Raw genomic sequence first — 144,179 nt, forward strand, 5'->3', positions numbered from 1 at the left:
TGCTGTGGCTTAGTCCCTCAAATAAAATGTAAAAACTTCTAGTATAGATCTTGCCCTTAAGCCTGTTATCCATCAATAAACAAACTATTAGTTAACTTAAACAGAAATTAGTTGACAGGCAACAGAAAGAGAAGTGAGGTTCCAGTAGGTATCTATAGACAAGTAGTAAGGAAACTTACCACTTTTCTTTTTTGGCCCCAGAACCAATAGAGGGAAATCAAAAATGTTTCAATTCACGTTTTTATTTTCCTCATGCAAAATGCTAATAGTCTTACTGGGTGCCCTGGTGGTGATGAAAGAAGTACACATTATTTGGGTATTTTATTTATATTGGAATGCAAATGAAAAAAATTGGCCTGGAAAATATTATGGTCTGAGATACATGATCTGAAATATATTTGAGAAGCAGCATGAAGAGAAGACTAAGTGCTCTGGAAACTGGGGGGGTGGAGAGGCAGCGGGTAGAATGGAAGGCACTATCTCAGCTTTCTCACATGTCGGTTGGGGATGATAAGAGCACCTAGTTTATAGAGTTCTTTTGGAGATTAAACATAACGACATATGTTGGTTAAAAGTAAAAGGACAGAGAACAATATTCCATGCAAATACTAACAAAACAATCAAAACAAAGCAAAAAACCTGGGACGGTTATATTAACAGGTAAGGTAGACATTATGAGAAAGAATATTACTAGGGATAAAGAAGGGCAATACATAATGATAAGGGGGTTAATTCATTAAGAAGACCTAACAATCCTAAATGTAGATGCACCTGAAAACAGGGTTTTTAGATACCTGAAGCAAAACACTGATAGAACTGAAAGGAGAACTATATAAATCCATTCTAGCTGGAGATTTCAGCTCTCCTCTCTTAGCAATTAATAGAACGAATAGATAGAAAATCAGTAAAGATACAGAAGACTTGAACGACGCAATCAATCAACTTGACCTATTTAATGTTTATGGAAAACTCCATGGAAAAGCAGCAGAATACATATTCTTTTTAAGTGTGCGTGTGGCTTTCACCAAGACAGACAGATTCTAGGCCACAACACAAATCTCAATAAATTTAACTGGATTGCAGCCAGCCCGGTGGCGCAGTGGTTAAGTTTGCACACTCCGCTTCAGTGGCCCGGGGTACCCTGGTTTGGATCCTGGGTGCAGAACTATGCGCTGCTTGTCAAGCCATGCTGTGGTAGGTGTCCGACATATAAAGTAGAGGAAGGTGGGCACGGATGTTGGCTCAGGGCCAATCTTCCTCAAAATAAATAAGTAATAAATAAAATAAATTTAATTGGATTGAAATAAAATAATACAAAGTCTGTTCTCTGGCTACAATGAAATTAAAATAAAATCAATAACAGAAAGATATAGAAAATCCCCAAATATGTGAAAATTAAACACTATACTCTAAATAAAACATGGATCAAACAAGATATCACAATTGAGATTACGAAGTATTTTGGACTAAATTAAACGAAAATATAACACATCAAGGTCTGCGGATGTAGCCAAAAAAGCACTTTGTGGGAAAATTCTAATATCAAATGCTTATATTAGAAAAGAAGAAAGATCTCAAATCAATGATCCAAGCTTAAATCTTAAGAAACTAGAAAAAAGGAGAAAATTAAGTCCAAAGTAAGCATACGGAAGCAAATAATAAAAATAATAGAAGGAATTAGTGAAATAGAAAGCAGAACAATGGGGCTGGCCCCGTGGCCGAGTGGTTAAGTTCACGCGCTCCGCTGCAGGCGGCCCAGTGTTTCGACGGTTCGAATCCTGGGCGTGGACATGGCACTGCTCGTCAGACCACGCTGAGGCAGCGTCCCACATGCCACAACTAGAGGAACCCACAACGAAGAATACACAACTATGTACTGGGGGGCTTTGGGGAGAAAAAGGAAAAAATAAAATCTTTAAAAAAAAAAAAAGAAAGCAGAACAATATATAGAAAAATCAATAGAGTGCAACACTTATTCTTTGCAAAGCTCAATAAAACTGATAAATCTGTAGCCAGACTAACAAGAAAAAAGAAAGAGAGAGAGAGAACATTACTTACCAATATTAGGAATGAGATAAGAGATATCATTACAGTTCCTCAGATAGTTTAAAAAAGATAATAAGGAAATATTATGATTAATTTTGTACCAATAAATTTGGAAAGTTAGATGAACTAGGCAAATTCTCTTGAAGTTAAAAACTACCAAATTTCATGCAAAAAGAAACAGAAAATTGCAATAGTTGCAATATTTATTAAAAGCCGTAGAAGTTACAGTGAAAAACTGTTCTATTAGGGAAACTCCAGGCCCAGGTGGCTTTGTTGGTGACTTCTACCAACTATTTGATTTAAGGCTGAAAGAATACTAATTCTACACAAGCTCTTCCAGAACATCAAGGAGGAGCGAATTCGTCCCAACTCATTTTATGAGGTCAGCATTACTCTGATAAAGACATTAAAAGAAAAGAAAAGAAAAGAAAAGAAAACAAAACTCCAATATTCCTCATAAATATAGATGCAATGCAAAAATCCTTAACAAAGTATTAGAAAATTGAATTCAGTGATACGTAAAGCAGAATGTGTCATGATCAAATGAGTTTATCACAGGAATTCAAGCTTAGTTTACAATTTGAAAATCAATCAACATAATACCAACCAATATAATCTCAACAGACTAAAAATCACACATCATTTCAATAGAGGCAAAAACCATATGCATATATATTTCTCCGTATGTCACTTTTTTCACTTAGCTTTGTTTTTTTAAAATTTTAAACTTATATTAATTGATGATTATTTTTCAAATGATATTACCAGACTTATATAAAAAGACAGTCTCCTTCTGTTTTGATTTTTTTTTTCACTTTTGATTTTTGCTTTCCTGAAACAATCATGCAAATCTTTTAGCTGTTTCTTGTGGTATTTACCTTCACGTCTGTAGATAACATGCTTCTGTTTTTGTTGTTGAGGAAGATTTGTCATGAGCTAACATCCTCTGCCAATCTTCCTCTGTTTTGTATGTGAGCCACCACCACAGTGAGGCCATTGACAGACGAGTGGTGTAGGTCCACCCCTGGGAACCAAACCCCAGCTGCCAAGGCAGAGAACACTGAACTTAACCTCTAGGCCAGGGGGGCTGGCCCTGATAACGTGCTTCTTAAGGCTTTTATTTTTTAGTTTTAGATATTATCTATTGCTTTTCTACTAAAGAGGAGGATGATTTTGTTCTCTCTCTCTCACACACACACACTCATACATTCAGACACATACTTCTCCCTGTCTCACATCCCCTAGAAAGCGTAATATTACTTTTTTTAGCTCAATCAGTAACCTGTATTTAAATTACTATGTGACTGTTATTTACAGCTAAGCTACATGCTGCGCTAGGCTTACACCTCTTGTTCAATGTCTGTATTTCCAGGAGTTGGTATTGTTCAAAATTAGTGTTTTGTTTCTGTTTTTTTTTCTGTGATTCAACCACGAATTTATCCCCAAATTCTACCTATAGACTGAAAAAAATCTCTTCTGAATAGCTCACACATCAGATGTTCTTTTTCTTTCTGGGTAATACCCTTTCTTCTGTCTTCTTGATCCAGTTTGGACTGGTTGCTTTCTAGGAATTTTAAACACCTGTCATCTTGGGATTTCTATTCACTGTCATCCTAGATATTACTTTCCCATCTCTCTCTTTTTCTTTTCTTTCCTTTTACGTCCCCTATCCCCTTCCCTTACTGTCTTATGCTGGAGCTCCTGTTCTCTGCTGTCCCTGTGGGTTTATTCATTTAACATTTTGTAGCTTCATTTTATAGGTATTTGGGGTAAGAGTGAAGATAAAAATGTGCATTCAATATTTCTGGACCAAATTTATTAACTTTTCATAGCTTTGGTTTGAAATACCCTAGAAAGCTCTTCCTTTGATTCATGCTTGAAGATACTTAATCCCCACAGAACATTCAGTAAATGGGGATGACGTCATGGGAGATACAGGTATACACTAATTTTTAGTTTTTCAAACAAATCTGAGTTGCCGATTCTCTGATGTAGGAATTTAAGATGTCCAGATCTCCTCCTTGCAGTTGGTGAGTATGTTCCAAGTTTAATTTTTTTCCTAGTACAACAAAAAAGTATTTAGCACATTGTGAAATAGCATGGAGAGATAGTAATGTTCTATATTTGCACAGTACCTTTTATCCTGAAGGTTTGCCAAGTACTTTATAACTTGAAGAAGAGATTGTTTTGTTCTCAAATTAAAAGCATCTCATTCTAAGATGAAATATTATTATCTTAGGAGGCACAGCTCTACAAAATAATGTTTTAATGAAAGAAGCATACTTTTGGGGAACTCTGAGAGTCAGATGGCTGTTGCTGACAAGCATTTTCGATGATCACGGCTCACTAGGACCTTGCATTTCTTTGTCGGATGACATCTAGATTCTACTGGGCAGCTTAGCTGAATTTCTTACCTTGAGCTGGAGATAAGTGCCATCATTTAATTATCAAAAATATGCCCTCTAGCACTCTCACACCTGAAATCAGCGTCGAAAACTAACTCAAATGTGGACTTGCATGATGACTGCCCAAGGTTGGAGGCATAAATAAATAAAAAGGTTGAACATAAAAATTATTAAAGTGTTTATAATATTTATAGTTTCCAAAGTAATAAAAACCTAAGATTGTACCAAGAATTTCATATACATGTCTCAAATTTTTTAAATCCCAAATGAATCCTAAGAAGATAGAACCAAGTAAGGTAGCAAAACCAGATATTCTGTTTTTTAGACTACCATTTAAATTCTAAAAATAGTGACAGTACTTATTTAGTAGGCAGACTTCTGGCAATCCCAACCCAAACCGGCAGCTGAGAACCTGAACACAAACAAAAAAAGCCTCTGAGTGGTCACAACAGATGTCAAAAAGCTGGCACTTTCTTTGTGGTAGAGCCATGCCAGCTCTCACATTTAGTAGATATTCAATTCTACTCTGTTTATTAAAAAAGACAGGCCGTTATCAGTAAGACACACTGACAGCAGAGTCTGACTATTTTAGAAAGATTTCCCCAAATGAACAAACAAATCTGTTTTGCTAACTATTATTAAATGGAAAAGTGATTCTTGGGGCCAGCCTGGTGGCGTAGTGGTTAAGTTCGTGTGTTGTGCTTTGGCAGCCCAGGGTTCACATGTTTGGATCCTGGGCATGGACCTACACACCACTCATCAAACCATGCTGTGGCGGTGTCCCACATACAAAACAGAGGAAGATTGGCCCAGATGCTGGCTCAGGGACAATCTTCCTCACCCCCCAAAAAAAAGTGATTCTCGTCAAACTTCACTTTCTCAAACTATATTGAGTTTTTCTTGGGTCAAATAAAATCCTCACCCCACATTGATTTAAAATCCAGTATTAACTGAAAGCTCAAGGTTATGTTAGAAATGTATCAAAACTCTAGGTATAGGAAATAGATGGATGACACCCTACATAATTCACGGCAATTTCATTCATTGATTCAACAAACGTTTCATTGGGTCATTACTCTAAGTGCTAGGTACTATTTCAGTGAAGAAGACACAGTTTTGAACAAGAAGACAAAATCCCTGACTTTGTGGAACTTATATTCTATTAGAGGCAGATAATAAACATAATAAGTTAACGAATGATAAAGTGTGTCAGAAGCCAGTAGGTATTATCGGAAAAAAGATACAGCAGGGCAAGGGAAGCTGGAGGCATGGGGGTGATTGCAGTTTTCAGAAGGGTGGCCAGGCTGGGCCTTGCTGAGATGGTGCGATTTACACGAAGACTGGAAGAGGTGGGGCTCTCTGGGGATAGTATGCCAGCTGAAGAAATGGCCAGTGCAGACTCTGGGCTAGGAGTGTGCTTGGTGTGATGGAGAAACAGTGACAAGGCCGTTTGCTGGGCAGAGGGAAGGGGCGGAGATGCAGTCTCAGGGAGAGGGGAAGGGGCGTCTGACCGTGTGCATCTTTAGGCCACTGTCAGCGCTCTTGATTTGTCCGTGTTACTTGTTAAGCGTAATCACCACGTGTTCTTAATTCTTACAGGAAGCGGGAGTGTCTGCCACATACACAGCACTTTTGCAGGGAAGCTGCCCATGCTTGGGCTTTGCCTTAGCTCAAGTGTTGTGAATGAAGTGACCTCCTGCTCCCCCTCCCTCCAGCCTACCCTTGGTTGATTGGAGAGAGAACTGGACTCCGGGCAGCTGTCCACAGCACGCCAGCCTCCAGGAGTGGGCCTGGGACAAAAGGCTCTCTCTGAAGAGCTTTGAGTGGATTCGACTAGATCCTTCTCAGGAATTTAACTGAGAAGAATGAAAAGAAAACAAGCTGATAATAGAAAGAGAAGAGGACACACAGGAGCAGATAGGTTAACAGTGGAACAATTAGAATTAAGGTCATTAGGGAAGTCCTGCTCCCCATGTCCCCAGGAAGCTTAGGAATTGGAAAGACAGTCTAGCTTCTGGCCCTATGAGGCTGATTCTAAATGGTTCCTGCTTTTCTGGGGTTTTCATGCATGTGTGAACTTCTATTACCATCCCTCCTCATCTTACACTGTTTCAGGTAAATTGAATAAATATCTATTTCTGACAAACAAAAGAGCCTAACAGAAATTATAATCACCAGGGTAGCAGTCTCCTTGCATTCATAATCATCTGTAGATCAGTTTAGGCTATCGAATCTTGAAAAAGATTTTCACCTTCTCCATCCTTCAGATGTATTGGATGAGGACACACTCGGGAGCCAGCTCAGTCCCTAACCAGCCATGTGAGTTTGGGCAGAGATTTCACCTGAGAGTTTCCACATCTGTGAAAAAGAGATAACAAGACCTCTTAGAGTTGTTGGGAGATTAGATAGGTACAGAGCATACAGAAATCCCTCAGCCGGTACCTGGTACGGAGTAAAGACTCCAATAGCATCATCATTTGATGATGAGACAAATTGCTGTTCCTATATGCTAAAGAAACACTCCAGGTGACCACTGTCATGGGTGGGTTAACTGCTAATTGTTAGGACAGTGGTAATTTACCGTTTATTAGTTAGAGTCCTTCAAAATAGTTAGTCAATCTCTACACTCTACGGGCATGTTTCAGTCAACAAAGCTTTTTGTTAACTGCAGAGAAAGTTATCTATGGAGAGGGGGACAGGCAGGCACAGCTTGAGAGTCCCTGCCCTACACAGGAAGGACCTTGAGTTTGGTGCTGGGGAAAGCGACAGTGACACCCAAGGCACACAAAACCTGCTCACGACTGAACCCAAGCTCGTCGAGGACTTAGGGGACTTTGATTTTTTAGTCTATGCTTGTCTTTGTCCTTGTTTTTTAATGATACCAGTACCTGGAATATGGTAGTAAGCACACAATAAATATTTTTTGAATGAAGAAATACATGTTGAATAAATGAAAAGTAATCACAATGAACAAAAAGACTGGAAAAGAGGAATAAATCAAGGGCTAGGGAAATGCAGAAGGGCAATAAATTCTGACCAGGGTATTGGACCACGTGTTTGGAGACTGAAGACTCAGCATCTGAATTGGATCTGGAAGACTAGAATTTTGACAATTGGTCAGTGGGGTGGGGCTCCAAGGGAGAGCCTTTCTAGAAGAGGGACTTCCAAGGATCAGAGATGTGAAAGTAAGTATTCAATCTGGAGAGTAGGAAGTTGTCTGGGGTGGGTGGACCTGAGTGAGCCTGGTGGAGGACAAGAGTGGTCCAGAGGGTGTGACAGGAGATGAAGCTGAAAAGGTTGTCTGGAACCCGCATGTAAAATGACCTCCTGTCCCATACACTTTGGATTTTATCCTAGAGGCATGAAATGAAAACAAAAATAGTTTCTATTGAATTATATAAACATATACTCATATTATTTAAACAATATGAAATATTCATTAGCACAACATAGCCCTAATGATCTCTGAGATTTTAAAAGGTCATTCTCATAGTAGTGTGGACAGAGATTAATGAGAGAGGGACTAGATTTAGGGGGACAGTGGGCTATTGTACTAATTCTTAGGAGAGGAAAATGCTTTCAGGGTTTCTGGAATTTCAACAAATAATGTTAACTCCATCAATCATTTTCGAACTCTGTTTAGTGAGTCAATTCAAGAAATATTTGTGGAGGTCCTGGGATGCTTCATGTACTTTGGGGAGGCAGAGTAAGACAGAACAAGAAGCTCCCCATCTCGCGGAAGAGAGATATAGGCTCAGCCTTGAAGAGAGAGTTATCAAATGTTTAGATCTTTGACTATCTGACTGTAAAAAAAAAAAAAACCCAAAACAAAACCCAAAAAGGTCTTCAGTGCAGTTTCAACTTCTTTGTGTGAGCGGGTGGATGAAACTTCATATTTCTAAGCTACTTGCTGGGAGCTCTGTTCTAGGCTCACCCTATTTTGTGTTGGATTATTGATCTTTTCTTACTGATTATATATGAAGGAAAGTGGGTGTTCGTGTTATCAATTGCTATATTTTCCCCAGTCTGTCATCGGCCTTTTTTTGCAGTTTCCTTATTCAGTATTTTTAAATATAACCAAAATGCATCCACTGTTTCTTTTGTGGCTTCTGAGTTTGGTGTTGTATTCGGAATGGCATCGGACGCCTCAAACTTATACAAAATGCTTCCATGTTTTGATGTTTTTATGATTTCATTAACTATTTGGAGTCTACTTTGATCTAACTTATTTTTTCCTAGTGGTTACCCAGTTAGCTCAACACTGTTTGTCCACAAATCCATCTTCTCTGCACTCATCTGAAATTTCATTGTCGTTTTAGTTTGGATTCCTACGTTACCATACGATTCTAATAGTTACTTATGTATTTATTATAATGTTATGCTATTTGTGATATCTTTTCGTGAAAGTTATTCTTTGTTTGAACTACTCAATAAATCAACATATTATCTTATTTTGTCCTGTTCAATGCCTTACATTCATTATTAATATTTCTTTATAATTTTAAATTATGCCTGCCTGTTATTAATAACAGTTGGTTTTTGACCCACTAGTCATTTACTGTGGTCACTGATGTTTGGTCTTATTTCTGTCCGTTTCTTTCGAGCTCTGTCTTTTCTCTTTCTAAATGAATGGAGATTTATTTGGCTTTACTTTTCGTAATTACTTGAAAATGACACATGCCCGTCTTCATTTTATTAACTTCTCTGTAAATTTTTCGCAATCGGCTGTTTTCCTTTGCTCGCCAGGCTCTAGCCATCCTTGTCTTTTTTTCTTTTCTTCAACTGCTCCAAGTGTTCTACTCCAGGGCCTGTGCATTTGCTTTTCCTGTGGCCAGGAGATTTCCTCCCCAGACCTCTGCATGGTCGGCTCCTTCTCATCACTCACTGAGATGTCACCACAGCCATGCGTCACTTAACGATGGTGGTACCTTCTGAGAAATGCATCATTAGGTGATTTCGTCCTTACGCGAACATAATAGAGTGCACTTACACAAACCTAGATGGGATAGCCTACTACACACCTAGGCTATGCACTGCTAATCTTGTGGGACCACCCTGGCATATGTGCTCTGTTGTTGGTCAGAAATGTTGTTATGAGGCCCCCTGAGTGTACTCACAAATGCCTTCCACGATCTCCTTCGCTATAGTTCCTCCCACCCCACTCACTCCCAGTCTCAGCAGCTCATTCACTCTCTACCTCCTTATCTCATTTGATTTTCTTCATGGGCTTTTCACTCTCTAACAGGATTCTCTTTTATTATGGGTTTAGTTGTCTTTTGTTTACTTATTTATTTTCCTTATCCTGCCACTAGAATGTAAGCTTGGTGAAGGCAGATACCTTGTCTATCTTGGTCATCATTTTATCCCCAGTGCTTTGAACTGTGACTGGCACATGTTAGGCCACTAATAGTTGGCAAATAAATATTTGTTGAATGAATGAATAAGTCCTTGTTTTTCCTAAGAATGTCTTCCTGTTCTTCAAAACTCTGTGGGGTTCCTGGACCTCTAGTCCCAGTAAGTGTGCTCTGGGACAATCCTCCCTCTGGCTTTCTGTGTAAATGCTCACCTTGCTGTCTAGGGAATGGTGGTCATTGCCTCCTTCCTTTTAAGCATAGGCAGGATCCCAAGAAGACCAATCTGGTTGAAGGGGCAGCAAAACCTGGGGCTTAGAGGGTCCTTGCTCACAGGGCCAGCACATTTGCAAATGGACTAATCCATTTATTTTGAAAACAATTGGTTTTGATGTAATGTCTTATTAATAACTAATGCTCTATGGTTGCTTTAAGAAATAAACATTTTTTTCTCTTTCTTAAGACTTGGAACAAATTGCATATACTATGAAATTAATTGTTTTCTGGTTGATGAGTTATTAAAAATTTCTGCATGTTTAATCAATATTATTAACTGGATTTCTGTAGTAGGAATGTTTGGAATAAGGTTGGAGTTTTGGACAAGGTAGGCTGAAGTAAGAATCTGAGAATCGTAAGAGATGAAGTTTGGTGCCAAGGGTTTGAGGTAGCCGGGGGTTCTTGCTGATCACAGTGAAGCCCTTAGTTGGCTATTGGCTTTCAAGTGGGATGCTGAGGTCTGTAAATAATCCTGCTTCTTGGGGTTTCTTTAAGCCTTCAATCTAGGCAGTTAAGGCAGATACACAGAGACTCCAGACTCCTCCCAACCACTACCTGGCTGGAGCCTCACCTAGCCAACAAGCTCTCTCAATGTTGTCAGCAGTAGGCAGAGCCCTGAAGGTGGCAGTGAGAGGTGTGTGTATGCGTGCACACCTGTGTGTGTGTGTGTGTTTGGGTTGAGACGGGGAGCTATACAGCGGGGGAGGTGAGAGGGGAAGGTGATTCTGCCAGAAGGAAACCGGGTCCTCTGTTAGCTCCAGGGTCCTCTTGCATATTATTTCCTCCTGGTCATCCTATTACTTCATCCCTCCCTCCCTCCCTCCCTCCATCCATTCATCCATCCAGTAGACTCATCAACAACGTTTCTGAGCCCCTATTCTTCTAGGCATGGGGATACAGTAGTGAACACAATGAGGTTCCTTTTCTTATAGAGTTTAAATTCTAGTAAAGAGAGAGAAAAAACAAACAAATAAATACATGATGTTTCATTTAATGATAAAAACCTTGGAGAAAAACAAAGTATGGCAAGGAAAAAGAGAGTGAAGATGGTGGTGGCGCTACTTTACACAGGGTTGTCAGGAAAGTCCTCTCTGGGCACATGACATTTGAACTTAAGGAAAATAAAGGATGACCTTGCTTGTGGGGTTTCTGGGGAACCCTATTTCATGACCTGTTAATGAACCATGACGCGTGGTTTGGAAAATTCTGATAGGGCCTGTTGACTTGGTAAGGTTTGGATTTTATTTTAAATGAAATGGGGAAGCATTAGAGAATTTTGAGTAGAAAAGTAACATGATCTGACATATTTCAAAAGAATTACTTGGGCCGTTGTATGGGTAACAGACTTCGTGGGTGGGGGAATGCCGAAGCTGGGAGACCTGTGCATTCAGTCCTATAACTTTGCTATAACTTTATTTATTTATCACTATTAGTATTCATCAAACTTCCTTCATCAGATATGCTAAAAATAGGTAAATAACAGCCAGCTTTTAAACAGAAGTTTCGTAGTTTGTGTCTTCAAATGAAAACCTGGCAGAATTGGTGCTCAGTAAACTTTAGTTTTCTCTATCCTTCAGTCTTAATCAAATCTTCTCCTTGGCTAAACAAGATTTATCTGGAACACAGTCCAACTTCTCCACAAATCTCATTTGGTTGTTCCATCTTGGTTGGCCTCGGGCTGTGTTCCTTTGGGGCCACACTTATCTTCCGGGATCTCCACCTGCACAGCCAGTGTCCTCTGACTCAGCTGGATTCTCCACGGTGGAGCAGGCTTTCTGTCCCTGTAAGTGGCTCGAGGCACATGATAACTTTGTTGTTGCTGCTGATTGCAGAGCAGCCCTTAATTGTGTACATCTTGCCCTTTAACACATGTAGCTAATGAATGAGAAACTGCTTTTCTACGGAGAAAAGATCCTTTGCAAAGAACAGGTAGGGAAAAGTTTACGTGGAGGCTGTTTTATCCCAGAACGCGCTTTGGTGTTTCCTGTTTCTTTCTTAGACTGGCTTTCCCTCCTCCTTCCTTGCTCTGCTTCATGTCCTGGGAGGCTGACTATTACGGACCACACCACAGGCTCCGTCCCCCTCTGGTTTTAGGTTGGGTTTGGCTAACAGGAGACCCCAGTGGAGATCTGAAAATGGGAAGGGAACAGGTTTTGGATATTTGTTCCGCCAGCTTCCTTTTTGCTGAGTTACCATTGATTGCTTTTGTCCCTCTACTAAAGGTCACGACTCCTGCGGGCAGCCCTCTGTTACAACTATATCTTCTCTCTCTGGGTTCTAGTAACCTTCTCTCACCCTTCAGACCAAAGGGTGATAAAGGCTCCTAATTGTTCCTGGTCCTGGGGAGCTGCAGCAGCTTTTGTGGGTTCCTCTTAACACTGCCTCCTCCTCTGTAAGTAAAGGCTTTATTACATTCTCTTCAGTTGTCCTGTTTCCTGCCAGTCTCATAACTGAATATGCAGAGTTTTCTCTTCAGGAGTGGCTGAGTGGGAAAGTATAAAACTCTTGTACAGAAAAATACTTAACGCCATTTGCATATCCGAGACAATTTTATCTTGAAGTGACAAAAAAGGGAACTCACAAATTCACCTATCAGTTTAGCCCATGGCCATGACACACGAATACTTAGGCTCATATGTAGCCATTTGAAGCAGAATTGGCAGTTATTTATTTATTTATTTTTAAAGACTTTATTTTTCTTTTTTCTCCCAAAGCCCCCCAGTACACAGTTGTGTCTTTTTAGTTGTGAGTCTTTCTAGTTGTGGCATGTAGGATGCCACCTCAGTGTGGCCTGATGAGTGGTGCCATGTCCGCGCCCAGGATTCAAACTGGTGAAACCCTGGGCCGCACAAGCGGAGTGCATGAACTTAACCACTCCACCACGGGGCCAGCCCCTGCAGAATTATTTTGAGGAAAGAGTGTTTAGATTAAGCATTAAACAGCTACATGTATGCTTTGAGGATCCACAAAGTCTAGGCAGAAGGAAAATTTCCTTATAAAATTCCTTTCCACTGGGAAAGGAAGTAGCTGGTTATGATTGAATGAGAGACTGCTAGTTGTGAGACGCCGTGAATACTGGGTCAGTGTGAATCCAAACATTCAGGGAGAAAGATGATTGGTTAGAAGTGGCATAACATGGTATTTAGGGCACAGCTTCTGGAACTAGACTCTCCGGGTTCAAACCCTGCCTCTGCTATCTTCCAGTTGGGAAGCTTTGGCCACATTACTTCATGTCACTGTGCTTCAGGGTCCTATCTTAACAGAGGAAAAACAGGAGGAGCTGATTCATAGTACTGTTATGAGGAATCAATGAGTGAATTCACGTAGAGCACTTAAGATAGTGCCTGGTGACATATGTTTAATAATTCTATTTCTTTGTGTTATCCTGAAAGTAGACATGACGTTGCTGGGACAAGGACAGATTATTATTACTTACAGAAATAACCTTATTTGTTGCCTTTCCCCTCATTTCTTCCTCCTTCTGGAATGATGCAATAAGAGCCAATGGACAGGCCTACATGGGGTGTGTGTTGTACTGTAGGAGAGGAACCCCCAAAATATGAATCTAGAGCTTATATAGGAGAGGGGTGGCTGTCACCTCATTTTTCAGGAAAAGGAGAGATACTTTTGCCCCCTACTGTGAACAAATTCTCCTTGGGAAGAGGAGGGGAAGAATCCTGGGTTTTTACCCTGGAATATAAATAGTTGGCCCCCCACATTAGTGAGTTCCATTATGTGGATCCAACCAACCGTGGATTGAAAGGCCTACAATGGTTGCATCTGCACATGTTCAGTGTTTTTTCTTGTATTTATTCCCTAAACAATATAGTATAACAAGTGTTTACATAGCTTTTGCATTGTATCAGGTATTATAAGTAATCTAGAGATGATTTGAAGTACACGGGAGAATGTGCGTAGGTTGTGTGCAAATACTACACCATTTCATATAAGGGACTTGAGCAGATTTTGGTACGGGGGGTCCTGGAGCCAGTCCCCCCCATGCATGCTGAGGGATAACTGTGAGTGTTTCCTGGAAAAGATAAGACAAGTGTTCCTAGGTTTACAGCTCCTGGAATGTCTCTATGGCTTTGGGTCTCATCTGACCCCAGAAGTGTAAACACACACCCCTGGGGAGGAAAATCTTCTGCTATCTGTTCAATAATCTTTTAGATTTCAAGGTTTGTTCTTTAACCTAATCCATGTAAAACTTTTCCAGAAAGCCCCAACTGTTTAGAAACATTAAACATTTACTTCCTGACACCTGGCACATAGTGAACCGCTATCAGCATCAGCTCTCAGGATCCTGCAGCTGGTCAGAAGCAGTGGAAATCGTGCGGTAACTTCCGAGGTGTGTTCCCATCTGAGAGCTGTTGGATAAATCTGTTCGCTCGCTTGGTACTTCCACATTAATGCTGTTTCTTAGTGAAACGCAAAACTTCTGAAAGTTTCTTATAGAAGCCAAGACAACTTATAATCATAATAATTATGAATCTAAATAGTCACATTTATTAAGTTGAAGCTAATCACTTTACACAAATGATTCAATTTAGACTTCATGGCAATGTTATAAGTTGGGTACTTAATATCGCCACTTTATAGAACAGGAAAATAAAGCTCCTGGAGGGGAAGCAGCTCACCTCAAAGTTATACACCAGTAAGTGGCAGAGCCATGAGTCCATGCATGCGTATATGCCTTTAAAACTCATGCTCTTTACTGATGTGGTATGAAGCAGAATCTGTGTTTTTTTTTTTTTTTTTTTAAGATTGGCAGCTGAGCTAACACCTGTTGCCAATCTTTTCTTTTTTTTCTTCTTCTTCTTCTCCCCAAAGCCCCCGGGTACATAATTGTATATTCTAGTTGTGAGTGCCTCTGGTTGTGGCATGTGGGACGCTGCCTCAGCGCGGTCTGATGAGCGATGCCATGTCTGCACCCAGGATCTGAACCAGCGAGACCCTGGGCCACAAAGTAGAGCGCGCGGGCCTAACTTCTTGGCCACAGGGCTGGCCCTGGAACCTATGTTTTTAAAGGGAAACTGCTACGAGTCCTCCATTCTCTCTGCTGGTGGAGGTCAGCATCTGAGAATCTGACACGTTGTGGAAGACGCGGCTGTTTCTCTTCTGCGTGGCCCCACCCAACACTCAGGCTTAGGTTTGCTGCCTTGAACCCACAGCCTGGCACACTGGCTAGGGCGTAGCTCTAGAGGCCTGATTTTGGAGTCAGAAAACCTGACTTTGCTTTTTATTCCACAGCTTACTAATTGTGTGACCTAAGGCAAGGTGGTTATTCTCTCTGAACTTCTGATTATTCATCTATGAAATGGGGAAAGAAATGCCTGTCTTGCCTTACTCACAGGGCCATTTGTGAGGATCAAATGGTATAATAGGTGTGAAGGCACCTTGTAGACCGCAAAGCTTTCTATAAAAGTAAGGGACTATTATTTACTCAGTAGCAGACACGTCCTTTGCCAGGCACTGAGTTAGTTGAGGGCAATAAAAAAATCAAAAAGACATGATCACTCAGGTTGCTTTTTAAACTATCCCTAACAGTAAATCATAGAGAGCAGACCATGTTAGGCACCTATCAAATCCCCGTATCTCTGCTTTTTCTTTGTTAACCTAATTATACATTTGCCCAGGGTGGCATGTGCCCCACCCCAGGCAATGGATTATGATTGATCTGAGTCTCTATGGCTCACCTGCTCCCTGCTTTTCCAGCTTCCTTTGAGTTAAAGTTCTATGAGTATCAGTTGGAGCTCTGGCTTGGAACAGAATTTTACTTAGATGGTCAACCAAAAATATTTTAATGATGAATCCGTTTATAGAGATGTGGGTAGGGTTAAATGTATCAATAAGGCACCCAGAAACCAGCCACAGTGAGGGGCTCTTAACACCCCAACGCCTGAAAGGGCAAGAGATGGAGTGTTGGTACCAGAGCCCAGAGCGGGAGCCATGGAGGAGGGTGCCAGAAGGAGCTGTAGTTGTGGGAGGGCATGGCCAGTGCTGGAGCTGCAAGTGATGAAAGGAGATGAGGGGGAGGAAGAGGGAAGGAATTCCCCAACCTCTTTCAACTCTCACAGCCTCCAATCTTTGCTCATGTCTCTCATCTGCCCAACCTCATCAGGAACCAGAAGGCAAAGGAGCTCATCGTGTGACTTCATTCTGTTCAATAAGATGTAAGGGGAAGTCTGTTGGAGTCATTTCTGGGAAAACTCGGCTTTCCTGATAAAAGGCCTCAGGCATGGATGGCAGTTCCCTTTATTCCTCCTTTCCTTCCTTCCTCGAATGAAGAGATGAAGACCAAAGGGCAGCAATCATCTTTCAGTCATGAGGCAACAGATGTGAATAGGACAACGTGCCCAGGATGGGAGCAAGACGACAGGAGGAGCCTGCCTGGTCTCTGGTGGCATTGTCAAAGAGTCGAGTCAACTTCTGCAATCACTCTCTTCAGACTTCTTGTTTCGTAAGTGATTTTTGAGTCTCTTTACTTTCATCTGGTCCAAGTTGTACTGATATAGCGTATTCCATTCATAGATCTTATTTACAGTTGGTCCAAGGGGATGCAATAAAATCTGTCTTATTAAAAAACAGCCCAAAGTAGTGAGGGTAAAGGATTCTCATGATCGAGGAAGTGAAAACATGGCATCTGGGTTTATGTAGTCCCCAGATTCACAAAGCCAAATTTGCATCCAACAGCATATGTTTAATACTTTAGTTACACCTTCCCCACCAGTAATACCTGCTTGATAATTGCCTTTGATGAGACTGCAGACGCCGTGCTGTGGGGACCACGCCTGTCTTGCTGACCATTTGTTCCTGGGGCCTCATATAGTGCCTAACAAAGAGTATGCTCCCAGGGACTAGATGCTGACTTAGATCGAAAGTGTCCAGAACTAAGTCAAAAAGAGACTTTTCTCTGCTTTTCTTGACCTTTGCTGAGGTCAAGAATTTGCTATACTTTTCTTAGATGAAAAATTTTCTCAGTCACAGCTTCTCAGACAGGCTTTCAACTTGTAAGAGCTGAAACATCCGAGACTGATTTCTCTGCCATCATGAATATTTGGGGACATTCCCTTGCATGTGAGTGAGTGAACAGGCGCAGAAATTTGCAGATAGTTCTGGGTCACAAGACTGAGTGTCTAGAAGTTGTAGTGCAGGCTGTGCTAGAATGTGCTGTTTATTTAAAAAAATCTATTCATTTGTTTGTCCAGCCCTGTAGACAAACACCTCACATCCAAGCCGCAAAACTAAAGGCAGATTTACTTAAGGAGGAGGATGCAAACTGGAACACAGGCAGCATTTTATTGGTGAAGAAGGTGGGTGGGGGACCTGCTTCATTGTGAACGCTTTTTATTTTTGTACTGAGGTGTTATTAATAGGGATGTTTGGTTACCAAAAAAATAAACACTAGAGCAACCGGAATGTTGGTCTAAGCGTGGGGAAGAAAATCACATAAACAGCTATCTTATGTTTTTTAATGGCTTACTTTTGTTATGAAAACAACATAATCTAAATACTATAATTTATGTTCTGTCATATGGATTCAATTACATATTGAATGAAAAATGATTACGCTAGTATTTATTGTGCTTTCTTGTTGAATGCTGAGATACCAAGATAATTAGGTACATGTTAATAGCTTTTTAAATCAATAACTTGAACAAAACAAGTCTCTAGTGTAGGCTGCAATTTATTTGAACTGATTGGTGTAGATTTTATCTATTCATTCTATTTCAGATTGATTTTAGATGGGAGCAGAGTTTTGAGGGAGCGAGAGCATTTTTAACATTTAGGTAATTTGATTATGATAACAGTTCTCTATGATGTGGTCACGAGAAGACTGTGTCCCTTTTCATAATCTTGTTTTTAACCAAGCTATCCACAAAAAGAAAAACACATCTATAATGATTTAGTAACTACAAAAACTCTGAACTGCTAGGAAAAGGATTAGAGAGTGTAAAATTGAAGAGGACTGATTTGACTAGCAAACTACTCTGAACTGTTTCCATGCACTGTGTGTTTGTTTTCCAAACATTCCAAATTAGCACACTAAAAAATTGAGAACCTGTGTTGAGACAGTTTCAATTGTGAAAGCAGATCAGGAATAGCCTATTTTCTCCCTATAATCTGCCTCTGCTTATATTTTCACTCTCTCACACTTGGGTGAGGAAAAATACAAGTTTGGAGCAGAACAATGGCCGTGATGTTATTATCTTGGAAAAGAGAAAAGGAAAAGAAGTCACTGTGGGAAAAAAGAAAGGACTGTAAATTCCTGAATGTTCCTCTTCTGGTGACTATTTCTTAGCTTTGAATCCTCATCTGAATATAAAAGGACAGTGTCCAAAACTGTGAAAGATGGCAAAACAAGGCATGTGGTTGCATGAGCTGTTTTATGCTGCCGTTATTCAGAAAGTCAAAGTAATGGTTTGTTCTTGACTTATACTAACGAACGAGAATTTAAAATCAATGCCTTTGGCAGCCTGCGGTTACCTGGGATGCACTCCCAGCGCATGCGTGAAAGGCAAGCACCTTGCCTGTGTGTGTGTGAAGGAGGTGGAGGGGCGGGAGACGGCTGTGGATTGCGTAGTTCTAATATCAATTTTACAACATCTCTTTATGACTGTAATTGCTTTTATGGGGTTTAGCAACTCCCAGTTGGATCGGCTTAAATGTAATTTGTATTAGAATTGCAGAATTTGGAAGAGAGAACCAAATCTCTGTGGATCATAAAAATTGGATGCTAGCTAGTTAATATGTTTTATGAGATGCAATGTAAAATAACCACTCTTTGTATTTCGAGAAAAAGTGTGGTATCATAGTCAATGACCTGAAGGCACTGCCACCTTCTTTCCGGGTATTTCCTTGTCGTGTCAACTTGCTGAGAATTGTCGTCTTTTCCTTTGCATTAAAAAATAAATAATTAAAATCTTTTAAAATTAAATTTTCAATTTGCGGTAATTGTAGATTCACATAAAGTTGTAAGGAATAATACAAAGAGATCTTGCGTGCTCTTTACCAGTCTCCCCTAAGAAGGAAAACTATAGTTGCAAAATAGATATCCACGTCTCTTCTCCTCCTGCTTCCTTTTCAACCTCTAACTACTCATCTGCTTTCTATCTCTACAATTTTCTCATTTCAAGAATGGAATCAGTATTAACCTTTTGGGATTGGCTTTTTTAATAACTAAGTGTTATTATCTGGAGATTCGTCCAAGGCGTGGCGGTATCGAAGGTCCACATGTTTTTACTACAGATCAGTATTCTATGATATGGTTATTCCATAGTTTGTTTGATCATTCACCCAGTGACGAATATCTACGTTGTTTCCCATTTTGGGCTTTTATGAGTAAAGCTGCTATAAACATTTATATATAGGTTTTTGTGCGACCCTAAATTTTCATTTCTCTGAGACAAATGCCTAGGACTGCAATTACTGGATTGTGTATTAATTACATGTTTAGCTTTTTAAGAAACTGCCAATATGCTTCCCAGGGTGGCCGCACCATTTTACGTTCCCATCAGCAATCTGTGACTGATTCAGTTTCTCCATATATTTGTTAACAAGTGAAACTTAGTGTCATTGTATTTTATTGTAGCCATTCTGCTAGGTGTGTAGTGATACCTCATTGTGGTTTTAATTTGCAATTCCCCAGTTGTTAATTCTCTTGAACATCTTTTCATGTGCTTAAGCCATCAGTAAAATGTCTTTTCACATCTTTTGCCCGTTTTCTAATTGAATTGTTTGTTTTTTTACTAGTGAGTTTTGAGAGTTATTTTTATGTTCTAGATATTAGTCTTTTGTTGGATACATGCTCTGCAAATATTGGTTTATAGTTTCTTTTTCTGCCTTGCATCTGGTTTTGGTATCAGAGTAATACTAGCTTTATAAAATGAATTGGGAAGTGTTCCTCGCATTTCTGCTTTCCAGAAGAGATTGGGTAGAATTAGTGTTAATTCTCCTTTAAACATGTGATAGAATGTTCCCATGAAGCCATGTGGCCCAGAGATTACTTTTTTGAGAGTTTTAAAATTATAAATTCACTTTCCTTAATAGTTACAGCATGAAATAATCCATTTCTTATTGGGTCAGTTACGACAGTTTGTGGCGTTTTTTTTGTTTTTTTAAGGAATTGGTCCATTTCATCTAAGTTTTCAAATGTATACATGTAGAGTTGTTTGTTGTATTGTCCTTTTGAGTCTACTGTGTCTATAGTGATAGCCCCTATTTCATTCCTGATATCGATAATTTGTGTCTTTATTTTTTTCTCAGTCTTACTAGAGGTTTGTCAATTTTATTTAGTTTTTCAAAGAACTGGGTTTTTGTTTCATTGATTATTTCTAACGTTTTTCTCCTTTCAATTTCATTAATGTCTGCTTGTATTTTTGTTATTTACTTCCTTGTGCTTTCTTTGGGTTTATTTTGCTCGTCTTTTTCTAGGTTCTTGAGGAGGGAACTTAGATAACTGATTTGAGACTTTTTCTCTTTTCTGATTTATGCGTTTTGTGCTATATATTTCTTGCTCAGCACTGCTTTAACTGTGTACCACAAAGTTTTGATATGTTGTGTATTCATTTTCGTTCTGCTCAAAGTATTTTTTAAATTACCTTTGAGTCTTCTTTTTGACCCATGGATTACTTAGAAGTACGTTGGTCAATTTCCAAGTGTATGGAGATTTCCTATTGTCTTTTTGTCATTGATTTTTAGTTTGGTTCTGTTGTGGCTGGAGAACACACTATATAATTTCTATTCTTTTAAATTTGTATAAGTTTGTTTTATGGCTCAGGATATGGTCTATCTTGGTATATGTTCCATGGGTGCTTGAAAAGAATGTGTATTCTTCTGTTATTGGGTAGAGTGTTCTATAAATGTCAATTAGATCCTATCGATGGAGTTGTTGAGTTCTTTAATATCCTTGCTGGTTTTCTGTCTAGTTGTTTTTCCTTCATGTATTTTGCAGCTCTGTTGTTTGAGGTACTCACATTTAGGATTATTATTTCTTTTGGGTGGATTATCCTTTTGTTGTTATATAAAGTTTCTTTCTTTGTCTGATTGTTTGCTTTTCTCTGAAGTCCATGTTAACTGATACCAGTTTAGCCACTCTTGTTTTCTTTTGATTAATGCTTGCATGATACATCTCTTTTCCACCGATTTAATCTCAAACTGTCTATTTGAAATGAATTTCTTGTAGATAGCATACAGTTGAGTCATGTTTTCTTAATCCATTCTGCCAATCTCTGTCTTTTAATTGGTGTATTTAGACCAATTACATTAATACAATTGTTGACATATCAGGGCTTAAGTCTGCCATTTTATTTTTTGTTTTCTTTTTGTATTCTCTGTTTTTTCTCTATTTTATTTTCCCTGCTTTCTTGGAGCTTACCTGAAGAATTTTTAGAATTCTATTTTGATTTACCTATAGTATTTTTGGGTGTAACTCTTTTATTGACCTGTGAGTGGTTGCTTTAAGCATTATCCTGCATATATAACTTATCACAGCCCACTGATGTTGTCCTTTTGCCAGTTTGAGTAAAGTATAGAAACCTTACTCTCCTTTATGTTCCTTTACTCTCCTCATTGAGAACCACATCAGGCAGTGTTATAATTTTTGCTTCAACTTTCAAACATAATTTAGAAAACTCAAGAGGAGAAGGAAAATCTATTGTATTGACCTATAGGTTTTCTTTCTTCCTTCCTGATATAACAAGAATCTTTCTTAATTGTTTCCTTTCTCTTTATAGAATTTCCTTCCGTCATTCTTTTAGGGTAGGTCTACTGGCAGCAAGTTCTCTGTTTTCCTTCATCTGAGAAAATCTTGGTTTCCTCTCAATCTTAAAGGGTATTTTCACTGGATATAGAATTTTCTATTGACAGTTCTTTTTTCCCAGCACTTGATAAATATTGTACTACTTTCTTCTGACTCTAGGGTTTTTATAAGAAATCTATTGTCATTGGAACTGTTTGCCCCATATGTAAGGTGGCATTTCTCTTTCATTTTGTAAATAGACTTTATTTTTTAGAGCAGGTTTAGGTTCACAGCAAAATTGAGCAAAAAGTACAGAGATCCCATATACTCCCTGTTCCCATATACCCCATATATACAGACTCAGCTTCCCCCACTATCAATATCCCACATCAGAGTAGTACATTTGCTACATCTCATCATTTTTTTAAAAAAAATTTCTTCTTGGTCTTTAATTTTCAGAAGTTTGACTATGATGTGTCTTGGTGTGGATTTCTTTGGTTTATACTATTTGGAACTCCCTCAGCTTCTTGAATCTGTAGGTTTATGTCTTTGGCCAAATTTGGGAAATTTTCAGCTCTTTTTTTCTTTAGTACTTTTTCAGTCACATCATCATTCTCATCTCCCTCTGGGACTCTGATAACAAGAAAGTTTGAAATTTTGTAGTCTCAAAATCTGAGGATCTGTGCACTTTTGTTTCACTCTACCTTCTCTCTGTTGTTCAGAGTGAATAATTTCTACTGTTTTATGTTCCAGTTCACTGATTATGTTCCCTCCATTCTGCTCTTGAGTCCACCCACTGAACTTTTTATTTGTTATTATATTTTTCAGTTCTAAAATTTTCATTTGATTCTTCTCTATAACGTGTATTTCTTTGCTGAGTCTTTTGACTTCTTTGCTGAGATTTTCCTTTTTAAAAATTTGTTTCAAGTGTGTTCATAATTGCCCATTGAAACATTTTTATGAAGACTGCTTTGAAATCTTTGTCAGGTAATTCTATCATTTCTGACATATTTTTATCCTATAGTTTGAGAGCTTCCTGATTCTTGGTATGATGAGTGATTTTCGATGAAAACTTGGACATTTTGAGTGTTATGTTATGAGACTCTGGATTTTATTTGAACTTTCTGTTTTAGCTGACTTTCTCTGATACCACACCAGCAGAGGAAGGGGACACCACCTTGCTAGTGCCAGGTGGTGTAGGAGTTCTGGCTCCAAACTAGGCCTCCAGTGATACCTCCCCCAGTGGAAGGGGTACTAGCCAAGCTGGAGGGAGCTGAGCTGCCAGTTGTTGGAGTAGCCCATTAAAGCAATGAGGCAAAATGAAAGTAACAGTCAAGATTTTAATCACTTACTCTGATAGTATAAGCTAGAGGCTAAACTGGAGAAAGTGCTGGCTCCCCTCTTTCCTGTTCTACCCCATGGAATGGGGTGCCAGTTGAGGGTTGGGTGGATCAACACAGATGTAGGAGTCTGGGTATCATCTTATTGTTGAGGGAGTCCTGAACAAAGGCTACTGCCATTTTATGGACCCAGGGGTCAGGGGTTTGGGAGGGGAGGAGAGGGAAGTGCTTTTCTAGGAGTGGAAAAATACTGAGTCCTGAGCCAGAGTGGAGAAATGTGTTTTCAAGTGTTTCCAGTAAAGACAAACTTGAAAATGGAGGTGCCTGGGCTAAGGATGCATATGTGCAAAGGAGCAAGACCAGGCACTGGGCCTGAGCCCTTGGCTTAACTCCCCTCAGAGTTTGCAGTGCATTGGCTGTGCCCCAAGTCTGGTGAGAGGAGGGCAGCTTTCCCTGCTGAGCCCTGCCAGGTAAAGCATCTGTGATTGCTTAGGGTTGGGCCTGAACAATCACACATAGTATTTTGTCCTGGAGCCAGAATCTTCAGTGCCTTATTACTGATTCTCATGTCATCTCAACTGACACCATGGGATGGGAAGTGGCCTCATTACCTCTGGGCGGTGGTGAAAGTTCTGACTCTTCACTGGGCCTCTCTTGGCACCACCTAAGTGGGGAAAAGGAAGGGAGCACCATTACTGCTGGGTGGAAGTTCAGACCCCCCTTGTGTGCTTGCTCATACTGTGAGGGCGGAAGTCTATCTTCCTTTGCTGGACGGGTGGGGTAGGGCAGTGTTCACTGTGCGGTTTGGTTGGAGTAGGACAGCTCTTGTCTATAAGCTTTCTTCTTGCCCCTCTCCTGGTTCTTTGGCTGGAAAGAGTAGGCTTTTGTTGGGGTTTTGTAGTCCGTTCTGTTTGGTGTTTCCTAGTTGCTGGCTTCTTCACTCCTACCTCTGGAATGGATGAGGCAAAAAGAGACCTCAGGGATCTCATCAATGTGTTATTCCTTAAGTCCCGAGGTTCCTAGCCAGTCCGCTTTCTTCTCTCCACCTTCCGGAGCTTTCTTATGTTTGTTTTATGTATAATGTTTAGGGTGTTTCTTTGTCATTAGTGGGAAGACTAGGGAAAGTAATTTACTCCCTCATCCCAGAAGTGAAAGTTACTTTCCTTACACTTTTAAAATTTAGATACAAACAATCAAATTAATAAAATATTAAAAATTAAGTGGAAGGACTATGGGAAAGACGACTACCCTTTGCCTCCCTCCTGCACGTCTCCAGTATTGTCCCTCAGAGATAAGCACTTCAGTTATTTGTTTCTAATTCTTTTTGGGTTCACCTCCACAGAGTTAAACAATGTGCTTTTTAATTTATTGTCTCTAAACATCATCCTGCCATATAAAATCACTTAACTTGCTCGCACTGTCCTTCTCTCTTCTCTTAATTTGGTTGTCATATGTCATTAATCCTAGCTCTTCGACAGGTCACCTACACAGCTTCAAATTATGCTCTCACCTCTGTTACTGGATCTCCCATGGACAGGATTTCTTGTCTTCCCGTTTGTAAGAAGAAATATTAGCCCTCCCTTCCTTTCCTCCACCATTTTTCTCCGCTCTCCATCTGACAACCTCTGACAGCCACACATTTACTTCATCCTCTTCTCTGCCCCACTTTACCCACAGTTTTATTTTAAAGCAATCTCAGCGTCCTCAACTTACGTAACACCACTTTAAACGTGTTAAGTTGTATGTGAGTCAAGGTCCAGTTAGGAGACAGAAATCGCACCTGCCATGTGAACAGAGAGAATCTGAAGAATTGTTAACTAATATAAATTTGTTAACCAGGTAAATGAAAGGGTAAAAAAATGAATTCTAGTCATTAAGGAGGTGGCAATTATAGGAAGCAGCTACCGCTCTTAGGATTGGGAGAGCAAAGAGAAGCTATTGGAATTATTAAAACTTAGAAACTGAGGGGAGAGGTCCCGGAAGGCTGAGACGCAGACTTCAGTGCGGGGCGCGGCCCCGGCAGTGCTGATGCTCTGTGCTGGAGGGTGCGGGGTGCTGAGATTTGGTTCTGCGAATGTTGGAAAAACCGCAAAGCAGAGTCAGCTGCAGCCGTGGGAAGGAGCTGCTGCTGCCAAGGCAAAGAAGCATCAATGGGGTGATGCTTCTAGGAAAGGGGAACAGACAGGAAGAAGTGAATCTCTTCTACGTCCTCTGACCTTGTCGTCTCCCTCCAGTGCCTCCAAGAGTCAGCTGAAAAAGCAAAATGTGGCCTGCAGAGTCCCAGCTCCAGCATCATAAAGCAGAGCATAGAGGGTGATTTCGAGCCGAGAGACACTAACTTCAGAACCGGCACTAGCTGTCACTTGGTGATTATTTTTATGTAGTTTGATGTATGTTTTTGATAAGGACTGTGCATTTTATTTCTTTTCCATGAGTTCAGCTTTCCCTTAAAGTATATTTTGGTTTCATAGATCATGGGTACAAAGTACTGAAATCACCCTATTTATGAGCAGACTCAGTTCTCTTTCAATCATATTCGGCTAATAGAAGAATTTTAAATTTCATTTAAGTGGCAGCCCAAAGGGGGTAAGGAGAGGTATAAAGCAGGATTGAGTTATCTGAGAGAGGACAGGATATAGTGAATCAGAGATAGAGATTCAGTACTTCTCAGTTTGTCCCTCAATATCATTTTATAAGTTTCCTCGGGCCACTGACTGCTTGCCTGCCCTCTAGGGAATGCTGAATTCTTTTAATACAAACATGTATTCCAGTGTGGGCAGAAGATTCTCTTAGGAGCCCTTGAGACAGTGGCAATGAATCATGTTGCCTCTCGGTAATTTTTCAGAGATGAGGCAAGGAAGCCAACCTTTGCTAAACTCTGCTTTTTTTTTTTTTTAATTGCAACATATTGGGAAATGGACGGGGAAGATGAAATGTGAAATAGAGGTGAAAGGATCTAGGTTTATAAGCTTTCTTCTTCCCTCAATGATTAGGAAAATAGGAAATGAGAACAATTTGTTTTATTTTGGATGTTTCATTTTATGTTAGATCAAATAAATGGCCTTCCTCCCAATGTATGTATTCTCCATGTATTCGATGAAATTAGATAGAAGAATAATAAATGCTCAGGTGAAACCTAAAGAGAGAGTTCACACAACGCTGCCTAACCAACATCCACGGTAGTATAGGATGAAAATATGGAAAGTGAAATCCATCGAGAGTTTAGAATTTCATGAAGTAACAGAGCATGATGTATTAGGAAAGCCCTTTTGACTTCCGGGTGCAGGGAGGCACTCTAGCTATCTTGAGAAGTGGGAAGGTATTTTGAAGGTATGTGTGATGACAAAAAGGTCAAGGATCTCATAGGATTGCTTGAAAGAATATCAAACAACATTTTTCAGGCATTTCGTGTGCATAAAACTGAGGTAGTATTGTTATCCTCATTTCCTGAGGCTTGAGATGTTGTAACTCAACCACAGTGCAGAAGCAGTGCACGCTGGAGGTGGGGCAGGGTTTGTCATTCCAATGCCCGCTCTTCTCGATGGCCCGCCTGGTAGTAAGTACAACCACCAAGACTAATGACAGCCGCCAAGACCAGTGAATCCTCTTGCCTCTAATATTCAAGGTAATCATAATCATTTAGCTAAATATAAATGAATTCTATGTGCACACATGAAAACTACTACCTATTTTCATAAGAATTACTAACTTTAGAGGGTAATCAAAATTCTATTCTTCTGTTTGAACTTATTATCTTATCCTTAAAGCTAAATCGTTACAGGTTATTAAATATGACATTAATGTAGAAATAATTTCATGACATTTTACTTTTATTTGGAGTAGCTCATATTATTTATATAAAGGAGGATAATCATTTAACAACTCTTATGCAATACATCCTGTAGATGGAAAATGACATTTTCATTTTGATTGGGATGATTTGAGATTCATGCTGAGAAGGTTGCCTAAGGTGACAGAACTACTCAGAGCTAGAAATATAGCACAGGAATCTCTATTTCTAGTCCAATGATCCACTTAGTTCAAATAGGGCTCACGCTATTCACAAAGCAATGTCATTCGCCACAAATAAATCTAGTTAAGTAAGAAAGGAGTAAAAATTAGATGTTAGGAGAAACAATCATTTATGTAATAATTGTTAACTAATGCTTTGTTTTGGGAACTAATTTTATATCCTCTATTTCTTAAAAGAAAGGTTTTATACATTTAGGAAAATGTATAACTATTCTTTATTATCAGTTGCCCTTGTTGAGATATAGAAATTGCATTAGAGTTCACTTTTTAAAGGCCCAAAGATGTTTTATAGGATTAGATGCCAAAGAATTAAAGATTGTTATTAATTATAACAAAATAATATAGTTATGTAATATTAATTATATCATGCTAATGCGTAACCTTTGTGATATATGATGTTTCTTTATATTTTATTAATGTGCATGTGCAACACTAGTATTTTAATTCAGCAACTGTCTTTACGTTTTCAGAATTTTTATAATGGTTTATGGGGATTATAATGCCCTGCAAATTTTTCTATTCTTACTCCATTGACTGAAGCTGGAAAATGAATTTCTAATCAATTCTTCTTCCTCCTAACTAACCCTCATTTTAAGGCTCTTAAAAAAAATCCTGAAAAATCACTATTTTTAGTTTTTCTCTTTGCCTTTGCTATTAAGTTACAATAAAAATTCAGTTTATTCTTACCTATTTTCTTTGCTTCCCTTTTATTTTAGAGTTTTTAATTGCCAGATATAAATTGAGTGCTTGCACGTTTAATAGTGCCTGATAAGTACTTTAGCACAGTATTGAGAGCCTCATAGAGCTTCAATAAAAAGTCATTTTATTGTTATTAGAAAAGAAATATTAGAAATATTATTTTATTATTACTATTAAAAGTCATTTTACTTATTATTATCATTAGTAGCATGAGCAATGCAGTAGAATTATAGATCAAAGCCTCTGCCCTCAGGAGTAGATCTTGAAATGCAGTAATGGAGAGATGTGGCATTTAGGAAGGAGAGAGTACACAAGCCAAGGCTGGGGCCTGGTGTATCTTATTTCTGATGCCTTTGCTGCTTTGCCCTCACCTGCTGTCCCCTTACTTGATATCTAACTTGAAACTGAAAACTGAAAATAACTGGGAGAAAGCCTGTGTAAATATTAGCTCACACCATTATGACTGGTGCTTGGGAACATAGACTTTGACCAAGAAAACTTTGGAGATCTTGGGACACTCAATATTATTTCTTGGAGAGCTGGCCACGTTTCTAGTCAATTTCAGGAAGAGGTCCCTGGAGTCATTCTAGTGTCCTGAGGCCATTCAGAGATGGACTATTGTTGTATGTCCTGAGAAACACTCAGGATAACTCTGGGCACAATTTAAGTTTCATACTAATTCAGTAACTGGTCTAGTCTGTGCTTCCAAACATCCCCAGGACATAGACTGGACTGAGTTTTTTGACCTAGATTTATTGTAAAGCTCATTGCCTGGGACTTAGAAAGGGACTCGTTTTACCCAGAGGAAGTGGTGTGTTTGGAGCATGAGGCACCCGCCACCTACTTGTGTTTGGGATGACTCCAAGATTTCATTAGATTCTTCTGTGCCACCCAAACCCAACAATATTTACTCAACACTCCCTAAGAGCCCGACACTGTACTACATATTTGGTTAAAATATGCATCATAGGGTTCTTGTCCTTGAGTGGCTTACAATTCCAAAGAAGCAGATTTTAAACTGTGTTCATTGCACTTTAGTGTTCCAAGAAGAAGCCCCAGAGCCACCAGAGAGGTTGCTATAATTTTAGAATTGCACTGGGTGGATGATAAATGCCCAACAAACGTAGCCTGTGGGCTTGTTCAACTAAGCAACTTCCTTTTTTATTTGCGTTATATACTTGATGTATATATTTATATATTGATCATCCAAGTAAGATGTTATTTTAAAAATGGGTCTGCTCCTAACTAAAAAAAGTTTAAAAAATTAATGGTCTCAGTTATCTCTTGTTTCAGAGTCGTACCAAATATTCGTACATTCATTCCATCAGGCCATTTTTCAATTTTATAAAATTATGAAGTGCTGCTTTTCACTAGATGACTGCCTATAAAAAAATCAAAACATTTTGACAAATATTTATTCTTTACTGAGTTTTGGAATGGCCTAATTATAGATAATAGGAAAAAAGAGTTAGAGCCACCAGCATTACGAGACTTTGTATGTGTTGAGGCTGGACCAGCCTTTACGGACGTTATAAAGGGTAACGCTTACTGTGTGCCAGGTACTAATACAAATCATTTTAGACATTTTATGGCATTTAATTTTCATAACCACGTTATGAGGTAGGTATTATTGGCATCTTATTTTACAGATGAGGTAATACTGAAGACAGGAAATATTATTTAAAATATCCAAAATCATATAGTGAGAAAGTGACAGGGCTGGTATCAAACCACAGGCATCCAGTCCCGGAGCCATTAAGTATTTTTATCCCAGTTCTATAAATTAGCAAATTGAGGTACAGAATATTAGAACTTTTACCTCAGATTATGCAACTGTGAACTGTCAGAGCTAGAATTTAAAACATCATCTGATCTCAAAGCCTAGTGGGTCAGAATATCATAATGGTTGGAGATAGTTAGAACTTAGCAAAAGATAAATTGGTTGTTTCTGACAGTTGTGTAAAATGAATACTTGATCGAGAAGTTTAAACACATGGAAAACAATTTTTAAAAGCCTGAGAAAACTGATCAGATAACATTTGACAGACATTAATGTATCTAAGGAAAGCTTACATTAATCTACAGAGACATTTAATGTCTTTTGTCAGATATACCTGCCCTAAGTATTTAATATTTTCCATGATATTATAGAAGACATTTTTAAAAAATCCAATTCCTGATTATTGATTGCTAATATATAGAAATACAACTTATTTTTTGTTTATTGATCATATATCCTGAAATCTTGCTAAGATTGCATATTAGTTCTAGAATCTTCTTTGTAGATTCTATATATCATCTATTTCTTCTTGGGGGAGGTTTGGTAATTTGTATTTTGCAATGAAATTGTCCATTTTATCTAAGTCATCAAATTTATGGGCGTGCATTTATTCGTAATTGTATTAATTATCTATCGCTACATAACAAATCACCACAAACTTATTGGCCTGACAGAACTAGGGATATTGTATGTCCTGAATGAACTATGGTTTCAGCTGCCTGGCCGAGGAGTTGCTAAGATACAACCTCTTGGTCCTTGCTTCCTTGATGTATCTTGAAACCTACACCAACTAAGATAACTTGAAAATGTTATGGTTTTTTGAAACCCAAATAGGCTTGACCACTAAGAGCATCTATATATTGCAAATAAAATTTTTATAAGAGCCAAATATGTCTCTATTACCATGTTTTTAGATGACTCTAAGTGAGTTTTACCTATCTAAATACCCTTTCTATTAGCAATATTTGAGATCTGACAATATTTAGTAATGTCGCCTATTTAACTGAGGCTATCAATTTATTTCAAATTACCTCTAATCCAAAAAGAAAGTAAAAGCAGTGCGTATTCTCCAATTCACATGGCTACAATTCAAATAACTGAAAGGGAATGGAGTGAATTTAGAAAGTTCAAGGATATTATCTGAACTCATGCAATTCTGATTTTCAGTAAAACAAACTCAATTTGTCTGTAATAATATGCTCCCTATTAATAAAAAAAGGGTAACTGACATTGATATGGCAAATTGGGCAATAAATCATGGGCGTTAAGGAGATAACAATCAATCCATATGTATAGGATCTTTTTCTTGCTCTTTTCAACTATTCTAAATCCAGTTTTTTAAATTTTAGATTTTTCTGCTTCTTTTTTAAAAGAACCCACCTTCAGCAAACACAGTCAGGAGCTCAATAAATAATACGTAAGCAAAGTCTGAAGAGGCTTATTCACAGCAAGGGGCCCAAATCCCTCAGCTGTAGAATTCTTCTTTATCGCTATGCAGCTTGGAGACCCTGAGGGTCTTTTTCCTTCCTTTTCCCACAGTCTCCCTACTTAGCATGCACAGACAGTACCTTCCCTTCAGGCCAGATGAATTTCAACCTAGAAAAGTTTCTCCCACTTTTTTTGGGGAGGGGGAAGGATGGAAAAAGGAGTCAAACTTTGAAGCATGTGCTTGTCGTTAAGGTAATGCACTTTATTTCCAGAGAGCACTGACCAAATTATTACTTTTTCTACTGCCAAAAATAACTTTAAAATAATTGCATTTTGTGATCTTTGACAATTTATTTCTGTATGCACCACCTTTGAGTATTCCTGTATTGCAGTAATAATACTGACGTGATCTTTTCCATTGGTAAATATAGATTCACAAAATATTGTGGTTTGTTCACCGGCTTACGTGCTTAACATTGAAATGCAACCATGTAGCAGTTTCACGACACATAGTAGCAACCAAGAGTTCTGTACACAAACAAGATTTGGGGGAACCACAAAGAATCATTGTTCAAAACATAAGCCATGCTTTCATTAAGGTTAAACCACACAGTTCATTCAAATTTTCCCATTCCTGTCTCTCTCTTCATTATATCAGATTGTGTTGATTTTGCCATGGGGTCAAGGGTAGAAGCAGAAGACAATGGGTTGTTTTGCCAGAATAAGGCTGGTATGTTCTAAGTTGAGTGTATGTTACATTTGCTTGTTGAAAATGAACACAAGAAGATAAGAAATGAACCAGAGCCAATTTCCTTCCCACTCTATCTGAAAATGTAAAGTAAGGTAAAGTTTTCCTCTATCCTGTTAGTAACAAAATGTGAGAGTACTACTAAAAAACAGAGGTTTTTAATTCTATTTTCTGTGATTCTTTCTCATGGGTCTATTATTTATCCTAGCTCTTCCACTTACTGTGTGACTCCAGGCAGTTTACTTAACCTCTCCGTGATTCGGTTTCCTCCTTTGCAAAATGGGGACAATAATGTTAAATTTAGGTACTCATAGGGCGATTTTAGGAAATAAATGAATTACCACTTGTAAGGCTTAGCTCTTTCCCGTCCTTCCTCCTCCTTCTCTTCCTTTTCTTCTTCATCCTATTTGTATTTCATCCTTGTAAACTAAGTAGGAGTCACTACTTCCTGTGCATTGTGCTTAAGTATGTGCATCCTAAGTCGACTTTTGAGTGAATGTACATGTTTGCACCAAGGATGAGAACATCTATTCTGCTTTCTTCTCATTGCCTTATGCTGCTCAATGACCTGGTGGCCTTTTTGACTGTTAGAACCACATTAGACTGAGCACAAGGTCTCCCTCTTATTTTTCCAGAGGCAACTCCCTGACCATTATTTATGTCACTTATTCTAGCTCTAGGACCTGCGTTAGTTTGTTAGGGCAGCCATGACAAAGTACGACAGACTTTGTGTGTCTTGTGGCTGTGTCAGAAATTTATGTTCTCACAGTTTAGGAGGCTAGAATTTGAGATCAAGGTGTCAGCAGGGGTGGTTTCTTCTGAGGCCTCTCTCCTTGGCTTGTTGATGGCCATCTTCTCCCTATGTCTTCACATTGTCTTCCTGTTGGACACGTCTGTGTCCTAATTTTCTCTTCTCATAAGGACACCACTCACCCTATATGACCTCATTTTAACTCAATTACCACTAAAGACTCTCTCTTCATATACAGTCACATTCTGAGGTCCTGGGGCTTAGGGCTACAGCATATGAATTTTGAGCAGACAATTCAGCTCATAATAGGACCTTAACTTGCTTACCAAGAAACTTATATCTCAGTTTTCTGACCAACTTCTTAGCTTATGAAATTTCTTGAACTTTTCCCTGAAATTTGTAACATCACCCGGTAGAGTTATTTTGAATTTGTGAAATTATATGCTATACTCCTCTTCTGTTTCTAAAATTATTGATTGAAATTGATCTCAATACTAATCTCCATGCCATCTCCCTCAATGGTTGTATTTCTCCATTTCCATGCTCTGAATTTTGGCACTAAGGCAGTTCTTTATCCATGAGAAAATATTTTCCATGAATACAATCCAATAGCGATTTACCTTTAAGATAATCTTTGATTGAAAGGGCTCAATGTCCCTTTTCATCTATTAATTTACCCTTTTAAAGAATCCTGGCAGACAACTGTGATGTCCCTTACAGAAACCACGTTACTCTTTTTCCAGTGGATTACTCTCTTTAAATATTTATTGAGTCAGAGAAGGGACTTGGGATCTTTTGCTGAATTTCATGGCTGGGTTTATTGTCATGGTATCATGCAGCACCAAGACCATAAACATTGAGTTATCAGGTATAGAGAATTTTCAAGAATGACATTTAGGTTAACCGGTTATGGCTAGAAACAGAAATCAATACTTGATAAAAAATGGGTGCAACAAGCAGGAAAGGAGGTTGGAAGTATATAAGGAATGTTGCCAACACAGGGTCAGGAAATCAGATGAGGAGAGTCAGCCAAACAAACTAACAAAAACAAAACCCAAAAACCCTCTGGAAGTCACTGATGTTCATTGTCAATGGCGAGATTAGAGTGAATATGTTTGCCAGCTATGCTGCAAGAAGGAAAAATGTACCTGATGACATGTTTTCTTTCATTTAATTTTGCCTCATAGATTAAGCTTCATGCGTCCAGTCTTCCCATCTTCATGAAGGGTCCATTGTAGAGTCTTTTTAAAAGATTCTCTCAAACTTCCAAGTAGGGAGATAGGAGTCTGTAATTCCAAGGTGCCTTTTAATAAATTATAAATCCTTAAACTCTGGCTATTTGTAAAATTGATTATAAATTGTATGTATTTCTGTAATTTTACCTTTTAACTCTTTCAAAACTGTTGAGTGAATACTCTCTGGTCCCAAAATACAAACATCTAATTTGTTTATTTATTGTGTAGAATAATGGGGATAGCAAAGTATTTTGTGTCACAAGACCAAGGTTGAAGCTTCAGACTTTCTGCCTGAGTAATTTTGGGTGTCAGCTTTCAGCAATTTGCCATTATTTATAAACAGGGCATAACACAGGTGTGTGTTGGGGGGGGTGGGGGGTGGGGGGTTGGACATGTTCACTGAAAAATAGGTTATTATCTTTCTGAATTTACCCAGATTTCAGAACTGGTCTTGGACTTCATTACAAGTAGATGGATTCAGGATTGTAATTCCCCCCCTAAGAAAGACTAAGTAAGCGTCTACAGGGGACAATTAAAGGTCAAATGCTGGAGAAACTAATTATAGATAACAAGCTAAAAGGTTAGAGACAGGTTGGAGGCAAAGTTTAAGAGCCAAGAGTTTGGAATTAGTTGGAAACAGAATAAGATTAAGGACTGGTCAGGAATGAGGAAGGTCTGGAGTAATTGCTGAAACAGCCTTGGCGTGTCAATAACTAAACTAGTCAAGTGATAGTATCAGTGGGATGATTTTGGCTGTAATTTATTTAAAAACCACAGCTTAAAGAAATCGGGAAACTAAACTTCTCACGTAAGAGGAAATTTGGAGGTGGAGTGATCCACGTTAAATCAATTCAGCGGCTCAATGGCATCATCCAGTAAATAGGTTTGGTCTGCTTTTTGCTCTGTATTCACCATGGAAACCTGTTCTCAGATGGATTCTCTGCACAGCTAAGATGTGTAAGATGGCTACAGCGGTTCCCCTGTTCATATCAAGATATGAAAACATCCAGTGATGGAAAGGGTTCTTTCTCATGTCATTTTTTATTTATTTTTATTTTTTATTTTATTGAGGTCATAATAGTTTATAACATTGTGAAATTTCAGTTGTAAATTATTATTTGTCGGTCACCACATAAATGAGCCTCTTCACCCCTTATGCCCAACTCCCAACCCCCTTCCTCTCTGGTAACCACTAACCTGTTCCTTTTGTCCGTGTGTTGGTTTGTCTTCCATCTTACATCATTTTTTAATGGTTGTATCGGATCGCTGGGCTGCCATAAGAAAATACCACAAATGGAGCAGCTTAAGCAACAGAAATGTATTTCCTCAAAGTTCTGGAGGCTGGAAGTTCCAGATCAAGGTGTTGGCAGGTTTGGTTTCTCCTGAGGCCTCTCTTCTTGACTTGCAGATGGTGTCACCACCTTCTCCCTGTGTCATCACATAGTCTTTCCTCCGTGTGCATGCATCCCTGGTGTCTCTGTGTGTGTCCAAACTTCCTCTTATGATAAGGACACCAGTCAGATTAGATTCAGGCCCACCCATATGACCTCGTTTAACCTCAATCACCTCTTTAAAGGCCCCGTCTCTAAACACAGTCACACTTTGAGGCACTGGGAGTTAGAGCTTCAACACATGAATTTGGAGAGGACACAATTCAGTCCACACAATGGTGGAAAATCTTCCCATAAGTTTCTCCTGTACACTCTCCCCTCTTGTCTCATTGGGCAGAATTATGTGACCATGCTTAAATTAATCCCTGGCAAAAGAAATGGGGTCATAATTATTGGCACAGGCCTATCAGGATTTATGTTTGGAACTGAGTATGGGGTAACGTCTCCTTGACTTATATGGTAGGAAGAGGTGGACACCAAATGAATTCAAGGCCCTTTAAGCAAGGAAGTAGCTGGGGAGGGCTGTTAGGAAGGCAGCCCATCTGTGTCCATGATAATCATAGGCTGTGGTTTATGGGTGATTTACGCTCATCTAAAGGGTTGGCAGCAGAGAAGACTACGAATACACTATGCACTAGTGGTGTCTAGGAAACCAAGCCAGGGTGCTTTTTGGAATGTCAAGTTAGAAGAAGTAGTTAAGAGAGAAGCTGGTGAATGGGAGAGGATGGTAATGGACAACCAGAGATAAAATGAGGCAAAGAGAGTTCGAAACGGTGGCTCAGAAAATAGTTCCACAAATCCTGACCTTACAGTATGGGTAATATACGGCACCCTAAATGAGTCATTTACCCTCTCGGAACTTTATTTCTTTATTTATGGGGATAGTAAAATCAATTATTTCATACATATGGAGGACGAAATAAGACAACTTAGGTGAAAGGAGTTATTACACTGTAAAGTACTATACAGATATTAGAAGTTATTATATGTATAATTAGGTGAAAGGAGTTATTACACTGTAAAGTACTATACAGATATTAGAAGTTATTATATGTATAATTAGAATATTTATTCTAGTACTTTTGGCTTGTGTGTGTCCAGCAAAATTTGAGAGAGGAACTTAGTCCAGTAAAGATTTAGCGGAATTAATATAATCTATGTGTCTTGTTTTTATTCATGAGGACATAATTTGCACTACAATCATCAGATAAGGTGGGCTATCTGGATTAAAAAAAGCCCTGTTCAAAATGTTGATGCCTAAGTTTTAGTGTAGTCTGTTCTGGTGTACACCTATTGCTGATGAATATGCAGTGTTACCCTGGGTGTGTGTGTGTGTGATGGTGAAACCAGGTCTAAGTGTTTCTTTTTCTGAGCATGGACCTGTAAGTTGATTGATTCCTCTTCTGTCTCTGGGGAAAAGGAATTTAAAAAAATCCATCCTTTTAAAGGTACTTAAAGTTTTAAACCTAAAGCAGTCAAAAGCAGGCAGAATTAAGCCGTCTTTCAAATTTGAAATATATACGCCTGCAGCTATTGCATTAATTAGAATGTGGATCTTATTCCAACTCATGAAGATCATTAACTCAAATAACTTCTTGTGTTTTTGCAAGGCTAATAAGGATGGTAGTGATGTTGATTTTTACCCATCCTTGAACTGTTGAAACCCAATAGTATTTGGCTATTGTAATTCCTACATGTAACTGTGTGTGGTACAGTTATAACTTAGCTTGGGTTCTCCAGGAAGCAGAGCTTGAGACAAAGCCTTGTTTTCAAACACTTTATTGAGGAATATGAGCCTAGGGAGCAAAGGTGAGTGATAGATGGAGCAAAGCAGGAAAGGAGAGAGATGCAAAATGAGAATCCAGTGTCAAGTGGCTGTCTCCACAGATAACTAGGCACTCCAGCACTTCAGTCATGTAAGATGTGTCTTACAACTGTCCTTCTGAGATGGGACCTATTTGACCTGCTGTTGGTCAAATAATTGGCCTTGCCTTCCTGGGTAGCACACACATGGCTGCACAGCATGCTTCTGTTTCATCCCACACAGCGGGGTCAATGAAGAACCTGTGGGCAGAAGGTGAGAGGCTCCTGGGACTGGTCTGAGGCAAGGCACTGTCAAGGGCTACCTGCAGTGAAGTGTTTGAATGTGTGCAGACTGGTTGCCTCACCCGTGGATGGAATAAAAGACAGGTGAGGGGAAGAGAGTCTGAAAGGGTGCAGAAGACATAGCCGATACACTGTGGGTATGTGTGTGAGTGTGTTTGTATATCCAGGCAAATAACTTTGGATAACTAGAGTTTCACAGTTGAAATAATTATTATTATTGGTAAATATTTATGGTGGAGAGGTATTTTATATGCATGCATTTAAAAATACGAAGCTTTCCACAATGTGGATGGCATTCTACATACTTTAAAATTCTTACATACCCAATTTAATAGATTTTGCAGAGGAAATACAATATTCATGGGTCGTAGTTTGTGCTTTCCTTTTCCTCTTGAAAATTAAGAGGAATAGTAATGATTGAAAAAGAATGGCATTTGGGTAATTGCCTTTAGGTTAGTTACCAGACAATTTAATATATGTCCTGGTAAGTCCAGCAGAGGTGTGAAAACATGATGCAATATTTAACCAAGAGCTGTCACATAGTAAGGAAGGAACATCTTCCTTAGAATTACAGAAGTAATATTATCTCTTAGTGACTTTTTGTTGACATTCAAGTAACGGCAGAGAGAGACATTTCTGTCTCCCTAGATGACACCCTGCTCTCTGGCACAATGCCATACTCTGGGGGCAACGCCTTAGCACCATTGCTTTCTTGTCTAGGTTAGGACAAGATGGACTGGTATTATCACCCGATCACCTGCATTTTAATATGATTTCTTACTGTAATTATAGTTATCATGGCCATATGTCGATACAACTTACAATTTTTCTAGATGAGTGAACTACCTTGCACACCTGTAGAGATTATAAGGGAAGTTGTAGCAACCTTTGGCTTTTAGGAACCACAATTTCGAATAGCATCAAAAATTGTATTGAAAATGCTTTCTTTTGGGTGACTTTTACTGAGGAAATGCTAGTCTGTTTGACATTACTTTTTGGAAGAAGTTATTTCCCAGAAGAGTGGGGTCTAGAGAAGAAGTGAAAATTTGTCTTGGTACAAACATCTTCTTTAGGGACTGAGGTCAGATACCTAAAGATGAAATTTAAAGGTGGTGGCTACATTTTAAACAGAGGAAAGTACTTCCTTGGCGAGCAGCCTACAGTGTATCGTGACCACCTATTTACTACTCTATGCTCTGCTTCAACCAATTTTCCTGTGACACTGGCACATAGATTACATGTGAGTTTAAATCAATTTACATCCACCTGTTTATTTTCCATGATAAACTTTTCTCTCAAGTTGCAAGTAATTTTTAGAGGTTTTACCCTCTCATACAACTACGTGGCATATTACGACTGCATGGCGTATTTCAATCTGCCCCAGTGACCGAAGGACACACATTTAAATAAGGCTAACTCAGATGCATTATAATAATTATTACATGCGTTTTACATGATAAAAGGGATATTATAGAAACATTAGGAAATAGAAAATCATGTATAAACCTGCAACACCGATAAAATCGCTGTGACTCTTTTGGGTATTTCCCTCCAGTTATTTTCCCTGTCTGCTGTTTATATTTGAATGATTGCAACCATATTGTACATATAACTGTTTAGCCTTATCTTTTCCAGCTAAGGAAACTTGCACCTGCTCTGCCAGTGTGAATAAAACCTAATTTCTAAAGGGAACATTGAGAATATATCACAGAAGATTTCACATGCTCATACTCTGGGTTAGCACTACCATGCCAAGAAAAATTCCGGAGGAAATCAAAGATGTTATCATCTTCATGAATATTGAGAATATTCATCAGTGTTTTATAACACTGAAAGTTGGGCATAAACATAGTGGTCCAAAGATAGAAGATTAGGTAAATAAATTGTGGTAAAACTACACAATAGAGTGACATTTAGCTGGTAAAATTATGTTGTAGAAGTGAGTATATTGATTAAGAAAAATGTTCATGGTCTGCAGCTCAGGGAAATTTTGGGCTAAAAAACAGTATATTTCTATACCATTCCATTAAAACAAACTACATGTATGCACATGTTTACAGATCTAACTCTGAAGAGAGACAATGAAAAGTTAATAGTGATGGCCTCTGGGTTACAAGGTAATCTTTAAAACAATTTGGGTTCAGTTGCAGGTAACAAAAGATATTCTAGAAAGGAAATTGACAAAAGAATTATATACTTACAAAATCATTGGAAGGGTTAGAGAAGCAGGATCTTGACTGAGCTTCCAGAAATGACTCCCAGACTTGGCAAGCTGGCTGTTTCCTCTGCCACGATCTGGAAGCTTCCTCCATGATCGTTGGCTCCAGGACCAAGTAAACTCAGCTGAGATCCACACCAGCAAAATGCTGCAGTGACTGGGAACAGACACTGTTATCTCTGTTACCACTGTGCCAGAAAAACTAATGTCAGCAGGATGGTGCTTGACAGCAAAAACCAGAAGTGCAGACACAACCTCTTTCCATCTTCCAAATGTGTGTGGGCACATCTGCTTGGTGGGAGCTGGGACGTACAGTACATGGGCACTGAGCTCAGTGAGTCTAGTCTTCAGCTCTCCATCCTCCAAAATGCCAGAGGGCAGCTCCAGGGGACTGGAATGGAGTTGTGAACCAATCTGCCATAGTGGACCCAAAAGCTGGTTTTAATTTCATCCTTTATAATTTGATGTTTGCTAAGTTTTTCAGCATTGAGCATATATTATCTTTGTGATTGGGAAAAAAAAATAAAATTTTATGTTAGGAAGTTTCAACGTTATTACACAGCTTAATAACCATCACTTTTGATAGCTACAGTACTTGCTTGGTTCTCAAGTGGAAAAGAATTTTCCGTACTTTCCTTCTGCAAAATGAGATCCAATTCCAGATAAGGTTTCTGTGTTGACATAAAGCTACTGAAAATATTTAAACCTGTATCAAATGCAGAGCAAAAAACATACATGCAAAAGGCAAATAAAACTTGTGACATCTAGAATGAGGATAAAGGGCACACATATTTAGGGAAAAAGAGAAAACAACTATTTTTCATCTTGGTGACACACAATTTTACCTTGTTGACCAGCTTGCAACATGACAAATAAAAATGCTCCCTCCTTAACTTTCTTATGAGAACTGAGAAAAATGTGTCTCGAAAGTGAATCTTCTCGAGTCAATCACAAAAGACTCTACCTGTCAAACACAGCAGATTTAGCCTGCTGGTGCTGATGGCACTGTCTACCAAAAGAGAGCAGCTCTGACTGGAAAGGCATCTTGGGCCCTGGGGAGGATGCTGTTTCTTTCCTTGTGATATTGTGTCTGCAGACTCATCTCTACCCAGAATACCAATTCAATTTGATTTTACTGCTTTCTATTCTGCATTTTTGAGATGTCAACTGAGCGCCTACCAATGTGTAATGTGGCACAGAGTGATGAGTTGAGACATGTTTAAATAATGAGAAAAACTGCTAAACACTAAAAGTCATAGTAGATCTTTAGACAGAAAATAATTTCATGGCAGATTCCTCCTGTATTAACTAGAGGAACATTTTCCAAGCCTGGCAAATTAAAAAAAATACAACTTCGTGGGTCCTACTCTGAGAATTTGATTCAGTAAACTGAGTGCATGACTGAGGACTCTGTATTTTAAAAAGCTTCTGAGGAGCTTCTGGTGACTATCTAGATGCTGACCAGTGGACAAAAGGAGGCCAAGAGTTCCTGCTGTAATCTGCTTTGACACACCCACATTACACAGACATCTCTCAATATCAGTCATTGACAAAGACTAAAAAGGCAATTTTATTGGCAATATACATACAGAAAGAAAAGACATCAACCACCCTGTTTTCCTCCCACATGCAAGCATTCACCCCCAGGGGGCTGTGGTGGACTCTGGATGCCGTGCTAAGGCCCTTCTTTAACTGTGGTGGGATGACGGGATGTCTACTGAGGCTCGTGTCTATGGACACACAGTAACAGTAGTTTCTCCTCATGTTCAGAGCTCAGGACTCACGGTGCCTCCTTCCCTCAGTTCTATTTACCAAAGCATGTCCGTGCCCGGCTGACCCATCTTCCCCAAGGCTGCTACATTGTAAGGAGGACTTCCGTCTTCATTGGGGCATTTACTCTATGAGGCACTCAAAGAGCACGTGTTTTTAAATGAGGGATGGGGGGCAATCAGTCATTCTCCTATTGATCTTAACCATTTCTCATTCCTTTTCAGCATTATTTTCATGCTTTCTATTCTGAACCACCCCAGCCAATTAGAGGGGAGGTGAGAGGAAGACGGGCAAATGGGGCAGAAAAAAAAAAAAAATCTGGTCTTTTAATGATCTCACCTACAAGTCTTCCTTGACTCCTCATTGCCCTCAGAATAAAGCACAAACTACTTAAACATGGCTCTCAGAGGTCATCCATATCGTGCCTACACCAGAGACAGCAGTGCACATTAACATTCCATCTGCTCCCCTACAGTTTTAGGTCCTTGCAGTTGTTGGGGGGCGGGAGGTGGGATCATGTAACTAGTGCTAGCCAATGAGCTGTGAGTATAAGTGATGTGTCACTTCTAGGCTGAAATATATAAAAGACATCCAGATGTCTCTCTCTCTGCGGAGATAATCCAGAAAGACAGATGTTCCTGGTGTTCCAGGTATGAGATGGTGAGTGTCCATTATCCTAGATCCTTACGTGGCTGTGTGCACCCCACTATGAACAGCATGCCTCCAACTTACATTGGATACGTGTCTTGAGTGAGAGGTAACTATTACTGTGTCAAATCACTGGTATATTTTGGTGTTTACTTGCTAGTTGGGTATAACCTAGATGATCCTGATTAATACGCAGAACTTGCCTAGCCTTCTCACTTCAACTCTTGCTGCTGTTTTCCTTACACTTGAGACTGCAGCCACACTGAATTTCAAGTTCCTTGAACGTGCCTACCTCTGATCCTCTGCACATGCTGTTCCTTTTCTAGATTGCTTTTCCAGTTCTTCTCCATTTGTCTACCTTTTCACCCTCTTTTTCTCAGTCGGGGCATCACTTCCTCCAGGCAACTTTTATGACCTTCTAAGTCTACATTAGATGCCCTTCCTATAGCAACTTGAGTTTCCCCTGTGCCGTCACAGAATGAAGTAATTCCCTGCTTAGTTATCCTTGTGGTCCCTTGGGCTATAAGCAAGTATGGACAGACACCATATCTATATTGTCCACCATTATCTTCCTAACATGGAGAATAGTACCAGCCACATGGTAAGTTCTCAATAAATATTTGTTGAATGAATGATTGAATGAGCAAGCTCACCAAGCTGACTGGGAGAGCTAAGGCACAAGACAGAATGAGGGAGCACATGGCTGCGATGGGAAGGCAGCTGAAAATTTGCCTTCAGGGCACACAGACGATGGTTCTCCATCTCCACTCTACCTCCTGCTTGATTGCTGGGCCTCCTGCGCCCTCCCGCCATCGCTCTCTCTGGGTTGGCTTGCCATAATTTGTCAAAGATATGTTAGTACCTATTGCCAAAGATCCCAGAATCCAACTGGCTTCTGAACACTAAGTGGCGAATGTTTACTATAAGCCAGATGAAGAGAGGCTGTTCCTTTAGCAATATTTTGCTTCTACGTAAGAGGAAATTAATCGAAAATTTGATTGCTATAATGTCAAGGAGAATCAATGCCTATCTGTCTGCTTTTTGACGTAGCCTTTGTACTCCAAGTACTTTTCTCAAAATGGGAGCAGCCTATTCCAGATTAGACAAGCTGAAAGAAGGCACCCCACAGAGAATATATTTTTCTTTTGTTCTGTTTTCTTCTGAGTTTGACAATCCAGGAACACCATTTCCCTCTGCTGAGTGACAGGATAAAAATAGTGGCCATTTGTGAACGTACGCCATTGTTAAAATGCACCCTGTATAGTTTAATGAAAGTTATTCACCTAGAAATCTTGTTCCAGCAAGCAAACTGGTTCAAACGCTGAAAGTGGATGGGTTGATAAAACAAAAATCAAGTAAAATACCAGTTTCCCACTTTCTCCTTCATTTTAAGCCTATTCTCTAACGGTTTCTTTCTAATGTTTAAAATTCTGTCGGGCTCGAGTAAGAGGCAGTCAGATAATTAGAAAAGAAATTAAAGAGAAATGCAATGGAGAGATGTTGTTAGAAGCTCAGAAAAGGCTGAGTGTACCATCGCCGTTCGCTGAGTCTATTAGGGAGTCAGAGCGCAGAATGTTGAATCCAAGCCTCGTGATTTTTCTAGACGTCAGCATTAGCAGCCACAGGGCTTGCTCTTCATCAAGGCAATCTTCACCCTTCAGAAGCTTGGCCCCGAATAAATAGAAAGTACTGATTAAGAGAAGTGAGAAAGGGGGATATTTTTGACGTTTCTCAGGTCTCACATGGTGCTCTGGGGCGGATGCTATTTGCATTGCTCTCTGCTGAGAGCCCCCAGGGTGTCTCTTCAGAAGTGCTCTGTGGTCTGCCCTCAATCATAAGCCCTTTGGGTAAGTGAAAAAGAAAGAGAAAGCTTCTTCTCTGCCCTTGAGAAATAGAGGAATGATTAGAGACAATGCCCAGAAAAATCCAAGCACAATTAGAAAGCAGCAGGGGAACTCGGGCAGGAAAAGTGGCGTAAAGTAGGGTCTATGGAATAAGGAGTCACATCCTGTGGAGAGAGCATGGAGCAGCGTATTAGAACGTGGGCTTTGGACTGCTTGTGTTCGAATCCCGTTATTGCTATTTATATCAGATGTGCGACTTGAGGAAAGTTACTTAACCTCTAGGCGAGATGGGGATAGTACTACGTTCACCTCATTTGGTTCTCAGGATGAAATGAGACCTTAACAGAGTAGAGAGAAAGTGATTTTCATGATACTTAGAACATAGTACATGCTCAGAAAATGCTATCATTAATACCACAGGCTATTGTGTTGATCAGGGAATTGCCTCAGAGGAGGTAATTTTCTACCCACTTCCCCCAATGCTGTCCTTCTCTCTTCTTTCTTCTTTTTCTTAGCTCATTTCTAAACTCAGCATTTTCTGGACCCTTTCAAAATTTATCAAAGTTGATTAATAATAATATGCATTTTTATTAAAATAATGTACCAGCCAAGTGCAGAGCGCCTTAAATGCATTCCTCACTTAATCTTCCCAACAACTGATAGAGTAGGTCCTATCTACAGACTATCGACACGTGTCCGCACAAATGAGTGTCTATTTCGGTTCATGTTTCAATCTAAAGAGTCTGAATAAAAATCTATCTACTATCCAGGTTTTCTTGTGATTTTAATGGGAACTAGCAATAATATTGGCAAAGAAAGATTGTAATGGTTGCTATATAATAATATAAATGTAAATGTATTAGTAATAATACCTAATATCTATATAGTTGTTGCCACGCGTTGTTCTTAACATATACATATGTGTGTGTGTGTGTGTGTGTGTGTGAGTGTTCACTTAACACAGTTACAGAAAGTCTATCCTGATCATGAGGACCACCAACAATGTATTTTTTTCTAGCCACTCCACAGTGCTTTTTATTCCCTTCGGATACATTTAACCCAATTAAACATTTTTTTTCTAGAACTCTTTAATTACTAGCATTCGTATCCTTGGATCACCTTGTAGGGGAGGAGGACATGTCCTCTCCCCAAATGGGGGTTCGTCTGGCTGGAGAACGAATTAAATTCACATGAGACAGAATAGCAAGAGAAAATTAAACAAAGCTTTATGAGGAACCATGGCCCGGGGCCTTTCTTCCCGAAGGAAGAAAGGGCACCGAAGAAGTGGGGTGCAGACAGTGGTTATATACCGCCAAACAGGGTGTTTCACATGTGATTGAAATGTCCCTCCCACAACAGTCACAAGATTGCCCCGTCAGCACAGGGCTTGATGGACACAGCAGGTAGTGGTCTGCTGTCTCGGAGGGCGTAGCCGGAGGCAAGTCTATTGTCTTGAGCTGGGCGGTCACAGGTGAGCTCAGCAATCAGTTCCTAGCCTAAGGAAAGATGCTTAATCTTTAAGAAATGCCAACGTTGGGAGGGGGAGGGAAGTCAGTTACAGGAGGTTACCAGACTAGCACAATAAAATGCAGATTTTAAGTCCTTGCCTTTGGTATTGATTAAGAGTTTTTAAAGAGAAGGTCATCTCCTTTCTTCTTCCTGGTACAGAGAGGGAGGCACCTTTACAGATAGAGATTTACCTTACAAATGTAAACGTGTCCTAGCAAAGGGCAAGTTCCATTCCTCAGAGCCTCCTTCCCTGTCCCAGTTTATCAAAAGCAATCAGCCTCAAATAATCCTGATGCCAAAGAGACATATCTTGGGGTGGCCAATTCTAGGTCCCCACAACCTCAATAGTTAGGAAAAAAACCTGAATTATTGTTTCTTAGTAACATGTCTCCTGATTGTCCCGGAAAATCATCAATAACATCAATAATGACAACAGATCCTCATAACTAAGCAGAGCTCCCATGGTCATTAAGAAATATTTGTTCAGGGGCCCATCCAGTGGTGCAGCAGTTAAGTTCGCGCACTCTGCTTGGGCAGCCCAGGGCTTGCCGGTTCAGGTCCCAGGCATGGACCTACTACGGCTTGTCAAGCCATGCTGAGGGAGGCGTCTCACATGTAAAGTAGAGGAAGATGGGCACCGATGTTAGGTCAGGGCCAATCTTCCTCAGCAAAAAAGAGGAGGATTGGTGGCAGATGTTAGCTCAGGGCTAATCTTCCTCAGGAAAAAAAGAAAAAAAGTATTTGTTCAAAGCATCATATTGTCTTCCTTGAGAGATCAGGTTTTCCGAACATTTTTTTCACCAGCAATTTATTTTTTCTCATTTCCAGCCACAAGTTCTTCTTATTACAAGATCATACATTTGTGCAGCAATATTTTTTTAAACCAGAGATTGAGAAGTCGAGGAAGAACACAGATAATACCCAAGCCCTGTGTGGGTCCTGAGTCAGGGAGACTGTGGTAGGAAGAGCAATGGAAAGAGGCCACAAGCAGAGGGATGTAGGCGGCTACCAGAAACTGGGCAATGTGAGGAAAACCATTCTCCCCTATAGCCAGCCTCCGGAAAGAATGCAGCCATGGACTCATTTGAACTTCTGACTTCCAGATCTGTAAGATAATAAATTTATGTTGTTTTAAGACACTAAGTTTGTGGTAATTTGCTAAAGCAGCAAGAGGAAACTGAGACAGGTACTAAGTGGCAGAGCCATCATTTGCTTAAATCTGACTCCCTATTTAGCTATTCCGACTGAAATATGCTCGTGGCTCCAAGACGCATGTCTGCTCCATTTTCACATCTTGGAAGTCGGGATGCGTCTCAACATCAATCACATCTTACAGCGGCTGTCAGTCAGGCAGCAAAGGGGCTGTAGTGGCCTTGTCACTCCTGTGGGAACCTGAGGGCATCATCAATAAAACTTGGGTCTTGACTATTCGAAAGAAAATGCCAGAGAAAATAGTGGGGCTCTATTAAAACAATTTTATTTTGAAATAATTTCAGACTTTCAGAAAAATAGTACAAAGAATTTCCATATAACCTTGACCCTAATTCCACAAAGGTTAACATTTTATCATATGTGTTTTACCATTCTATCTCTATGTCATATATATGTATATAATTTAGAGATAATTTCTGTTGTTTAGAGATAATATATATAATACATTTTTTTCCAAACAATTCGAGGCTAAACTGCAGACGCTACATGATGCTCTTTATATCTCAATAATCCTCAGCGTGTACATCCTAAAAACAAGGTCATTCTCTTACACAACTATACGATAACTACCACAATAAGTCAACTAGCATTGATAAAATACTCTAAAGACGTTCATATTTTTCAATTGTTCCCTGATGTCCTTTACAGCAAAAGAAAGCATAATCTGGTTCAGGATCCAAGCCCGTGTCACATATTGTACTTAATGGTATTGTCTCTCGTCTCCTTAGTTTGCTCTAATCTGAAAAATTCTTTAGTCTTTCCTTGTCGTCCATAACCTGGCATTTTTGAAGATTACAGGCCAGTTACTTTGTAGAATGTACCTTAATTTGAGTTAGTTCTGATGTTTCTTCATGATTAGATTCAGGCTATACATTTTCTTTCTGGGCAGGAACATCACAGATATTTCTCCTCAGTGTATCACAGGAGTTACACGACGTCATTTTGTGTCATTACTGATGTTAACATTGATCATGTAGTTAAGGTGCTGTCACCAGGCCCCTCCACTATTTTCCCCTTTGTAATTAACACGTATCACGGAGGAAGAAATTTTGTGATGATGTAAATATCCACTCTCATTGTAATTTCTCCACAGAGCAGTCTTCTAAACCATCAGAACAAATCGTTGTGGGGAAGAGGTGTGGAGGGCGGTGGGTCACGTGTGGTTGCTACCCTCTTGGAATAGGAGTGGAAGGCACGCCAGCCCTGCGTCAGCTCAGGTCTGTGCACAGCTCGTGCCAAGGGCGTTTGGATCTCTGGTGGATTATTTCATGAACTGCTGCATCACCAATGCAGTTGATGGAAAAGAGGCTGATATTATGTAGAGAAAAACTAAAACATGGAAATTGGTGAGTCTAAGCCCAAAAGTAAAAGTGGACTTTGAATGTAGAGAATTTGCAGGAAAAAACATAACCAATTGGTTTGTCTTGTGTTTTCCTTTTGGTGTATGCACAGAAGAGATGTATAATAAAACTCTGTATAGAAATAAAATCCAAAAGAGCTCTTTTTTTTTCTTTTTTTAAGAGGATCCATCCTGAGCTTTTTGTTGTCGTTGTTGTTGTTGAGAAAGACTGACCCTGAGCTGACATCTGTTGCCCATCTTCCTCTTTTTGTTTTCTCCCCAGAGCCCCAGTACATAGTTGTATATCCTAGTTGTAGGTCATTCTAGCTCTTCCATGTGGGACGCCGCCACAGCATGGCCTGATGAGCAGTGTGTAGGTCCAGGTCCAGGATCTGAACTGGTGAACCCTGGGCCGCAGAAGCAGAATGTGCAAACCTAACCACTTGGCCATGGGGCCAGCCCTGAAAAGAGCTCTTTTAATGTGTGTAAATAAATATTTTTAGTGTTAGAAGGCCTTCTGTCATTGTTTAATTGGCAGAGGTTGCCTTTCTTTCTTTTTTTCTGGTGGGGAATATTGGCCCTGAGCTAACATCTGTGCCAATCTTCCTCTATTTTTTTGTATATGGGACACCATAATGGCATGGCTTGATAAGTGGTGTGTACCTCCATCCCCCAGGATCTGAACCAGCAAACCCTGGGCCACTGAAACAGAGTGTGCGAACTTAACCACTACGCCATGGGGCTGGCCCCTTTTTTTCTTTTCCTTCTTATTAGTACATAGGGTATGTTTTGTAATTCATGGTGCCTTAGATACCATATAGCAGAAGCTGTGAAATTACAAGATCCTGTGCTTATCTAGTGTTTCTATTTAATTCTTACTGTTATTCCTCTCTCTGTTATATTCTTATATGTCCTAAAAGAAACTCAGGTGAAAATAACTTACATTTTACCATCAGCATGAGGAGCTCTAGTTAAAACTGTGAAGTAGGGTCAATTATTTGCTATACTCAACCTGAATTTACCCTGGGTCGTGCCCAACCATTTCTCTGACTTCTCTGTTTATCACTTACTCCCCAACACTTGAGATAAAACTGCTCTTAGGAAAAAAAACCTGATCAACTCATTTAAAGTGAGTTAGGTTAGGAGAAGACAGTGCCTCTCTCAGCATATTTGCCTTTTTGTGGGGACAGAGCCCTCGGTCAGCTTGACCAAAGACGTGAAGCCTCACTGAAGACTTTCTCACGTCTTGGTGGGTATTATTTTCAGAGAGCTGGGAAGATTTTCCTGATTTTGCCACATAGTCAACTGCCTACTCTGCCTGGGACTGAGGGCTGCCTTCCTGGAGTCCCCTAGATGTGGTGACCCCAGAGGGCTCTGTTGTAGTCACAGCAGCTCTTTTGCACAATAAATGTCCCAGGAGTAGTAGCATAACCATAGACTTTCAGTCTAAGACTTGCCTATCCATCTTCATGAGTTACACACACGTGGAGCCAACACCTCAAGGAGATGCAAGCTGAAGAAGATTCTGCGGACATCAGTGACCACAGACAGCTTAGGGTACAGGACTTTGTCATGAAAAATGGAAAGATTTGGGAATACTGTATTTACTCCGCAAAAGGAAAGATTAAGAGAAAAATGTGTTTGGTGCTATAAAAATATGAACTAGGAATAAGCAATTCTTTAACAAAACTACTCTTGGGCCTCTATTTTCCTCGCACCACCACCATCACCCTGGACATGAGAAATTTCATTGCTCAATTACAGCAACTTAAAAGGACCAAAAGTCATCAGCCTTGGATCATAGCAACATAAATCATTCCATATTTGGCTAACACGTCTTTACACTAATAAAACATGCATGGTTTTGAATGCTGGTTCTCATTTACAGGTGAATGTAGAAAAAACTTTAGTGACTACTTAGGCAGCTGCAGTGAACAGAGAATTATTGCTTCCTTCCCTTTTTGGCTCTTTTAAGTTCTCAGGAGGTACAGCAGAAAAATCAACACCAGATGGCTTTAAAGGAGATTACATTGATTTTTTATTTATGCCTTATTTCTAAAAAGAATTTAAGGTAGCTCGAAGTCTCAAATCATTTCCAGAGTAGAAACTTCTCATTGTTCTGGATACGAGTCTCCTTAGGGGGAAATGTCATTTCCATTGATTTACAAATCAAATCTCTTGGTTCAGTGGTTTACAGATGTTGTTTGATCTTGTACGACAAGGCCTTGTATGACTTTAATTGCTGTGTCAGGGACCCACCTTAGATCTGCTCCAAAGCATCTAGAAATGGGAAATTATTGGAAGAAAAGCATCCAAGGTATGTTCTCTAATTTCTTAGATAAGTCGGATAGAGATGCGCCCATTTGTAGCTTAACAACTTGCACTGTTGAAAGAGAACAACACATTGATGGAATTGAAGAGAATGAACTAACATTGTTTTTTTAAGGAAGATTAGCCCTGAGCTAACATCTGCCACCAATCCTCCTCTTGTGCTGAGTAAGATTGGCCCTGAGCTAACATCTGTGCCCATCTTCCTCTATTTATTTTATATGTGGGACGCTGCCACAGCATGGCTTGATAAGTGGTGTGTAAGTCCGCACCTGGGATCTGAACCGGCAAACCCTGGGCTGCCTAAGCAGAGTGTACAAACCTTACCACTGTGCCACTTGGTCAGCCCCCAAACTAACATTTTTTGAGAAACTGGCTAGGCGGTCCACTCTGACAGAACCCATCTATTTGTCTCATATTTTCTTTCTGATGTATGCACAAAAATTATGTGTGATAAAAATCTGTCTCACAAGCAGGCCCAGCTGTGTAATTTGCAGGGCTCAATGAAAAATGAAAATGCAGGCTCAAAAAGCAGGAAGAATGCTTTTCCCTCTTTCCCAGGTTTCTTTTTCTACCTGTCATAGTCTTGTGCATTTTCTATTTAGTAACTTGCTCCCTGTGGTATGGCGTGTCTTTCAGGGCAAGTGAAAACTGTCACAGGAGCCCAGGGCCCTGCCCTGTGACCTGACAAGCAGGGCACTTGTGTCTGACCCCAAACCATACCCGGGCCCCAGTGTGGGGCGGAGGACATTTGGACACAGACGTAGACATGTACAGGGGAAGAGTATGTGAAGAGACACAGGGACAGTGTGTGTGAAGATGGAAGATTGGGGTGATGCATCTACAAGGCAAGGAAGGCCAGCGACTGGGGCAAACCACCAGAAGCCAGGGAAAGGCAAGCAAGTTCCCCTACAGGTTTCAGGGGGGAGCGTGGGCTGCAGACTCCTTGAGTTTGCATTTCTAGGCTCCAAAACTGAGACCATAAATTTCTCTTGTTTTAAGTCATGCAATTTGTGGTTCTTCGTCATAGCAGCTCTAGGAAAGGAGTACACCATGTGACAGAGGATGTACCACTTATTTGTTTAATTTCTGCCTGCCCCTACCAGGCTCTAAGTTCCACGAGGAAAGGGACGCGATGTATTTCATTTACTTTTGTACCCCAAGTACTTAGAACCCTGTCTGGCACTCAATTTACATTTGCTGAAAGAATGTAGGGATAAAATACTTTATTTTTCCCCATTCTTTTCTTTGCAGCTATTCATTCTTTCTAAAGGTAAATCCAAGTCCAAGATCAGTGAGGTAGGAAAAAATTTCAATAATTGTAAAGAGTACAGCAGAAAATTTCACTTTGAATGGTTCCCTAAAAAGTACTCTTTCGTAGAGACTAATTCTCTGGCAGGGAGGGTCTTAAACATCTCTGAGCATATCCAGAGAGGCACTGTGACAGGGATGGAGCCACTGCCTCTCCAGGAGACCCGGCTGGGTGCGCAGGATTAGGTTGCCCTGTGTGTGTGCCAGCCTCCTGCCTGTTGCTTGTGTAACGCACGGAAAGCGACAGCGAGGTCTGGCCGGATTGCCCCATTTCCTTCCCCTTTGCTGCGCTGACCTCTGAGGTGACCGAGCAGAACCTCTGCTCGCCTCCAGAGCTGCTGTCTCACTTCCAGCCAGGAAAACATTCAGTGACAAATCTCATCATCCTGGAAAATAAAATAAACCCGGGCTTCAAAGGCCACAGAGACTTCCAGCATTTAAATCCTAACGTGGCGTCTGAGTTTAGAGCCCTGCACTCAGGGTCCCATGTCCTCAGCTTCAGCGTTATGGGGACAAGCAGAGTGGGCTGTATGTGCTCAAAAGAGAGAAGAAAATTTCACGCATCTTCTGCCTTCTCTGGACCACCGGATGTGCCTCCTGAGCAGCTTGGAGCAAACTCTACTTATTGAGGTCAGACTAGGGCTTTTTTTTTAAGTTAAAAAAAAGTATCCATAGTCCCATTAATTCTCATCCTTATCTAATTCAACCGCCTCATCTGGCCAGCTCATGTGAGGAGAAAATATTCTGTCCCTTCGTTTAGATGAACAATTTTATATGACTCACGAATAAAACATTTTTAAGATTAATGATCTTAGTGAAGTCCTTCAGATAAGGCATAGCATAATACTCTAAAATAGAAAGAACGAAAACAAAGAATGTGTTCGCGCATAAAAATCCCTTCTAATACGTGAGTGGTGGAAAGTCCCGTGTTTCATGATTCATTAGCCTGTTTGATCTCAATGTTATACAACAGTCTTATTGCAAAAACAAGACTGTGTGGATGTTGCCACCTACTGTTTGCCTGGAAGCATCCTGGTATAATTCACTGTATGTGACAATACGCTCCTCTCTAACTGCAATTCTTTTCCTGTGAGGGCCATTTTTGTCTCAATTCCTTCTTCTTTCAAATTTGTTTGCTTACTTACTCTTAAGTGCTTTACCTAAAAGGTCATGACGAGGAATTCTTCCACCGATATATTGGAAAATCCTGATGAAGTGACCTATTTTTCCTTCAATCTTCTCCAATATGTTGAAATCAGTTTCAGGTTTGAAAAGACATACAGTATGTGTAATTGAAGCTCCATTTTAAAAGTACGTTTGTCTCCAATCAGATTTAGAGGTCAAGATTACTGGATTGCGGTTAATTTTAAGATTCAAATTCAAGATATTTATAAGACAAATGTCTGCTTTTTTTCCCTCTGTAAATATATCTAGGCGTCGGTGACTGAGCGTCACGTTATTTTTCTTAGGATAAAATACCAATTACTTTACTTACCAACTGGTCTCCTGAATTGTTTACTTTGTAGTTCTGAGATGTGCATGTGGCACTATTTTAAGTATGCTGTTGATTCAAACTAGAAATAAAATAAAATTTGTAAAATCTTCACAACCATATTTTAGGCTAGTTTAAGTGCATTGAGACAATCTGTGATCTGCAGACAAATAACTATGGCTAGACCCAGTAACAATTATAATTAAAATCTGTGAAATGTTTCACAGCTTATAGATTCCTTTGTATATTTTAGTGAATGTGGTCCCAGTAACAATACTGTGAAGTAATTAGTGCAGTAATCGTTTCTATACTACAGAGAAGGAAAGTGCGACGGAAAGAAATCAAGGTACTTGTTGAATATGACACCAAAGCGACTCTGCAAATGCAGTGATCTTAACTGCAAAGCTTACTCACTTTTATTATTCCCTACGAGTTAATTAACTTACATGATAGTTACTCAACTCTTTTTCAACTTTTGTTTGTTGAGTGAATAATTTTAAAGTGTTTAAAAATAATCAGGTCATTCACCTCTAAATCTTTGGGCAGGTCTCTAACAACTGAAATTCACTGAAATGTATTCTCATTCTCAGAAGCCGAGTGGACAAACAGGTTCCCAAATGCTGGCTTCTCTGAGCGTGTCCTGAATAAATGGTTTAGTAAAGAGCAGGGACTTTAAAATGGTATAAAGTACTACTTTTCATTACTATCACTATTTCTATTACTGCTAACAAATTACCACAAACCCAGAGGCTTAAAATAACACAAATTTATGATATCTCAGCTTCTGTAGGTCAGACATCATGTCATGACATGATTAGTTCTGTGCTCGAGGTGTCCTGAGTCGGAAACGAGGTGTGGGCCAGGCTGAGTTCTTGTGTGGAGACCCTGGGGTACAGTCCACTGGTAAACTTATTCAGGGTGTGGGCAGAAGTGAGCTGCGGTTTTCACTGTAAGACTGAGGTGCCCATTCCCTTGCTGGCTCTTGACTGGGGGCCCTTCTCAGTTCCCAGAGGTCACGTTTCCTGTTCTCCATCTTCAAAGTCAGTAATGGGAAAGTTTTCCCTTGTGGAACCCCTCTCATGCTTTGACTCTAACTTCCCTGTCCATGACTTCTGGGCACAGATTCAAAGTGATGAGGTCAGGTACTCCTGGATGGCTTCTCTTCCTTAAAACCAAGTGATTTGGGACCTGAATTACATCACAAAATCCCTTCACACAACACCTAGAAGAGTGTTGGACTGAATAACTGGGGGAAGGTGTGTGTATGCCAAGGGCTGGCACTTTGGGGGCCTTCTTAGAATTCTGCTGGCCATGCTTGTCATCTGGGCAGCTACAGGCCTTTTCTAATTTGGCCCCTAGACTCCATTCTCTGCCTTAATACTCCCATAAATTCACATTACAAATTGGGCCCTCAATCAATCTTTCTAAAGCCCAGTTCTGATTAAATTTAACATTTTGCTTCAGTCGAAAACAACAAAATGCTCAATGTTTGGAAGACCTCTCAGGTAGGAAGTTCTCTGAAAACCAAGATCTGAACTCTCTGTTTCTGTCTACCTCCCTTCATGCCTCGCTAGATTGAGAATCAGCCTGTGTCCTGTGCACAGCGAGCTCAGAGCTTTGGCTTCCCCTCTCTTCCTCACCCTCATCTTCAAAAGGACAAACCCCAAATTCTGTTTCAAGGCTGCATTCCAACGGTGACTCCTCCAAACAGCTTTGTATTAACCTGCTTCCCCTGTCAGTGCTTTTGTCTTATTTTGTTTTAAAAATCTGTGTGTCTAGTGTAGTTGGCACTCCCCCTTGGGTTAGGTAATTAAGAGAAGCCTGGGTGCTCCACCGAATGGCAGATTCTTCTAGGCCAGATCTGGATTTGGTTCATCCTTGTTTCTCTACAACCCTTGAGAATACCTTGAAGAGATTATATGTCCCAGAATATTTGTTGAGCCATTAACTAAAAATCAAAATAGAAACCCGAACGTGCCAAGAGTTCACAGGTCTTCATGTTGAATGCATAATTGCATTTCCACATCCTTTGCAGTTGAGGGTGATAGTCTTTTTCAAGGTCATTGACTCCAGAGCTTCAGTCATTAAGTTAGAGCATCTTCTTATGGCTTAGCCAATATTGGATGACCAACTCATTTATGTTTTCTTCTATGATAAATAAATATTTTTGTTTGTTTTTTATTTCTTGGAGAAAAATGTTTTCTGCTCACATTTACCAAAACTTTCAAAAGCTGGAGACAGACTTAGGCTTCTTATTTTCTCATTCACAAAGTTACCTTTTTTCTATTATTAGGAATATTTCCTTACAAGTTTTTCCCGACTAGTGGACTCTGCTGTATGATTCATGTATGACTCAACAATTATTCTGGATTTTTAATGAGTTGTCATTTATTTAAGCAGGCTTCGGAAACAGGATTACTCATTGTGAGGTTCAGCTTGTACATTTCCAGATAGTGACTGAAAAGAACAGAACAGATATTTACTTGGGAACTTTCTGAATCTTCACAGGGCTTTGGCCTTAGTATCTAATTTTATTTCACGAAGCATGTGTCTTTTTGCTGTGAAAACAGTACCTTATCTTAGAGACTCCTCTAGCCTTTAGGGCATACTGGAATAAGTCATTTCAGAAGAAAGTGAATGAATGAAAAAGTAGATGAACTTTTGGAATAATGATGGATTATAAAATAAACTGAAGCAGAGAAGGAATGGGCTTTAAAATTACATGTCTGAACAATAATCAAAACCTCGTAACTTAACTAAAGACCACAAAGGAGGCCCGAGAGAACACTCTGAATTGTAAAGATGTCCATTTTCCCCAAATATTCTAGAAATTGATGCAAATTCAAAGTATCAAATAGGTTTTGTTTTGCTTTAAGAAGACTGGCTTTGAAAGTTATCTGTAAGGGAAAAGCCACAAAACTATTCAACAAACTTTTAAAAAGAAACAATGAAGGAAGATTTGCCGCCTGGATATCTAAACTATACTTTAAATTTTTGGTAAATAAAATAGTGCAGTATTAGTATTCGAGTCAACAAATAAGTCAACAGGTTGAAATATGGAATTCAGAAACAGACCATTTATTTTGGAACTTCCGTTTATGAAAAGGATGGTCTTTCATTAAGTGGGGGAAATAATTAAGTAAAAGATTTTGGGCCTGAGATTGCTAGTTGGCTCGTTCTTCTCGGCTTCCGTAGTTACAGAACCTTGATTTCCAGGTGGGAATATGGTTGCCCACAGTAGTGACAATACTTCCCAACCTCCCTTGCAGAAAGGTGGCCCTGTGATTAATTCCAGATCAATGAGATGTAAGCATGGGGGTTGTGCTGTGATGTTAAAGGGAAGGGCGTGACCACCCTTACCCTTCATCCTTCCTGCTGGCTGAGACAAGGACACAGTATCTGCTGTCTTAAAGCAGTCCTGGGCCCTGTGGAAAAAGCAGCCGTGTGGTTGGTGGAGTGATAAGGTAGAAGGAACAGGGATCCCTCACACTACGAGCCCTGGCTTGCCTATTCTTTAAATATTATTTTTGGAGGAAAATAAAATTCTATTTTGTTTAAGCTTCTATTATTTTGGATTTTCTGTTATCCCTAGATGAACTCCTTCCTAGCTAACACTGATGTAAGGCTACTGGTTATGCATTTAAAAAAATAAATTTAAAGTTTACAAAAAAATAAAAAGAGAAGAAATAAAAAAGAAACTACCTTATGAAAACCTGTTAGAGAGGACAGAAAGAATCCCCAAGCTGACGGCATATATTTCTGAGCCTAGGTTTCATCTCTCCACTGCTAACATAATAATTCTTTAAAGGGATGTCCGTTTATTTTTGTGGGATAATGGTGTTGGTTCATTTGTAAGTTTCTTGATTAGGACCTAGAATATATTTTCCCATAGAAATAAAGTTATGGATGATGCTTGGTTCCCTAGGAGCCAGTGCTACAGAGGACAATGGTAGGTTCTGACGAACATACAGAACTTTGAATCAGAATATTGCTTTTCCAGTCCCCTATTTTTCTAATACAATCACATTGTTAAGTTTACAGTATTATACGTGTTTATGTTATCATGAATATAAATGCTATTTATTGCTCAGCCAAATATTATACTCTGATTATTTTCCCTTTACTACCAGTTTTTGTTTCCCTTGGGGTTAATGCCAGTTTTCTTGATTTGCTTGTCTTTCTATGTACTATTCATCAATTTGACCCTAAATTCTCAATCAGTCATCTAAATATCTTCTTAATATTTTCAGACTCACCAGCTATTCTTACAAGGCTCATCAGTTTGAAGAACGTCTCCCAGGCCTTCAGATCTGCTTTGGCCTGGAATGGTTTCCCTGTGGGCCTTGGGTACAGTTGTCCTCCTGGGATTTCTCTTCACCTTGCCTATGAGTAGGATCCCTTGTTTCTTGAACTATGTTCTTATTTTTTTGTTTGCTTTCATTGCGTTGGAGCACATGCTCTACTAGCTTCCTGAGAGAAGGATGATAATAAAGGATGCCATATTGTTTGAATATCTTAGTATATCATCTAACTTTCTGGATGGTTTGACTGGGTAGATGATTTTAGACTGCTTTCCCTCAGAATTTCAAAAGCACCGTTCTATTTTCTTCTACATTATAGCTTTGCTGTTGAGAGGTCCAAGCCACTCTGACTCTTAATCCTTTCTTTGTGACTGTATTCATTTCCTACTGCTGTGTACCAAATTACCACAAATTTAGAGACTTAAAATAATATCTATTAGGGGCCGGCCTGGTGGTGCAGTGGCTAAGTGTTCACGTTCCGCCTTGGTGGCCTGGGGTCTGCCGGTCAGGATCCCAGGTGCGGCCATGGCACTGCTCATCAAACCATGGCACGGCAGGCGTCCCACATATAAAAAAGCAGAGGAAGGTGGGCACGGATGTTAGCTCAGGGCTAGTCTTCCTCAGCAAAAAGAGGAGGATTGGCAGATGTTAGCTCAGGGCTGATCTTCCTCAAAAAAAAAAAAAAAAAAAGAAAAAGAAAAACATCATACCTATTAATTATCTCACAGTTGTGTAAGTCAGAAGTCAGAATGAGTTTGACTGGACTCTCTGCTTTTAGGGTCCCAAAAGGCCAAATCAATGTCTCAGCCAGGCTGGGCCCTCATGTGAAGCCTTTGGGGAATTCATTTCCGAGCTCTTTCTAAATTTGGCCCAATTTGGCCTTCATTTGTGAGATTCAGGGCCCCACTCTCTTGCTACTGGTCAGCTGGGGGCTGCTCACATTGTTTGTCACGTGACCTCCTCTATCTTCAAGCCAGCAATGGTGCACTGGATCCTTCTCGTGCTTTCCATTTCTGACTTTTCCTTCTGCCGCCAGCCAGAGAAAACACTCAGCTTTTAAAGGGCTGCCGGGATTAGATTAGACGCACCTCCACTATCCCAGTATCTTAAAATCTGTGATTCAGGATTTTCATTGCATTAACAAAATCCCTTCATAGCAGTACCTAGATTTGTGTTTGATTGAATAACCAGAGAATGGAAATCTGGGGGGGCCCATCTTTAGAATTCTGCATACCACAGTAACCGTGTGTACTTTGCAAAAGAGCCCTCCCCCTCCTGGAAATTCTGATTCTCTCCTCTGCTGCTTTTTCAGGGAATACTCTCCTCCCTTGTTTATGGTCATCTGCCAGTTCCAAGTCACTACTGCCAGAGCCAAGCTTTCCGTTACAGATTCCATGGCGAGTGACAGGGTCATTTGTAAATCGAGGAATTGTGAGCTGGGTAATCCATTTTGGGACATAAGCGTTTATTTAAGTTATATACTTTTGACTGTTGTTTTTTATAAACATAAAATTCAAAGTGATATGAACTGTTAAATGCCAGGTCATATCTCAGACTGATTAAAGTAAGTAGAAAATAATAAATATGTAACTGAATGCTTAACCTTTTTATAGAGATTCAGGTTAAAATGTGAATAAGACAATTAAAATTGTCAGTGTTCATAATGAGTTAGCTTACAGACCGTTTTCTTTCAACTGTTCCATTGGCATGACGTCATAATTAACACGTTAATTTATTATATTTCCAACTATGATATGAATAGGCAAGGCATTATTACAATTAAAGTATAAGAAATTTGAAGCCTTTTATATTAAATGAATCTTATTATATTATCAAAATCAAGATGTGAATCTGAAAAGGCCTCTTATATGTTTGAGAGAGCAATATTTTGATCAAACTAGGAAAAACTTTCAGCTCAAAAGAAGGCTGAATAAGCCTGAGAGGATGGCGGCGGGAGAGATGAACTCGTTTGTTAATGTCGCTGTGAGAAGCACGCGAGGTGAAGGACGGATTCCTGCCGATTGGCGCAATCAGGCTGATAGAGGCCTACACCAGGATCTGGGAGGCGAGTATTGTATCTATTCTCAGTGTGTGGTTGCTTCTGATCTATGTAAAAAAAAGACAGTATTAATTCCTGTTATTTCTCGAGTGATATTTTAAAAATCTGATTATCAAACTTCCCTGTATACGATAATACTTTAATGCCTTTAATGAGATCTCATGGACCAGAATAAAATGAAATTATTGAGCGATTTTCTCTTCAGTATTTCTTGGCCACTGACATTCAAGTTCAATTGGTTGAATTAAAAAAATACATATACTTTATTACATATACATATACCTATGTATATACATACGCATAAGGTCTAATATTTATTTCTTAGACATATTCACATGAGACAGAATAACAGGAGAAAATTAAACAAAGCTTTATAACGTGTATACACGGGAGAGACTCAGGAAAACTGAACAGCTTGCCAAAATGGCGGAGCTTCTCATCTTAAATACCATCTTCAGCTACAAAGGGGGATGTTGGCAGTGGGGGGAGTCAGTTATGAGAGATTACCAGAAAAGCACAGTAAACAAGAGTAAGGTTATCATGCAGATTTAAGTCCTTGCCTTCTGCATTGATAAGAGTTTCTAGAGATAAGGTCATCGCCCCTTCTTCCTGGTATAGAGAGGGAGACACCTTTACAGATAGAGGTTTCCCTTATAAATGTAAATATCTCTTACAAAGGGTAACTTCTGCTTTTCAGAGTTTCTCTCATGTCTGCAGTTTTTCAAAGTAATCAGACCAAAATCCTCATGCCAAAGAGGCATACTTGGGATGGCCAATCCCAATCCCCCACAGTACAGTTGGAGAATTGATTTGTATTGCACCAGTTTTCTCCACTGATGTCCTTTTTCTGTTTCAGATCCCACCTTCATTTAGGAATGCTGTCATTTCTTATCATTGCAGATCGTGTGTAGAGTTACACAGAGAAACTTCACCCTTCTTGCCTGGGCTAGTCATGCTAGGTGCTTGGCTGGAATTAATTTATAAAGTCAATTTCCTGTTATGACAGTTACAGTGTGGGAGTGAAGGGGGCACGTACAACTTGGAAAACCACAGGGGGCATAAATAAGTGTAGGAGACTGCCGGTGGGTCTCCCTTTCATTCATATCTCACAGAATCACAGAATATTAGAATTAGGAGGAACCTGAGAGATCATTTGGTCCCAAACCTCATCTTGCCCCTAAGAGAACCGAGATCAAGAAAATTACATGATGTGCCTTTGAGGAATGAGGTTTTGTCCAGAGCTCAAGTCTTTAAGCTGTTGGCTGTTTCACGATAGCAGCAGTTTTCAGTGTGGTCTGGGGACCCCAAGACAGTTTGACGAGACTGTGAGGTCAAAATTGTTTTCATAATAATACTGAGATGTTATTTGCCTTTTTCTCTTTCCTTCTTTCATGAGCGTACAATGGAGTTTTCTGGAGGCTGCATGACATGTGGTATTCTAACAGGATAAATGCTAAAGCAGACATGAGATTCCAGTGGTTCTGTTATTAAGCTAGATATTAAAAAGATTTGCAAAAATTTAGTAATACTTGTATTATACTTTTTAATGTTTTTGAAAATATAGTCATTTTTCTTAAAAAATATGTTATTTATAATAATGTACTATTTTCATTATCATTCTATTTTTAAATATGGCAAATATTGATTGACATAACCCACACAAATGAAAGGTTTTGGGGTTCTCAATAATTTTTAAGCACCCTCCCAGTAATTAGAATGATGTCCCTAGTAAGAGAAGGAAGCAAGGACAACAGCAACTATCAGATCAGTTAAATTAACAGTGTTATGAAAATGTATTCTGTGTCACTCCTTATCTTTTCCTAAATATAGCTCTGGCTGTTTCAGATAATTTTTAACTCATTATATGTGATTGCAAGCTCCTTATGTGCCTTGGAACTCAGAATTTCATGCTTCCACATTCACGATTGACTTCATTTAACTTTATGAAGTTTGTGCTAAATATATGAATGCTTGTGGATATATGCCAATAATTGAAAATGCTAGATTAAAACGCTTTGAACCCGTTTTTTATCGTATCAGTACTACATAATTGTCTTTGACTTTTTTCAGGGGCATTGTTTTCTACATGTTGCTTAATTAGGTTTATAGAAGGGGCAGATGACAGAAGAAATTCCCTTTCCAGAGCAAATGAAAAGGACAAAAAATCTCTCGTGTTCTGTCCCCACCCATGTGTATTTGTGCTCATCCATGAATTCAATGATCCTCTATTCAGCTGCACCCAAACTATATTTTTATAATGATGGGTTTTAAATCTCAATCCTGTAAACAGATCTACTGTTTCCCTAGAAAATGAGCTGTTTGAGGCAGAGCTGGGAAGAGGTGGGGCCTGGGTGAATGGAGGGGCTTCCAGGAACTTTGGTGATCAGGGGTTCGAGAGCTACGGGGAAAGTCCCAGTATTACTCTTTACAACTTTTGCGCCACATTCTCTTTGGTGAAGAGTGTCCCTGGCAGTCTTCTGGTTGTCTGTGTCATAATTGGATGCACATGTAAGAGGAGCAAACCCATGCAGCTTCTAGAACAACCACAAATCTGGAGAAAGATAAAGTGGAAGCATCCTTCTGTCACTGTTGTCCTGGTCTTGTGCTGGCCCGAAACCACGTTCCGGTGACTGACGGAAGTGGTGAGACAAACTATTCTCTGGCCTCATCTATTCTTTTCACAAATCAGTTCTCCCTTAGTCCCATTCGGTGTGTTCACTTATTTCTTTGGGAAGGCAAGAACTTTGTGTCTCATACATTGTTTTGTTACATATAACCTAGATAAACAGGATATAAAACCAGAATCCTTGTGATACAATTTACTGCTGCTGTTTCTCCAACAGGGAAAGAAGAGGGTTAATCTTTTCCTTAATTTGCATCTTTCGCTCCTCTAATCCCGTTAAATAATTCATCAGAAGGCAGTAACTTAGTGGTAAACAACATACTGTTTCCCCCTGTTGGTAGTTAGTAAACTTTGGTTTCTGCAATCTGTTCTCATAAAATGAATCCCAGCATTCCTTTAATCATTTTAGTCACTCTTCTCTGGATCCGTTCAACTAGATTACATCTTTCTGGCAAGAGAAGTCCCTGGGTTGAACAGTCTTCCTGTGTGCTGTCTCAGAGACTGCTAGGCAGACTTGAATCTTCCACTCATGGCTCAACAGCTACGATCACTCTGACTGATACAGCCCTCTGAACGTAGGAGGCATTGAACAAATGCTTGTGAATGAAAAGTGTTGAATATCGACATACTGACAATTTATTATTTTTTCCCATTTATCTCCTAAGACCTTTACTAACATTTGATTTCATGAAAACTGATTTTAAGTAGCAGTAAGACTTTTAATGGATCTCATACTAATATCATGGATTTGATTACATACCATATGTCCAAACACAACAAGTGATTATGGTGGCTGCCCGCATAGTTAGCCTGTGATGCAGCTATTAGCCATGTGTGTACTGGTCTGGCAATATGGATAAAGGAATGAATGAATGAACCAGCAAAGCACCAAGAATTTTCCAGTAAGACATAAAATATATGTATATGTATATAAATATGTATAAGTAAAATAATTGACTCTCTTATTCATGCAACTTGTTTATTCTTCAATACTTTCTAGTTTGAGTGAAGTTTAATATTTTATAAATTCTTAATATAATAAAATTCCCTCATTAAAATTACAATTCTTCCAGAAAATTTATTTGATTTCTTGGACCTTAAATAGTACGTTTTTCAATCAATATTTTAAAAAACAAATCATAAATCAATCTGAGGAGAAAGATGTATATGCTTCATAAAAGACGCAAAGCATATCAGAAGAAAGAAAACTGCATTAAGCAAATAGCATTTATTCTTGCTTTTGCTGACTCTAAACAGAGTATGAGGCAATCTCCCAAGTAAGAATTCTACCAGGAATACAGACCTTGACGAAAGGCGATTTTTGAAAAGTAAAATTATTTTTGTTCATGTGTTTTCTCTAAATGTTTTACATTTAGTTTCAAAATGGCATATAATATGTATAGGATATATTATTACATACTTTCTTTTTATATAACAAAATGAAAACAAAGTCTCTTAAGGGATATTGTGAAGTATAAATGTGTATATTTGTTGATCAAATCCTCTCTATCAGGGGTTGGCAAACTGGCCACTGGCTGTTTTTGTAAATAAAGTTTCATTGAAACCCGACTGTGGTCATTTGTTTACATATTGTCTACGACTGCTGTCATCCTATAACAGCAAAGTTAAATACTCAAGATACAGACCTTGAGGCCCACAAAACTTAAAATGCTTACTGTCTGGGCTATACAAAAAAAAGCTTGTTGATCCCCGTTATTGGTTAAGAACCCAGGTTTATTCTTTAAATTCACATGTGCACGTTAATTATCTTTAAATGGTTTCTTTTAAGCATTCCTTTGCCCTCAAGGATTTTTTTTTCTCTTTACAAAATTGAAAAAAAAATTAAATTAGCAATTTCTGAAAAAGGAGAGACACAAATATGTGAAATATATCTTCATTTCAAATTCTCTACAAATGCCATTAAAATTGTTTTCCTTTTTTCTCAAAAGATCAACTGTCTATGGATGGGAGAACCATCTATTTCTTCCATCTGAAGTCTTCAGTATTTAGGAATGATAAATATATGATAGCAAACATCACTCCTAAAAACTAAAAATCACTGGTGCCCTCCTAAAACAGACTGATAATCTGATTTTTGCTGCAAGTCATCAAATAAACTTCCTACTCAGATCAGGCAATTTTAGGCTAAGAAATGATATCAATAGAGTTTCCATTAATTGTGTGTCACCCGATAGGCTCTCACTAAGGCAAAGGAACAAGGGTTAGTGAAATTGCCTCATCCATATATTTATGCATATATTTAAGCTTCTTTTCGGTGCTGCATTTGTTTTTAAAGCCTGAATTCCTTCCCATCTTGCCCTCCTGGTTGAGAGAGTGGACTCTGGGGCCAAGTTATTGGTGTTCCGATTCTGGTTATGCCACTTACTAGCTGTGGGGCTTCTGCAAGACGCTTCAGGTTTCTGTCCCTCAGTTAGCTCATCTGTAAAACAGGAGTAGTAAGAGTAGTACCTTCTTGGTTGTGGGGAGATTAAATGAGTTTGTGTCTGTAAGGCACTTAGAAGTTCACTTGTACACACTCAGAACTGTAAGTGTATCCTATTTTATCTACTACCATAATGTAGCAGTGCCAGATACTTGTAAAATTCCTAAAACTTTTGTTGTAATCACACACTTTCACAACTGGAGTAGAGGAAGCAGTGTGGACACTTCAGCTTCATCTGGGTCCCAGTCTCGAAGTAAAGAGGTTGATACACACCTTAGGCACATGGGCTTTCACTGAAGAAGCTCGATTAATGAGCCAAGGAAAGAGGTATTTTTGGAAGGTTTCTTTATTTGTTTGTTTTTCTAAAGTATGTTTACTTAATTAAAAACATATTACTTTAAAATTTTTGATCCATTAGAAATTTATGTATTTGTGATATAACATAAGACATACCAATGGACATGCGTTATGTGCTATTTAGGTTATCACCCACCATCCTGCATGATAGCCAGTACGCTATGGAAACCAAATTTTTCAAATGGACTTGGACTCTATTACTTCAGAGTATAGCGTCTTTATGTTTCTGTAAATTTTGTGTTTAGATTACAATGATTTGTTCTGCTGAAAAAATTATTCCTAAGTCATCTAGATATGGGTAGAAGATACAACTTACCTCTAATTCTGTCTACCATCTAGGAGGCAATGTGCTGGGAATATTGTGTTCTGTTTGTGAATCATGTAAATGTGTGAAGGGCTCTGACTTTACCTAAAAAATAATCATAAATATAAATTGTTACCTATTGGTGAAGATGTCCGACAATAGATGCTTTCAGTCCTTTTCCTAATAAAAGAAAGCACTTATGATCACGTCAGTGGCTGTGGTGATTGACTGGACCACAGAGGCTATCACTTGAATCTAAGTCATCATAAAAAGTTGATATAGCATGGCATAAGAGACGATTTGATCTTTGGCAAAACATACTTAATTCTCATAATAGAAATTTGGCATTTTTGTCTAGATAATAAATTCGATCTCCCTCATACATCATTTCATTTATTTAACAAAAGTATATTAATCTCTTTATTATGAAATAGGCAGTATTCCAGGTACCCAAGTCACAAAATAGAATGCAAATGCTCTAAGAATTCACAGTGTAGGTGGGAGATATAAAGACAGGTAAAATACAGTAAGACATGGTAAGCACTATATAAAGCTATGTGAGAGTCACAAGATAGAGTGACTAACTATCCATAAATAAGACCTCTCATCCAAAAAAAAAGGAAAGAAAAATCAAGTAAATACAACAATTGAAAGAGCTGCTTTTTGAGAAAGAATATCAACAATTCATTCATTTCCATCCCCCAATTTTCATGTTTATTAACGTTATATATGCCCATGGTTTAAAAACTCAAATAGTTGTTCACCCCACTTCTGTTTCCCCTTCCAAGACATCCATTCTCAATTTCTATAGCTGGATCTTTTTGGTTTAACTCATAATCTCTAAAAATTGTACTTATATTACTATGCTTTAAGTTTTTGGCATTAGCTATTGACTTCTCTCCTTGGATAAATGAGAATTTATCCCTCTTTCCTCCCTCCTTACTGAACACACGTGCACACTTTCAATTCCCCCAATCATCTCAATAAAATAATATTGCAATTTTAGTAGGATCAACATTTAGTATTTACATTGTTATGATTATGTAAAGCTATTCACAGTTGAGCCATGTATTATTATTATATGATTATTTTTCCTTGCCCATATAGCTTTTTCTTTTCCATGGAGTTAATAATTGTCTCTTTGTTTTAGCTGCTTAGTATCCTATGGATAAATTAGAAATTCAATATCAATTATTCCCAAAACATTCAGACATGAGGTATTTTGTTAATTTATTCTTCTTTAAAATTGTTTCTTGGCCTTTGTCCTGAAAATATCTGATAATACTTTTGAGATTCAGCTGTCATTCTGAGATCTCACTTTATCACTTCCCTGGGATTCCCTTTACTCTCCTCCGTGTTGGATGTCCTGTTACTTGGATTTCTGGTTTTCCTCTGCATTGGTTTCCTTGTTTGGAGAAACATATCCTTCATTAGTTTTCTGAGAAAGGGTATAAGAGTGGCATGTGAAACATGTCTTCATTTTGCTTTTCACCTGATAGTTTTGATTCAGTATGGAACTACGGGTTAGATATTTTCCCACAGGATTTTGAAAACTTCTCCATTGTCTTCCAGCTTCCAGTGTTGCCATTAAGAAGTCTGAGTTTATTCTGATTCCTCATCCTTTGTGTATGGTAGTGTTTTTAAATTTTATGATGGTGAGTCTTGATGTGTATCAATTTTAATCCATTTAGCTAGGCATTCAGTGTACCCTTTCATTCTGGAAACTCATGCCGTTCAATTCTGGGAAATTAATATTCTTGAAGCATTCCTCCCTTCTATTTTCTCTCTTATCTTTTTCTGAAACCCCTATTATTCACATGTTGGACCTCCTGGATTGCCATCTCTCATTTTTTTAAAATCTCTTCTATCCTATTTTCCATTTCGTTCTCTTGTTTCTCTTATTTCTGGAAAGTTCTGTGATGTACATTGGATTGGTTTTCGGTTTTCCTCATCGACTATTTAGAATTAGCTTTGTACCATCCAATTCTTTTTCCTGTTGTCCCATTTTCATTTTATTTTCTCCTTTTTTGCTTATGTCTTTAGTTAGATTTTTTTTTTGATCAGGCAAAAGTAAGTGCTTTTATTAAATCTAACATCTCTCCCCAAAGCCCTCATGTACTTTTAAAGAAAAGTCTATAAAGATAAAGGAGCTCTTTTATCCTAAACAATCAGGTAAAAAATTGATTGGTTAATCATGGAAGTCTTCTGAAATAAGGAATCATAAAAAAGTATACATACTTTAAACATTATTTTAAAATAAGTCATATAATTACATTGTATATAATTTATTAGCCAATGTATTGATTTTGGAACTGTGCCTTTTTTGTGTATGTATATATCCATTGATTTGAATCCATTGTCTTTCTTGCATAAAATATTATTGTAGTGCATTATATAACAATAATATAAGATTTTTGGGGCTGGCCCCGTGGCCGAGTGGTCAAGTTTGCGTGCTCCGCTGCAGGCGGCCCAGTGTTTCATTGGTTCGAATCCTGGGCGTGGACATGGCACTGCTCATCAGGCCACTCTGAGGCAGCGTCCCACATGCCACAACTAGAAGGACCCACAACTAAGAATATACAACTATGTACCGGGAGTCTTTGGGGAGAAAAAGGGGAAAAAAAAAGAAAGAAAAAAAACAACCCTCATCATTAAAAAAAAAAAGATTTTCATTTTTTCATGACACAAGATCTTTAAAAAGACCATTATAAGACAATCTAAAAGGAAATTCTAAACTTCAAAAAATTTTCTTAATTTTTTATAGCTCTATCACCTGAACCAAGTTCTACAAAAATTTTTATGAGACAGGTACTGCTATAGACTGAATGTGCCCTCCCAACATTCACATATTGAAATCTAAGTTTCAGTGTGATGCTGTTTAGAGGTGGGGCCTTTGGGAAGTGGTTAGGTCGGGAGGGCCCTTATGAAAGAGGTATGCCCCTTCCGCCATGTGAAGGTACAGCTAGAAGATAGTCATCTACGAACCAGGAAGGAGGCCCTCATAAGACCCCAAATCTGCTGCACCTTGATCTTGAACTTCCCAGCCTCCAGAACTATGAGAAGTAAATTTCCATTGTTTATAAGCCAGTCCATGGTATTTTGCTATAGCAGCCTGAGCTAAAACATATATCGTTTTCAAGTTTTCCTAAAACATTCAGCTTAGTTTTTAAGAAATATTAAATATCTTTATTTGTATTGGTTCACATAATATTTAATTAAACAGCATATGTGCAATAATCTGTGCAAGTAGGATAAAACAATTTTGAAAATAACTACAATTGATTTTTAGTAAGTATACAACTAGACTGATGGGAGAAAAATTTGGGGGGGACTTGTTAAAATAGCTAATCTCGAGGTTTAGAGTGAAGCAGGAGTCCAGTTATAATGAGGAGGGGGCTAAAGACAATTTGACTGGGAGGTTAGAAATGATGGGTTACGGCCCCAACGAGTACCACAGAGTTGGAAAGATGCTCAGTGGGGGTTATCACTGGAAATGCGAATCTCTGAATTAAGATCTGTCTGACTTATGATGTACAGCTTGTGACACTATTGTGCAGATAACACTGCTCTGCATGTGACACAAAAACTCTTTTTTTTTTTTTAAAGATTGGCACCTGAGCCAACAAATGTTGCCAATCTTCTTTTTTCTTTTTTTTTACTGCCCTTTTCTCCCCAAATCCCATCAGTACATAGTTGTACGTTTTAGTTGTGGGTCCTTCTAGTTGTGGCATATGGGCTGCCGCCTCGCCGTGACCTGATGAGTGGTGCCATGTCCACGCCCAGGATCCGAACCGGCAAAACCCTGGGCCACTGAAGCGGAGTGCGCAAACTTAACCACTCGGCCACGGGGCTGGCCCCCAAAAACTCTTATAAAAGAAGACTTAAAAAGATATAAAGGTAAGATGTAATTGTTTATCTAATTTATTTGTCAGAAATGTACCAACTCCATGTTTTACGATACAATTTTTCCATTTTATCTTGAACATTAGAATTAAGATTAACTATTAATTTGGAGGGTTAAGGAAAGAGGGTGTGGCTATGGATGCAAACAGCATTTAAATTGTTGTGTTTATATAAATAATATTGATTATCTGGAAACTTCATCTATGATTTTTTATTTCATCTTGATTCTATAAAATAAATAGATGAGTTATTACAGTTCATAAACAGAATCAGTGTTTGGACTTCCAGGAAATTATGAAAAATCAATCTAGTGAATAGATAAATAGGCCCAATTTAGTTTGTGGAATTTTAAGAGAGAAACGGAAAACTCTTCAGATACTAAGTTTTGTAATTAAGAACAGAGAACAAAATTTGTCAGCCATATAGCAACTGTTAGAAACAATATGTTAGAATTCAATACTATGGTTTGATTAGAAAGAGACAAAGAGGGTAAACTGACAAGATACTGAAATTCATAAGGTAGAAAAGAGAGACAGGTGGAAAGATAAACAAAGAAACAAACGAAAAAGCAGAGTCACTACAGCAAACGTGAAATAATGACTATGCCGCTGCAGAAACAGAACAAGAGAGTCAGGCCTGGCTGATAGGGTGAAGTGTGGGCCTGGGCTTCCTCTCGCCTGGATTCCCAGATAGCAGCGATCAGCTATGGGGACTGTGCACTCACACATGGAAAATGCTTAGAGAGGGTTTGGTTTGATTCAGAAAAAGCACCTTCCATGCCCCACCAGCTGGACTTGAAATCACAACTGAAGGCAGCGAACTCCCTCTGAGAAGGCATTCCTCACTTCCTCTGAGTTAGGAGCATCCTGGGACTATGTGGGGCGGCCTGTAGATGATTCCATGTTCATTGTGGACAGCTGAGATGGGCTGGGGTTTGTCGGAGACTGACGTTTAGAGAATTGGAAAGGCTAAAGAAAGACGGCTGTAGTTATATAACGAAGGACCAGTATTAATTTAGAGGCCAGAAGGGACCCTAGAAAAGAAAATAAAAATGGGAATTACAAATGAATGCATCTTTGCCAGTGGTAAAAATCTGGGTCACTTACAGCTGTATTTTTCCATTTGTCTTTCTGTCTGTGGACTTTGATAGCATTGTTGTCTAATAAATGTGTCATCGTCTGAGCATCACAATAGATTTCATTCTAGAATACAATTGTATCTAACAAAATTCAGTAGGTCGGAGAAAAAGTCAATCAACAGTTTTAAGCTTTGTATGTCCTTTGTTCGTAGGGAGTCAGGCATAAATGAGCATTTGTCATTCGACTCTTCTAGCGCGCTGCTGGCATACTGTGCCTTGGGCATGACACATCAGACTCTGGTGTTTACCTTTTATTACCTGCCAGAGACCTCTGGAAAGAACCTCCATGGAATTCAGCCTCTGCCGCTTTGTTTCCGGTACACATATAAATACACGTTGAAGAATTTATTGGGGATATTGTGGTTTCCCAAGCTGACAAATAAAAAAGTGTGAGATGAATGATGAAGGGGACCTTCCGGAGGAGGTATGAAGTTAATAATTAAAACATTATTTACCAAAATACTGACAGCAAATCTTCTTCTTATCCTATGTCAACTATTTGAGTGCCAGTATGAATAGGGGCAGCAGGATTATATTTTTTTTATGTCTGCTTTGGAGAAGTTTGTGAAGAAATTCTCTGCCACACATTAAGTTTATAAATATAATAAAAACTAAATTCAGAAATTGTATTAGGAAAGTTCATTTAGTATGAATAATCATTTAAAATAATTTCATTAAGCACTGAGTTTCAGAAGCGTAAGGATGCTATAAAAAATTTTATGCCTATTTTGGTGGTTATTGACAGCACAATGTTTGTTTTTCTCAAAGCTTTTGTCTCATTTTTATAAAAATGCTTTGAGGTTAAATGACTGAAGGTGAGAACCCATTTTCAAGTTATGTTTGAAATGCACGGCATTTTAAATAGTGACTGCCATTCATCTGCACTGGAATATATTAAAATACTCGGTTGTCAGCAGACAGCATTTCTCATTAGTTCTTCATGTGTATGTATCCAACTTCTACTCCTGTATTTCTGATAGCCCATTCCGAAAGACTGAAAATGTGGAGTGGGAGGCATGCTGCGGTCAAGTCTGGGAGGATGTAGGTTTTCCTCAAGTGAAATTAAGAAGATAAAATGCAGGAAGCATACCTACTATGTGTGCAAGACAGAGTGGTAGACCAGTTCATTGTGTTTGGAATAGTGGCATGTAGAGAATAGGTCTGATCCCCACTCCTCCACCTAGAGCACAAGACAGCTAAAAACCTAAGGACAAATGGCGTCACTGCTATGCATCAGGAGCACAAACAGTGCGCTTTGGGGTGGAGACGAGAACAAGTGTACTTTCCACCAGGAAACTAGGTAATGCTCGGTGAAGAAGGAATTCACCGAGGAGTAGCTGCGGCTTATCCAGTACTGCCCTGTCATTGTCAGAGCCATCAAATGATGGACGTGTTTGTGTAAGAGAACAAATTTATTTGAAAGCTAATTTGTAGCTGCAAATGATGGCTTAGGGAGAGTAAAGGTAATTAGTATGTGCCTCATTAGTTTTTTGAAATTCTGATTTCTAACTCTTTAACTTCTTGGACTAGATTTTACTACTCCTGAGCCCATGGCAGAACTGCGTTTTCTCCTCCACCTCCCGCATTTTTAGCCAAGGATTCCTGGTGACACAGCTTTGGTAAAAATCCCTAAGACCAGTCTAGACCAAACAGTGATTGTTGACTCAGGAGAAGAGAAAAACCAACAATAAGATTTTAAAGTACCCAATTTTCACAGCAAGCATCATCCTCTGGCCTTTGGGAAAAAGTTCCTTGATGACTAGGAGGGAACATCGTGTTTAACGGGTGTAATAAAGCCGAGCCTTGGCTCCACTTGACCCCACTCTCCACTGAGTGACCCCCCGGGTGCTCTCCCTTGTGGAGTCATATTCTCAGGAAGAGAAAGAATAAGGGACGAGGGAGGGAGGCGGCTTGTGACATTCCTTTTCCAGTTAACTAATGTCTGGAAGAGTCCAGTGACTGTGTTCCACCCCAGATGCTGTGGTGACAGGAGCAGCGGCCGCCTGAGGTTAACTGCAGTCATGTGGCGCTGAGCCCGGGCTGGCGGCTTCGGAGGGCGGAGTGCGTGTGACGAGCCCCCGCAGGCCACTGCCCCACCGAGTCCACGCTTCGGCAGGATCTCCAGTAAAAATGCCGTCACTCATCTCAGATTTGGTATTTCCCTAAAGAACGTTTTACTGAGCTTCCCTATTCAAAACAATGTCATAAAGTCAGGCGTTCAGCCAAATCCTTAGCAGTGAACAGAAACTAGATCAAAAACACATTCTTATTCCCCAAAGTAGACCCTATGGGTGTCTGAAGCTGTGAAATTGGGGGAAATGACAGCACATCGTGAAAACTAAAATCTATGTATTAAGAGTCTGTGTGTGGGACTGAGCTGGGTGGTACCCAGGTGAGGCGGGGAAGAGTTATTCGCTGCCCTGTAGGTGCTGCGACCCAACGCAGAAGACGCCTGCGCAGGTGGCCACGAAGGGCTGACCTGTCCACCTCAAGGAAGGAATGACGCCCTCTGGCTTGGGACCAAGGTCGTCCTGCTCTGCAGCCCGTGTCTGTGTGTGTGTGTGTGTGTGTGTGTGTGTGTGTATCGGGCCCTAAGTGCCGCTCTGAGGGAGGCTGTGCCTGACCTTCCAGGACAGAACTCAGGCTAGAGATGACCTACCCCAATTTACCCTACTTTCTCTGCTGTCTGCCATCCTCTGTGCAACTCTGTAAAGACCTCCTGGTTCTCTTTACATATTTTAAATGGGTTTTGTCTCTTAGGATGCAGGAGTTTCACTTTCAGATTTCAAAGTTTATAGTTCATTTTATATTTATTTTTATTTGCTTCAAATCGACCTCTTTCCAGTTCATTCAACGCCTCTCTCAAGACTAAAAGTGAGGTTTGTGTTTCACGGGCAGTGGGGAGGAGCACGCGCCCTGGAACCAGAATGCCGTGTTTTAATCCTGGCTCTGCTGCTCACCAGCTGTGTGACATTTGCAAATTATTAGACTTCTCTCTGCTTCCTTTGGACATTAAATAGTACCAACTGGAAGAGATTTTGTGAAGAGAGTGAGTTCCTATGTGTTAAGTGCTTAGAATAGTGCTTAAAACAGGGTGAGTACTCCTTAAAAAGGACTTATTCATAAGAGGTACTTTATTATGTTGTAGGCTGACCAGTAATATCTCCCCTGAGTTTTCATTTTTACAGCCTTGAAAAGTTTTACTTACACTTTTCCCTTTTCACGGTAGAATTTATTTGCCTTTCTTTATGATAATAATAGCAATTATATGTGGTATACACTTATATAAATAAACACATATCTACTCACTTCCAGCCCATTGAGGCTTTCCCGAGGTACAGTAACAAGAACCATAGTTAGTATTCTAGTTACAGGCACATTATATATTTTTAAAAGATAGAATACCTTCTCCGGTCATATTTAAAATATTCTTTTTGATGAGGCCCAGGATTTTTATCTGCAGCAGCCTCTTTGTTGGTATCTTCACCGACAGCTCTATGACATTGCTAGATCTTATTTTACACTGGATTACAGAACCCACTATCATAAATATATATTATAAACTATATGTATATTTAAAGTTTTCTACAAGTCTACAAAGGTCTTCTTACCTTTGAAGCATTTTGTTGCTTTCCAGCCCATCCACAAAGCCTTCAAAAATTACTTTGATCCTATCGACACAGATAAATATATTTTTAGATGCAAAATCTTAATTTCCCTGGAAAATATGAAGATTTCTTTTTCAGTTCACTTATGAAAATGCAAAGTAAGACCAGGACTAGCACCAAGCTCAGGTAATTGACCCAACTTTTGGTTTCCTTTATTATTTAAGCTTCCTTTGTTATTTTAGCTTCCTATTATGAAAATAACATGGTGTTAGACCTTTATGAAAGCATTTGTTCTCTTCTCAGAAGCTATCGGTTAGGCATGCGTTTCTCATATAGAATGTTCTGTTCCAGACTTTGCATTCCCCTGTCCTCAGGTGAGTTTGCTCTGGGTTTGGTGCTGCTGTTGTGTATTTCGCCATCTTGTTGGGAATGGAAGCGAGATCCCAAATCTTCACAGGGGGAGCAGCTGCGTGTTTTTCCGGTGTGACACTTCTTTCACGCAGAGGCTTTCCACAGCGACAGTGTCTCTATGATTCTGGGTGGATGTGGATATATAGGCGGTGGAACTCTGTTCCACCTAAACTGCCAACGTGGATCTAATTCTTTGCTTGCAAAAGTGGTGAGCATCTTCGGTGGTAGAACCGGAAACTCTCTACGTCATCCCTGACATTTGACTATCTAACCCTCCACAAATGTGCCTGAGGATGAGAAAGCCGATACTTTCCCAAATAGCCCATCCCATTTTTTGCCGGTTATTTGAGGTAAAATTCTGATTCTCTGTAACTTTCAAGAAACTTATCTACATTTTTCTTCTGTGCTTAGTTACCTCAAAGGACAGGGACGCTACTGAACTCTAAGTTGAAATGAGAAGTTTAAAAAAAAGCCTTGAATTTCCTGCTACTTTTTATATAAAATTGTTCAGCATTTAGTATTTTTATTCATTTGATGAGGAAGATTAGCCTTGAGCTGACATCCATTGCCAATCTTCCTATTTTTTTTTTGCTTTTTTGCTTGAGCCCTGAGCTAACATCTGTACCAATCTTCATCCATTTTGCATGTGGGATGCCTCCACGGCATGGCTGATGAGTGGAGAAGGTGCACGACCAGGATCTGAACCCGCAAACCCGGGCTGCTGAAGCAGAGCCCAAGGAACTTTACTGGGCCATGGGGCCAGCCCTAGCATTTAGTATTTTTAAAGATGACGTATTTTTAGTTTTCAATATTTTGTTGCCTGTAAAGTTTGTAAGCAGCACAAAGAAATGAAGGAAGAGTTTCAAACCGCACATTCGGATTTTGCTACTTTCTAGGCGTGAAGTCAACTGGGTTACTACGTCTTCCAGAGACTCAGGTGCCTCATCAGGAAAATGGTGCCAGTAGTACCTTCCTCATTCATCTAACATGTGTCCTCATACGCTTTTTTATCCTGGATTAATTTATGTTCCATGGAACAAGAAATAATTTATTGCTCCTGGAACTTCTAGACTTATGACTGGCCTATTCTAGGTATTCTCTAAGTACTTGTTGAATAAAGTAATGAATTTCACACAAAGCAGAGTGGCCACTTGTTAACAAGGGGTATGAATATACCATAGCTATTCTCCTCAACTTCTATTTTCAGTATATTTCAAAATTTGTCTAGTTCCAATCAGTATTGACACATTAAATCTTTACCAGAGACAATTATTAAAGAACTTATAATAGAAAATGAGCCATTACAAGAATAATTTGTAGTAACAAGCTTGTTCTGAAAATATTTACTTGTTAAAAATCTAAAGGCTAGGGAAAAACAAAGGACTTTTATTGTTTTTTTAGTTTTCCATTTTACTTTATGAGTGTCTGTACCTTTGAATTTTTGCAATGAGGATTATCAAGTTTTCAAATAAGCTCCAAATGATGCTTATTTATGTGGTTGGTGACCCAGATAACTACAAAGGAGAATACTTTGGGCAGAGTCTTGGGTAAGACACGGAATAGAACAGAGTGTACAAATGTAGTTAACTACCAGGACTATAGACAGTAAATATTATGTAATTTTGGTTCCTTTTAATGTCTCTGAGTTTTCTTTATTTTCTTTTGTATTGTTTCTTAATGTTTAGAAAATTCTTTTGAAATATCAGCATTTTTTGCTATGTTATGAGGAAGCATAGGAAATAAGAATTTGTCCATGTCACAAAGGGAGTGATCATAACCTAAAGGTAAGATGTGGTTTTGACGATAAATATAGTGAAAAAATCGTGAAGGAAGGGAGAGAATAATGGGGTAAAGAGATAGAGTCATTGCAGAGCATCTTGTTACCAGATTCTACCACTTATTGGGAGAACTTAATCTTCCTGAGTCTACATCATCTGAAAAGCACTCATTAAATGTTAATGATTCCTTTCCTCCTCTCCTCCTCCTAATTTTCCTCTTCCTCCTATTTTCCCTCTCCTCTCCTCTTTCTTCTAACATTCTGTCTTCTTTTCTTCCTCTTAGAGAGGAAGATATACTGAAGTTAATCCCTTTATTTCAACTCTAGTTTCCCTTCTTTCTGCCCTTTCAGGGACCTTGATTGATCTTTTTTCTCCTCTCTTCAACATCTTCTTTATTGGCAACTTTCATTAAACATTTAAATAAGTGTGAGTCTTTTGTTCCTAAAAGCAACATAAACTTTTCTTGGACCTCTGTGTACTCCCCCAGTGGCCATCCTCTCTGTCTTCTTCTCTTCGTACTTTTGAGTTGTATATACAGACTGTCTCCACTTGATAATAAAGGACACTTCTGATGTGCTTCTTGGGCAAAGCATCTCTCGTTCTTCCTCAACTCACTGCATTCTGGCTCACATTTTTCCATGGAAACTGCTTTTACCAAGGTCACTAGTGACCTGGGTTGCAAAATACAATGGACAAGTCTTAATACCAACCTTATTTATCATTTCAGGAGCATGGCCTATTGGTCCTCTCTTCTGTTAACACAGCTTGTATCTCTTGGTTTCAATGAAACCACTCTGTCCCAGCTTTTTCTTTCACCTTCTGGTCATTTGGTCATTTCTTCTCTGACTACTCTCTAGGATTCTGTTCCTTTGTTTACTCATTAAATATTGTTGTTTCTCAGTTCTATCTTAGTCCTCTTGTTTTCTTAGCCTCTGCTCTTTCCTTAATGATTCCAACCACTGTCAGGGCTATGCTTTTCCCCTCCATTTTATCATTTGGATTCAGACTCATATGACCAATGCTTGCTGGATGCCTCCAGATGACACAGTTAGCTTAGATTCCATTGGCATAAAACAGAACCCAGCAACTCCCCTGTCAGGCCTCCTCCTTATTCCGGGTTTCCTAGTGATAAACCTGACTGTTATCTTTGACCCTTCTTTCTCCTTTACCTCCTATATCCAGTCAATCACCAAACTGCGAAATCTACCTCCCAAATATGTCTATAGTACGCTCATTTTTTCCAATCCCCACAGCCATTGTCCTAGTTCAGATCAGTATAATCTCTACCCTAGATTGTCCAAGTGGGTACTGGGGGTTTATGTAGTTCTTTGTTTCATGGCTGTGGTGGTTCTTAATTCTAGAAAGGGCACCTAAATATATACTTGGCACTTAAGGAATCACAATATTTGGGCTAAACTAATCGTTGCTTTTGGTTTGGGGAAAAAAGTATGTAACTGAAAGAAAACTACTTTAATGATACATGAGAAGTATTTTACATGAAGCATGAAGTGAGATCTCTAAGAGGAAACAAGACAGTCTGCCAATTGTGATGAAGAAGACAATAATTATGAGTTTTTTGAAGAGGTTACAAGGTTTAATAAGGCATCGACTTTCATAGAGATTTAAAAAAATGAATCATCTTTGAGTGAGGTCACTACAGCTAATTGTCCAGGGGGTTAATTTTGAGCTGTGACCAGAAGAGTAGATAACTGTCTCACTGGGATAGGCTAGATAATCAATAAGAACTCAGGGAGAAGGAAGCAACGTGGGCCAGAAGAATGATAAAACTAGTTTTGTACAGATGGAGATACGGTTTGTGTGTGCAAATGGCCAGCTACGGAGCCTGCAGAGGTGGGTGACCCTGGATTATGCAGGGCCTCAGAGGATGCTAACTGAACTTTTCCTGAAGGTGATGGGAAATTGTGTAAGTATCCTATGCAGAGCAATAAGACCAAAATTGTGATTTAAGGAAGTACCATGGGCAGTAGTCTGCAGGGTGGGTGGGAGAATGGAAACACAGAAAGCAGGGACAACAGTTTGGTAAGGATTGTGGTGGCCCAGGTGACAAAAGGTGGGAAATGGATGCTCTTTTTAAATGGTGAATTCATTGAACAGAGTTACTGCAATGTATTTAACTCTTCCTACTTGAATCTATTCTGCTTTCAAGTTTTCACTGTTATAGCAAAGGCGGCAATGGGCATGCATCTAACTTTATGTATTTTGGGTCATTTTCTTAGACCACTTTGCCAGAAGTAGGAATAGTGGTGAATGGGTATTGATATGTTTAGATTAGTTGATGCAAGTTTGTGATGTGTTCTTTGAAATATCTCTTCTGTAAATATTTTGAGTACATTTTCTTCTCTTTTTCTTTAAGGAACACACTTTAAGGAAACTGAAGGTACCTTCTTTTCTCTGTGACATATTCTTTTAAATTTGATAATAATTGATCCTTTTTTCCCGTCATTTCTAACAGAGGCTAAAATTTGATGAGATCTTTTGGGCCTGCTTTCTTTTTCGTGCATCAACATCATTAACGAAATCAGAGTGTTTGGTAAATGCGTTAACAATTATACCTCAGACTATAACCAGTACACATGGGTCAAAACAAATGTTTTTAAAATACTGACATTAGAAAAGTAACTGTTAGAGATAATTAAAAGTAAATGAATAAAATCAGTGATATTTACACTCTAAATAACACTGATTAATATATTGGAAGGAAACTTATTAGGTCAAATTAGGGTCGAAATTTAATGCTTGGCGGAATGCCTTTAGGTTAAGCCTCTTTTAGTTAATTCATTCAAGCCACTGAGTTGAAATGCAAAATGACAAACTTATATTAAGCCATAAAAACAGCTTTCAAAAGAAACACTGTAATGAGAAAAACATGAATTATGAAAATATCTTTTAATATAAAACAGTCTTTAAGGCCATTCCTGTGTCTGAGACAAGGGTGCCATCTGATGAAATGATAGCAGAAAACTTTCTGAAGTGGGGAAAGCTTCTCTGGTGGAAATGTCAAAAGAAATCAGAATCAACCTGTTGCAGTAGAATTTTGAGATTGTCTAAATTAAGCATGAATTAGATTTGCATATTTATGCCATGCCATCAAAATGAAATTGCATATCTGTGCTCATGCTCATGGTTCTTCCAACCTTGCCTGCTTCACCCCTCTCTATCTTCAGCTCAAATGTTCCCTCTTCTGTTTAAGTTTGGCTTAGTTTCCCTGGCTGTCTGAAGACTCTACTATAAAATATTCTGCCTGTTTAGTAAAGTCCAAGCACGAGTATATTGGTCACAGCGCCCCCTCTGAGAACCCTCAGACTGTTTGACATACTCTGACCTCTCCGAGAGGTTCCCCTGGTTTATCGTGTTCAGAATCTAGAGCTGCTTAGATTAGGGATTAGAGCCTGAGTCAGTGGGAGCCATCTCCCGTGAGGTAACCTAGAATGAGGCATTTTCCCAACAGAGAACCCCAGTAATGCATGGCACCTGGATAATAATCATGACTGACACCTATTTAGTACTTAACTATGCATCAGGCACTGCTTGCCTATCATAATGATGCAACTAGGAGATTTGTCGGTTGAAACTATATTGCTGGCTGCTTGATAAATAGTGAAAATTTTCTAAACTGGTTGGTAAACAGCTGTTGACAAGAGTTCCTTAGTGGTCCCCCCCAACCCTCCAAACTTCCGTTGCTGTCCTACTGTTCCCCTGGGGCCTGTGGAACTCTCCACAATCCATCAACTAAAGAGTCAGCATCTGACCTGCAGGGGCATTCTGGTCGATGGTATTCACTAGAGTTGCATTAAGTACTAGCCCTCTGGAGCCCAATTGCCTGAGTTCAAAACTTAGCTCCACCACTTACAAGATGTGTGATTTTGAGCTAGTTAATTAGTCGTTCTTTGACTCAGTCTTCCTCATCTCTAAATTTAGGATGATAAAGTATTTATCTCAAGGGGTTGTTTTGAGACTAAATGAATTAACACATGCAATGCATTTAGAAGATGCATGACACGTAGTAGGTACAATAAAAATGTTTGTTATTTTCATTAGCTGTACTAACAGTTAAATGTTTTGACCATCACCTCTCAGTACCACACTAACTACCGCTGCTGGGGACAAGATGGGTGGGCACTGCTGCCTTCACTGTGCCCCGGGGCCCTCTGGAATTGCTCCATATTCCAAACAGCATTCCAGTCTTTTGGAGAGCTGGCTCTGTGGTAGTTAAGAAACTTTCTTGCCTTCTTTGCTCCTTACCCTACACTTTAAATTAATTGCCAACATTTAAAAATCATAAAATTGTACATAAAAATCCAGATTTCTGGCATTCCTTGGATATTTGGAAAACTGGCGACACTGGGGTCACATTTTGTCACGGCGATGATCAGCTGGAGCCCTGTGTTGTCTCCTTCCTGGGCAGGAGTATCAACTCTGGTGTCCACCATCCAGTCCACTGCATCTCTTTGTTATCTGCCTGCTATTTGAGTTTGCTGTCTCTGAACTAGGGTGACCTAACCATGTCTCTTTCTCTACAACATAGAAGCCTTCAACTTCCACAACAACACTTTGTTGCGTGTACTAGACCGTAAGATTCTTTATGAAAGGGACCACATTGCGTTTGTTTTTATGTCTTTGACTTTGCCTGACTCACAGGAGGTTACCCACAGTCCTTACTGTTCGGACTGATGAAGTTTAAACTGGTGGTGACTTGACCTAAGATGGTTTTAACCCTTTCACAGGCAACAGTTATAAGAAAACATAAAACTGTGAAAGAATGTATAATTGAGGAAGTTGAGTGAACAAGTTTTATGAGTCACACAAATAACATTATATGATGGAAGTGAATTCCATCCCATTCAACTGTCTGGCTGTGGTGATGTGGGAAGCTCCGCAGATACTGCTCTTCCTGGGCAGTCATACGACCTTGAATAAAGCATTTAACCCTTGTGGACCTATTTCTTACTTGGCAAAAATGTAGGTAATAATAAATGTCCCCTGGATGTTGTGAATATGAAATGAGATATAAAATATTGTGTGGTTATGAACATGCCTGTAAAATGTTAATATACTTGCTGGGAATGATTATATTTATAGTAGTTTTTACAGATGAAAATCCCAAGGCTCCACAAGGACTTGCTACTTAGTGGAGAAGTCAGAATTAGAACCCAAATCGTGTGAATCTTGGCTAGTAGCTTTTTTAATGAAACATCATTTGCATTGTAACTAAACGGAATTGAAGGATTAAGGAGAATAGAAATACTCTACTGAAGGTGGAATAAACCAGGGGGCTACTAATTTGTTTCGGCTATTATAGCTCTGTCTATAGTCTGATCACCCTAGTGTATAAAAGAAAATCAAAGAATTGAGCTAAATGTATTCTTCATAAAAAAATGTTTTTTTGAGCCTCTATTATGGAGTCAGAGGCAGGTTCTAGACTTAGTTCTTGGGCTTTTATTGGTGAAATTCTCAGGTTAGTACATAGGTGAATTGTCTGTTTTTTTCTTAAGAAACTTTCCCTTTTGGTCTGCTTTATATGAAGACAGGTGAATGTTACTAAAATGAACTTTCTCTGGGCTTGAGTCTCTGGTGTTTAGGAAGCAGAATGGCATTTTGGACATCAGAGGACCCGTTTGTAAACTGTGTCTTTCATTCCCTCTTGTGGTCTTGGGCCAGTTATTTTGGGTCTCACTTTTCTGTTTGTAAAATGGAGATTCTCCTACCTTAAGAGTTATGCTGAAGAAATGTGCCTGACAAAGAGCTCAGTTTTAGCACATTGTTATTCAAATGCAAGTTAGAGTTTGAACCTAGAAAAAATATTAAATTCATCTCAATTGATTTCCTTCAATCTGCAGTTGAGGAAATCCCTAATAGGTCAACCTACTACCAATGTTAGTCTGCTTCATTTCCCTTGATATTAATATGCCTGGCCAAGTATTTCCTTTTCTAAGTGAGATTTCTTTAGGAAAAAACAGAGACGTGTACATATAAAAACATTTACCAAAAATACAATCATATAATGTATATTTCTGACAATGCAATTTTAGAAATGGTGGGTATGTAAAATAAGGCTAGTATATCACTGTCCGAATTCTATCAGAAATGTGTTGGGAAAATTTACTCAAATATTTGAATAAAATCATAAACTACTAGAAAAAAATAAACTACTCTATCTCACAATAAATATCCTATGATTCAAATATAAGATTATCTGGAGTTGGGGGGCTGGCCCCATGGCCGAGTGTTTAAGTTCGCGCACTCTGCTTCGGCGGCCCAGGGTTTCACCTGTTTGGATCCTGGGCGTGGACATGGCACTGCTCATCAAGCCACGCTGAGGAGGCATCCCACATGCTACAACTAGAAGGACCCACAACTAAAAAAATTGCACAACTATGTACCTGGGGACTTTGGGGAGAAAAAGGAAAAATAAAATCTTAAAAAAAAAAGATTATCTGGAGTGAAAGACACCACAATTTTCTAAGTGAAACTTTAAAGTAACAAAAAAGTCTTAATCCTGTGAAATATATCTCTGTTAATATAGCATCAATAATAACAATGTATCATAATTACGTATAAGTGCAAAAAAGTGAAATTCTTTGTTTCTTCTTTTAGCCTTTGGAGGCTAAACTGGTGTTATTGACCATGAGTAGATCTGTTCCCCAGCACCCACTCTGGACATGTATTTATATAACTTGTTGCCAGATACGGCAGCTCTCAGAGCTGGCTCTTGAAAAGGACAATGGCTCAGAACATTTTAAATGTAGTTTTTGACACTGACCCTGCTATTTTCCTCTTCCCTCAAACCATAATGAGAAGTTTGTAAAAACAGTGAAAAATACCAGTGTCAGTGTTTTTTTCTGGACATTTTTGTTTTCTCAGTGTTAGCTCTGGGAGTGCAGGGGGATTCTGTCCACCGTCGGTGCGGACTCCCCATCTCTCCAGCCCCAGCCCTGCCTCACTGCCCAGCTGCCTGCTGGGAAGCTCCATCTAGGGGTCATGTCAAAGATTAGAACTAAAGTGTAGAAGTCAGCTTATTTTGTTTTAAAATGTTTTTCTTTAGGTTTTCCCAAGCTATAAAGCAGCTTGCCTATGATGTTGGTTTTGCACATATAAAACACAGTCACGAAACATTTTATGAATGCAAGTGATTTCTTAAAGTAAATATTGATGCAATAGGGATGAGGGTCAGGAAAAAGAGAGGAGAGAATCTAATTCCTCAGGTACTTATGCCTCTGGTCAAAAATGAAAGAAATCATAAAAAGAAGACTTTCTAGCCGAAGTGAGTTAGGAAAAAATATTTACGAATAAATAATATAAAATATCCCAGAGTAAAAAATAAAGATAGAAATCTTGACTAGTTGGACAAGATGTTAAATTATTTCATGATATTTTCTGTGCCACATATAAAAGAAGATTCAGTGAATCCAGTCTATCAGCAGAACGTTGGGCTTCTTAATTTTAAATTATTCACGTGAATGTGGAAATGACAAAATTTACCTCATTATAAGAGTTTGCCATACTCATTTTAAAATATACCTATCCAATCATCATACCTTCTTGACATCCAAATTCAGTTGTATGCATGATCTGCTATTTGGCTTTTTGTTTGTTAATTATTACAGGATGCAAGAGATGAAGGTAATGATACGGAAGCCAGCAAGATGAGTAAATTAAGAAGGACCAGAAAGAAAGTTACTAAAACACATGCTTTTCCAACTGAAATAGGAGAAATGGAAATATCTAACTCAAAAGGTATCTTGCTACTATGATCCCTCAAGAATATGTATCAATGACAATCTCTATTTGGTCTTCCTTTTCATAAAGCATTTTCTTTTCTTCTATGGGAGAAGCAAAAACATAGAAGTAAAATTTATTCCTACATAGGCAACATGAAAGATGGCCAAATCAGGCTTAAAAAGTAAATATATAAAAATAATCAATCAAAAGGTTCAGAATTTAAAGGGGGTAGAGCTAAGATGATAGTGGTGGGAAAAAAGAAAGAGGACAAGAGAAGAAACATACGAGTAAGAGGAGAAGTCCGTTTCTGCTCTGAGAATGAGCACAAAGACCATTAGTAGGATTTGGGACAGCCATGATAAAGCTGTGGGGCAAATCTTCATATCAGATGTTGGAATTCTAACTAGACTCCAGGGAATCTGAAAGAGTGTTGAAGCTAAGAGTTAATCTAGACAACAGGCTCAGGCCTAGGAACAGTAGTATTCCAAGGCAGGGGCAGTGGGAATGGCCAGTGCACGGCAACAATAAAAAGCAATCAGAACTTTTGTAGATTTTATTATTGTTTTTAAATTTTCTATGGCCTGCAATCAGGGCAGACTACATCCATTGCCCCTTATTTTGTATGTCACTGCCTAGGCATAAGTTATTTTCTCAAGTACTCCTTTCCATACAGTGTGGAAAGACAGTTGAAAGCAATGGCAAAATGTTTTAACATTTTTCTTTATTACTCCAGAAAGGATCAGAAATCAAATGGTGTGCCAGAAATTGGCAGATATGAGCAGACTAGTTGTGGGACCTGATTCTGCTGAAACTCATCTGCCACAAGATGACCCAGACTCCCAAGATCAGACAATAGTGGTAAAACCATCGCACCTCAAAACACCAGCCAACGCTTCTGGTGGCGATTTTAACTCAGACTCCAGCTACACTGGTAAGGACTCTGGGACAAATTGGCACATGGTTCTGGCCACTAATTCCAAATTTATATTTGAATTAGAGATAAGGTGATGTTGGTTGAGGAATACTAGCTTGGGAGTCAGGATACTTAAAGGAATTTGTGCACCTATCATGTATAAAGTGCTTTACAGTTTTCTTTGCCCACTAGGCTGCTATCTGGAAAGTGGAGGGGTTGCAACGGATGGTCTCTCAAGTCTTTTCTAAAGTGAAATTCTGTTATTCTAAATTTATGGCTTATTAATAGTGATATAGCTAGTATGGTCTTTGAATGTATTGGTTAAAAGTCTCTGGGATCCAAGTGATAAGAAATACTTAAAAAGAGATATTTATTCCATGAGGGAATCCGTGATGAAAGAGTTGAACAAACAAGGTTTGGAAATATAGCCGGGTGTGAAGGTAGAGGGACAGCATCCCTCAGGCTACTCTCACTTCTGACACCAATTGCAAGTTTGAGAGTTCCCAAGACTAACTTCAATTTTAATAATTAGCTATAAGCATTCACCAAACTCACTAGTGAAAACTATTATACTCAAGGTTATGGTTCACTACAGTGAAGGAATACAGATTAAAATCAACCAAGGGAAGAGACTCATGATGGAGAGTCCTGGAAAGTTCTAAGCATAGAGCTTCCTCTTGTCTTCCCTCAGTGGAGTCAAAGACCACACTATTCTCTTGGCAACGATGTGTGACAATATGAATGGAGTATTACCAACCAGGGAGCTCACCCAAGTCTTGTTGTCCAGAGTCTTTATAGGGTCTCCACAGTCAACTGGTCACATTGTTGACCTCAGTCTCCAGCCCTGCTGGCGATCAAGCTGATACCACATGAGTCAACAATAAATGACATTGCTAGACTTACTAGTGTGGCCAGAGGCCCCAGGTAAATAAAGACACTCTTCTCAGGTAGGATGTTCCAAGGGCTTAGAGATTACCTCCCAGGGCCCAAAGGTAAAGGCCAGAACTCTCCTTGGTCAAGGTTAAATTCTTCACTATACACAGGCCTAAGGAGGAAGTAGAGCCCGGACATGAACACTATTGGGACTCCATAGGTATGAGTTTTCTATTGCCACCATGATACATTACCACAAACTTAGCATCATAAAAGAACACAACCCATTCTCTCACAGTTCTGTTTGCCAGAGTCTGGGTTGGCTTAGCTTATTTCCCTGCTTCAGGTTCTGCAAGGCCAAAATGAAGGTGTTGGCCATCTGGGTTCTTAGCCAAAGACTCTAGGCAACAATGCGCTTCCCAGTGCATTTAGTTTGTTGGGAGGATCCAGTTCCTTGTGTTTGTAGGGCTGAGGTTCCTATTTCCTTGCTGGCAGTCAGCTAGGGTGACCCTTGTCTCCCAGAATCCTCTCTGATTCTGTATCTCAGAGTCAGCAATGTTTCAAGTTCGTCTCATGTTTGGAATCTCCAAATTCCCCTTCTTCCACACCTCTTTTCCGCCTACAGCTAGAGAAAGTTCTCTGTTTTTAAGGGCTCACCTGGATAATTCAAGACAGCATCCCTTCTTCAGGTCCAAACACTGGCAAGACTAATAAGGAAACAGCTGCTGGCTACATTGGCTCTTCCACAAACCGCTTATGACCTTTGTTTTATACAGTTTTAGCCATGAAAGAAAGACAGAATTCACCATTTCTTAGTGTTGAGTCAAAAAATCTAAGGAAACAACTTGTGTTATGAGCTCTGTTTGTACCAGTAAACTATGCCTAGGAGTGCGGGTACCATTATTGACTCAGCTTGGTTAATTCAGAAGCTCCCTCTGTGGCCCAGGGCTAGTCAAGTCTTCCAGACCCTAAGGACCAAAAAGTTTACAACCAAACAAACCACCCACACTTAATTTAAAAATAAATACAAAAATCAACCCCCAAAATATGTGTAAGGAATTTCAACATGGTATTTTCTTCTCTGTGAGAAGAAAAAGAATATATTTTTTAAAATAATTTTTTTATTCTTAATAAAATAATATATATATTTTAAAAATAATATACTTTTTCAAAGCAAAGCTCCTTTCTCTCCTTTTATTGTTTTTCTTTCGTCCCTTTTTTGTATCAAGTCGCTCTGCCTCCTGGGCTTGCCAACCCCACTGGGCTAACGTGATGTGGACAGAGGCTTGGGTCGCCTTTGTGATAACAGGGTGGTTCTCAGAGTGGCCATGTGGATGACGGAGGGCAGGCCTGGGAAAGGAGTGTGACAGATCATGCCTGCATCCCTTAAGCTGAACGTGTTACACAGTGTACTCTCCAATGCTCTTTGCCCTCTGTGAATTGATATTTCTGAGATCCCAAATGCCTATTCAATCTGCCTTTTGTAAGTAATCATGGCTTGTTCTCTATAACTGAAATATGTCCTCATTGTCACTGAATGAACACAGACAACATTTCTCCAAAGTCTTCGAGTTGCTGTGGTGCTTTGAGGGTTTTTTTTTTTAGTTTTCTTATTTTTTTCCCTAAACACTCAGAGCAGTAAAACGTCCTCTATAAAAGCACATTGATTTAATTTATTAGTCCTCTGAGTGGATGGGAAAGGAGAACACCTCCCAGGAACCACACTGTAAGAAAAACAAATAAGCCCCTGAACTGGCAATTGTCTGCCTGCTGTTCATCATGCGCATCTGGAACGGGCTGACCAAGAGGTTTAACTGTAACTAACCAGGGCGATCTATTTGAAGAAAAGAAGTTCAGACAATGATGCACAAGATCAGTTGATGCCTTGAAAATGAAATTAGATTAGATAGGGTTCTCATGTTTGGTGAGAGAACAGACCTTTTAAATAACAAATTGATACTTAGGAAATATACCAAAATATGTGGCGCCAACTTTTCCATGTTAATTAGACAAGGTCAAGTCACACAGGCTGTATTAACTAATTAATTAGATCACACACCCACTTATTGAAGGAAGAGTCAGTGGGAACCTCTGCTGCAGGTACTGGGATACAGAAGCAAATAGAGCTGAGCACCTGCTCCCTGGAGCTGACGTGCAAGTGGGAAAGACACAGAGCACACATGTGATCATATAGTATGGCAGAGGGCAGCAAGGACTCTGAAGAAAACGGAAACAGGATGATATACCGTTATGGGCTGAACTGTGTCTCGTCAAAATTCATATATTGAAGTCCTAACCCCTAGTACCTCACAATGTGACTGCATTTGGACATGGGATTTTAAAAGAGGTCATTAATGTTGAATGAGTTCTGTAGGGTGGGCCCTAATCCAATAGGACTGGTGTCCTCATAAGAAGAGACTAGGACACACACACAGAGGGAAGACCTTGTGAAGAAGATGTCTGTCTACAAGCCAAGGAGAGGCGTCTCAGAAGAAACCAAGCCTGCTGATACCTTGATCTTGGACTTCCATCTTCCTCCTCTGTAAGAAAATTAATTTCTGTTGAAGCCACCTGGTCTGTGGTATTTGCTATGGCAGCCCTAGCAAACGCATACGTATACTCACTGTCCAGCCATGATGCAACTTGATGATCTTAAAGAGTCGGTGGTTAGGCCTGTCCCCATTGTGGTTGAATCTCATAGAGTTAATACGCCAGGTGATTATGTTTTATTTTTTTTTCAGCACTTTTCACCATGGTAAATTATCCCACCTTTGCATTTGATGGCATGTTTATTGTCTATAGACCCTTCACTCAATAACATAAAGGTCTTTGAGGGCAGGGCTTTTTCTGGCTGCTTTCTAGATATATGTCCAGTATAAATAGTATGTGGTAACTAAAAAAAAAATCTATCTTGAGTGGATAAATATTTTTCTTACTTTAGAATAACACATATTTACCATAGAAACTTTAGAAGATACAGGTAAGGCAAAGAACTAATAAGATTACCTGTGGTCATATTACTGATGAACCAATAAAATGACCTTACTCCTTTAGTAGGAGATGCTTTCTGATTTTTTTTTATGTTGTTAAAATGTTGATAGCTTATATATAATTGCTTATTATGTTTAGAATACTGATTATCTAACATTTTCCATATTTTAAAATGCTTATACATTTTATTTTCTTTAAGGAGAATTATTCAGCTTGGGCAGAACACCCAACAGTTCAGAATAGGTTGCAACTCAGCAACTGCTAACTTAGCCCAAAACATTGTAATTGCTACAGCTGAACTGTTTGTGTGAGATAGAAGGTCGTTATACAGCCGCAGGAGTCTCAGAGCAGCCAAATGGATCACTGACGGGACATTTTCTCTAATATATTTGCACAGGTGGAACCAGTCATTTGTCTTCCTCATGCTTCATGGACTTAAAATCTACTTCATCTATGTTTTTAAACTGTCAATCTTTATGCTTGTTTTTAAAGCCTAATTATATCTTGAAAAAGGACACTCAGGTATCATTTTAAAATTATAGCTGCTCACCATCAGTGATGTGACAGATTGACGGCTGTTCAGACTCAGACATGATCATGGTACCATTACCATTACCGTGGTAGAGTAATTGTGCTCACTTTATGCATTTAAGAAGCACTTATATGGCGCTTACTGTCTGCCAGGAACTGTTAAATAACTTGTTTAATCGCCATACAAGTTTATACCGCCGAACAAGTTTATGAAGTAGGAAATAGAGTATCAACGAGGAAGCTGAGGCACAGAGAGGGTAAGATAATCACCACGGCCAAGGCAGGAGTTGGAGGGAGACAGATGGGCTTCAGTGCTATCATTGCAGTCTGTTGTCTCTCCTGAAAGTTTGGACAACGGCTGACATTTATGATATGCATTCTGTGCCCGACCCTTCCACATGCTTTAGACATATTCAGTCGTTGTATGGTAATGAGCCACCACCGAGAATCAAAATGCCCTGAAGCTGGTTTCGGTTTTGGCAGTGAACCGAGACTGTGACTGGGGACCTCACTGTACTTCTCTGGGACCAAGCTGGTGAGTGGTTGGAGTAGATGATTTACCTCCAAAGTCTCTTCTAACTCTAACGTGTTAGAATTTGTAGACTATCTTAAAAGTCTTGAAAAGAACACATTTTTTTTAGATTTCTAATTTTAAAATTGAGTACTCAGTCTAGATTTTTCATCTCCTACACTCTCATTCTTGAAAAAAACTCTTTTGTTTGCTTATTTCTACAAATTTTAAATTTGACAGAGAGATGTAGATGTCTTAGATTCAGATGACATTACAAAGGTATAAAGCCCTTTGGCAAACAAAACAAAACTAAAAACAAAAAAAGCAAATCCACAGAAAATAAACCAAAATAAACAAACAATTTTACCTTTAATCATACAGGAACTTTTAACTTGGGGATTACCACTGAGAGAAACTCAAAATCTTTTCAATGATAGTCATCTATATACAGACTTATATGGTGCAAGGCTGTCCAGCTATGCAAATATATTCTAATTTCCATAAGCAAAGGCACTTTCAGTAAGTACTTACATATAATATTGCTATACACTTATGTAAATAATGTCAACTTTCACCTAGTCCCAAGTGATTAAACAATCTCTTAGGCTGTTTAGAGACGATGTCCTTGGGAATATGGTAAAGGCGGGGCAAGAAGGGTAAAATCTCCAATCCTGAGTCAATGACATGAATAGAAGAAGATGCTTTTGTTAATAATCAGAATGTGCAATTCCCTACTCTCTAGCCTCCTTTCGCCTCTCAGTTCATCATGATCTATTGATTTTGAACCACCCTTTATTTTACAGATAACACCAAGGACAGCACTGAAATTCTGACCGCACCTCAACTCTCCTCTAGAATGAAGCACATTAAACAAGAGATGGCTAAAAATCACCTTCAGTTTGTGCGATTTGAAGCCACAGACCTCCACGGTGTGTCCAGGTCTAAGAGCATCCCGGCACACTTTTTCCAAGTGAGTTTTACAAGTAGAGTTATGACTGAATGTAATTTCATGACCCTTAACAAGCCAATAGTCCCCATTACTCTTCCACATTTTATTGTAATCCATACAGCAATTCAAGCCGAAAGCAATAATTCCTTTTGTTTCTTCCCTTGTCCCTCCCCAAACACATTATTGCCCCCCAAGGAGCTGGACATATGCTTTCGGCTCCCCAACAGCTATTCCTTTACCCAATAGAAATATAAAACTAATTAAGACCGGGAATTTTAGTCCTTCTGCCTTGAATAATTTCCCTCCACAGAATTATCTTTTCTCTCTTACTGCAATTATGAAGATTATATTTTGCTTGACATGAGAAAATTGCAACAGAAGACCCAACAGCAAATAGGAGAAAAAATGATTAAACAGAAAGAACTTGCTAGATAAAAAGCACACTCCTTTCAGTCTTTAATTCTGATAAGAAAATACCCTATTGTTGTTGGATAACTTAATGAATATTATTAAGTTCTTGAAAGTAGTGATATCAAGAAATACTGTATTTTTGGACATGTTTTGAGACTTTCTGTGATTTTTTTTCAGTTTATGTGATGTATTTATTTTAATGACTGATTTATTACGTTACTGAAACATCATTTCTTAGGAACAAACATCAGTCAGTATTAAATATGAAAGTATAAAAATTAAATATCCTCTGAGTTTATTTTTTGAATATATCTTACTTTTATCACTTGAATATCAAATTGTGATTTTTCTTGTTTGCTTTATGTTGAGAAAAACTGGGCATCTTCAAAAGACTTCTTAAAAGAATTCCAACGGACTCAAAATTTGTCTCGTAGGAAATTCTTCAGGTCTGCCTACAGATATTGTTCCCGCTTTATCCAGGCAGGAACACACGCTGGTTAATTGTGATAACAATATGTGGAATTTACTGTGGACAAGCCCAGAATCTAATTCACGTGAATTTATTTCAGTCAATAAGGAAACATAACTGGCACTTCAGGCACTTGCCAGAGACCTCAATATAAAACTGTTTGCTAGTCAGTTTTTGCCAAATGCTAATAATTTATTTCACTAATGGCATCTGAAAGCTACATAGTTAAAACATTACTCTCTTCCTCAATGGAACTCCTTTACAAAAATATAATTTAATATGCTCCCTATGTTTACTGAGACTTGATGTACTTAGCGTAAAGAGAAAACGAGCATTGGTTTTTTTTTTTTTAAAAAAACACTATTGAAAATATTTTCCATTATCTTGGTCAAGGTCCCACATATAAGTACCACTTTTTTTTTTCCTGGAGTTTAGCTGGGAAAAAGTTTATCTATCATGAGAATTTTAGTATAACTCATCGTACTTCCTCTTAATTGCTGTATTTATTCTTAGCCCATTTTCTAGTACATTTCCCACCCATTTCCTTACCTACTTATTGTTATTTTATTATTATTTAGTGGTCATACAGTATTTATATTTATATATTTTTTAACAAAATACTAAATTCATTTTGGAATTTGTAAAGGTATAAATAGTAATGAGTATTTGCAATTTCAGATTAAATAATTCATTTTGGAAAATTTATTGTGAACAGACATTAAAAATAGGTTCATCTCTGCAAAACAATCTCAGCAATGCATGTTTGTGTGTACATGTATACACACACACAACTCCATATGGGAAATTCATTAGACAGAGTGGAGTCAATAATACGAATTTGCCTATAGCATAGTGAAAGGTAATTTCAATCTTTATAAAATAATTTTTAAACCATTTTTGTATTTGTGGAAAATAAACTATCAACATGAAAATTATTGTTAAACTACAAAGGGATATAAGAGATAGTATAATCCATCTTCTTCCCTTCTAGATGAGGAGGCTGAGTCTCAGAGAGGTTAAGGAAGGCTTTCTTAAAATGGTACCCACAGCTCCTGGCAGAGCGAGGATCGGTCTGTGATTCCTCACTTCCAATCCCAGTGCTTTTTTTAACTGCACCTGCTGCCTCCAGCTCAGCTTTTATATTTCTTTTTATTCTTCATTTGAGCTAAATATTCTTTCTTATTAAATCTAAAAAAATATTGATTTTTTAAAAACAAGCATCTACTAGGAATAGAGGAAAAGACTGTTATATAATTGGAAAAGGTCAAATGGGGAGCCTCTGAAATGATTGTACCTCCTTCTTTTTAGAGAACTTACCGTGTGCCTGGCCCTGTGCCGAAGGCCTTACAGACATTATTTTCTTTAAACCTGACGACCAACTTATACTGTCTCTGTTCTATCAAAGGACAGGTTTTTACTTAAACTGTATGCAGATAATGTGAGTTCTTTCTATCTTTGATCTAATCAAAACATGATATATTGTTATAGAACTCATAACTAATTCTTTGGTTATTTCAAAAAGTGACCTTTACTGTGGTCCAAATTTTAGTTATCGTAGAGATTGAACTATTTTGCAAGAATTTTTATTGAGTCCCTGGTGATCTATATTGGAGAGTGAAGTTGTCCTAGTACTTGTATTTATAAACACAGTTTAAGATAACTTAATTTGTTGCCATGAACAAGATATGTTTACATATATTTATATATTTCCCACTACTAATAAAGAGTAGTTTGAATTCAGAATGTCCAAAAAAGAATAAAGAAAATGACAGTCTTAGAAAGGAGTGCTCAGAAAAATACAGATTAAATAGCCTGAAGAATAAAGTGTGACTTTTTACTATTCTTTAAATTCTTGAAGGACTATTGGAGTGAAATGTAAAAAGCTGTTCTCTATTGTTGCCAACCAATTGAATATAAACACAGATTGAAATTGCAGGAACTCTTGGAAGTCTCATGAATAAAATACATTACCTCTCATTTTAGATACATACAGAGCTAGCATACAGATTTGCAAACTAAAAAATTGACAAGTAGAGAAATAACATTATTCCTCACGGTGAAAATTCAAATTAAAGGATTTCGTACTAAAGGACCTTAAAATCTCACAATGTGTGTGTTTGCATAAAGTTTATATAAAGAGGTCTTTGAGTGAGTAGAAAAATTAAGCAGGCACTGAATAGTGTCCAACTTACTCAACTTTATTACTGGCAAATTTGGACCAGCCAAGTTGAATGGCCTTTGAAAATACGTGTAGGGGGTGGAGGGTGAAGGAGGCAGTGGCCACGGTCAAAGGCAGAAGAGTGGCCTCGTAGATTGCCTCTGCCAGCACCAGCCCCTCTTTGCAGCCATGCTGTTTGGGATTTGGAAGTAATATAGGAAATAATCTGGCTTGTAGAATGTTAGTATGTTTTATTAACCTCATAACGCTCACTGACATCATGGGAACCAAACTTTACAGTCAGTTTTTTCTCCACTTGTTAACGTAAACTTCAACACATGAAGCCTTGTTGATATTCCCTTTACACAACTTCTAAAAATGGTTTAATGTGTCTGTTCAATTTTATAACCTCACCACTTCCTCGTTGTCTGGCACAGAGCAACAGTCAAACAGATGAGCAAATCCACTGAACCCAGAGCTACACGGCTAGGAAGCGTGGATTAGTCATTTAGTCTAATACTTTCGTTTCACAGACATGGGAGCCAAGGCACATAGTCCAGCGTCTTGCCTACCTTCACACAAGAAATTAAGGAAAGAGCCAGGACTAGAAGTCCGATTTGGTGATGCCCAGTTCATGCTGACTTGCAGCTACAATATTTTGGAAACTATAACTTTGGAGGTATAGGTCCACAGTCCCAGGCCAGGTTTCTGGGACTTTGTGAGACAGTGAGGTAGTTCATTCTTAGGTGGGTTGTAGAAGTAAATGAAGAGAGGAGAGCGGCCGTCAGCTCACCTGGCTCCTCTGGTGCTAGGATGACTGTTGTGTCTGCTGTGTCTATGTCGTAGGACTGACCACAGTCAGCTCTCTGAGAAGGACTGAGGATTCTTTCCTGTACGCTTTTGAAAGTCACTTAACTATGGGGATTACAATAGAAATAGGCCAAAAGAAAGCCTTATCTGAAGGATTAGCAACTATGCCATATAATAAGATATGCTTTAAAAAGTCCTTCTGTTATGATCACTTCAAATAATTCCGTAAGGGGTTACCTTGTCATTTGCTCTAAAGCCATTTTCTTTATCATTATACCTTTTATTTACAACTGCTACTTTCAGATCCAAGAGCGTATAAAGGCTTCAAGACTAAAAATATTAAGCATTGTTTATAAAAGTGCATTTGGGGTTTTATTTGAAAATATTTAAAATTGATCTGATATTAAGCTAGTGTTAACCAACAGATGTTAAACACATTTTTTTCTCTCTAGCAAGGCCCTCTCCCCCACCTTTAGTTTATTTTCAAGTTTCAAAATCTGATTGCTCTTTCCTTTAACTTCTTTAGGAAAAAGTGATCCATGGGGTTTGCATGCCCCGAGGTTATCTTGAATTGATACCGAATCCTAAGGACAATGAAGTGGATCACATAAGAGCCACATGTTTCAATAGTGACATAGTCCTGATGCCTGAGCTATCAACCTTTAGAGTTTTGCCCTGGGCTGAGAGAACTGCGAGAGTGATTTGTGACACATTCACTGTGACCGGCGAGCCTCTGTTGACTTCTCCGAGGTACATCGCAAAGACACAGCTGAACCAGCTGAAGGACGCAGGCTTCTCCCTGCTCTCCGCCTTCATCTACGATTTTTGCATTTTTGGTGTGCCCGAAATTATCAATTCAAAGACCATATCTTTTCCTGCTTCAACACTGCTAAATAATCATGACCAGCCCTTCATCCAGGAACTCGTAGATGGTTTGTATCACACTGGAGCCAATGTCGAGAGCTTTTCCTCCTCCACCAGGCCTGGTCAGATGGAAATCTGTTTTCTGCCTGAATTTGGCATCAATTCAGCCGATAATGCATTTACCCTGAGAACAGGTGTTAAAGAAGTGGCAAGGAAATATAATTACATCGCCAGCTTTTTCATTGAGACTGGAGTCTGCAATTCAGGAATTTTGTCTCATAGTCTCTGGGATGTCTGTGGGAAGACAAACATGTTTTGCAGCAGTTCTGGAGTTGAGCAGCTCACCATCACTGGGAAAAAATGGCTGGCGGGGCTCCTGAAGCACTCTGCTGCCCTCAGTTGCCTGATGGCTCCCGCTGTTAGCTGCCGAAAGCGCTATTCCAAGGAGAGCAAAGACCTGAAGGAGAGCGTGCCCACCACGTGGGGCTACAACAATAACAGCTGTGCGTTTAATATCAAGTGTCATGGCGAGAAAGGCGCCCGGATAGAAAATAAACTGGGCTCAGCCACAGCAAATCCTTACCTGGTGCTGGCCGCCACCGTTGCGGCCGGCTTGGATGGACTTCAAAGCAGTGATGATGTCTTGGTGGGTCCAGATGACAGCACAGACCTTTCTCAGTCACATCCTTCTGAGATCCCTTTGAAACTGGAAGATGCCCTTGTGGCACTGGAGGAAGATGAGTGTCTGAGAGAGGCTCTAGGAGAAACTTTCATTCGGTATTTTGTTGCCATGAAGAAATATGAGTTGGAAAATGAAGAAACAGATGCTGAGAGGAATAAATTCTTAGAGTATTTTATTTAGAATGGAATCCTTAATATTCCTCTAGAGATGTGATTTTTACTTAAGTAGCTAATCTACCAGAAAGAAAAGATTGGACTTCTGTAATTAACAACTACAAGACTATCAACGCTTTTGCTCTTTTTTGCCCCTGTAGAATATTTGACAGATGAAGTGCGACTGCTGAGAGAAGATTCTGATAACAGAAACAAACAATAAAGTTGTGGTGAAGCTGTAATATGCAAACTTACCAGGTCTTGTCAGTTAGTCGTCATTTTCTCCGTGTGTGTTGACCTAGATAGAAACAGTCAACTTTTTTCAGGCAATAAATATATTCACACAATAAAAAAGCCAAGAATTAGAAAGCAAAATTTAAAGGACTGGAAAAAAGAGGAAATAATTTTATTTATTCACATAGGTTGTGACTTCCAGGGAGACAAAAATACTTACTAATATAATCTCACTAATCAAGACATATTGAGGATCTATTTTGCAATCATTATTGTGACATTTCTAAATAAGTCTAGCTTTGCAAAAATACACCATGAGGACAAGTCAGCAGAAGTTTTCGCATAGGTCCCTTCTCTTTTTCTCCTTCTTCACTAGCTCCTGAAAGGATTAGGAACTTCAAGGCTGTCGTGTCCCCAAGAAGCAAACCCACAAGACATGGAATTCGGGCTGGGAACAATGAGGTCAGATATTTAATAGCAGTCAAAACCTCTCTTCAAACAATGCCTCATGTGGAAGCTCGAAACAAACAATATAGGTGAAGTGGCGATGTGCATGCGGGTGGGCGGGCCCTGCCTGCTTCACTCTGTTCTTTGAAACTAGAGATTTCAACGCCACCTCTACTTCTTTGTGAAGGATGTGAACAGCCGCTTATGTACCCAGGCTATGTCTGCAGCTCAAATTTGTATTTAAACTACTGATTCTGCGATCCCCACAGGTTGTTATCTCCCCAGAGAATATTAAATATTCCAGACCTTTGTTTGAATGAGATAATACTGTAACTATCACTGACGTTTACCTTCTTTGGGGAAGAAACCCAAAATCCACTTACTAACAAATGAAAACTCTATTCTACTGCTTAGGATCAAGCGGGAGACTTTATGTTCAATGAAAGCCAACTGTGGCCTCCGTTTAGATAACAAACACACAAGCAGAGGGTTAGAATCTGGCTCAGTTCCTCCTATTCAAAGCTGTAACACTCAGCAGCTTCAATAATGAAAGTTGGTCTCTCCTTCGCTAATTGCTCCCCTCTCTCCTCCTTTGAGCTGGAGAACTGTGTTTGGATACATCAGAATAAGGTTTTTGGGTGCGTTGAGAGGGAGAGGAAAAGGTACTGTAGAGTGGGAGGAGGAGGAAAGGAATGTGCCGGAAACCTCTGAGAATGGAACCGCCCACGTTATATCACCGGAGGGATGGTAGGAGGACCCCCCCATGGCGGTTTGTTAGTTGTCCGCTGGTATTCATTCTCCCCTCTGTTGTCAGTGATAACACCTAACTGTATCAGTTGGGAACACACTGTGAAAAGTCAAAATGACGTTTCTGAGCTTCCACTGAGGCTGAGCGTGGTCTTGTTATTAGATTCAGGCCAAGAGCGTCAGTAGATGTGCCTTGTGAAGCCCTAGGAAATTTCCTTGGAGGACAGATGCTTGGTTCCCTGCCCTTTCCCCGTCCTCCTGCCTGTGCCCTTCCTGCTGGCTGCTCTGCAGATAAGGTGGCTGGAGTCGCGCCCTTGGGAATGGGTGCACACGGGGTGGAGTAGCAAGGTGGCAACTCCACTTTGTGGAGCACAGCTTGATTTGCCCACATCCAGGTTTTTACCCTAGAGAAAAACAAACTTCGATCTCCTCTAAGGCACAATGATTTTGGGTCTTTGATACTTGTGACAAAACTTACCTTCTTTCTCATGCATATGTGAGTGTGACTTTGAGTGTGTGTGAATGCGTGTGTCTGAGTGTGTTGGAAGGAACATTTGAGGGAATTAGGGGTGAAAGAATAAAGATATAAGAACCAAGAAAAGACCAGTTCCTCAATATTTCCATTTCTAAAGAGAAGACTGAATTGGAGGGATCCACACAGTCAAAAAAATTGTCTTCTCTCTCACCTTTGCAGAGCTGTGTAGACCCCTTCATAGTCCATGGGTCTTCACGAAACATGAAGGTTTTACCACAACAGGTAAAAGATGTTATAAAAATGCTGCTGATCACAGGGTTTGTAGCCTTTATTTTTTTTTTCCTTACACATTATATTAGCATAAGTTAAAAAACCGCAGTATTCAGAATGCTAGTGTGAGGGAATTATGGAACTGGGAATATTGTCTTCCATGCTAAGTGTAGCATAGTGAGTTGACAGAAAATATTCAGCCATGTCTTACCAAGCAATATACAACCTAAGCCGGTGCGGCAATCTTCACAGAGATTCCCTGTAGGTGCGTGCTGTGTAGATTCTTGTTCTTTAAGGCACCCAAAGTAAGCATTGGCAGAAGGAGTTTAGGCCTACAGAAAAATGGAGGTAGAGGTAAAAATTCAGTTATCTGTTTCTTTTCTATTTCTTTCATCTGTTCACAGGTTTTCTATTTTTGAGGGGACATTCAGCTCATGCTTCTCCCTGCTTAGTCTAGGTAAGAGGGCCAGACGCTCATGCATCAGCATTCATTTGGCACCTTTTCATACATTCATGCATCAGCATTCATTTGGCACCTTTTCATACATTCATCCATCAGCATTCATTTGGCAAGCTTAGAAAGCTAAGCCTTTTGCTGGGAGCTGTAGCACTGTGCCAGACCAAAACAGAGAAGTTGAGCAGACAATGAACGCATTTTGGATCTGTGTATCCTAAGCAGAAGAGAAAGGTTTTCTTTCTTTCTTTCTTTCTTTCTTTCTTCTTGTTTGTAGGCCTGATGTTGAAAAAACTACTTAGAAGGCTGCTTTATGGCTTGAAAAGGATGCTTTATGAATGTCTTTACAGAAATTACTTTCTTATTTTCATTTACTGTAATTGTTCTAATCAAAGCTTAGGGGAAAATGTGATTACTGAATTTAAAGTTGGTTATTAAATGAGTACACACAAGAAATGTAAATTAAAAACTATAATGTTTTAAGACTAGAGACGAAAACATTAGTATCATAGTAAGAAGTTTCTATTTTCAAGGACATATTATGATCTAAAATTGCATTTTACAGTGTCTGAATAACAACGAGGTTTGAAATGGTGATTTGAAGGCAATGAAAGATATAAAAACTTTAATATGAATAAAAATTGAAAGCACACAGTAAAGTCTGAACTTATCAGCAACGTACAATGGTCTACTGACATATCTCTAGTCAGCTGTTTAACAGAATAGACTTACCAACATGTTTGTGATATAGGTATTATTGGACAGTACCTCTAATCTTGGATTTCTTATTACAAGTGTCGGAACTTGTATCTCAAAACATTACACACGTACACCGTGCTTGCCTCTTCCCTGGTAAAGCTCCTCTCGTGTTGCCTGTAATTACTGGTTTACATGACAGATTTCTAATTAGGATGTGAGACCCAAGATGAAAAGCACAGATCTTATTCATACTTGCATTTGTATTTCTTATTCCTTGCAGATGCTCTGGATTGAATAAATCTTTAATCAATCAATTGATTGAGCAATCAGCATATGTGGTATAAACATAGTACGACTCTATGCTTGTGCGGTATAACACTCTCACACGCATTCACATACCCAGAGGGAGCGAGAAATAGGGATGCAGACGACTGAGAGAATCAGTGATTCTTGGCTTGTTATTGGCCCTAAAATTTCTGCCATTAGACTAATGTCTTCAGCTTCTCTGTTTCTAGAAACTCCTGAGTAAACAAAATTTGATCAGTTTGATCGGGATCATAAAAAACTCAGAGCCGGGTAGAGTGGCCATGACTTTTGGCTGCATGGAACCCTTCAGTAGCTTTCTTATTTTCATGGAATCCCCCTGCTTTTGCCTCCTATCTCCCAAGGTAGAAGTCAGAACCTTACCGTTCCAGTTTCTCTTATAGCCATGGTGCAGACTCTGCCAATCCACTGCCATCATTCAACCCTCACGGACTCCGCCCTGGGTAAGCCCGAGGGAGGCAGCAGTATCCCAGTGGTAGCATCCTGGGGTGGCGATGGTGGTACTGTTGCCCCATGGCAGTGGCTTAGATTCTCTCTGGAGTAGTCAGGTGTAGCTTCCAAACCTGATTTTCTGACCCTCCCAGGTTCCGTGAATTACCTAATATCTTTTAATAAATTTATTAAATGTCATTTAATAAGTTCATTCTAGTTAGAATTTGCAAAGAGAAGCCCAACCAAAAAACAGTATATAAAAGGACACAAAAGGAGCAAGAGAAATTTACGAAGAGGAAGGGAGAAAGAAAGGCAGGGAGTACTCCTTGATCAGAAACGTAAGCATGATTGAATGTTTAAATTAGATTTAGATTAAGCAAGGTTCTTAAGCTCCTTATAAAGAGCATGTATCCTGCTGGAGCTGTCTCATTCATTGCCTTATTTGAGACTCTCTACGATTTCATGACAAGGGCATGCTCATTGTTTTAAAAGTAAGAGAGGTCAAGCGTTGAGAGAACTGAGAATCCAATCCAGGTTTGCGCGCTCTGCGTCTCCTGCTCTCCAGGCTACACCAACACGCAGCTCACGACCCAGCTCAGCGGAGGACAATGCTGCAAATTGTGCTGCTCGTTATATTTCAATTTTAAGACATCTGAGCACCAGAATGCAGGCAGATAGTTAAATAATTGGACCTTTCCTTTTTGTTAATATGCAGTTCAATTTAATGTATTTCATTGAATTTTAGTCAATATGTTTGACTACAAATAAATCTCAGCCAACCGGACGTGGAATTTTTCAGGTCACAGCCCCCCGCCTGATAACTCCATTCAGGCCAAAAAATCTCATCACGAAGGAGTATATGCCATAACGGCACTCATTTCAGATGTGCTCTCGGAGAAAAATAGCAATTCAAGCCTTAAACAGTTTTATAATTTTTTTGAACGTAAAAAACACCTGCTTGAAATTTCTGACAGTCCTTGGAATTTGAACTGAAATTATTTTGTTCCATCTCCAGAAATATCCTTTGACAAGTACTCAGCATTCACCAAGAGCATAAAAGACTTGATACTTCTCTCTGGCTGCTTAAGGAATAACAGATAAGAAAGCACATTGATTTTTTAGAACAGTGAGCCCACATGAAGGGGAAAGGTATACAGCAAGGCGAAAAGAGAATCAGTTTAGAACTTGGCACACAATGAGATAATACCGCTTTTTCTTTCCTTTTTAGGCTTTTTCCTTTTAAGATTAATATGATCAGTTGACTATCTGGAAAGGAAAGAAATGTGTAACTTTAATTAAGAACCATACGAATTTAATTGTTGTAGAACTACCAATATATGATTCATTGAAAATGAATGGATAACGATTTATTGGGCGTATACAAGAGATTTTTTGAATAACTTGTTACATTGTAGAGAAATTTTCAAACGTAAGCTAGAGGGCAGCAGCGTACCATGAAACAGTCAGGATTGGCAGCTCAGAATTCATCACAAAACCGAATATTTAACATGAAAATAACCAGATCTTAAATGAATGAAAATTGAAAAAAATGTATTAGAAATACTAAGAGTAGAAATGCATTTCCAATCACATGACTTACATTTGAATATATTGAGGTGAACAGATATTAAGTGCAGGCTCAATATTGTGGGGAAAAGGAGAGAGGAGCGTTGGAGGGATACAATATTACTGATACTGAAGTATATGTTCCAGAGCCATTAGAAATAGGAAACCATGGAAACATTAGCTGCATTATGTGATGCCTGAAATTAATCCACGTTTTAAAAATTCTGGATGACTCTGCAGTGGATTTGGAATAAATAGTTGTGAAAAGGACTAAAGGAGAAATGTTTAATATTTAATAAAGTATGAAAGGAATGATAAAAAATATAGCTATAATTTGTTATTTATTTGGAGGTTCATTTAAATGAATTGCATTGTAAAAGCCTCTAAAACATCTACAAATTAAATAAATTCTACAAAGTGCTAGTTTTCTTCCTGAGATCACTAGAAAATATATATGCCAACTCAGTTTTTTTGGGGTAATCAGAAATTATGATATGTTGGTGTCCGAAGTGAAAAAGAATGGTTGGATATTAAATTGTTATTGATATTAGATACCAAGTAGCATTTTATTCAATGTACTAAATAATTGGTTATGAAAGCCATTTGTCTGTAAGTTACTGAAGATTCAGGAAGGTACAATACTGGACAATACATATTTCTCTTCCACAAAGAGCTTTCAATTTAATCGTGGGAATAAGGTATATTTATAAACGTCTATGGAATGAGGAGCACATATGTGTTGTGGAAGAGAACAAAACAGCATACAGGAGGACAACTTGATCAAATAATACTAAGGTCATGTCTGTATCACAGACTTCCTGGGCTCCAACCTCATTTCCCCCAGGGAGGCAGGGGTATCAGACCCCGTGTCTCCAGGACTCGGGGAAGAAAGAGAAGTGAAGGCAGGAAGGAGAGAAGACAACCAACAGTAGCAGTCAGTCCCACTTGCTTAATTCCCTGACAGTGAGCTGGCATCTTAGCTCTGCCTCATCATGGCCACTTGCAATGCAAGAGGCGTCACTCAGGTGTTCTCAGGATTACACCCTTCTGGCCTTCTCAGGCTGGAATGCTACCAATCACCCCCTCTCTACTGTAGCTCCAGCATGTCTCTCTCCTGATGCTTCTTTCCCATCAGAATTTAAACATGTTGACATGTTTCCACTGTGTGTAATATACACACACATCCTGAGAGGAAGAGAAAACCTGTATTAATCCCAAATACCCTTCACACTCTCTCTCCTTCTCTTTAAAATCCAGTTTATTGGTTGGGTTACACATCCTTGTTCTTTCTACTTCCTTTTACTATTTAGTCCTTGCAGCTCTGCACCAATCCACTCCAACTGCTCTCACGAAGGTTAACAGTGCCCTCCTTCTTGGTAAATCCACTGGCCATGTCTCATCCTTTATGTTTCATGACTACTGGACAGGCCAGCATTTGACACAGCTGACCTCTGCCTCTTTGTTGAAATGGGTTTCTCTTGCCTTGTAAGATACTATAGGCTGTAGGTTTTCTTCTCTCTCTGGCCACTTCTCAATCTCATGTGAACTCCTCTCTTCTGTCTGATATTTTATGCTGCTTCTTATTCAAGATCCTTCTTTTCTCTCTGAAAAGTCCTTTCCTCATTCTTAAAAGTGTCCCCATAACATCTTATCTATCATTAATATTACTTTTCATTAATTCAAACTCTTGATTTGGAGTCATGAAATCAAATTGAACTTGATTAAACAAAATGAAAGGTTTTTTTTGGTAATGATGCAGCTAGGTTTCAGGACTGTATCTAACCAGGGACCAAAAGCACTGTAGATTAAACCAGAACATCTTATCTCTTTGTTCTCATCTCTGTGTTTCTCTTCATGCTAGCATTATACTTTCTCTACAGCTGCAGACTGGCTTTCTGTTTCTTTCTCTATACAATGGAAAATGGCTGCTGAAACAGATCAAATTTCTATCTTTTATGTTCGATAAGCAACCTGTCTGAAGCAGGACTTTCCTAGTTCTAATTCCAAATTGCCTGGTTCACCTTGGGCATTGTACCCACTCCTTATCCAGTTTGCTGTGGCCCGGAAGGGAGAAGCCACATTGTGCACTCATGGCTCCTTTCTCCATTCTCATGTGGATGGGACGGAGAAGGAGAATCTTTGTGGGGTGACATGAAACCCAGTGAGTGTTCCTGGTAAGTCCCATCATTTTCCAGCTACAAGCAGCTGATTGCCAAATTGATTTCTCAAAATGCACCCCCACTTGAATGTCCCCCAGGCATCTCAAACTCAATACATCCGTGTTTAACTCATGACCTTTGGCCTCAAAATCTACACATTGGTTTCCTGCTCTTTTTTTAAGTCTTCACTGGCTTCCCTCTAGGAGAAGTCCCTTGTCATGCCTGGTCACTGGTCTTCTGCCGCCATCCATTGTTCAAGCCCAGGAGGGCGGATGGGACTCGTGGTCTCCTGTCTTCACATAGTCATGGCATCCCCCAGATCTCTCTCACCTGCTGATTCAGTCCTGCTTCGGCTCTTTCTGGCCTGATAGGTCCTCTGAGTCTCAGCTATGTCCTGTATTCTCTGAAGGACCTACATGTTTCAGTGGGCAGCTTCAGCTATGGCTTCACCTCACCTCACACACTGAGGCCCACAGCAGGCCTGCTGTCTCTCTCTATGCTCCTGGCACGTGATCTTGGGCAAGCAACCTAATTTCTTTGAGCCACAATTCCTCTATTGATAAAATGAGCACATCCTTATCCACAGCAGCAAAACTCTTACAATAATTCCTCCCTCCCCCCTTTTTTAACCTAAGAATGCTACACATAAAGTTAGATCACATTGCTAAGAAGTCTCACCAATGTATTGTGGTAAGATCCTCTGGACATTCTTTTAAAAACGTGACACTAAATGAATGATTGTATGATTTTTTTTTAAGATTGGCACCTGAGCTAACAACTGTTGCCAATTTTCTTTTCTTCCTCTCCCCAATGCCCCTCAGTATCATAGTTGTATATTCTAGTTGTAGGTCCTTCTAGTTGTGGCATGTGAGATGCCTCCTCAGCATGGCTTGATGAGCAGTGCCATGTCTGCGCCCAGGATCTAAACTGGCGAAACCCTGGGCCGCCGAAGCGGAGTGTGTGAACTTAACCACTCAGCCACTGGCCCAGCCCCAGTTGTATGATTTCATCATCTAACAGTTACTGAAAACTTTGCTATCAGTTGGATTAACAGAAACCTAAAGCTGAATGGAGAATAAAGAAATGTCTTGACTGAAATCTTCAGGGAGCATCTGAATTGGACACATGTGCAGTCTACTTCAAATCCTCTTGGCTTCTCTGTAGAGTATGAAACAACACACTAAGGATTCCATTGGCAAGGTCACCTGACACACCGGAAGCTCATGGAGAGGGCAGGATAAATGGTTCCCCCACTTCAGGGGTACCTATTTTTCATACTCATGTACCCAGTTGAGGAAGCCCCACGCTGCACGGTGGTCTTACAGTTTGTTTTGTTTTCTGGTCAGGGGACAGTAGTTGCTTTTGCATGATCTGTGGTTGCCAGAGCTGTTTCTCTGTCTCACTGGTATGAGAGAAGAAAGAAAAATAGTGAGAAAGTGAGGCAGCTTCTGGAATCACTGTGGTTGCAAGGATGCGCTGCTTCAAGCCGCTCAAGCATCCTCTCTGAGCTTCTCAGAATGCAAACTCTCCGGCCCAGGAATGTGAGTTTTCACAAGTGCTCTAGGCGATTCCTCTGCATGCTTAAGTTTGAGAAGCACTGCCCTGCAAGATCCAGCCGTGTCCAATAGTTCTCAGAGATTTCCATAAGCCCCAAATGTAAGGGAAAAAAATTCACAAAGGCTTCTGCTGCTTTCAACATGCTCCTTCCATGCTTCGAGTTTCTTGTGCCCCTGGGGCTAACATTTGCTATTCTAAACCGCTACAGAAGCCAAACAGCTGTTCACACACCTAGGGTATCTTCTTAATACCCAAGGAAGGCTTTTACACGCTTCAGAAAAGGACGTTATCTGCTGTGCTATTAGGTGGAATGTGATGACTATTAATCAAGTTTGCAGCTAAGACAGTGAAAATCTTCTTGACATGTGAATGATCTCACTTCACTCCATCACTTACTCCTCTAAGGAAGGAGAGAGACTCTATAAAGAATAGTCTCTGATTAAATGGCTTCCAACTTACTGGGTTTGGGATATTTTTAAGAATACAATTTTGGCAGCACATTTAACCTTATTGAGTTACCTGATATTCCCAGGAGGCAAAGTTTTTGCATAATCAAGAAGTCACGTGGTTTTTGTTCAGTACTGGGTGGGGTTATGCAATGCCTCTCGAGTCTTTTAATACCTCTAATTCTCTCGAATAATAAGCTCATTTTTTTACAGGACAGAAACAGCTATGTCAGGATATATATTCACAATAGGAAAACATTGTCCATATTCCTGTAAAGGATTCTGGAACGCATTATTTATATCAGATTCACGCACACACACACACACACACACACACACACGGTAATGGGAAAGAGAAACATTGTATTTACCCACAATAGATCTAAACATAAAAACACACACAACTGTACAATTTGAAAAAGCATAGTCATTATGCCTGTTGGGGCAGGCCAGCGTGGAGCCTTACACAGCACAGGCTCTGCAGTTAGACCACGCGGGTTGGAGTCCCAGCTCTGCGTCCTCAGGAAGGTTTTGTCGACTTTCAGTGCTCAACTTCTGCATCTGTAAAGTGAGCTTCATAATAAAACCTTGGAAGTCAATGTGAAGATTAAATTAGTTAAGGCATGGAAAGCCCCCCAAATAGTACCTATCGGTTAAGCTTGCAGTAGATATTTGCAAGCCAACTACAGTATCATTTATTTTTTGTGACAAGAGAAAACAGAGATTTCCTTTTATCCTGTCCATATGGTTTGAGACCTCCCCAGCATGGGGATGTTGCTTAAAAAAGGAGGTCCTCTGGAGAATTTTATGGTGGAGAGTGAATAGAGGAAGCAACTGGAAGGACCAGTTTTAGGCATTTAATCCTGATGTCTTCTGGCCTCCAGGTTTGTTTTCCTTCTTCTCATCACAAATAATTCTTATTGGTATGGACAGGATCAGGGGCACTTGCTTCCTTTTTGAGCGTGTATGATTTTTAAAAATTTACTTTATAACTTATAATACACTTCAGAGGTAGTTAGTCTTTGACTGACAGAAAATATAATAGCATATCAGATTCAAGCAGTCCCTCAAGTGTCATTCTTCATAGTTACATTCTATACACATGTAAGAAGAAGAGAACGTTCGCAAGTGGAACTTTCTGGAAGAAATCTCATGTAGCATGGATTTTCATCTGCCTGTGAAGTTGGAAGGAGTCTTTCTAGCATGCCAAATCACAATGTGGTTCTTGAACAATACAAAGGACTGAAATGTAGGACTAGTCACTCATTTTCTTAGCACTAAGCATATTTTTCATGTTAAGTCAAAGAAGAAATATGCAGGGTTAAGACAGGCAGATTAGAATAATTTATATAAAGGACAAAAACCTAACATATACAGAAAATGATGTTTGACACTGGGGTTTCTTCTGAAAAGAACTCATTTTATTAGATTTCAAGGACAGTAAGCTTATTCTAAAGAGTAACAGTTTTATGATAACCTTTTAAACAAAAATTCTTTCCTAATGAGGAATATCTCTAGTTAAATTTAGAAAGAAAATATTGTAAATTGATAACGATATTTAGAACAAGAAACATCATACAATTTTACTCATTTTATGGCTTCTTCCATATCACTTTAAAATCTGAAAACCTTGCAAGACTTTTTTTCTGAAGATTTAAAAAATCATCCCAGAATAATAATATACTTTATGCTGTGTTTCTTTGTTTAGTTCTATGTAATTCAAATAATGATTAACAGACTTTTCTAAACAGAAAATAAAATGTGGGCAAATTTAGATATTCACAAGCAATCTCAAAGTACTTATAAAATGTGGCTAACTAATCTTAAAATTAAGGGACACTAAAGATTGTTATGTTGTGATTTCTCCTGTCAAATTTGGCATATTTATTCTATGATCTTTGGTTTAATGATTTTTTGGCGAGGGTAAAATCTTTCACCCTTTTTATTAAGAGAAAGATTAGTAACACACCTTTCTTGTGCCAGAAGCTGTTCTCCTGAGGTGGCTTTCTCGTGAATCCCATACAGGAAGACCGTGCTTGCCAGTGTTCATGGCTGGTCAGAGCTGCATCTCAGGCTACAGAAGGGCTTCTACTGAGAAATTCACAATGAATGAATGAAATTTCAAGTTCTGTTGCCATAGATGGACACAATAAAATCCTCTGAGATACATGTTAAATCAGAGAGAGTCACCACCAGGTGACTCAGTTGGTTTCATGCTGCTGCACGATGAACAAGAGTCCCCCAGTAAAGCCACCCCATGATTTTCCATATATTGTAGAGTAAATCAATAGCATTTTATAGCAGAATTACATGGTAAGCTTCCCTGTGCTTTGCTTGAAATCAATGGCTATTCATAATAGGATCCACCTTTTAGCCTATGAATTGTATGGTAAATCAAGTGTCTTTATTTATTTTAAAGCTGGATAGTTGCCATCACATTATTCAATAAAGCTATAGGCATACCATTTCTAAGAAGAACGAAGTCCTGTTTTTAAAGACTTGCCTTAAGATAGCTAACGACTTTCTCACGAATAGAGGTAATAGCTTCTATCATGTCAAATATTGGAGTCACTTGGAGGAAAGAAGCAAAACTTACGGCAAGGGACAAGACAATTTTTGGAACCACAAACTCAGGAAGAAACTGTGGGCTAAGAGCAGTCTTTCTGTTGGTAGGAGGCAAGACGATGGTGGGAAAAAGGACACAGAGAGAATGAGGAAGTTGTAGGAGGGAAGAGGATGGGATGCTGGCCAAGCATTGATTGAAAAACCCCACCCATCACTTAGTAAAAAAATTCTTTCTTTCTTGTCAGAGAGAAATAGTTACTTGATTCCATGATCTATTTTAATTATAACATTTTGGGATTAAAGAAAATCAATTTCTAGGGAAATATTTTACCAACTTCAAAATATTTTCTCAATTCTGGAAACTTCTTGCCTTTTCAATACAACACAATTCATTTTCTATAAACTAAATTTAAGTAGGGTGAGTTCGGGTTAGATTGCTTTTCGTTTGTTTGTTTGGTTTTTCTTGGTGAAGAAGATGGTCCCTGAGCTAACATCTCTTGCCAATCTTCCTTTTTTTTTTTTTCCTCCCCAAACCCCCAGTAGACAGTTGTATATCCTAGTTGTAGGTCATCCTAGTTCTTCTATGTGGGCCGCCACTGCAGCATGGCGTGATGAGCGGTGCGTAGGTCTGTGGCCAGGATCTGAACTGGCCAACCCAGGGCTACTGAAGCAGAGTACATGAACTTAACCACTTGGCCACATGGCTGGCCCCTCAGATTAGGTTTTAGTCTGTTGTAGGGAGAAAGAATTGTAAGCATCAAATTTAATTTTAATTTCACTCATGAGATAATCAAATAGTGTAGACCTTTCAGACAATCCAAAGGGTGAGGTTTCCAAGAAGACACAGAATCAAGCATTTTGGGGATGTGAAAGATACCAATTATTCCTCATCTTTCTTTCAAGGATAAGGAAATTAAGGCCCGGAAAATGTCCTACGACTTGCCCAGGGCTGTTAGTTACTGGCAGAGCCAAAACAGTATCAGGATCCGCTAATTTCCAGTCTAGTGCCTTTTTTTGGTTTGTTTTTAATGCTTTACAATGTCAGCTTCCTACTATCTCATATTTAAATAGACTTTTTGTGGTGTCACTGGAACTTGTAAAATATTTTTACCCTTGAGTCTGCCCTTTTATTTGCATTTTACCATGTTTTAAAGTCCTATTGGTTTTCCGCCTAGAGGAATTTGGAATTAAATTGCCTTTTGGGTTCTAAATTTGTTTTAAAACTCATTTTGAATTGGCTCATAAAACTATGAGCTTGTCCTGCTTAAGTTTGAGCCCATCCCCTGATTTAAATGGACTTGGACATAAACTGGAGATAATTTCCAATTTTTCTCTACTTCCCAATCATCAGTCAGACTCTTGCTGTCCTGTTTTACATTCTTATGACAAAAACTGATGAAAGCATCTCAACCCTTGAGGTGATTTTAGAGTCCCTTGGACCAGATTCAAACACATTAAGGGGAAAAAAAAAGGAGTGACAGTAGATTTTAGACAAAAGTGTATTCGAGCCTATTCCAGAGACAAAGCCAGCAGGTGTCGATGACTCATGGTCCTCCAGTCCGTGGTGACCTCACTAGTTTTTGAGTGCCTGACCCTGTGTGCTCACAGCTACGTCAATGGCAGTGGCTGGCTTCCTCTTTTCTCTCAGGAATCTGAATGATCCCCCGACTCAACTCACAGCTTTCACCAACAATGCCCTTCGGGCCCTGGAGTGGCAGCGAAATGCTCTGTAAACACATGGGTTCTGTTTTCCGTACCTTCACCTCTCACCTTCCATAATCTTTGAGATTTGATCTTCTCTGTGTTCAGTCTTACACACGAGCGTGGAGCTCCTGGAACCTCTGCTTTTCTTTCTGTCTGTCACAGCCTGGAAACACACAAGGGCACAAAGTTCTAAGGAAGAGTTTGCAATGCAGATTACATGAGTAGGTATGTGTGTGTGCGTGTCAGAGTTTGTGTGTCGATGTGGTTAAGCAAGTTAGAAACAGAACCTCATGCACATTTCTTTAAATGAGTGAAAGGTAACGCTTACATGCAGCTTAAAGATCTGTAGCGTAAATGAATGAAACTAGGACACAGTTTCTTTCACATTTCAGTTTTGGACACTTAGATATTTTGACCTAGTGGAAGACAGGCCAAGTTGAAGCTGCTGGCCAAGTTTTCTGCTCCTTGTTGGAACGGTACTCCAGCTGCAGACAGATGTTCACATGTTATCACATTCAGGGGGACAGCTTACACTGCAGCCCAGCGAGTGGAAAAAGGAACAGAGCGAGGTGAACCCAGGAAAAACAAAACAGAACAAACTCTGACTGCTTATTCCACCCCTCAGAGCAGTGGTTCTCAGCCTTGGCTGCACACTGGAGTTCCCTGGGGGCTTTAATCCTGATGTGACTAGTCTGGGGTGGTGCCTGAGCATCAGGATTTAAAAATCTCCCAAGGTGATCCTTGTGTGCAGCTGAGTTGTTCTCAATCTTGGCCTGAAGGAATTATTTACTTTTTTTTTTAAAGATTGGCACCTGAGCTAACAACTGTTAACAATCTTCTTTTTTTTTTTTTTCTGCTTTATCTCCCCAAACCCCACCTGTACACAGTTGTATATCTTAGTTGCAGGTCCTTCTAGTTGTGGGATGTGGGACGCCGCCTCAACGTGGCCTGATGAGCGGTGCCATGTCCGCGCCCAGGATCCAAACCTTGGGCCGCCACAGTGGAGCGCGCGAACTTAACCACTCGGCCACGGAGCTGGCCCCTGGGGAATTATTGACTACCAATTCTGCTTTTGCTTTAGCCAGTAGTTCTCAAACCTGCCTGCAAATGAGAATCACCATGGGAGGCTGTCAAAGCCACAGATTCCTAGGCTCGTCCCAGCTCAGCTACACAGAATTATTTAAGGGTGGGTCCGAAAAATCTGCTTTTAAGAAAACATCGCTTCAGTGATATTTTATGCAGCCAGCTAACTGAGAAACAGAGAATTATTTATCTGCTCTGACAATTGCTAAATAATTTCTATTGGCTCATGTCCTTAGCGTTCCACAGAACTTCTGCTGACGGTACTAGTCACAGCTGAGGAGGCCAGGGGGGTTCGCAGAGAAGCGGAAGTTGCGCTGAAAACACCATCCAAGTGGGAAGAAGAATAGGAGGAAATATAGAAAAGCAGGAGAGAATTTTTGTGCATGTTTAATGCCATTTATTGCTAAGCCTATCTTGGCTTAAGTATAAATCAGCCAAGTGACTCTCTAATGACACAGAAAGAGCTGGATTTGCAGTGTGGAGCTGACACTTACGATTGTGTAAATTCAAGAGACCTGTGTTTTCAGCTATGAAATGGATATAAGACCACTTGTTTTGTGGGGTTATTGTGAAACAACGTATGTAAGGTGCCTGGTAGAGTCTTGATGGGGAAGATATTCTGTAAGAGGCAACCATTATTTTTATAGTATATACATAAAGTTTTTCTGAGCCATAATACATGTAGAGAGGATGACAAGGAGAGAAGGATAATTAAGCAGAAGCATATCAAGCCTGGAACAATCGTAAAACTTAATTGCCATCTATTAAGAAAAACAAAAATTTCAAGGTTTTTTTTATTTTAGTCTTACTTATTATATTGCTTTAAACAATGTAAGTGGTCTCATGAATGCAATTTTATTTTGAAAGATTTCCTTTTAAGATCATTAGTGTCTTCTATTTAATCATCCAAGAACATTTCCTATTATCACCAGTATTATAATCATCCACAGAATTATTTTTCTATCTTAGATATGCAAAAATAGCCTACAATATCAACTTTTGTTTCATTATGTTGAGTTTTCTTTTCTCTTCCCCAAAATGCTATTTCTTAAATTATAGTAAAACATAATAAGTCGATACGACTCAGATATTTATTAAACAGGGTATCTATTTGATATGATATATCAATTTTAATATACTCAAACCTCTGAATAATCTATATTTACAGAAAATGTAGACTATGTGAATATGAGCAACAGGCTGGCTACATTTTTTTTTTTTTTTTTTTGCTTCATTGGTAAAGCATTTGCAAGACTTAAAATATCTTCTGATCTGGCAATAGAAAATCATGCCATCTACTATCCCTGTAGCCTAGCTTCAAAGAGAGAGAGAGAGAATAGGGAAGGTATATTCTTATTGCAGAAGTTCCGTCCTTTCTTACTATGAACCCCACATACAATGCCCCAAGACCTGTAAATGAGTCATGATGCAGTTATCCCTTTATAAAAAATCTAGCATTGTGACCTATTTCAAAAGTATCATTGGTAACTACCACAGGCCCAGAAAAGCACAAAAGAAGAATTAACAGAGAAAGAAGTCTGCCAAGGCCCAATGGTAATAGGGATGTGGGAACCATGACATATATTCTCAAGGTGAGTAACTCCAGTAGGAGAAAGGACGAAAGACATGGAATTCACACAATAGCTTAATGTCGTGGGATGAGAGCTTCGAGTTTCAAGAGACACTGCAAAGCAAACATAGGAAACTAACGGTTTCAAAGATAAGGAGGAATGTAGACTTCCAATAGACTTCTATAATGAGGAAATTTATCGGGTTGCATGACCTTATAAAGCTGATGGGGAATAGCTTACTAAAAGTAGTTTGTATTTGATCAGAACTGTAGAATAATTAGCCAAGTATGTGGCTTATTCTCCACTGGCTCACACTAGAGACCAGAGTGGGCTGGACCAGAGCAATTAGGCATTATGATTCGCTAAGAGGCCCAGACGTTCTTCTCAGTATCCGAATAGCAGGTGTTGGTAGGAGCTTTCCATTATTATACATGCTTTCCATTATTCACACAAAACAGTGATATCTCTGAGGACTGGACTCACATAATTAACAAAAAGACTGATTCTTCTGGGCTGGAGAATTCAGGTCTTCTCAGTGGGTGGGTTCTCCAGAGAATTTTTCTGGCAGAATAATGAATAATTCAAAAACTTATTAACATTTGACGTCTGGCAGGGTGGCACACATCTGGTCATTCTTCTTGAAAAGAAGCGGTAATTCAGGCAACCTGTCCACAAGTCCAGTCCTGTGTTCCCTATTTTGGTTCTTGGATGCCAAAAGAAGTATACATCTTATAATGAGTTTGATGTGTTTATGTGTTGACATCTTATACACAGAATATATTTTTTTTCACTACTTTTTCTGCTACTAATATGGATAGTTAATCCTTCTTACACATAGGTGAATCTTTTTGAAACATAGTTCAGATATGGTCACCCCCCTGAACAAAGAACGTTAGTGGTTCGCAGCTGCCTGTAGACCAATATTCATGCTCCTTAGCTTTATCCACAGTCTGCGCTCCCCTGGAGACCCCATAGCCCCAGAAACTGAACTGTTCACAATTCCTGTTTTCACTTGGTATTTTCGCACCACTGTGCCTACTTTTGCTCTTGGCGTTCCTTTTACCTAAACTGCTAATGATTCGCGTCACTGTCTGCCCAAATCTTCTCTCCCTCACAAGCTAGCTCCAACAGTCTTCTCCACCCCATTTCTTATTTCTTTCAAGCCACACCCTAAATTGAAAATACTTTTTTCTTTTAACACCTGGTCTGCCTTGCACATTAGGAGAAGACTTTATGGACCTCACAAACCCAACCAGGACCTCATGAGTAATCAGTGTGACATCCAGACCCAAAGGAGGAAACATCCTCCCACACCTCATATGGACGATTCCCATGCCAGTGGCACAGGGTCTTTTCTAAAAGATTTACTGGTTCGGCTCCCCTCCCACAGCAGGGAAACCTGAATCCTGGTTGTGAGAAGGTCGGGTATTCAGAGTCAGGGGATGCAGATGGAGGAGGCTTTGATAGATCTCCTCAGGTGTTTCATCTCGTGTTTTTAAAGATTTTAATTTTCCTTCTTCTCCCCAAAGCCCCCGGTACACAGCTGTGTATTTTTAGTTGTGGGTCCTTCTAGTTGTGGCATGTGGGATGCCGCCTCAGCCATGGCCTGACAAGCTGTGCCATGTCCACCCCCAGGATCCGAACCATCGAAACCCTGGGCTGCGGAAGCAGAGTGTGCGAACTTAACCAGTCGGCCACGGGGCTGAGCCGGTGCTGCTATTTCTTAATGTCTTATTGTCTCAGTCAGCTCAAGCTGCTATAATAAAATGCCGTAGACTGGGTGGCTTAACCGACAGGCATGCATTAAACAACAGTGGGAAGTCCAAAATCAAGGTGCCAGCAGATTGGGTTCTTGGTAAGAGCTCCCTTCCTGACTTGCAGAGGGCAGCCATCTCACTGAGCGATCACATGACCTCCTCTGGGGGCGCACCAGCAGGGAGAGCGAGCACTCTCTCTTCCTCCTCTCATAAAGGCACTAATCCCACCATGAGTGTGCCACCCTCATGACCTCGTCTAAACCTAATTACCTCCCAAAGGCCCCAACTTCAAATACCGTCACATTTGGGAGTAGGGCTTCAACATATGAAATTTCAAAAGGACACAATCATTCAGTCCATGACACTTGTCTTATATTCGCACTTGCCTAGTTTCCAGTATAAGTTCTAGTTACTTTGGAGAATATCTGAGATCCTGGCCTGAACTATCCTACTTAAGTGGTTATTTATTCTCCTCACATCCACAATCCAAAGATCAAAGGAAAATGAGAGCCCATCTTACAGAAACTGTGCAGAACAATGGGATAAGAGTGACGGAAGCACTTCTGACCACTTGACTATCCTCTCATTATAGGGGGTAAAGTATTTCAGGACCAAACAGAATTCAGAGGGCCTGTCATTTTCTCAGATGACAAGATGTAGGACGTCAGAGAAGATGTTATTTATTCTAAAAACTTCTAACCCGGAAGCACAAAAGGAGCTGAGACAAGCTGGCCAGGGTAAAGCTTAAGGGCTCGGCGTGTTTAGCTGGATGACCAGACGGATTCTATCCCACTCTGAGCGTTCTCTTTGCAAATCCATCAGGCAGCAAGCTCCTTGAGCACCAGTTCCACTGTTCGTTCTCCGGTATCATTCCTGCAGCATGATGCTTCGTACGGCCTCAGCACTCAGGAAATAATTATTGACTTGAAGAATGAAAACTGGTTTTGCTGTGTGGTATGTTGGAAAACGTTTAAGGTTTCGAGTTGAGTTTCGGCTTGGTCGTTTAGTAACTGTTTGAATGAATATAAACTGTTAGTTTGTATTCATTTATTCCATATACCGTTAATGAAGGCCTGCTCTGTCTCAGGCATAGTTTTATCATCTTGGATACCTCAGTAAATAGAATAGACAAAAATTCCTGCCATCACAGAACTTGTATTATAATGCAAGAGATGAAAACAATAAACAAAAATAAAATTAACCAGCCAATCAATCCACCGGTCAGGCAGTTTTAGAGGAGGTTGGAAAGCCACCAGGGCCATGGAAAGAAAAAAGAAAGGCAGGGGAGGGGATTGGGACCGTGGGGGTGCTGAGGCAGGGGCCATATCACAGTGCAGAAGAGGGTGGTTTGAGGAGGCCACCTGTGACAGCGACATGGAAGCAAAGATTTGGAGGAGGTGAGGGAGGTAGCTAAGTGGGGACCTGGAGGAAGAGGCTTCCAGGGTTGGTCAATGTCCTCAGGCAGCAGCCAGCCTGGAGGGTTCTCTGGTGAGGCTGTCCTTAGGTGAGGGGGAGGGGAGATGAGCAGCAGATGAAGTCAGAGAAATAAGAGGGCCGGACGGCAGAACATTCCAGGCCTTGTAGCCCCCTGGATATTTCAGCTTTTCCTCTGGGTCAGACTGGGTGTCGATGCAGAATTTGAGCAAAGACGACATGGTCTGACTTCTGTTTTATTCACATTTAGTGCATAGAACACAGAGGACACCCAATGCATATCTGATGGTGCTTATGAATTGAAATTCATATTTTTAAATGATTATTTATGATTTCCTTTAACGGGAGTAAAATTTTGGTTGCATCTCTAGTATGCCAACAAAATAAAACAGTGAAAAGGTAATTTCTGTCAGCTTATTGCCAACCGTCTAGGTTGACTGAATATTATTCATGAAATATTTGGATTTGTATTTTCCAAAGAGTTGGTGCTTAGAAAGTGAACAAACCCTGGCTTTTATAAAAGTCAGTATACAATTTCCTGTCTTCTCTTCTTAAGTGCCCTGGAAACTCATGAGAAATTTTTGGAGAATTTAAAGCATTTTATTTTTCTTAAAAATAATACTCTTTTTCTGTGAGGACGCATTTTTCTGACCCATATCTGGCAGAAATGACAAGACAGACTTTTCATTCTCTAGTCACTGAAGTGATTTCACGGTGCTTATGGTGTTGTTTGGGGCTCCGCTGCACTGCGTGTTCCTTTAGCTCAAACCACTAACCCAGGCCTCTCTGTTACCCCTGCTGCTCGTCACCATCAGAAAAAGAAATCCGATTCAGTTGGAACCTTCACAGAGCTTTTAATTTTCTTCTCTACTCTCTCCCAGCAACTTCCTTACCTCTAATCAGAAGAAAGAATTTGAATCGTTCTTTTCTTATTTTCAAAGGGTCCTGAGGGTACGGTCACAACAGCTATACTAGCTACAATTTAATTAAATGACATTCTTTGCTGAATAACTTACGGACATGCACAGACAGTTAGTCTTCAAATTATCTTTAAAAATTGAAAAGGAAAAAGCCCTTGACAAATTTAGAAAATGCTCACAAAAGAAAGGTTTAAATACCTTTATCTTTAAAATCATTTAATGCACTTTATTGACACGTCGTAGGTCCATCAATTGACAGGCTTCTCTAAAACTTATTTTGTGCTATTTAAAAATATTGACAATGTATTTGCTTTAGTGAAAAGAACATTAGATTTTACTCCGTTGTCAACATAGTTATAATCTTGTTTGTATCTCTGTAATTAGTTTCAAAGAAATAAATACTAGTAAGTTGTTTGGTAATACTTTTACTGCACCATGGTAGACAGAATAATGGTCCTCCAAACATGCCCACATCCTAATCCCTGCGACCTGTGATGTTCCCTTACATCACAAGAGGGACTTTGCAAATGAGATTAAGTTGTGGATCAGGACGTGGTAAGATTATCCTGGATTATCTGGGTGAACCAGGTTGGTGTGATGCGACCTCAAGCCAAGGAGTGTTGGCAGCCTCCAGAAGCTGTAAGAGGCAAGAAACAGATTCCCGGCCAAGAGTGTCCAGAAGGAACCAGCCCTGGGCACACCTTGACTTTAGTCCAGTGAGGCTGATTTTGGATTTCTGACCTCCAGACTTGTAATAAAATATATTTGTGTTGTTTTAAATTACTAAATTTATGGTAATTAGTCACAGCAGCAGTAGGAAACAATGAATGCATAGCCATATAATTAAAACAAATCTACATTTCAAAAAGTTAATAACATACCAATATGTATGTTCAATATATTTGATAGTACGAAAAAACAGAGTAAGAAATAGCATTCAGTTTTGTTTTTATGTAATTAATATAAATGCAGAGCTGAGGACTATTCAAAAAATCTTTTTGAATACATGATTACAGTTATAGTCAACAGTTAAGCAATCTCTTAGGTTATCCTGGAGGTTATGTTTGAACAAGATGTCGGAGATAGCTGTAATTAAAATTGGAAAGAAGCAGGGGCTGGCCAGGTTGCATAGTGGTTAAGTCAGCACACTCTGATTTGGAGGCCCGGGATTTGCACGTTTGGATCCTGGGTGCGGACTTACACACCTCTCTTTAAGCCATGCTGTGGTGGCATCCCACATACAGAATAGAGGAAGACTGGCACATATGTTAGCTCAGGGCCAATCTTCCTCAAGCAAAAAGAGGAAGATTGGTAACAGATGTTAGCTCAGGGCCAATCTTCCTCACGAAAAGAAAATTGGAAAGAAGCAAAACTCATTGTTGATGTCCACTGCTACACCTTTCTGGGGTCTTCTATCATCAGTGGTGCTTCCTCCATCTGATTCTTACCTCTGCCTTATGTTCCACCCATCAAAAGTAAAACATCTGGTAAATTATTATTATTATGGCTCAGTTTAACTTGTGGAATATAACCAGAGATACTTATCTTTTTGGAGAGATATTCATATATTTCAAAAAAAAACCCAAGGGAAGAAAACACCAATGGGAGACTGTTAGGCATCATGACATGTTTCTGGAAGAGATATTGAGTGAGGCTGGGGGGTGAGGAGGAGTTCTCAAATTGCAAGATGTGATGGTATCTCACCATACTTTTTTTTTGAGGAAGATTAGCCCTGAGATAACATCTGTCGCCAATCCTTCTCTTTTTGCTGAGGAAGACTGGTCCTGAGCTAACATCCATGCCCATCCTCTTCTGCTTTATATGTGGAATGCCTGCCACAGCACCAGGGATCTGAACCTGCAAACCTGGGACCACCAAAGCAGAACACACGGAATCAACTGTTACTCCACTGGGAGGGTCTGGTATCTTACCATACTTTGCATAGAATATAAATTTGAAGTTGATATATTTTGAATTTTTAAAATTTTTCAACAATAATTTTTTTCTCAATATAGTAAAAATTTACAATATAGGTAAGTACATGAAAATAAGTATTTTTATAATAAGAAATTATATTCATAATTGCTAATAACAGTGGCTTTTTTCTGATATCATTTCAGGTATTCTTTTAAATATATCTCATGCTAGAGTTTATATTTTTAATCTTGCTTTTTTTCACTTAACGTTATGTCATGAATATTTTTGCATGCCAGTGAGAATTCATAAGTATTCTGCTATAATGGAGAAGTCAAATTCTTCACTGTTTTCTTAACGAAGGGTCATGTTTAATTAATTGTTTTGACAAGAGGAAAACCTTTAGATATATTTTTATTTCTAAGATCTGAAAATCCTTGTATACATGTTACATTAAGCGGGCCTAGAGCACTGTAGTCATATTAATTATTACTAAGTTAGTGAAGAAAATCAATTTTAAAGCTTACAACCTTCAGCCAACAAACCCAATTTTCTCTAACAAAGAATTTAACAAATAGGGTTTTCTTTAGCATTTATAGTGTTAATGAAAAATGCCAAGAGTTCATGACAACGTTAAGAAGTGTCCAATATTATAATAAGATATTTTGACCTTTTAAATAAATGAATTTAGAAGAGACGGAGAATAAGAATAGTTTGGTTTAGATTTTGTTGTATATGTGAGGTGAACATTTTCCAACTCTTTCTTAGCTACCTAAATAAAAACGAATGCATAATACTTTGCTCTATATTCTCAAAAGTCCTCATGTCAGCAATTTCTCATTCTCCGAAGCTTTCTGTGAAAAGAATAAACTTTAATTTTGATAAAGACTGAATTAAAGACTTTGGGGGCATATAAATAATATATATCCATTCTTCTTAATAGATTTGCCATAATTTACTCAGCTCTTTGTCTATTTTAGACATTTAGATTGATGCCTATTTTTTACTGCTATGAATAACACTGCCGTGGCTTCTTTATGAATGGAATTTCATTTATCTTTGTAGTTTTTTCTTTAGGAGGGATTACTAAATCATAGGTTTTGAACATTTACAGAAGATACATAATGCATTTAAAAAAATGATACATAATGCTTCTTTGCTTTACAGAAAACTTGTAACATTCGCATCTCTCATCAGCAGGGTTATGAATGCCCTTATTTCATTACACCACTGAAAAACTGAATATTATTTAAAAATGCTTTGTTAATTTGATAGGAAAAAAATGGTAACTCGTTATTGATTAATAACACTGTTTCTTTGATTATTGTTGAGAATTAATTGTTTTCATTGTTTATTTGAACTTCTTTTGTGACTTATGTGTTGTTCATTATTAGGGATGGGAAGATCAATTTTTTTCGAGTGTTTTTGATCTGTTTATATAATAATGATACTAACTACTTATCTATCATATTTATTGCAAATATTTTCCCAGTCCCTCATTTGTCTTTTTTTCCATTTATGTGGTTTTGCTGTGTTGAAATTCAAATTTTATGTAGTTCAATCCATCAATCTTTTCTGTTGTAACTTCTTTTATTATTTTTAGTCTTAGAAAGCTCTTCCTTCCAGATATTAGATAAATATTCATTTACATTTTCTTGTAGCTTGGAAATTTGGATTTTAAGTGATTGGTTTTATTGATTTATTTTATATTGGCTTGAGTCCACTTAGAATGTGTTTGGAAGTGTGTTGGTAGACAATCCTCCACAAATCTTTCACGATTTTGCACACGTTACATGAGACGCAATAACTACCTTTTGTTTCACACTCTCTTTTCAAGGATGTTTGCATTGGAAGACAGACATAGTGGCTCTCTCCATAGCAAAGGGCAGGCATGCCTGCTGAAGATTATAAAATATTAAGGTTCCCTAAACTCAGAGTTTCTCTCCTGTAGGGCAAACCACTATGCTCACAAGCACCAATCTGGGACCATTTGCATTCCCTCTGTGGGACTCAGGGGCAAAGGAAGCCAATGCAATTATGCTTAGGTGCAGAAAGCTCGATGGGCTGTGAGTGATAAAGTTCTCTTCCTCTCACATTGATAGCATCCATGAAATTGTTGCCTTTGAAGTAGGGAATAATTTCAAACACTTTGCTGTTCTCGATAACTATACTATTCAATTAGAAATAATGGTTGATGATATACTTGCTCATTAAGGAGGTTTATATCATTTTATTACATTTTCCCGATGCACTTTAAATATCCAAGGCCTAGTTTGTACTTTTAAGCCTATAATATCGTGAATGTCCTATTAAAAGAATTAAGAGACTATTCTCCAACAGCTGAGTCTTTAAAAAGAGTTGGTATTTTGAGATCTATTTGATTGCATTTATAAAGAATTGATTAATAAAAATCTATGTTCCACAGTTTTGAGACATATTCCCACTTAAAACTGCTCGGGTAAGAAATAGGTCACACCTAATCAGGGTAGGTAGCAAAACTAACATTTTTTGGATAATGAACCAAAGCATAAAAAATTCATTTAGGAGATCATGGACTAGATATTTGTAGATAAAAAAATTACTAAACATTTAGAATCCTACAAATTAATATGGCATATTAGAATTTTTTAAACTGGTATACATATATATTCATATATACACAAAATCAAACTCTCTCTCTATATAAAATCAACATCAAAAGACATTGACTGGCAGAAATTATGATGCTGTGATAAAAAGCAACAGAAAGAAACTGAAAATTTCAGCTGATATTTTTAACATGTAGTATAAATAAAAGACACGAATATTTTTCAATATTAAGAAAGGTGAAAAATATCTATTTTGTTATTATGTTTAGAAATAGCTGATCATTCTCAGTTTTTTTAGTAAAAAAATGCAAAAATAATAGGAAATGTAATTTTAACTGTCAGCTTCTGCTGTAATAACAAATCCCGATACTTCCCTGGTTTACAATAATAATTTTTTCTGTTGTTCACATACGTGAGGGCTTAGAGTTCGGCTGTGGGTTGTCCTGAGCTGGATCAGGGTCGAGGCTGTAAGGCAGGTTCAGTATTCATTTTGGGACTGAGATGGCCCCATCTTAGACCCCCACTTCCACCCTTCACAATTTCTTTGAATACTTCAGCTGTGCCTCTCAATTTTTTTTGTAATGCAGTAAAGTCAATATCTAGATGGTTCTTAAATGTATTCTTTGAAAATTGTTTTATATAAAATAAATGTTACAAAATTACAAAAAAAAAAAAGAAAGAAAGATGGGAACAGCAGCTTCTCTCTGGGACAGGCCTGTTTCCTGTCCAGGGGCACAGGAGCAAGAAAGACCAATCCAAACAATACAATCGTATTTGAAGCTTCTGCTCAGATATGGCCAATGTTATGTCCACTCACATCCGAGTGGCCAAAGCCTGTCACGTGACAAGCCTCAACTCTACGGGCCAGGAAATGAAACTCTGTATGGCTAAATTGGCAAGAGGATAAATCATTGTGAGCAAACAATACCATTACTGCAGCCAAGTGTTCGTGGTGCATGGAATAAGCTATTATTATTATCAACTAAAAATTGTGTACCAACTGATTGGACTAACAGTACGTTGCAGTTGAGCATTTAAAGGCCATTGTCCTCATTCCTCATCTGTGTCGAAGTGTTTCTATCATGTTAACGTGGGTCTGTTGCTCCCCTTCTGAAATCTCACCCACAACACACAGTCTCAGTTGAGAAAGCAATCAGGCTTTGTGTCGCTTTAAAATATGGATTATTTAGTGCAGATAAGAACGTGTTTATATTGTGCCACTACTTAAGTTATATTACAATTTTCAAAAACATGTGTAAGGCATTTGTAGAAATCAATCAGTCTTGCTAGAGAGTAGGGTTTTGAGGATCATTAGAAAATTAAGTTGGAGAAATGGGTCCTTTTCTCTATCAGTTTAAGTTACTTGCAAACAGCCAAATTTAAAAAAATCCCTTTCCATCCTCATCCTAATGCTTTACTAACTTTTTATTCATGAAGGGAAATCAAAGTTGACCTAAACATATGCCTTCTCTGTTAATATTCTACCTAAATCCTATTCCTTCCTCAAGGCCCTGTTAAAATTTCACTTACATGATGGAAGCTGCCTCCAGGCCACAACAATCTCTTCAGAGTGCAAGACTTTAAACTCCTTGTCCAAGGACTGTAGCTTTGGTCAGTGAAGGGATGAAAGAGGAAAAGTTTGAGAAACTAAGAGAAATTATGAAATCGTGTGTCTGAAGCCGTGCTTGACCCATTATCCTCTGCTTTGATCACAATAAAGAAAAAAATATTTTTTCCATCTTAACTTCTTTATTGTTTTTGGTGCCAATATTCTAGTAGTCCACCGAAATATTAGATGAGATCATAGTGAAACTTATTCAGAAATATATATGTTTTTAAAAATATAACTTCTTTCGAGATAAAAATGTGGATTTACTTAGAAATATATACTTTAGACATATATATCAAACATATACACCACATATATTTATATACTATATACACACACTGTAGATATGCACACATATGTGTATGTACATGTGTATATATGTACACACAGGTAACATTATAAATTTCATTTCAGATGGTAAAAGCAAGTAACAAAATACTTGTAAAAATAAGATGTTGGGTCTGATAAAGTTGAGGACTGCTGCACTATAAGAGTGTATGTAGGGGGGCTGGCCCCGTGGCCGAGTGGTTAAGTTCGCGCGCTCCGCTGCAGGCGGCCCAGTGTTTCGTTGGTTCGAATCCTGGGCGCGGACATGGCACTGCTCGTCAGACCACGCTGAGGCAGCGTCCCACATGCCACAACTAGAGGAACCCACAACGAAGAATACACAACTATGTACCGGGGGGCTTTGGGGAGAAAAAGGAAAAAATAAAATCTTTAAAAAAAAAAAAAAAAAAAAGAGTGTATGTAGGGGGTAAATTTAGAAATATCTTTCTGGCATCAGAATCAAGGCTGGATTGCAAGATACTGAGACTTGAGACGAGAACAAAAGTGACAAAGGCCCGAATTACTTAACTTTTATCTGTTTTATAGATTGGAAATCTTGAAAAGTTTTATTTGAACAAAGAGTGCTACTGCTAAGAAGCAGTTTGAAAATCATTAAAGTTTGCAAGAAAACTTAGAAATATAGAAAAACGAAAAAAGTTACCCACAATTCCTCACACCAGCGACATTAACTGTAAATATTTTTGCGGAATTTCTTTTCTGTAAATTTTCTGACCATTTAAAAGTATTGTTTTGAAATAAGACAAACACCTCCATAGCAAAAAAAAAAAAAAATCAAATGAAGTTTCTGATATGAAAAATAAAGTCTTTCCATTCTTATTCCTAATTCCCGGGTGTAATTACTTTGTATTGTTTTTGTAGTCTTCTTGTGGATAGGATGGCACAGAACATTTGGAATTCCAACTCACAGGGGATCTCTTGGTCTGTTCTTCATACAACTGTGTAAGCATGTGTGTACGTAAAATTGACAGACAATAAACTGCACATTTTTAAAGCGTAGAGTTGATAAAGTTTTATATTTGTATATACCCATGAAACCATCACCATAATCAAGATAATGGACAATTTCATGACTCAAGAAGTTTGTTTTTTTAGTCCACGTGTTCTTTCTCTTCTCCCTTCCCTTTCCAATGCCGCTCCCCAGGTGACCATTGACTTGCTTTCTGTCCGTAGGGCTTAGTTTGCCCCTTCTAGAATTTTATATAAATGGATCATACAGTATGTATTTTCTTGTTTGGCTTCTTTTACTCAGCATAATTATTTTGAAATTCAAAAGATGGCTTCATATAACAATAGTTCATCCCTCGTTATTGTGGGGTAGTGTTCCACAGTATGGATAGCCTACAATCGTTTATTCACTCGTTGATGGACTTTTAGGTTGTTTTAAGTTTTTGGCAATGGCTTATAAAGCAGCTATGAACATTTTCATATGATTTTTGTATGGACATAGGCTACTTTAATTTCTCTTGGATAAATACCTAGCAGCAGAATGGTTGGATCACATGATAAATGTATATACGCATATAGATGCACAGAAAAATATGTGGAAGGATACACACCAGATAGTTAAGAGTTGTAACTGGCAAAGGGGCATATGGCGGAAGGAAAGGAGGGGACTTGAACTATACTTGCTCTTTGTTTTCGTGTATATTGTTTGGAGTTTTACAGATAATATGTTCATGTAGTTCTTGTGTAAAAAACCCCCAATATTATTGACTTCTTGTAGGAAAAAAAATTTTGTTAGGAAAGTCTAACATTCCTAGCCTCTACCTTCTTTCCTCCATAAGGACTCAGCTTTTTATATTATAGGATAACTAGACGAGATTTTTATTCAGTTGAGATTCCTTGAGGACGCATTCATAGCGCTAGAGCAGGGTGAGCTGTCAGATTCTGCATGTGCATTCATGTGTACATGTGTACGAACGTGAATATACATGGGGTAATTGAAATCCAAGTATTTTTTATTTTTTTAAACAAAATTTAGTGAAATCAGTCTGTCTGTGAAGATACGGCCCTAGAGAGTACACCTGCTGTTTAGATAAATAAGAATAATCTATGCATATTACCTTTAAAATGTGCTCATCTCTTTAAATCATGCTGCTTTATGCAATGCCAATAAATGTCAGACATGACTAAAACAAGATGCGACAGATAGAGGAAATAGTCTATTTTCAAATTGCACACCTGCTTTAATTGGAAGAGAAAAGGGCTTGTCAATTTTTTAAAGAAAATATCTGAATAGGGATTCACAGCATACATATTATAGTCATTGAGTATAAATTCTCAAAAAGCCACAGCTCATTCTGAGCACTAAAACCTTCTAAATGTAAGTGTAAATATAACGTATTTCTAGAGGAATTTCCCAGAGGTGTTGGGGCATGAGTCTGGGGGCTCAACTGCTAGTTAGTTCACTTGGTAAGTGGTTATTTATTTTATTTTATTTTTTTCGTGGGGAAGATTGGCCCTGAGCTAATATCTGTTGCCTATCTTCTTCTTTTTGATTGAGGAAGATTGTCACTGAGCTAACATCTGTGCCAATCTTCCTCTATTTTGTATGTGGGATGCTGCCACAGCATGGCTGATGAGAGGTGTACAGGGCCACGCCTGGGATCCGAATCTGTGAACGCTGGGCTGCCGAAGCAGAGAGTGTGAACTTAACCACTACACCACCAGGTTGGCACCCTGTGGTCATTTATTTAAACTTTCTCATAATCAGTTTTGTTGTTTAAAAGAGAGATAAATAATAAATTCTCATAGATCATGAGAATTAAATGTATAAAATACCTAACATCACAAATAATGTAACGCATATTTGGGATTGCCAGCTTTCAAGAGCCTAAAGTAATCCTAAGTATTTCTGGATTCCTGGAATATTCCAGAGATGACCTAAATACTCCAAGTCACCACTAGGAAAGTGGCAAAAAATGGCTGTGAAAGGGCATGTCTGGTACCGCAGGTTTCTGTCTATATTTGGTGACTTTCAAAATGAGCTTTTGATACGAGAGGTGCATGGTGTGTAGTTAAGAACACAGATTCAGCAAAGGGAATCCCACAGTCCTTTCCTGACTGACAGAAGGCAGTGTGGAGTGGAGCATATTGGACATCCAGCAAATCCTCAATAGACCCGACTAAATGAAAGTCACTGTTTAAAGAAGCATTGAGTGTTGAGGATTTGAAGTATAAAATTCCAAAAACTGCCCAGATCAGAGTGGCACAACGTTAGAATATTGATATTACACACTAAACTGAAAGTGACATCGGTACAGATAGAAAAGAGAGATTCATGTTGAATCTGAACAGAAATTTTGGTTTTCTCATTAGCTTCTTCAGGAGGAGATGCTGCTCCTTTAAATCACAACTTCACAGCAGAGTATTATGGGATCTGTCAGGACAAGACTATTCTGGGCTATAAGGACTCAACCTCTGGTCTGGGCCATCGTCCAGGCAAAACCTTCATCAACATCACGCCAGCTGAGGTTGGCGCCCTGGTTGGCAAAGACTGGTCAAGCGTTCCCGTGAATGGGCTGACACTTGGGGGCCAGAAATATTATGTGATGTGGGGCTCGCTGCCGCAGGGCGGGGAATTTACCCTCCATCTTCCTACCACGAGCACGGGCGGAGCCTCCACTTCACCATCACTGTCACCAGGACTGCCAAGACGTCAGCCCTGCTGATGGGCAATGCAAGTGTCCATGGTGGTATGATCGACAACAAGTGATATGAGATGGGCTCCTGCCTGTGGCATCCCAGTACTGACCTCGTCTGTCCCGTCCACCCACCACTCCCCACGGCCTTTGTGCACTTCTCCTTTGCGTACACACATGCACCATTTTTATTTTGGGGGCTTTTTCCCTACACACCCTTTCTTGCTGCCAAAACCACATGGGCTGGGGGCCAGGCCCGGATAGACAGACACCTCCCCCACCTAATCCTGTGTGTGATTGAAAACCTTTCTTGTTTTTTGGTGTTTTCTTTTCTGAACAAAAAAGATTCTACTAAAAAAAGAAAAGGATATATATAGACTAAATTAATCAAATATAAGTGTGCTTTTATTATTTTCCAGCAAAGTGTCTCATTGTCTTTTTCAAGTGTGGATAGAAAAGAGCTGAAGATAGTGTTGGCTACCAGGTCTGTGGCATTTGGGTCCTACTGATGGTAAGGATGACAGTGACTCCCACAGGATGACAAATTGTTAGCAGAACCACTCAAAGTGTTCTTTCCCAATAGTACTTATAATTGTGTGGTTTTGCTTCATGTTTATATCTCGAAACACGAATCTTACTGTAATTCTGATTTACGATAATTTTTAAGTACAATATTTTTAATAAAATGTAGATATGAGGCAAAGAAAAAAACAAAACCCCACAGGCTCAGGAGCCTGATAACCTAGGCCCTAAACTGTCATGCGTGAATTGGGTCGATTATTCACCCTCTGTGGCTGGTTTCCTCATGTAGGCTCGTACTTGAGGGTTGTGAAGATTCAGAAAGATACTGTGTGTGTTTGGTGCTTAGAACAGTGTCAAGTCTATAGCAAGAACAATTAGATGTTTGCTATTATCTGTATTGTTCTTACTAAAAGTTGAGCTATGCCTCAAAGGGGAGGATATGCCTTCCTTCCGCCACATATGACCCTGTGAGCATTACTCTAGCATCCCGATCTGCAGATGAGTACTTTATCCCTTTAAAGATGAATAGAGACTTTTGTGTGACAGCCTATCTCTGAGGAGCTTCGTGCATCTCCTTTTGTCCCGACCAATTAGATGTAATCAGCTGGGTCAACAGGGCTTTCAACAGTGCTCAGAGCTGAGCTCCTCCTGCCTGTTTCTCTCTGCCCCAGCACTTCCACTAGGGCACTTCCGTGAGTCGTGATGGCAGACAGCCTGATGTTCCCAGTCCTATAAGGGATGGGAACAAGGCATGCAGTTTCACGGCAACCATGAAATGAGGGTTCAAGCACACATTAAGGGCTGGGAAAAATACTAATTTATGACAATCTTCCAGACTTCCTGCCAGGATATCTCCCAACCCTAGGGAGTAGAGTTCCAGAAATTGGGGCCATAATTATACTAAAAAATGATTGTTGTTTGTCTGAAATTCAAATTTAGGGAGGGTGTCCTTTAATTTGCTACATCGGCAAGCCCTATAAGGAGAGTGAGTTTGAAAGGATCACACAGCCAGAGAAGGTAAACGGAATATAAAATTTCCTTGTGAAAAGGACACTTCAGGATCTGCAGTGGCCCCAGATGGACTGTGCTGGCTCCTTTGGTGTTGGCCTTTGGAAGAACCATGTAGAGTGAGCTTCAGATAGTCTCAAAGTCAGCAGACTCACCCCTTGGAGGCTGTCGCTGGTACCTGAAGCAGAATAGAAGAAAGCTCCTTCTAACAAGAGTCTCTGAGATTCACCAAAATCTGTCCTACAAATGATCCCAGCAGAGACGAAAGCTCTGTCCACTATCGCCTTTCTCTGGCCCCTTCAGCCCATCAATATCACACCTCTTCTTAGTCCTTCACATGCCCATTCAACACAGGGCTTGAATTTCATTCATAATTTTTTGCCTTATTAATAGTGATGCCGAGTGTGTAGTTAAAGAAATGTCAAATAAGAAAATAACTTTTTAAAGCAACTTTCTAGGCAAAAAAATAGTTCCACACGTCACATGATGAAATAAGTGTCTGGCATCCATCCCCATCATCTTGAAGATTTGGTAAGTCCCTCATTTTTGATGCTTTCAGGTCTTGGCACCGCTTCCCTCTTCTTGGAACATTCTGATCCTTCCTTGACTCCAAGTAGCTTGTTGATACTTGTCCTTCTATTCTCAGCTTGTATGAAGCTTCCTCTAAGTCCTACTGGAATCTCCAGTCCAGGCTGGGTGTCCTGACTTTGTGCTCCCTTAGCTTCTGTTCTTCCCATCCTAGCCCTCGTCACTCTATACTGTGTTTATCTATTCACATACCGTCATCCACTGCCCAGCTCCCAGTTCTACGTGGACAGGGATCCTGTGGGCAGTACAGGGCCTAGCACACAGCGGTTGCTGAATAAACGTTGATCAGTAAAGATGTGAATTGGTAATAGTCCCCTATGGCCCTAGCTCCTATTTTAAAATGAGCAGGTTATTCTTTCTTCACACGAATATTATGAAATAATAATTTCCATTATGGATGAAAAAGGCAGTTTCTCACATTCCTATTTCATACGCAGAAAATAATTAAATCTTTTTCTGCAGAACAGGAAATCTGAAGGATTTTTGGAGTGAGCTAATTTCTTACTGTCAACTACTGAAAGGTTTCTTTAGAGATGCCGTTCTTTTAAGCCAAGAGAAGCTGCTTGGAGTTTCATCAGCTGAGGCCTGGCCCTCAAAAACATTTCAGAAAACAGTTGGCTTCAGCAAGGAGAGAACATCTTCAGAGGTCAAGGATATTCACTTCTTAGCTCCCACGGAAAGAAATCTATTTAAGTTCACAAAAAAGTTTTTTAAACAATATTCTTTTTGTGTCTATTAGTTGGCACAGACCAAAGTGCTGTAATAAATACCTTGCAAAATGTATTATGCTATGGTGCCATGTAGGTTAATTTCTTGCTCATGTAACAGTCCAGATTGGGCGATTAACTGAGTAGGGTGCTTCTCCTCCCTGTGGTCATTCAGAGATCTAGGCTGTTTTCATCGTGAAGCTCCACCATCCCCTAGAGCAGGTCATTTTTTGCAGTTGGATTGGTAAAGAAAACCAGTTGGAAGTGAGGGGAAAGTGTGGAGGAAGCACTTTTGCTCTCCTACGAGTCCTGGCCCAGAAGGCACACACACTGTTTCTGCTCATGTTCCACTGGACGAAATTTAAGTCACAAAGTTAACTGTAAAGGCATTGAGTGATACACGTGTCTGCTACAATCCCACAACTCTGGAAGCAAGTGAAAATGAATTGTAGTAGAGCGCCTCTGGTCTCTGTCCCATAACCTTAGGTCTCTGGCAACACCAGTTACCACAGCCCGTGCCTTCAGGAAACTACTACATAGGTGAGTTTCACCATTTCCTCTCTATTATTCTCAGACATCACACAAAAGGTAGACTCCTTATATTTCCTTGATTCCTAGCATGACTCTTGTTCTCAGACTCCTGGTACTTTCCCTACCATGAGCCATCTTCTGTCCTCTCCCAACAATTCCCTTTATGTTTGGCACAGTAATCAAAACATATTCATTGAAAAAATTAATAATAGAGTGAATAGGTTCTGTGTGGTCCCAGTTCCATTGTACACACATATCCTTTCATCTGTCACGTATTTACTTTAACTAGAAAGTGGCATTCTCTTGCGGAGAGTAATTCTTTGTGGTTCCCTTGAATGTAAGCTACTCATTCTCCATGTTCCATGTCAGTCATACTGGGAGGTGTGCTGCTTATTTTTCTGTTGCCACTTTGCCTTAGTGGAAATGTGACAGGAGATTTGCACTGGCCCTGGCAAGTCTCATGCCTTCTGTGTGTATCACCATGAACCATCACTGCCATCGTTTGAATGCGAGCATACCCACATTCATTGAGGAATTTAGCACCTAGTTAGTATTCCTTCTCTATTGCTAACTCATACTTCTTTGCTTTCCGTGTTGTGAATGCAAAATAATGTTATATATATTTTTTTATACACTAAATTACTATGGTAAGAGGCTCCACCAGCCTGATGGGATAAAAAGAGTTTCCTGTCATGATGTCCCACCATTGATATTTGTGTTTCCTAGAAGGCTCTCATTTCTATCCTGCAAAGAGTTTCTCATAATTCATTGTCCTGGCTTCCCTGTCATCCCACCAGGATGCTCACTCTGCAATTCTTATTCCTTGAGAGATTGCCGCTCCTTTGGGCACAGCTGTCTTCTGCTTGAGAGACACACACGTTGACACACATCCTAGGAACTGCCTGCTAATCTGCCCATGGCAAATTAGACCCAAGCACGGGGCAGGCTAATTTGTCACAGCACAGCAGTGACGACTAACCTGCAACTTTTTGATAAGACTTTACTTAAGATTTAAAAATAATCAGGGGCTGGCCTGGTGGCATAGTGGTTAAGTTCCCCCACTCTGCTTCGGCAGCTGGGGTTTGCAGGTTCAGATCCTGGGCACAGATGTACACGCTGCTCATCAAGTCATGCTGTGGCTGCGTCTCAAATACCAAATAGAGGAAGATTGGCACAGATGTTAGCTCAGTGACAATCTTCCTCACACACACAAAAACAATAACGAAAGGGAAGTACACACAGAGAATAGGTACAAGTTATACACTCATTCTCAGGGTCTTGTAAAAAATGGACCACCTACTTAGCCCCTTACATTTATTCATGTGCTGTAATGTCACTGAATTATCTTTGCATTCTGCAGAAAATAAATTAATCACGTAAGTGCAGGCACATTTCTGGACTCTATTCTGTATCATTGATCTGTTTGTCTATTTCTGCACTAACACTGAACTGTCTTGATTACTATAGCTTGAAAATGAATCTGAAAATCAGGTTGCAAAAGCCCTGTCTGCTGTTGTTGGATTCTTTCTGTCTTTGCATGCCTGGAAACATCTTGAATTCATCTTCGTTTTGGAAGGATATTTTTACTGTGTAGATAGTTCTAGGTTTGAGATTTTTTCTTTCATCCTGTTGAAGATCTGGCTCCATGTCTTTGGTGTGTCTAGTTTTCCATGACAAGTCCGTTTATCTGTGGTTTTTCCACAGAGTGTTTCTTTCTCTGACTGCTTTTAAGAAATTTTATTTTCACTGATTTTAAACAATTTTATTATTATGCACCTAGGTGCAGTTTTATTCACGTTTCTTGTGTTTGGGGTTCAATGAAGTTCCTGGATTTGTGGGATTATAATTTTCCTCACTTTGAAAAAAATTTGGCCATTATTTCTTCAAATATTTCTTCTTTCCCCATAACTTTCAATAATTCCAATGATGTTTCTACTAAGCCACTTGAAATTGTTTCACAGTTTACGGATGTTCTGTTTATTTATTTATTTTTTTGTCTTTTTTCTGTGTTTCACTTTGGATAGTTTCTATTGCTATGTCATCAAGATCACTGATTTTTCCTTTGGTTATGTCTAATCTGCTCTTAATCCTATTAGTGTATTTTTCATAGCAGACATTGTAGTTTTCAGATCTAGACATTCAATTTGGGTCTTTAAAAAAATTTTCTATGGCTCTCCTTCACATGCTCAATCTTTCCAGTAGCTTCTTGATGTATAAAATAGACTTATAATAACTATTTTAATGTCTACTATTTCTATGATCTATGTCATTACTGGGTCAGTTTCAATTGATGTATTTGTCTCTGCATTTTTGGGTTGCATTTTCCAGCTTCTTTGCACCTCTGATAAGTTTTTGTTTTTTTTTTAAGATTTTTTTTATTTTTTCCTTTTTCTCCCCAAAGCCCCCCGGTACATAGTTGTATATCCTTCCTTGTGGGTCCTTCTAGTTGTGGCATGTGGGACGCTGCCTCAGTGTGGCTTGTTGAGCAGTGCCATGTCCGCACCCAGGATTCAAACCAACAAAACACTGGGCCGCCTGCAGCGGAGTGCATGAACTTAACCGCTCAGCCACGGGACCAACCCCTACACCTCTGATAAGTTTTGATTGGATCCCTGGAATTTAAAATTTACCTTTTTGATTATTGAATATTTTTGTATTTCAAAAAATATTCTGATATTTGTTCTTCCATCCAATTAAGTTAGTTGGAAAGAGATTGATCTTTTGGGTGTTGCTTTTAAACTTTGATAGATGGGGCCAGAGCATCGGTTAGAGTTTGTTTCCTCACCACTGAGGCAAAACTACTATTCTATCCATTGATTCATGATTTATGAAGTTTTTATTATGGTTATTGGGAAGAGGGACTATTCTGTGTCCTCTGTGAGTTCTGGGTATTGATTTCCCTACTCTTTTAGCATGGTTCCCTCCCTGGCCATGGGTTCTTTTCTTATGTCCATTTCTGATCAGTACTCAGCTGAAGACTAGAGGGGGACCCTCTTTAGATCTCTGGTATTCTTTCTTTGAAGCTTTCTCCTCTACATTACTCTCCCTTGAAACACTAGCTGCCTTAACCTCCCCATATTCCCAGCTCAATCTCAACTTCAAGGGACCACTGGCCTCCATCTGCATTCCTCCTCATTATGGTGCAGCTTGGAAATTCTCTCTAAGCAGTAACCTGGAGCAATCGTAGGCTCATATCATTTCCACCCTCTTTTTTAGGCGTCTCTGTCCCTTGTTAGCTGATATCCATTGTCTTGAAAGTCATTGTTTTACATATTTTCTCTGGTTTTTCAATTATTTAAGGACAGAGGCTAAATCCAGTCTTGGTTATTCCTTTTTGGCTGAAAGTAAAAATCAAATCTTCTTTCTTAATTTAGTATATTCTTCTTCCTAAAATGACTTATAGAGGTAAATTAGAGTCCACTTATTCATTTCAGGGAAAATCTCACCCCTAGCCATAATGGTGTGGCCTTGCTTCTCAAATCTAATGATTTGATTGCATCATCTCTTTTTCTGTCTAACATTAATTATTCCAAACTTTTCCATTCTAAACTCTTTTACCAATTTCTCTCTCCCTGTCCCAATGGATGACCTTGCCTTCTTACACCAAAATTGAATTCATTCAACTTCCTGATACTCCTACAAAATGCCTTGCATCTCACCTATCTTTCCTTCTTTCTCTTCTGTGTAAGAGAAGCAGATGTCCCTTATATCTAAGGTAAATTCTTCCATATGACTGTGGACCCACCCTCATGCACCTTTGCATGAGTTTTGCTCCATCAATTATTAATAACCTTCCAGATTCACATTTTTTAAACATTACTCCTGGAATGGAACATGAGCTGTTGAGAGGACTGGTTGCCACAAATGTCAGTTTGTACCATTTGCACTCTTTTTGAGCCATGTCAAAATGATCCAGGACAGGAGAAATTAGCAACAAACATCAAGTGCACATTTTTGTTTCTGGCTTTCTGTCATTTCTGTTATTAGTCCATGCTAATATACTCGATGTTATTCAGAGGAAAGATAATTTAAAGGGATCTCTGGCAGAATTGAGACAGAAATTATAATCGTCGCCACTTGTTGAGTGGTTGCTTGGACCAGATCCTGTTTTAGATGATTCATATACATTCCCTCTGTTAATCCTCAAGTATCTTGTGGTGTAAATAGCATACCACTCATAAATATCATGAAAATGAGGCTCACAGAGTTTAGGTGATTAAGATAGGTTACTGAGGACTTATTAGTGTCTTAAACAGAGATATTCCAACAGGTAGAGTATTTGGGAAGTGATACCAAAAAAGGGAAGAACAAGAGAGGAAGTAAAACGGGAAAGAGAGACAGGCAATAGAAAGGACACATTATCAAGCTGGGCTCTGTATGGGAAACTGGGCTGTATCTCACCAGGACCTTCTGAGGAGCCTTATGAAATATGTCGCAGAACTGTTGTCCCAGGGGACAAACAATTCCCATTATCAGTTCCCATTCCCTATTGGTCAAGAGTGCCCCCACAGGTGTAAACTCTCTTCTACCCTGGGTTTGATGAGTAAGAACAGCCTTAGGACAGAAAGCAAAAGACATGGACTGTCAAGCAACAAGCATGCAAGAAGCCATTTGACGCTTTCATGGAATGGTAAGCACAGCTGGAGTGAGAAATGGAGGCAGAGGATTTGAAGTGACACTATAAGAAGTGTCTGATATGATCCACTCTTGTTTCATTCAGGTCTGCTATGCCTTCTGTTAAGCACATTACTATACAGTACCTCTCAGGTGGTGATCAGCTGCAGTCTCTGTAAGAATTAATATAAGAGGCCCCTGCAGCTGGTCCCAAGGCTATAACTGACATTCATCATCTCCTTCCTCTGCCCCCCATGCTAAATTTTCCCCACTTTTGGCCAGTACTTGTGCTGCCAACAAGTGCCCTGGTGTCCGAAGCTTGGCTTGAGTTATCTGGTTCTTATTTCTGACAGTTCTGAGGCCATCTCTTGGCCTTGTTGAATAGTGATTATGACAATTGTTTGCTCATTATTATTGCTCTGAACGGACTATAAAGGCAAGAACTGGTGAATGTGCTGTGTTTGAAACATGCTCCTCTCTGCCCCCGTTGTTTAGCCACTCAGCTCCTCATAGTAATCAGAGCTAATCACCCCTGCCAGAGAGTAACTCTTTTCTTTGCCTAATGGCCTACTGGCATGAGGATCCCAGGGTTACCAAAACACGTGGTTTCAAGTGGAAGTCTTGTTGGATACTCTGGTGGAAATGTTTCCCTCCCTCTATACACAGCCCTCCCTGCCCTTCCCCATTACTAACACTCCCCCCCACCCCTCAAACCAGGAGTGAAGGCCTGTAATCTGGCAGAGCCTAAGATCAAGAGATTGAGACACAAATTCTGCAAATGTGTTATTAGGAATTATTGTGAGAGAGGCCAATCCTTCCGTCTCTTGGTTCATAGACTGATGTATTTCAGCATCTGAGAACACTGTGTCCCACATTAGCTGGTGTGGTGCATCCCAGAGGACAGTGCACAACCTCACAGGGTGCTGTCCTCAGTCTACTGCTGTACCTGAGCCTTTACAGGTCTTTCCACTGTTCTATTTTGCTGCCTGCTTCTGGGTGATGGAGTATATGGTGAGAGCAGTGGATCCCATGATCATGTGTCATTTCTCTCACCTTCTTTGCCCTAAATGGGTTCCTAGGTCTAAGTCAATTTTGTGCAGGTTTCCACGTCAGTAGATTAAGCTTTCTCTAAGTCTTTGATTAGAGGGACTGATGGAAGCAATGAGGTCAGGGATGACAAACCCATATCTGTAACAGGTACCAATTCCACAAAGGATGAAACACTGCCTCCTCCAGGAGGAGGGGGTCTAACGTAATCAGTGACTGAACCAGCCTTACTATTCCTCTCAGCTTGACTCGACTTCAGACAAGCTTCTGCCTGACTCCAGGCCATCACCTCCCTTTTCCGAGAGCCTTTACTTTAGAAAACTAGAGCCTAACTTCACTGAGCACCAATTGGCAAACACAGAGGCCTCGTCACAGAGAAAAAACTTTGAAACTCCAGAAAGACTCACTAGTACAACACATCTCACTGATCAACCTCGTCCCTAATGTCCTCCAGTACTTTTCCTCTCGCTCACCCCAGAGCTTAAGAACATTCTCCCCTTTTGTTTTAGGGGATTTGAGTTTAGAATGCTTTCTGGTCTCTCTCTCCTGTTGCAATAGTCTTGAATAAAGTCTTTTTTACCTGTTTAACTTCGTCCAGTGCAATTTTTGCTTTGACATCAGCCTGCTATGGAGGGGCTGGCTGGCCTCCTTGAAGACAGTGCCATACTGAGGCTAATCAAGGTCTCTGATGCTGGCAGGTTGGCTGGTCAGCAGTGGCAGTAACTACAACAGGCTTAGTGACCTTAGGGACAGGGCGTGTGTGCTCTTGGATGCATGTGTGGCCTCCATTCTTATGTGTATGTATATTCCTGTGTGTAAGCACAAATATTTATATTTAACTTTTTTCTGAATCATTTGAGAATAAGTTCCATAGATCATGGCTTTTCCTTCTAGATACTTTTGTTTTATTTCCTAAGAATAAAGACATTGTCTTCCATAACCAAATTATAGTTATCTCTTTCAATAAATTCAACATTGATATATTTTTTCTAACCTACCGTTTATATTTCTATTTTGTTAATTGATCCAATAATGTCATTTATAGCACTTTTTTCCAAGAATTTAGATTTGTATCAGGTTTTCAATTTAGTTGTCATAATTCTTTAGTCTACGATGTAGGCTATCTTCTCAGTCTTTCTTTGATTTTTATGATATCGACATTTTTTGAAGAATATGGTTCTCTCTATCTCCTTGTTATATTTTAAAATAGAATATTTCACAATTTGAGATTGACTAGTGTCTCCTCATAAATAGACTCTGGTTATGCATTCCTGGTCAAAATACTAAAAAAGCGAGGTCACATCCCAAGGCACATTATGTCCATCTGCTTCTTTGTGATGTTCATTCTGGTCTTTTGGTCAAGGTGCACTTTCTCAACTGTATGATTATTTTTTCCTTTACAACTAATAAGTAACCTGCGGGGAGGCACTTTAAGATCGTACAAATATCTTGCTCTTCCCCCAAGGACAGCGCTTGACTTAGATCCACCCCCCCATCCTTCCCTGAGAATTTTTTTATTTATTTGAAACACAGTTGGCTTCATTGATTTCAGTTTTAGTTTCAGTTTCTTTGCTTTTGACTTTAGTGCCCCTCACCCACCCATTTCTCATCCTTGTTGATTTGATTGTTTTTAAAGATGTAGAAGTCTAGAAGTTAAGGCTGTACAAAAGTATTTACAAAAGAGTGTCACTTCCTACTCTAACCTTCTAACCCGTGCTTGTGGGTAACTAATGCCATAGTTTCCTGATTTACCCTCCCGGGGCTTCTTTTTGTAAAGATAGGCAGATATATGTGTATTTTTATATTTTCCTTTCTTTCCTACACAAAAAGTAGCATATGCTACTCTGTACTTTGCTTTATTCAGTTAATATCTTCTGGAAAACACTCCATATAATATGCTGTGTGTTGTTAGTGTGCTAAGTGAAAGTTAAACGCCAATAGAATTTTTAAAAATATCATTGTGGAACAATAAGAAATGACCTGGGCTCCGATTAGGACAGACGGGTTATTTAGTTCCTTCATGAATTAATGGTACTTACAATGGACTCTCAGACGTCTCATCTGATAGAGGTGATACAGTACTAGTTTCCTTTTTTTTTTTGACCATCTTCTGTTGGAAATTGAAGATTTCTAAAGTGAAAAAAACAGCTCATTGTTTTCTGATGTTTCAATTATTCAAATAAAAATCTGCAATTGCAACGTGAGCATACATACGTTGGTAAATTCCCATTAAAATTATCATAAAATTCTTGCTTTCTGGATTCATCTTTGTTTTTCATTTAAATACACTGGTTAAACAATTCTGCCAACTTTTGTTGTTTCAAATTGCTTGAGTGTGGCGCCTGTGAAATACATGATATTTCACCCATGAAGGGTGACTACAGTGTTTTTGCCCTCATGAAACATCTGGCTCAGTTTTGAAAGCTATTTTATTAAAGAGGAGCAGAAAGTTCTCCTTTATAGGCACCCTATCCCGGTTTTAGGATCCAGTGCAGATGAATAACTTAGACATCTTATCTTTGAGTTCTTGAAATGAGATTACACAATCACCTGAGTTATCTTTTTGTTCCTTCAGTCCAGAGAATATAATGCTATAAAGGTTCAATATGTTTGTTATGATTAAAAATTTGAATACCAATTTAGTATAAAAGCAAAATGCGTCTTAAACTCTTATTTCTCAGTGCTAGAACTGACACTGCTCGTATTACTGAAGCTTTCTAAGTTGTAGGCAATGTGTTGCAGATTCCCTGAGATCTTCCAGCCTGTAACAGTAGAAGGAACACGGGGCCAGAACCCTAATAGTTGGCATCATAGTCCTGGCTCTGAAGGATTTGACTATCTGATCTGGTTGGAAGATCTCTCGAACATTATCTAGTTTAGTTCTCTGATTTATGGATTTCACTAAGGAAATTAAAAAAAAATTAGGCTACTGACTTGGGGTTGGCAACTTTTAATTTTGTCAAAAAGACATTAAAATACATTACTAGTAACTATATAACTAATATTCCATAAAATAAAGAGCATTTTAATACCCCCCCAAAACCATGAATTCACTAATACAGAATAAATCATGGTACTTTAAATTGTATAAATATAATTTTTTGAAAAAAAATCCCAGAAGGTGCAGTAGAAGAAGAGAAATTTCTCTCCTTTTTATTCCTATTTTCTTTCCTTTTCCATATGATCCTTGACAGAAAAGAACGGGAATTTTTTAAAGATGGAGACTTTGTTAACGTAAGAGTGCATTGACTTAATTCGGGAGAGGGAACTGATATTGGCAAGAGAAAGATTTGTTTACCTTCTAGATCTCTGGTTTGAAGGTCCTAACTTGCCTCCAGAGACAGACGTAGGGACCCAATATAAAGCATTTGGCAAGAAACTGGAAAACTGGGAGAAGAGCAGAGGAGAAGAAAGATCAAGAAGATCATGAGGGGTGATGGCAAAGGAAGGGAGAGGGGAAGTGGAAGTGAATAGCATGAGAGGGGGAATTGATGGATGTTGAGACAGACACTGAGTTGACTGGATATTAACTTGTGGGATAAGTAAAGAGATCCTTTGGACTACGTGTATGACATAGTTCACAGTAAGATATACTTCTGGACAGTGGATTGCTCTTGACCCTTTTCTAGGGTGTTATGGGCATAAATTAAGAGCTACAGAACTTGTTTTTAATGTTTTTCTCCTAGCTGTTGAAAACTTTGTCAAGGGCTAACATTTGGGATCCTCTGATTCAAAATAGTTCTAGTCTGTGAGAAAGGCAGGATTTCGTGCTCCTGCAGGCTTTTTCCTCTGCTTCAGCTGTCCATTGTTCCTTCTCCATCTAGATAATTTCTACTCATGTGTCATGATTCATCGCAAAGAGTAACTCCTCCAAAAAGCCTTCCGAGCTTCCCTTCCTCTGTGTTGTCACATACCCTTGTCACTTTTGGCTTCTTTTTATTACACGGAATCATACTTGTCTTGTTACTTGTTTGCCTTCTACTTATCTATAAAGTTCACAACAGTAAGAACTGTAATTTTTTTCCATCTCACCCCACATTGAATGAATAAATGCTATTTCACATTCATGAATCTTTATGCTTGCTATTGCCCCTGCCTAGAATTTCCTTATTCTTGTTTCCTTGAGAAATTTTTTCCTATTTCTTGTAACATTCTTCATGCTAAGTTGCTCTGTCAAGTCTTTCTTGACCTCTTCTCTCACTGCAGCAGATTTAATCATTTGATTCTCCGTCTTGATTTTGCACTTTTCATTAAAGGGTAATTTTCAAAATGATAAGATTATGTCTCTCATACAAATATAAAATATAACACATGTGAACTATTTCATTTAACTAATCAATTAAAGAGTGAACCAGTAAGATGTTACAACCACTTCAAATGAACATTGGATTTATGGAGACTTACATAGCTACTGGACAAATCCATTTGTAATACCCAAAACAGGAATCATTTACATTACTGTGGACAAGGAACATCTGCATCATAGTTACTTTTCTGCTGGCTAACTTTCGTCTCTACAGAGCTGTAGAATATCCCAGTCAAGGACAATGAAAGACACAGATTCTTACAGAATCAGATAACCCCCAGCATTCCACTGAAAGACACTCAATAATCTTTTTGCTTATATGAAAGTCATTCATATTTTTTTCTGATACTTATAATAGTCTATAATTAAACTTTCACCCTTTTGAAATTATTTTCATATTCCCCCCATCCCATACCATAAGCCTCTTAGGAAAGGGACGTGACCCTAAACTATTCTCTGGGCCGAGTAAAGAATCTCTCATTTTCTCCTTCTGTTTGGCTGAAACCAACTACGAGGAAGGTAAGTTAATTAACGAGTTAAAAGAAAAACGTGAGTAGCTTTTAAAACCTAAGTCTGAGAAAGCATTGGAGAAACAGAAGGATTAGTAAGTAGTTTTTACACTTCATCTTTCCAGCATCTTTTTTTAATCCCCCAACTCCTACAGCTAGTTTAAGCTCCTTCCTCTTAGACTGGGCAAGAATGGAGGACTCTGCAGGGAGCATGGAGTGTGAGGAAATGTAGTTAAAGATGAGTGTAACAAAGGCAACAGTGATCAGAACAATAACTGTAACTTTTAGAGACTCCACCACGGGCCAGGCCCTTCACAATGAAGCTTTGTTTCACTTTAGTTTGAGATTGCACCATTCTGGGCAGGCTGCAGGCGAGAGGTCAAGTAACATGTGGAAGACCACACAGGGATTAGGTGGCAGGCTAGGGTGTAAATTCAGCACAATCAGATTCCGAGCTCTTAACCACTAAGCATTCAGCCTGGGAGCAACCCGTGCCCAGGAAAGCAGCTGTGACATGTTGGTGTTTGAGGCGGTGCTTACATGGGAGTTCCTAGCCGTGAGTGGGTCTATGAACTGTTTTGATAGTCAACTCAGTAAAGCTAAGCAAATGACCCTCCAAATACTCACCACATGGTGGACATTGACTTATAAACAGTTGTCCTCATGTTTGGTGAGCTGTTTATTACCAATGGGGAGGGAGAAAGGGATGGGCAGCAACACTCCTGAGAATACCAGGTACTTTAAATACACTGATGCTTGCTTTTAAATACGCTGTGAAAGTTATTTGAATATATCTGTGGTAGATATTTGATAGCAACGTTCTATAGTGCTTACTTGTTTCTGAGTGTTGTTCTAGACATTTATGTATTATTATTTTAATTTTTTTTTTTAAAGATTTTATTTTTTCCTTTTTCTCCCCAAAGCCCCCCGGTACATAGTTGTGTATTCTTCGTTGTGGGTTCTTCTGGTTGTGGCATGTGGGACGCTGCCTCAGCGTGGTCTGACGAGCAGTGCCATGTCTGCGCCCAGGATTCGAACCGACGAAACACTGGGCCGCCTGCAGCGGAGCGCGCGAACGTAACCACTCGGCCACGGGGCCAGCCCCAGACATTTATGTATTATTAACTCATTTAATCCTCAAAACAACCCCATGGGGTTGGTGCTGTACCATTTTATGGTTGAGCAAATGGAGGCACAAAGTGTTGGAGTTGGGATTCAGACACTGCAGTCTGGCTCCAAGAGCACATGTTCATCACTGCAGAGCTGCATCATGAGGGGATACCACTCAGCAATGCCCACTGACGATGAGGAGAAGATCCTGTTTTCTCTGTGAAATGATGCTTCTATTCTCGTCTTGTAACTCACTCTTAGCCTGGAATAGATTACTTGTCTATAGCTTATGCAGGCTTTGTTCTTTCTGCACTCTCCCTAGATGGATAAGAGGGTTGGGTTTTAGAAGCCTTTCTTTTGCAAAGTAAATAGAAATTGAGATATCAAGAAAAATGACAGTGCACAGGAGAGGAATTATAAATAGTAAGATCAATTTAGCTCCTTTAGCAAGCACCAACCCAATTAACTGGAAGCAAGTCTAAAGACAAGTATAGTTAATAGAACAGCTAATTGCACAAATGAATGTGGGTGATTTTAAACACCAACTACAAATCATCAATAATAGTAATAGGGAGTGACCTCTAGGAATTTAATAAATTTCACTGCTGCATATTATCTAGGCTCTGACTCTTACTAGTTGTGTGACCTTGAGCAAACTAAGTAACCACCCCAAGCCTCAGTTTCCCTACCTGTACTGTGGAGATCCTGAGTACCTACCTCAGGGGGACAATGAGAGAAGTAATTTAGATAATGTTTGTTAAAGTGCTTAGTACAGGCCTGGCATATGGTAAGTGCTCAATCCAGGCTAGTCATTAAAAATAGCTCCAAAATGCTTTTCTTCAGCCACTAAAAAATATTTGTGAGGGTATGGAGGATAGATAAGAGTGGGAAGCTTTTACTTCATAGTCATGCAGAAATGCCTGACACTCAGAATGCAGAAATCTGGAAATCACAGCAACTCTTGAAATGAGACCCAACTTGATTGTGGCGGGGGTGTAATTCAATAGAGCTGGAATGAGCTGTGAGCTGTGTTCATAAAGTGTCGCTGTCTGCTACCAATCATGTGACAGGGCACAGTACAGAGCCACTGACAAGGACATAAAACATTTATATTTAGAAATGTCTTCACATCTCATGAAATTTCTCTCCAATAAATGGAAAAGAATGTTTATAAGTGCTTTTATTTTATTTAAAGTGTACTTCAAATTTTTCTACCGAATAATTTAGGAACACGTCTGCTTTTATTTTGTAAGAACTTTTCTATTGTCCAACACAAAATAGAAATAAATTCTGAAAGCTGAATTTTTGTTTTCTGTCATTTTTAGGCCTATCATCATTCTTGAATTTGGGATAAAGTATCCATTCAATGCTCAATTTGACCCAGAAACTGACTTTTCAGCTGCACAGTTGGCATGAACAATAGTTGGGCTTACAGTATAACTAGACTGATTTCTTTAGCAATGTTAGAAATTCATATGAATCTTTAACATTTTGAGGACATAGCTTTAATCTCAGATTTATTTTCAAGGTTCTACTTTACTTGCTGTTTTTGGATTAAGTTTTCTTTGAAGCACAGTTACGTTCTTATTTTTAGTTCCCACTGGACACATTTAAAGTGATGGAAAGTCTTTCCAATGTAGTATAAATACATGTGCAATTGTATTCTGAAGGGACGTTTTCTAAGCAAAAGAATTTATTCCTACTTATTGCTTATTTTAGGCTTGTAGAGCGTCCTGGGCCAACGTTGCCGCTGATGTTGTTTTCACACTAGATTGAGTCCGATATTCCAAAGAGTGAAAATAAAGCTTTGATGGAAATTGTGTAGTACAATTCTATATTGTTAGATACATAATGTAGTATTTAAATTATTACAGATCATAGAAAAAGATTAAAGTTTTCTTAATTTGCTTTATAAAACCTGCATAATGTTAAAAACTAAAACATGACATGAGCGGAAAACAAAGCCAAAATTTTCACAAATACAGATCATAGACCAACATTTATAGATCCAAAAAGGGAAGAGAACACCAAAATTTTATGGCTAAAAGGCATTTTAGAGAAAATTAAGCTCAACCTCCCTAACTCCCAAGGAGTAAAAGAAAACTTTGGCTCAGTGCGATTAAATGACTGATGAAAAATGACGCAGACCATTGACCAACAGGATGCACTAGGGTAAGAAATTAAAAGATTAACTATAATGTTATAGGAAATTAATTGCGTAAGAAAATAATTTTACCACAGTACCCATAAAAACCCCCCAGCAACCCTGTTATGAAAATGAATGATTCTTAAAATGTGACAGAACTGCTATACTA

General features: G+C 39.1%; 1 protein-coding gene across 3 annotated transcripts; it reads left to right on the top strand.

The window, feature by feature from the left end:
- Positions 1-14,294: 14,294 nt before the first annotated feature.
- On the top strand, positions 14,295-96,227 carry LGSN (lengsin, lens protein with glutamine synthetase domain). 3 transcript variants are annotated; one of them, XM_044776934.2, is made up of 6 exons: positions 14,295-14,426; positions 16,200-16,538; positions 83,550-83,679; positions 84,398-84,595; positions 90,287-90,453; positions 94,807-96,227. In XM_044776934.2, exons 2-6 carry the CDS (start codon positions 16,440-16,442, stop codon positions 96,004-96,006), a joined length of 1,794 nt encoding a protein of 597 aa, XP_044632869.1. In that variant the 5' UTR covers positions 14,295-14,426; positions 16,200-16,439; the 3' UTR covers positions 96,007-96,227. The 3 variants fall into 3 exon arrangements, with proteins under 3 accessions (XP_044632869.1, XP_070370731.1, XP_014686857.2); XM_070514630.1 differs by lacking the exons at positions 14,295-14,426; positions 16,200-16,538 and adding an exon at positions 26,649-26,783; XM_014831371.3 differs by lacking the exons at positions 14,295-14,426; positions 16,200-16,538 and adding an exon at positions 51,856-52,137.
- Positions 96,228-144,179: the final 47,952 nt, after the last annotated feature.

This window comes from Equus asinus, chromosome 8, assembly GCF_041296235.1.
Source record: "Equus asinus isolate D_3611 breed Donkey chromosome 8, EquAss-T2T_v2, whole genome shotgun sequence".
In the NCBI taxonomy this organism is placed as follows: domain Eukaryota; kingdom Metazoa; phylum Chordata; class Mammalia; order Perissodactyla; family Equidae; genus Equus; species Equus asinus.

What these genes read in the sequence shown, in the direction of transcription:
- LGSN (XM_014831371.3), top strand. Translation starts at nt 51,994, where the DNA reads ATGTCCTCAGCTTCAGCGTTATGGGGACAAGCAGAGTGGGCTGTATGT. An exon ending in GGAAATATCTAACTCAAAAG is followed by an intron (nt 83,680 to 84,397) that starts GTATCTTGCTAC and finishes TTATTACTCCAG; the next exon opens with AAAGGATCAGAAATCAAATG. An exon ending in TCCCGGCACACTTTTTCCAA is followed by an intron (nt 90,454 to 94,806) that starts GTGAGTTTTACA and finishes TAACTTCTTTAG; the next exon opens with GAAAAAGTGATCCATGGGGT.